The sequence below is a fragment of the Sinohyriopsis cumingii genome, unplaced genomic scaffold, assembly GCF_028554795.1.
Source record: "Sinohyriopsis cumingii isolate HCF-2022 unplaced genomic scaffold, ASM2855479v2 utg001710l, whole genome shotgun sequence".
Taxonomy (NCBI): Eukaryota; Metazoa; Mollusca; class Bivalvia; order Unionida; family Unionidae; genus Sinohyriopsis; species Sinohyriopsis cumingii.
In genome coordinates this window covers 364,972-509,150 of record NW_028316037.1, presented here as the reverse complement: position 1 = coordinate 509,150, position 144,179 = coordinate 364,972, and the positions used below count along the sequence as shown (strand labels likewise).

General features: G+C 37.7%; 4 protein-coding genes and 1 long non-coding RNA gene across 8 annotated transcripts; 3 read left to right on the top strand and 2 right to left on the bottom strand.

Moving 5' to 3' along the window:
• Positions 1-43,637: 43,637 nt before the first annotated feature.
• LOC149771715 (E3 SUMO-protein ligase ZBED1-like) lies at positions 43,638-58,195 on the top strand. Its single transcript, XM_089948189.1, has 3 exons — positions 43,638-43,714; positions 50,173-50,234; positions 53,710-58,195. The coding sequence occupies exons 2-3, from the start codon at positions 50,178-50,180 to the stop codon at positions 55,849-55,851; spliced, it is 2,199 nt and encodes a 732-aa protein (XP_089804315.1). The 5' UTR covers positions 43,638-43,714; positions 50,173-50,177; the 3' UTR covers positions 55,852-58,195.
• An 8,134-nt stretch (positions 58,196-66,329) lies between these two features.
• LOC149771712 (uncharacterized) lies at positions 66,330-91,109 on the bottom strand. Of its 2 annotated transcripts, none has more exons than XM_089948190.1 (4): positions 90,951-91,109; positions 77,036-77,308; positions 76,350-76,824; positions 66,330-71,783 (listed from the first exon to the last, which is right to left on the bottom strand). In XM_089948190.1, exons 2-4 carry the CDS (start codon positions 77,208-77,210, stop codon positions 71,735-71,737), a joined length of 699 nt encoding a protein of 232 aa, XP_089804316.1. In that variant the 5' UTR covers positions 77,211-77,308; positions 90,951-91,109; the 3' UTR covers positions 66,330-71,734. The 2 variants fall into 2 exon arrangements, with proteins under 2 accessions (XP_089804316.1, XP_089804317.1); XM_089948191.1 differs by lacking the exon at positions 90,951-91,109 and adding an exon at positions 86,954-87,090.
• Positions 82,869-83,681, top strand: LOC149771714 (uncharacterized). Its single transcript, XM_089948195.1, has one exon. It carries the CDS (start codon positions 83,090-83,092, stop codon positions 83,627-83,629), a length of 540 nt encoding a protein of 179 aa, XP_089804321.1. The 5' UTR covers positions 82,869-83,089; the 3' UTR covers positions 83,630-83,681.
• On the top strand, positions 86,412-87,104 carry LOC149771713 (uncharacterized). The gene is made up of 2 exons (XR_016418165.1): positions 86,412-86,637; positions 86,973-87,104. It is a non-coding gene; the product is annotated as an uncharacterized LOC149771713 (long non-coding RNA).
• A 2,707-nt stretch (positions 91,110-93,816) lies between the features above and the next one.
• Positions 93,817-141,091, bottom strand: LOC149771711 (palmitoyltransferase ZDHHC3-like). Of its 3 annotated transcripts, none has more exons than XR_016418169.1 (9): positions 140,968-141,091; positions 130,615-130,774; positions 127,981-128,090; positions 125,959-126,020; positions 118,681-118,768; positions 115,145-115,217; positions 111,986-112,091; positions 94,717-107,249; positions 93,817-94,686 (listed from the first exon to the last, which is right to left on the bottom strand). XR_016418169.1 is itself a non-coding variant. In XM_089948197.1 (8 exons), exons 1-8 carry the CDS (start codon positions 141,084-141,086, stop codon positions 107,170-107,172), a joined length of 798 nt encoding a protein of 265 aa, XP_089804323.1. In that variant the 5' UTR covers positions 141,087-141,091; the 3' UTR covers positions 93,817-107,169. The 3 variants fall into 3 exon arrangements, 1 of the variants encoding a protein (XP_089804323.1); XR_016418170.1 differs by having other exon boundaries at positions 93,817-94,655; XM_089948197.1 differs by having other exon boundaries at positions 93,817-107,249.
• Between the last annotated feature and the right edge of the window lie 3,088 nt (positions 141,092-144,179).

Below are 144,179 nucleotides of genomic sequence, written 5' to 3'. Positions count from 1 at the left end.
AATAGTTGTCATCCAAGCCGTTTTTGAGATATTCTACATGCCCCAAATCCATGTGTTTACTGCTATGGGAGGCTAGCTCTTCTTCCTAGCCGACTATTGGTATTTCACTATCAACATGCTGCAGAGTAACTATGGAAGGTGTACATGCCTGACATCAATTTCAAGAACAACACAAGGCTGAAACACCTAGTTCACAAATATATCCATATCTTTAAATAGTAAACAATAATAGCTGAAAAAGTCACACCATAGCCTTAAGTTAAAAAATTTGCCAGGGGCCAATTTACGAAACTGGACCCTGCGACCTAATTATCATAAGCCTAGCATTTATAAATTCACACAGAAGCTAAATCGGTACAGTGGTTTAGATTTACTTTTGAGTTAGGCTTGAATATGGGTTGGCTTGTTTGGTGACTTATGTATTTACGTATGTCTGCTACAGAGGTAAATATCTAAAAATCCAGATGGTTGAGGGGTGATGAAAAGTATTATAATTTGTTATAGTACTAGTGAACGTTATTCATGCATAAGGCACATACTGATTCTTTTAGCTGCCTTGTCACAGAAAAATATTCAAAATAGCTCTTTGCTGTCAAAAATGAATGTAGAAAAGAGGGATTGGTGGCAGTGTTGGTTCAGTATAAAAGCCACCAGTTGTATAAGGAATTAACCTGATAGCTGCAGTCAAAGTCTCACATGCATGCTTTCTAAGAAAATCATTAGTTTCTTTTTATTTGTATCTTCAGTGTAAAATTATTTTCATTTTTCTGCAATAGGTCATTGTCGGATGAATATTCACCAGATACACTTTTCAGTGAGACCTTTCTGACTGACTCTGAGATGGAACCGGAAGTATTAATGCTAGCACTTTCGTTTTCTTAGGCAAACCATACAAATAGGAAACGGGGAGAAGTCATGCAAATCTGAAAACGCGAAGAAAACAAATCACACGGTTTTGAAGTTATAATTGTGTATTTTTTTGATTAGAAGAAAATAGTAGTCTGCAAGTCATGGAAACTTTCAGTGGACAAAGAATGTTTTCTTGAAGTCCTTTGGAAATAGGGGAAAGCAAAGGACTTTCAGCAAACTCGAGCGTACTTAATTCGCTCGGTAGAAAGATCACTTGCGTGTAACAGTGCCAATAATTCCGATGCAGACATATTAACTTACCAATCTTAGAGAGTAGAATCAATATTATTGACTTCGTATCTCTTTTCAGATGCACGCGCAGTCATCTTAATACTTCTTATATAACAATTTAAATAGACTATAAGACAAAAAGTTTTATTCCATAAAAATGTGTTTAAAAAATGCGGCCTCTTAAATAGTGCAGAAATTAAGTACGTCTCATTTCTAGAAGAAAAAAGGATTGAAAACGTGACTAACATGACTTTAGTTTTAAAACTCATTGAAAAAATACTTTACGATTCCTGACTGGATCAGTTTACAAATTAGTATTTGTTGCATGGTACTTTTATTGCTATTATAGCTGTCGATGTAGTTGTCATGTGGTACTTTATTTGTTTTCATATCTGTCAATTTATTTGTTATATGGTACGTTAATTGTCACCATATGTTATTTTATTTGATATATGGTACTTTTACTGTTATCGTATGTGTCAATTTGTTATATTGTATTTTTTAATAACATTTGACAATGGGTACTTGTAACTGAAGAACTGAAATACAAATAAACAAATAAAACACTCGGATGTTTAGTTCACGTACTGTCAGTACCACTATATAGAGCATTAGAATTAACAAATGCTGTTCTAAAAAAATCTCCCCCTTCATAGTTAACTCATAATGTTTCCTTGAAATGCATCGGTGTTACAATTATAGTTTTAAAATCGTCTCCAATGGACATTCAGCAGCTGAATATGTCGTAAACCTGGTGCTTATAAGGCAAAAACTGATCAATCAAGTCCTGAACGTTCCATTACTAGCGGAGTCCTTCCAGTAGTAGAGTCCTTATTAAAACCGTTATGAGGTACAAACGGTTTATGATCATTACAATCTTTGAACGATCTAGCCTTTGGAAATATTTCGTCATTGTTGCCACAATACAAGGTCATATATCGAATGGGTATATACTAAGAAATTCCCCTAATTGTCTCCCTGGTCTTGAATGTCCTTGTAAGTAAACCATCTTGACAATGGTATCAGTAAGAGAATCATTTATAACATCTATCAAATTTAGAGTTTAACATCTTTGCCCAGTAATCAATGAAAACAACATTGAAAGTAAAGTCCTTAATGAGATAAAAACTCTCTGCTAACAAAGACGACTGATATGTTAAAACAGTAATAACATCCGAAGTGAAAACTGTATCTAAGAAAAGAAAGCCTAGAATAAAAATTCCTTTCGCAAAACATTTCCTAAGAGTGTACACCTGAAGACCCATTCTTAACATACAAATGGACAAGGCGGCGCGAACTGAATTATAAGCTCTATATCCCACCACATCCTCGTATAGTGAATTATTGTTGTCTACGTCCGATTTTGTAAATACGCCAAAAATATTGTATCGTTGTGGAGTCTCAATGCTGAATTGTTCGATTTCGGACGTGCCGCTAGATAAGTGCTGAATGTACAGCGAGTCTATTACAAGAGAAAGTTTCCGATATCACTTTGTCAAGTGAATGATTTCTGCTTACACAATAGGACAAGAACATATATTTCCTTTTTCGGAAGAATGTAGGACATATGAATCCGAACAGTTTGGTAGGCCAAAACTGAGTCGACTAGATTGGTGCTATGAGCACCGCTCTCGCCTTGTGTTCCAGTTTGCAAAAAGCATTTTCCAACAGACTGACAGAAGGATAAGTATTACCTACAATTTTATCCAAAACAGCATAAAACATCCGATTGAGAAAAGCAAGCGCTCTTGGAGCCATTCTGTATATGTACTAATCTCGCGCGAGATCTCCCAACACAAATTGTTTGCAACCGTTTTGTCCTATCCATTATTGTAAAATATTTTACTGCCACTGAATTATTCATCGATGTATGGAGTTTGTGGAAATTTAACAGTGTTTGGGTAGTTATGGGGTTTATGGGTGATGTCATTATGTTCATCATTGAAAATGCAACATTAAGTCCGACACGGCATGGGTCTTTTGTGAATTTAACATAATGATGCCACAATGGGTTTTTAGGGCATTCACTATCTTGGCTCACAATAGCTCTCTGCCGAAATTTAAGAGCAGAGGATACTATATCCTTCTGTGAAAACTTAAAATTGCGGATTTGACTATAGCTTTCAATGGGAGCTGAAAATGACTGGGTGGTATAGTCAGCATTGATACATTCGTGTTTTGTATTGGGTCGGTTTAGCCCTACTCCCAGATCCAGTGCAGGTATCAAGAAGTGCACGAGCTTCTCGCCTGGTGAAAACTATTACGCCACTATCACGGTCATATTGCTTACATGAATTTGAAGTCTACAGTGAACTTAGGATAATGCGTTTTTAGCACAGTCGACTACAACAGATAGTATATTTCAGGTCTTTATTATACTGAAAATTTAAACTAATTTAATGCATAAATAAAAAAAGTGAATAATTTTAAGTCAGAATGTGACACATACATACATATATACATACATACATACACACATACATACATACATGCATGCATGCATGCATGCATGCATGCATCATCATCATCATCATCATCAAACCCTTCACCCAAGAGGTCGTTGGGGCACCACAGTTGACTTCTCTCCAATTTTCCCTGTTCTCTACTGCCCTCTGGGAATTTCCAAAGCCCATGTCTATCCACGCCTTAATGTTGTGTTTTTTCTGTCTGCCTCTTCTTCTGCACCCTCGGACTGTGCCTTGCAAGATTGTTTTTACCAGTCCAGATGATCTTGTGACATGACAGTACCACTACATTTTACAATTTTTTAAAGTGGTCAAGAGGTCTTCATAGGATCCGATGGCTTGTTGGATCATGTTGTAGACTTCTTCGTTGGTTACATGGCCAATGTATGAGATGCCCAAGATCTTGCGGTAGCATCTCATTTAGAAGGTTTGAATCCTTCTTTGTAGACCTGATGTAAGCGGCCATGTTTCACAGTCATACAGAAAGATGGATATGACAATCGAGCGCATCATCCTGATTTCGGAACCAAAAGTAATGTTGGTATTTTTCCATATTGGTCTCAGCTTTGTTACTGCTGATGTTGTCTGGGCCATCCTGCAAAATAGTTCTGGTTTGGAGCCCTCATTTGTGATAACTGATCCCATGTACTTGAAGCTTGTGACTCTTTCCAGCTTCTGTCCACTGACCTTTATTTCTGTACTAATGTCCTTAGTGTTGTTTGTCATCAGTTTTTTTTAGCGCTAATCTCTATACCGTATGATGTGCAGGTTGTGTCGATGCGCTCGACCAAGTCAGCCAGTTCTTTTTCCTCTCCTGCTAAACCATCAGTATCATCTGCGAATCGAAGGTTGGTGATTGTTCTTCCTCTGATGCTTACAGTGTCCTTGTGGTCATGCAAGGCACCCTCCATGATCCTTTCAAGGAAATATTGAAGAGTGTAAGTGACACTATACATCCCTGTCTGACTCCAACTGTTGTTTGAAACCAATCTCCTCTGCTGCTATTGATGAGGACAGCACTGATGCCTTTGTCATAGAGGTGCTCAGCAATCTGCACTAGGTTTGAGCTGATGTTTTACTTCCTCATAGTTGTCCGAAGGGCCGCATACCATACACTATCAATGGCCTTTCTGAAATCTATAAAGACGTGGTATATTTTCTAGCTCCTTCATGATCTCTATTTCCCTTTTTCCGTTCTTTTCTTTTGTCGCATAGTTCACGGACATCTGTTGCGACCCAAGGTTTCTTTGTTTTACGATATTTACCAATGATCTTGCTAGCTGTGCTAGTCACAGCTGTGTTGAATGTGGTTGTTAAGGACTCGAAGTCGGTGTCTTGGCTGTCCATGGTTATCAAATGTGCAAATTTACCATCTATCATTGCTTTGAGGGCTTCTGCGACTTTTGGATCTTTAAATTTTTCAAGATCAAATCTCATTCTTGGTTGGTTAGGCTTTTTGATCATTTTCAGGTGCAGGCGAAAATTTGTCATTAATAAATCATGGTCACTTCTAATATATGCTCCTGGATAACTTCGTCTTCTGGTGATATTCAGTCCTGTGCAGAATCGTTTTTTCCCCCACAAAGATGTAGTCAATCTGGTTGTGATGTTGTCAATCTGGACTGTGCCAGGTCCATCTTCTAGATGCTTGTGAGGGCCGAATGTGTTGACTAGCACAAGATTGTTGTGAATCAACTCCCATCGTTGTATTCCAGTCTCCTTGGTGTGCAGCGGAAGGCGCGATCATTGTTGACCCAGGCTGCGACCGATCTGTTATCTTAGTTGTCTTCACGTGGTGTGTCAAGGGCAAGATGCAGCCTGGCGGAACCCATCCCTCTCCAGACTGGATGACCACAGGCGAAATCCACTGTTATAGTGTGGCACGCCCTGGCCCTGAGCACATGGTCGTTGAGCTCATCCTGGAGCCATTCCGTCCAGGCCGTTGACTTCATCGAGGGAGACTTGTTAGCTGATAATTTTAAAACTCAGAAATATAATCGTTGTTTCATCGATTGATACGGCAGGTAAAAAAACCTACCTACTGTATAGGTTTCTCATGGTGGACTGAACTACATTTTTTAGCTCTTATTTTATGCGGCTCTCATAGAAACGCAGGTTTCTAAATCTGCTTGCCTTCAAAAAGGATTAAATTTAACAAAATTTTAAGTTGATGAATTAGATGCTATCCCCATTCCCCAGTAGTAAATGGGGGCAACCTAGCGTCAAGGGGAATTAGCATTACAAGACCCCTTGGGCAACTCTAGCGTCAAGGGAAAATTAACATGGAGAAAAATCGTGGGTCAGATTAGCGTCAAGAGAAATTAACATGGAGAAAAATCGTGGGTCACTCTAGCGACAAGGGGAATTTAACATGGAACTATAGTGTGGGTCTGTCTAGCGACAAGGGGAAATTAACATGGGAATAGAGTTTGGGTTTGTCTAGGGACAAGGGGAATTGAATATGGGATTTTTTTTTTTTAAATTTAAATTTAAATTTAAATTTAAAAAAAGTGGTAGGCAACGGAAAGGCTATCTCTTTTCGAGAAATATGGCTGGCCCTGAAAAGGGCCTTTGGGTTTATGTTAATATTAATATTAACATAGATGTCATCTGTCACATCTTCTTCTTCTTCTTCTTAAACTCCTTCTAACTGCCGGTCCATACACAAGTACCCTCTTGAGACATCCTTGTCTTTCTATGTAAACTCTCCTCATCCATTGACTAGTATCTGTCCTATCAACAACAGTCCACTTGGACCTGACATACATGAGCATGTCCGTCCTAAACATCATGGAAGACACAAGGGTGGATGACTCAACTGTGGTCCACATCTTGAAGCGACGAGAATAGGTGAATCAATGCAGTGAACTGCGCTTATTTATAGGTACAGGAAGGATTGAAACGGATTGAATACATTCACCAATCCGAACACGCGTTACAAAATTCAGTCAGCTCGCATCCAATCCGAAGAGAGCAGTCTGTGACGTCACGTGGTCTATATAGATTCGTTAGCGCTTGTGTGCAGTCAATCTATGCGACAGTGATTCAACATGACGGAAACTCAGAAAACGATCCACTGGGGTGCACCAGCAGGGGAGACTGCCCAAGGGAACCCGGACTTACTTTCAGAAGAGGTACATTGGGATTTTGTGGATTTTCTTACCTCGCAAGAATTTGTTCCGGAACCTTCGTTACCTTCTTCATTACCGCAAGTGGAGAATTTTAGACAGAGACAGAAAGAAGAATTGGAGAAATTTATGCAACGACAAAAGGAAGCGGAACAAGCTTTTCTCCTACAGCAACAGCAACAGCAACAAGAAGAGGTAAGAAAAAAACAACAGCAACAACAGCAAGAAGAAGTAACAGCAAAGAAACAAGAGGGTGAAAATCAAACGGCTACGGTACTGTTGGACATTTTAGCGGAGTTAAGAAGTCTGAAACAAATGTATCAGACTTCTTTATCACGACCGAAGAGAATACGACCTTCCCGAGCTAAACACGCCAACCCTGTGACTAAGCCTATCCTACCACCCTTAGTGATTTCAACCCAATCATCAGAAGTAGGCCTTGGCCGTGGCAAAGGCTTAAGGCAGTTAAAGTTGATTGGTTAAACTCACCCCTACACCAAAATTAAAAGGCCCTTTTCAGGGCCACCCACATTTCTCGAAAAGAAATACAATTTCAATTTGCCAATAACTCAAAAATAAACCCCACCCATTTTACCCTTATAGTACGTGTCTGTGTATGAGTGCGTGAGTGTAGCTTCTTATTTTAAAATCAAAACTCAAAGACACTTACCTTATATCATTCATGTATTCTTTTATCCATTTTTTACAATCCAATTCACAGCACAACACTTTAATTAAAAGTTCATTGACTTCTTCTTTCTCCTTGTTTAGTCTCTCTGTTTTTTGAATTTCTTCACCGTTTTTTCCTCATTTTCTTCCCTTCTTCTTTTCTTCTCCTGTTTCTTTGCTTCTTTTAAATAGAATTGTCTTCTTTCTTCCTCTGAAGAATCCCTCTCTTCTTTCGAAGAATCCCTCTCTTCTTTCGAAGAATCCCTCTCTTCTTCCGAAGAATCCCTCTCTTCTTCTGAAGAATCCTTCTTTTCTTCTGACTCCTCTTGTTTCTTTTTTGGGCAATCTGGAGACCAATGTCCTTTTTCTTTACAATAATAACAGGTATCTTGACTTTTGTCTTTTTTAGCCCCTGTTTTTTTTTTCTTTTTTGACGGTCTGGACACTCTGAAGACCAATGCCCTTTCTTCTGACAGATATAGCAAGTATCCTGACTCTTATCTCGAAAGGAAGGAGAGTAGTCTGTCGGCTGGTCTGAAGAGAATTTTCTAATGACCCCTCGCAAAGCTCTGACGAAACGTTCGATTTGGCTAGTCTCTTCCATAGTTCTCCTCGGTTTGAGAGTGAAATGAATAGTGAAAGGACAAGACACACCCTTTTTATATACGCTGGTTTGCCATGACTATAAATTAGTCTATGGTGTTTGAACTTGAGTCATTTGACGTTTTGCACTCAAGATGAAACGATCCTATTCATTCGAGAAGAAAGAAGAAGAAGAAAGTAAGAGGCAGAAACGTGATCTATCGCCTCGTACCAGGGCTGAAATCTTGGCACAAATTCATGCCAGTGATTTTGAAGAGGACATGAGTGAACCAGAATCCGAACCCTCTAAACCAAGTTCACCACCCTTAGTCAACCCTGAAAAGTACTATTCCATTCGAGAGACGGAAAAGCGCTCCTCTAGAAAATTTAGAACCACGGCTTACACCTACACGGTGAAGTTTAAAGATTTCAAGGCCGACGTACCCTTGGAGAAAGCAGAAGGGTTTATCACCGAGATGTGGGATTCTTTGCTCACCACACTCAAGCGACAATGTCAACCCAAAGAAGACGATTGCTTGACACTATCCATAGATCACGACGGTTTGAAATCCCCTGTTTGGATCGAGTTTAGCAGACCCGCAGAACTAACCCCTTCCAAAATCATGGACAAGATTCAACACGTACAACAATCTAATGATCAGTTTGACATCACCGATGGTAAAGCCACACTGAAAATGGCCCACGTCTCTCTTCCTCAAGGGACAGGACGCAAAAAGATGTTATTGGTGGACAACCTATGCAACACCAAAACAAGTCTCGTCCGAATTCACAACTCTCAAGACCAGATGTGTTTAGCCCGTGCCATCGTGGTGGGACGAACCTATGCCAACAAGAACGACACGGTAGAATGGAAAAGAACCTGGAAAACTATTCAACAATCCGATCGAGCCAAACAACGAAATGAAGCAGAACTCCTGTTACAACAAGCCGGACTGTCCAAAGACACACCCTGTGGCATTCCTGAGATGCAAAAATTGCAAGATGCCCTAGCTCCACGCTACACCTTGAAAGTGCATCCTCAAGAAATGCGTGGAACTCTGTTGTTTCGAGGCCAAGATTTTAAGGACGGAAAATACATTCATGTCTATTATCACGATGAACATTTCGATACCATTACCAGTATCACTGGATTCCTGGGATACAGTTATTATTGTGAGAAATGTGATTATGGTTATAACAATCGAGAGCAACACAAGTCTTGTGGATGGAAATGCCCAGGATGTTTGGCCTCTCCACCCTGTCTGAGCGAAGAACCAGTGCCTTGTTCAACTTGTCTGCGCACGTTTGTCATCCCTACCTGTTACCAGCAACATTTGAAAACACAAGGTTCACAGAAGAAATGTGCTTGTCAACTCCTGAGATTGTGCCCTACGTGTGGACAAGGCATACGTACCAATAGTACCAAGGCACACGTATGTCGAGGAAAGAAAAAATGTCACATTTGTCACCACATCGTGGACTTGGAACACGAATGTTACGTGCAAAAATACCAACCCCCACCAGAGAAAGAGGACGGTCACAAGAAGAAAGGCAATTTCATCTTTTTCGATTCGAATGCATGCAAGAGACCGGCATTCATATTCCTAATTTCTGCGTGGCTCATCGAGCGTGCGAGAAGTGCATTCAAGAACCTATCTTCAGTCATTGCCCTCACTGCAGCAAGATTCCTGGAGGACGTGAAAAAATCTTTCGAGGACCAAACACGTTAGCCGATTTTGCCCAATGGGTCTTAGACCCCATCGACAAGACATGGAGCAAAGAGGACATCGAACGTTACGGAGATTGTCATCGTCATGCCACGGTGATGGCTCACAATTTCTCCGGATACGATGGACAGTTTCTTCTCAGATACTATACGGAACAAGGCACCGAACGTCCTAAAGTGACTTTGAACGGAGCCAAAATCATTTTCATGCAAGTGGGACAAGTACAGTTTAAAGATTCGATGAGTTACTTGGCCATGCCTTTGAGTCGAATGCCTAAAACGTTTGGAATGACAGAAATGGCTAAAGGGTACTTTCCACACTTTTTCAATACGGAAGCCAATCAACATGCCGTTCTACCCCATTTACCTGAGGCTCACTATTACGACCCCGACAACATGCGTACCGAACAACGAGAAGCTTTCTACGCTTGGTACCAGGCTCATGCCTCTGACCCTTTCGACTTTCAGGAAGAAATGTTAAAGTATTGTCGTTCCGACGTGGACATTTTACGACGTTGCTGTGGAAAATTTCGAGAACTGTTCATGGAACACGGAGGGGTCGATCCTTTGAAAGAAGCTTGCACCATTGCCAAAGCGTGTTCCTTAGTGTACCACCAACGATTCATGCCTGAAAACACCGTGGCTGTCATCAGTCCTCAAACGACCCACTATGTCAAGCGTCAATACTCGGTCAAAGCCCTACGTTGGTTACATTACTTGTGCGACAAGGAAGACAAATGGATTCAGCATGCCCGCAACGGAGGAGGCGAAAAGACCATCGGAACGTATTCGGTAGATGGCTGGGACTTAGAAAACCCCAAGATCGTGTACGAGTTTAACGGTTGCTTATTTCACGGATGTCCCATCTGTTACCCTGACCGTGACACTAAAAATCAGTTTTTGCAACGAACCATGGAAGACTTGTACCAGGACACTTGTCAGCGACGCCTAAAGTTAGAACAGCAAGGATACCAAGTGGTGGAAATGTGGGAACACGAGTACGATCACCGTTTGAAAACCGATCCCGAGTTTAAACGCCTCGTAGAAAGTTACCAGTTCATGGACCCGCTGAACCCGAGGGATAGTTTGTACGGAGGAAGGACCAATGCCACCTGTTTGCTGTACCAAGCCGACGAAGAGAAAGGAGAAGAAATCAAATACTTGGACGTGTGTTCGCTGTATCCCTACGTGTGCAAATATTGTCGCTTTCCTGTAGGGCACCCGCAATTGTTGACGGAACACATCGACCTGAAAAACATTCGACAATACGAAGGCTTGATCAAGTGTAAAGTTTTGCCTCCCACGAACCTATACCATCCCGTCTTACCTCACCATTGTCAAGGCAAACTGATGTTTCCCTTGTGCCGTACTTGTGCCGAAACGTGCAACCAGGACCAACCTTGCCATCACAGCCAGGAAGAACGTGCCTTGACGGGAACCTGGGTCAGCGTGGAATTGTTCAAAGCTCTGGACATGGGATACCAACTGTTAGAAGTGTACGAAATTTGCCACTTTCCCAAGACACAACAGTACCACAAGGGTGACCCTACTCAGAAAGGCATTTTCGCCGACTACGTGGATGCCTTTTTGAAACTGAAACAAGAAGCCAGCGGCTATCCTTCCTGGTGTCACACTCCCGAAGACCAAATACAATTCAAAGAGAAATACTACGCACAAGAAGGCATCTCTTTAGACCACATCGAGAAAAACGAAGGCAGGCGATCGTTTGCCAAAGTGATGTTAAATTGCTTGTGGGGTAAAATGGCACAACGACCTTGTTTACCCAAGACGGAATATTTGACAGAACCTTCCCGCTACTTCCAGATGATTCACGACAAAACCAAATACATGAAACACGTGGACGTCGTTCGAGAGGATTTGATCTTGGTCAATTACGAAGAAGATCTGGACTTTGTACAAGACGACCCTTTTGGAAATGTCATCATTGCGGCTTACGTGACAGCTCATGCTCGCTTAAAATTGTACGAAGCTTTAGAACTGTTAGAAGAACGCGTCCTGTACTTTGACACGGACAGTTGCATTTACATCCATCACCCGATTCAACAGCACCCTGACATCGAAGGAGATCGTTTAGGCGCCTGGACAGACGAGCATCCCGACGACAAGATTCTAAGTTTCGTCAGTGGTGGTCCCAAAAATTACGGCTACGAATACCGGGACAAACAAGGAGAAGTGCACACGACGTGCAAAGTGAAAGGACTGACTCTGAATCATCGTACCAGTCGAGTGGTCAACTTTGGGGTATTGAAAGAAGCCTTGCAATCGGGAGAGGATGGAAACGTTAAAGTGACCACTTATCAACCGAACAAGATTGTACGTTTACCCACTCACCACATCGTCAGTCGGCCCCTGGAAAAAATCTATCAAATCGTGTACCAGAAGCGAGTGAGACTTCCCAATCACTTTACGTTGCCGTACGGTCACATCGATATTGGTCAGCATATAAAAGGGACAACGTCCAAGACTGATAGTTCATTGTTCATTGAAGTAACTTACCATGTCGTTGACGAAGAAGAAACCAGATTGGTTAGGAGTCAAATGTTGGACATCACCGAGACCAGGGTTTTGAGGCTTGGACACAAGAGGTGGTCCAGTATGCACGAGAGTTATTCAAGGAAAAAAGTTACTTTTCAACCTGTGTTAGTGACGGTGCCAGAAGAACCCGTCACCCAGGACGGGACTGTCGTGGACAGGCCTGAAAGACCCTTTCGGGAGGACACTTGTGTGACCTTACCCCTACTATAGAACTGGTTAGAACTTTACCCAAAACATGTGGTTGTTGTACAGACACTTGTTTTTTATTCCACGTTCATGTGCCTTTTATTCTTGTACTTAAGCCTTTGGCTTTTATGTATTTTTGTCTTTCGTATTCATGTTTGAAAAAAACATTCAATAAACGTGTTCTGAAAAAGTATATAAACTCTTGTCTTGTTTGTTTTTCGTGTCACAAGTGACATTCCTCACACCATGGCTACCTCTACTGTCTCTGCTCCCTCTTCCTCTACTGTCAAAGTCATCGACGAACACTTAGATCGTGCCAGTTGGGAGGCTTTGTATCTTCGCCATCCCTTTAACATGCTCATTGCTGGACCTAGCGGTTCTGGCAAAACTGAATTCGTCAAACGTTTGATCGAACATAAACATCATTTGATCGATCGACCCCCTCAACGGATCGTGTGGTGTTACAAAGAGTGGCAATCGGCGTACAGCCTCTTGTGAGAAAGTCAAGGCGATTCCATCGTGTTTGTGGAAGGCATTCCTAAAGAAGACGACGGCATCGTCTCTGACTCCCGTCAAACCCATTTGGTCATTTTCGACGACATGTTAGGAGAAGACGAAGAAGAAATTAAACTGTGGTTCACGCGCAAAGGGCATCACCGTAATGCCAGTGTCGTTTACATCACCCAAAATTTGTTTCAACAAAGTAAAGCCCATCGCACCATCAGTCTCAATGCTCATTACGTGGTCTTGTTTAAAAGCCCTCGAGATAAATCGCAAGTGCAAGTCTTAGCCAAACAGTTAGGAACGCCTTGGCTGACTCAGGCGTACGACGATGCCACTCAAACGCCACACGCTTATTTACTCGTCGATTTGAAACCTACGACCCCCGAGGATTTGCGATTTCGTACCCACTTGTTTCACCACTGGTGCCAAGACGGAGGGCCTGTCCTGTACACGTCTCCGTCCTCGACTTCATTTCACTCCCCATGAAAAAAATCTATAAAAACCTCAGACCCTTTTTCGTCTGTCTCACACAGTGTTAACATGACGTCCCTTCAGTCGCATCTTCCCGTCAAATTGATTCGTGCCTTGTATGGCATCAGTCGAGAAAAAAATCCACAAACACGAGCTCGTGTCTTAGAAGCTAGTCTCAAAGAAGTCTTACGATGGTTCACGGTGACGGCACGTCAATTACTCCAAGGAATCATTCAGATTCCTCATCAAACCAAACGCTTTTTTGATCGAAACAAAGTCGCTTTGGTCCAACTGGCCGATCCTCGCATCGACACTCAAACCAAAAAACAAATCATTTTGAAACCTGGAGGGAGCGGTACTCTAGGAGGGGTCATCATTCGCTCACTCTTAAGATGGGATCCTAATGCCCCCAAAGTTATCCCCAAGACAAAAGTCCAACGAAGCCCCAAGAAGAAAAAGACCAGGTCCCCAAGGAGAACTTCTCCAGTGGCAGGACCTTCCTCTGACCAGACACCACCACCACCCCGGAAAAAGAAAAGAAGCCCCCAGAAAAAGAAAAGTCCACAGAAAACTAGTCGCAAGAGAGGCACTTCGGCCAAGCCGCAACCTTACACTCGCAAACCACAACCTTCCACGGCGGTGACTGCGTCTCCGGCAGCTTCACGTTTGTCCACTTCTCCGTTAATGACACCCAGAACTGAAGAGTACTTGGAGACGTTGATCACACCAAGAACTTCTCCGTTGATGACCCCAAAAAGAACTTCCCCAGTGGCAGGACCCTCCAATTTAGTGGCAGTGGCTGCTGCTCACAAAGTACCTTCTCCCAAAATCAAAGTTCAAGAAAGATCGGGCATGTTACAAAGTTTACTGGATTTGTCCAAGCAAGAACTGGCTCGATTTAGTCCGTTACGTACCCCTGCACGACGTGTCATGGCTGTCCTCAAACTAATACGACGTCAAGACAATCATTGGCGACGCGTTCCAGTATAAAAAAGGCCTGTGACCAAGTCGGGTATCAGTGTTTTTTGGTGCTCCTGAAGACTCAAAGATGTCACCCTCCAGAAAACCCCAAGGAAAGAAAAGGAAAGGACTGCCACCTCGTTTAGCCAAACATGGGGACATGTTATCTGTCCTGTCCAAAGCTTCTCCACCCCTACGAAAAAAACTCATTCAAACAGCCTCCAAAGAGGTCATCGATACCGTGTGCGAATGTTGTTTGATTGTTTTGAAAGGCACGATCCCTTTGTCCAAACACCAGAAACAATGCTTAGGCAAACATCGTCACGTTCTTCGCCAAATGGTTCAAAAGAAAATTCCCATTCGTCAAAAAAAGAAGATGTTAGTGCAACGTGGAGGTATTTTACCTCTCTTGTTAGGCCCCATACTGAAAGGAGTCTTGGGAACCATGTTGGGAGGACTGGTGGGAGCAAGATAAAAAGGCCTCGGAAGTTCCAAGATCTCAGAATCGACCCCTGACAACCCCATGGAAGGACGAAAACTAGCTTTAGTGCCTTACAAACGATGGATGGAATACCATCGGTGGCAAGAACAACACAGCCCGCATTTACCTCCCAATCCCCATTTGAGCGAGATGTCCCAGTTGCAACACGAATTGCAGTCCTTGATGGATCGCCAAGATTTGTCCGAAACAGAAAAATCGCAAAAGTACGGTTAACTCTTGCAACGACTGCAACTCTTTCACCAGAAAGCTTTAGACGAAACAGCTCTACCCACTCTGAAAGATTTTAAGACCTTGATGAAAAGTCCAGCACCATCACCAGTACCAGTACCAGTACCACCAGTACCCGTGACCAAGACAGAAAAAGGAGAAGAAGAGGAAGGGTTTCAAACTCCACCAGAAAAAGTACGCAAGTTAACAACACCACCTACCTCCAGAATTGGATGGATTAAAAAGATGATGGCCACCCCTTCTTCCTCACAAGAGAAAAAGAAAGTGAAGACAGAAGTGAAGACAGAAGTGAAACAAGAACCGATATCCCGCGCTCAGACATCCTTCTCCTCTTCGACACCTATTGCTGGCCGCACACGCAAAGCATTGCAATCCAAGAAAATACCCCAAGAGAAAAAGAGTAGCATCCTCCAAGAGTGGGTGCCTTATTAACACACCAACCAACACAAAAAAATGGAAAAAGTCTTAGCCAGCATTTACTACGATCCCTCCCATCCTGCAGGTTACGCAGGAGTTCAAAAATTGTATCGTGCTGCCAAAACGCGACTGAAAAGTCTCCGTTTACCTCAAGTGCAACGATGGTTACAAGAACAAGCTACCTACACTTTACACAAACCCATTCGACGCAAGTTTGCCAGAAGTCGCACCCGAGTGGAAGGCATCGATCATCAATGGCAAGCCGATTTAGCCGATGTCTCTCATTTGGCCAGCTACAATCGTGGCTACAAATATTTGTTTTGTGTCATCGACGTCTTTTCCAAATTTGCCTGGGTCGTGCCCTTGACTTCCAAATCGAGCAGCGAGTTAGTGCGAGCCCTGCAACGGGTGTTGAAACAAAGCGGTCGTCACCCTCTTCGATGGCAAGCGGACAAAGGCACCGAATTTCTGAACCAAACTTTCCAAAAAGAATTAAAGAAACGTGACATTCATTTTTTTACCACCGAGAATCCCGAAACCAAAGCCAGCATCGTGGAACGTTTTCAACGCACTTTGAAAGAACGCATGTGGAAATATTTTACGCATCACCACACTCTGAAGTACATCGACATCTTACCGCACCTGGTGCAAGCGTACAACCAATCTTACCATCGAAGCATCGGACGTGCCCCGCAAGACGTGACTCCCGAGAACGAAGTGTTGGTGTTTGAGCGCCTGTTTGGTACGTCCCCGACGAGGGCTGTCCCCAAGAAAAGTGGAGAGTTGGCTGTAGGAGATTGGGTGCGCATTGGTAAAACCAAACGCACTTTCGACAAAGGTTACTTACCTAACTGGACGACCGAATTGTTTCGCGTCACTGGACGAGTGCATGGCCGTCATCCTGCCGTCTATAAATTGGAAGACATGAACGGAGAAGTGCTCAAAGGAACGTTTTATTTGCCCGAGTTACAACGTGTCACCAAAAAAGAAGACGACGTGTACGACATCGAAAGCATTCTCGAACGCAGAACCCGTAAAGTGGGCAAACGACGTGTCAAAGAAGTCAAAGTACGTTGGAAAGGATATCCACCCAGTTTTGATTCTTGGATCAACGCTTCGCAAGTCATCGACTATAAAAAGAAGTGACCATCATGCCTTTTCACACAGACGCAGCTACGTCGACCACTCCTCCTTCACCCAGTTCTTCTCTGCAAGATTTACAAAAACAACCCTTGTGGGTGTGGTGCGGAGAACGAGTGCCTAAAACGCAAATCGTCTTTTTCTGCCAAATCTTCGTGGTGTATTGTGTCATCGGGGCAGCCATTGCCAATTTGAGTTTGCAACAAGGAGACAAACAATTGTGGACCATTTTATTGAGCAGTTGCATTGGTTACCTGCTTCCTAATCCCTCCCTGAAATTCTCTTCGAACGGGAACCACGGGAACCTTGTGTCCAGTGCCAGTGCCAGTCACCACTCAAACAACAACCACAACCAGAACCCCATTTTGGGCGGAGACACGACTCTGACGTCCAGTAACCCCTCGGACAGCCACAGAACTCTGGAATTATGAGTCACCAAAACCAATTTTACTTAACCTTACCCAGTGACAGTTCCATGGAGGTGTTTCCCAAGAACACGTTGTGCTGTTACACGGCCAAATTACCTCAAGCCATCCCCTTAGATCACGAAGCCCATTGGGAAGTGGCTTTAGTAGAAATGATTCACCCGACCCAAGTCCTCAATGTCCTTCCCAATCAAAATTTTTTTGATGTGGAAGTTCATGACGAACAATTGCAACAGTGGATGGATAGCAATGTCAACTATGACAAGAAAACCCGTACACAAAAGTACACCACCTATAACTTGTTCATTTCCCCAGGCTATTATTTTAGTGGTCAACATTTGGTCAGCACCATAGCCTCCAGGTTTAATGCCGTGTTTCTGAAAGCTTTGGAGCATGTTAAGAAAAGTGTCACCATAGAGTACCACAAAACAGCTCGTCGCTTCTTGATGAAATTTGAACGGAGTAAAATCCTGTCCATTTTATTTTGTCCTGAATTGTATGACATGTTGGGCGGAGACATGAACCTGAGAATGAGCATGATGAAGAAAAGCGAATTACCCATCGTTTACGACAACGAGTCTTTTAGCAAGTTATTTCGTGCCCCGGTAGAACTGAACCAAGGACTGAATTTGATGTTTGTGTACTCCGATGTGGTGGAGTATAACGTGGTGGGACACACCTCCGTACCGTTACTGCGTGTCATTCCTTTCAAAGTGGATTCTGCCACGAACACTGACGAGGAAGGTGGAAACACTTACCACGTCCACCGCGAATTTGTACATCCTCACTATTTGCCTGTCAGTAAGTCGTATTTGGACACGGTCAACATTACTATAAAAGGAGATTTGGGACAAAATATTCCATTCACCAAAGGAAAAGTCACGGTGAAACTCCATTTTCGAAAACGGTTTTCTCACGATTCGTAAGTCATGTATCCAGTGTACCGAGGGGTTGCTCGACAGCGAGGACACGGTTTAGGAGATATTCTAAAATCGGCCTTTCGTTCGGTGGCCCCGGTGTTGAAACCGATGGTGACACGCGGATTGCACGCCTTGAAAGATGCGGCACTGACGCAAGGCAAAGAATTTCTCCAAAATGTCATCATGACAAACAAAACCCTAAAGAAGCCTTCATGAGGGCAAGCAAAAATGTCTTGCTGCAAACGGGCAAAGACATTTTGGGTCACCGAGAAACACCTATAAATGCCCTGCACGCTACCGAGTCAGGCATTCAGCAAGGACAAGGCAGAAAGAGACGACGAAGAAAACACCCTTTCACCAGACTTCAAGCGAGAAAGGCCAAGAAAAGAAGAACCGTTCGAGACTTAGACGTTTTCGATTATTGAGAAAAGAGACAAAAAAATTATGCACCGAGAATCTTGCGCTTGTTCCAAGACGGAACTGGATCTGTTTGCCATGCCCCCCACGATGATGACGATGCAAGAATCCCAGTGGGTGGAATTTCACCCCGTCTCCTCACTGACCGATTCCGCTCCCATCGAGTTTGAAATCAAAGGACAGCCCGAAGATTACATCGATCTGAATAGCAGTTACTTGTACCTGAAAGTCAAAATTCTAGGTAAGACTGGAGGTGCTATAGACGATGAAGCAGTAGCTCCCGTCAACAACTTCATGCATTCCTTGTTCAGTGGAGTGGACTTGTACTTGAATAACAAACTGGTCAGTAGCAGCATGGATACTTACCCTTATCGTGCCTACCTGGAAAATCTCTTGACGTACGGAATAGATGCCAAGAACACTCATCTCAATGCCTGTGTGGTATGGGAAGCTGACGAACCTACCAAGTTTGAAATATTGGAAACTGATGAAAAGAAAGACAACAATGATGGATTTGTAGAATGAAGAAAGAGAATCACGGGAGCCGACACAAGTTTAGAACTGATGGATCGTTTGCATTTGGACATGTGGTTGCAAGAAAAGTATTTGCTGAACGGGGTGGATGTCCGCCTGAGACTGAATCGTAGCAGTGCCGCTTTCCATTTGATGGCTGATAGTGACGGTTACAAAACCAAAATCCTAGAAGCCAGACTCTACGTACGCCGTGTGGAAGTGTTACCTAAAGTGGGAAACGACATCAGTCAGACGTTGAGCAGAACGACTGCCAAGTATCCCATACGACGCGTGGAAGTGAAAATCTTCACCATTCCCAAGGGACAGGGATCCATGATCGAAGATCATCTGTTCCAAGGACAGTTACCCAAACGTTTGATCGTTGGTATCGTCGAGAATACAGCCTTCAACGGAGCTGCCGAAAAAAATCCTTTCTACTTTCAACACTTTGGCGTGTCCAAAATCGAAGTCAGTCGCGATGGCAAGACCTTGTGTACCCGACCTTTCGAACCTGACTTTACCAAGAAGAATTACTTGAGATCGTACTTGTCCCTGTACGAAGCCACCGGACAGTTAGGAACCAATACCAGTCACGGTATTACGTACGAGGATTATGCAGGAGGCTACGCTTTGTGGGCTTTCGATTTCACTCCAGACCAAGGCAGCGACGAGGGACATTTCCACCCTATAAAATCCGGCCAGATTCGTGTGGAAATTCAGTTTAAAGACCGAGACCCTGATGAAACGGTGAACGTCATCCTGTATGCAGAATTCGATAATACCATAGAAATCAACAGTTTGAGAGAAGTCATCCTAGATTACTAGAAACCATGGAAGACTGTTATCCCTCTTTACCTAGTGGAGAAACTTTTAGCGTTGCATTGTTGTTAAAAAACGTTAGAGTTGTTGTTTAGTGTTAAGTGATTTTTGAATAAAAAATGTTGTGTTTTGAAAAAATTGTTTGATGTTATATTGTTGGATTATTGTTAAAAATGTTAGAGTTGTTGTTTAGTGTTAAGTGATTTTTGAATAAAAAATGTTGTGTTTTAAAAAAAAATGCCTTTGTCTTTTGTTTAGCTATAAGAATGTTGGATTGATGCTCTTTCATTTCTTACTATCCCTCTCATGACACTCACTAAACGTTGCGACTCAAAAACCGTGTGGGGGATGTTTTCCTTCACGTCCGCGCTTTGACTTTAAGAACCGGGTTGTTTCCAGTCTAACCATCCATTGTCGACTCATCCTCCTACGAAGATGTGCTCCAAACTAGCTAAACTCAACGAAGCCTACGTGAATTTGCATAGGGTCAGACACAGTCTGATACCGAAGCCAGAAGAAATAGAGAATGTGAGAATGTTAAAAATCACTGAAGACCTGATAGAAGAGCTCTTCAGAGAAGAAATGAACAGGGAAAAAGAAGAATGGACAGAGAAGTACAGACTTCAGAGACAGCAGCAACAACAACAACAAGAGCAGCAGCAGCAACCTGAAGCTGACAGAGGCTTTGTCGATTGTCGTATCGACACCAAAGAGTTCTTCTTCTCTTTCCGAAGAAGCAGACCTATCGCCAGAAAGTCTATCCTCAGAGGACATCGCATTCTTAGAAACTAAAAAGAATGCCATAGCAAAGAAAAAAAACAGCCCTTTTCAGGGCTACCCAATACTCTAGAAAAGAAATAACAATCGATTTGCCAATGTGTGTAGGTAGAGTAGTGTGAAAATAAACACTAACTTTTTTTTAAAAAAATGTGAGGGTATGTGTTTGTGTGTTTGCGTTTGTAAGTGGCTAAGTTGGTATGGATAGTAGATTAAAATGATGTCTTTTTTGGTGTTTGAGGTGTATATTTGGAGTTAGATTGGATTGCTTTGCGTATGTGGATACTCAATTGAAGTGATTTATAAAAAATTTTAAAATAGTGATGGGTAGCAAAAAAAAGTGAGTGAGTGTTTCTTTTAGGTCGGCGCGTTGTTTTATGGTCATGATCTAGGTAAGATCAATTTTATGTTTTTAGGGGATGTTTTCGTTCACGTCCGCGCTTTCACTATAAATTGAAACTCGTTCGGCAGTCCAGCTACCCTTGTTGACTGATCAAGACCAAAAATGAACACGAGACTGGAGAAACTGTTGGAACTTCATGTGCATCTGGAATATGCCAGGCGCATATTAAATGAACTGGCCGCGGAAGCCATTGTGGAGGAGGGAAGGATAAGAGAGGAGGAGGAAAGAAGAAACAAAGAAGAGGAGGAGAGAAGATATAAAGAAGAGGAAAGAAGATACAAAGAGGAGGAGAGAAGATACAAAGTAGAGGAGGAGGAGGAAAAGGAGAGAAGAAGAAGAAATTTCAGAATCCCAGAGAGCGAAAATTGGGATTCTGAAGCGACATATCCTGCCTCTGCTCTCTCCCCCCAAAAGGTAAAATGTAATTGGGGGATAAGATGTGTATGCGGCGCCAGGCCTGGAAGGTGCCACCATTAACCAGGTGTCCATGAAGTTCCAAACAAAAAAACAGCCCTTTTCAGGGCTACCCAATACTCTAGAAAAGAAATAACCATCAATTTGCCAATGTGTAGGTAGAGTAGTGTGAATATAAACACTAACTCTTTTTTAAGATAGTGTGAGGGTATGTGTTTGTGTGTTGGTGCTTGTAAGAGCTAAGGTAAGTAGTGAAGGGGGATACCCTAGCGACAATGGGAATTAGCATTACAGACCCCCTTGGGACAATCTGGCGACAATGGAAAATTAACATGGAGAAAAATCGTGGGACAATCTGGCGACAAGGGAAATTAACATGGAGAAAATTTGTGGGACTGTTGAGCGACAAGGGAAATGAACATGGAGAAAAATAGTGGGACTGTTTAGCGACAAGGGAAATTAACATGGGATTTTTTTTTTTTTTAAATTTTAAAAAAGGGGTAGGCAATGGAAAGGCTATCTCTTTTCGAGATATATGGCTGGCCCTGAAAAGGGCCTTTGGTTTATGTTAATATGCCCTTAACATAAAGGGCATTTGCGACATCTTCTTTTCCTCAAACTTCGTCTTACAGCAGGGCCATACATCAGAGTCCTCTTGAGGCAACCTTGTCTCTCTATATAGACTCTTCTTATCCACAGGCTGCTGTTGGTCCTGTGGACAACGGTCCACTTGGATCGGACATACATGAGCATGTCCGTCCTGAACATCATTGTTGACACAAGGGTTGAAGATTCAACGTCTGTCCACATGTTGAGGCTCCGAGAATAGGTGAATCAATGCAGTGAACTGCGTTTATTTATAGGGACAGAAAGGATTGAAACGGATTGAGTTCATTCACCAATCCGAACACGCGTTACAGAATTCAGTCAGCCCGCATCCAATCCGAAGAGAGCAGTCTGTGACGTCACGTAGTCTATATAGATTCGCTAGCGCTTGTGTGCAGTCAATCTATGCGACAGTGATTCAACATGACGGAAACTCAGAAAACGATCCATTGGGCTGCACCAACAGGGGAGACTGCCCAAGGGAACCCGGACTTACTTTCAGAAGAGGTGAATTGGGATTTTGTGGATTTTCTCTCCTCGCAAGAATTTGTTCCGGAACCTTCGTTACCTTCTTCATTACCGCAAGTGGAGAATTTTAGACAGAGACAGAAAGAAGAATTGGAGAAATTTATACAACGACAAAAGGAAGCGGAACAAGTTTTTCTCCTACAGCAACAGCAGCAAGAAGAAGAGGTAAGAAAAAAACAACAGCAGCAACAGCAAGAAGAAGTAACAGCAAAGAAACAAGAGGGTGAAAATCAAACGGTCACGGTACTGTTGGACATTTTAGCGGAGTTAAGAAGTCTGAAACAAATGTATCAGACTTCTTTATCACGACCGAAGAGAATACGACCTTCCCGAGCTAAACACGTCAACCCTGTGACTAAGCCTACCGTACCACCCTTAGTGATTTCAACCCAATCATCATCAACATTACGCAGTTCAGAAGTAGGCCTTGGCCGTGGCAAAGGCATAAGGCAGTTAAAGTTGATTGCTTAAACTCACCCCTACACCATAAATAAAAAAAAGGCCCTTTTCAGGGCCACCCACATTTCTCGAAAAGAAATGCAATTTCAATTTGCCAATAACTCAATAAAAAACCCACCCATTTTACCCTTATAGTACGTGTCTGTGTATGAGTGCGTGAGTGTACGTTCTTATTTTAAAATCATAACTCAAAGACACTTACCTTATATCATTCATTTATTCTTTTATCCATTTTTTACAATCCAATTCACAATTCACAACTCAACACTTTAATAAAAAGTTCATTGACTTCTTCTTTCTCCTTGTTTAGTCTCTCTGTTTTTTGAATTTCTTCACCGTCTTTTCCTCATTTTCTTCCCTTCTTCTTTTCTTCTTCTCCTGTTTCTTTGCCTCTTGTAAATAGAATTGTCTTTTTTCTTCCTCTGAAGAATCCCTCTCTTCTTCCGAAGAATCCGTCTCTTCTTCTGAAGAATCACTCTTTTCTTCTGACTCCTCTTGTTTCTTGTTTGGGCAATCTGGAGACCAATGTCCTTTTTCTTTGCAATAATAACAGGTATCTTGACTTTTGTCTTTTTTAGTCCCTGTTTTTGTTCTTTTTTGACGGTCTGGACACTCTGAAGACCAATGCCCTTTCTTCTGACAGATATAGCAAGTATCTTGACTTTTATCTCTAAAGGAAGGAGAGTAGTCCGTAGGCTGGTCTGAAGAGAATTTTCTAATGACCCCTCGCAAAGCTCTGACGAAACGTTCCATCTGGTTAGTCTCTTCCATCGTTGTGCTCGGCTTGAGAGTGAAATGAATAGTGAAAGGACAAGACACACACCCTTTTATATACGCTGGTCTGCTATGACTATAAAGTAGCTCATGGTGTTTGAACTTGAGTCATTTGACTTTTTGCTTTCAAGATGAAACGATCCCATTCATTCGAGAAGAAAGAAGAAGAAGAAAGTAAGAGGCAGAAACGTGATCTATCGCCTCGTACCAGGGCTGAAATCTTGGCACAAATTCATGCCAGTGATTTTGAAGAGGACATGAGTAAACCAAAATCCGAACCCTCTAAACCAAGTTCACCACCCTTAGTCAACCCTGAAAAGTACTATTCCATTCGAGAGACGGAAAAGCGCTCCTCTAGAAAATTTAGAACCACGGCTTACAAATACACAGTGAAGTTTAAAGATTTCAAGGCTGAAGTGCCGTTAGAGAAAGCAGAAGTGTTCATCACTGAGGTGTGGGATTCTTTGCTCACTGCACTCAAGCGACAATGTCAACCCAAAGAAGACGATCGCTTGAGACTTTCCATACAACACGACGGTTTGAAATCCCCTGTTTGGATCGAGTTTAACACCCCTGCAGAATTGACTGCTTCCAAAGTCATGGACAAGATTCAACACGTACAACAATCTAATGATCAGTTTGACATCACCGATGGTAAAGCCACACTGGATATGACCCACGTCTCTCCTCCTCAAGGGACAGGACGCAAAAAGATGTTATTGGTGGACGACCTTCGCAACACCAAAACGAGTCTCGTCCGAATTAACAACCCTCATGACCAGATGTGTTTAGCCCGTGCCATCGTGGTGGGACGAACCTATGCCAACAAGAACGACACGGTAGAATGGAAAAGAACCTGGAAAACTATTCAACGTTCCGACCGAGCCAAACAACGAAACGAAGCAGAACTCCTGTTACAACAAGCCGGACTGCCCAAAGACACACCCTGTGGCATTCCTGAGATGCAAAAATTGCAAGATGTCCTAGCTCCACGATACACCTTGAAAGTGCACCCTCAAGAAATGCGCGGGCCTCTATTGTTTCGAGGCCAAGACTTTAAGGACGGAAAATACATTCATGTCTATTATCACGATGAACATTTCGATACCATTACCAGTATCCCCGGATTCCTGGGATACGGTTATTACTGTGAGAAATGTGACCATGGTTATAACAATCGAGAGCAACACAAGCATTGTGGATCGAAATGCACAGGATGTTTGGCCTCTTCACCCTGTCTGAGCGAAGAACCAGTGCCTTGCTCAACTTGTCTGCGCACGTTTGTCAGCCCTGCCTGTTACCAACAACATTTGAAGACGCAAGGTTCACAGAAAAAATGCGCTTGTCAACTCCTGAGATTGTGCTCTACGTGTGAACAAGTCATACGTACCAATAATACCAAGGCAAACGTATGTTCAGGAAAGAAAAAATGTCACATTTGTCACCACATCGTGGACTTGGAACACGAATGTTACGTGCAAAAATACCAACCCCCACCAGAGAAAGAGGACGGTCACAAGAAGAAAGGCAATTTCATCTTTTTCGATTTCGAATGCATGCAAGAGACTGGCATTCACATTCCTAATTTCTGCGTGGCTCATCGAGCGTGCGAGAAGTGCATTCAAGAACCTATCTTCAGTCATTGCCCTCACTGCAGCAAGATTCCCGGAGGGCGTGAAAAAATCTTTCGGGGACCAAACACGTTAGCCGATTTTGCCCAATGGGTCTTAGACCCCGTCGACAAGACGTGGAGCCAAGAGGACATCGAACGTTACGGAGATTGTCATCGTCATGCCACGGTGATGGCTCACAATTTTTCCGGATACGATGGACAGTTTCTTCTCAGATACTATACGGAACAAGGCACCGAACGTCCTAAAGTGACTTTGAACGGAGCCAAAATCATTTTCATGCAAGTGGGACAAGTACAGTTTAAAGATTCGATGAGCTATTTGGCCATGCCTTTGAGTCGAATGCCTAAAACGTTTGGAATGACAGAAATGGCTAAAGGGTACTTTCCACACTTTTTCAATACGGAAGCCAATCAACACGCCGTTCTACCCCATTTACCTGAGGCTCACTATTACGACCCCGACAACATGCGTACCGAACAACGAGAAGCTTTCTACGTTTGGTACCAGGCTCACGCCTCGGACCCTTTCGACTTTCAGGAAGAAATGTTAAAGTATTGTCGTTCCGACGTGGACATTTTACGGCGTTGCTGTGGAAAATTTCGAGAACTGTTCATGGAACACGGAGGGGTCGATCCTTTGAAAGAAGCTTGCACCATTGCCAAAGCGTGTTCCTTAGTGTATCGACAACGATTCATGCCTGAAAACACCGTGGCTGTCATCAGCCCTCAAACGACCCACTTTGTCAAACGTCAATACTCGGTCAAAGCCCTACGTTGGTTACATTACTTGTGCGACAAGGAAGACAAGTGGATTCAGCATGCCCGCAACGGAGGGGGCGAAAAGACCATCGGAACGTATTCGGTCGATGGCTGGGACTTAGAAAACCCCAAGATCGTGTACGAGTTTAACGGTTGCTTATTTCACGGATGTCCCGTCTGTTACCCTGACCGTGGCACTAAAAATCAGTTTTTACAACGAACCATGGAAGACTTGTACCAGGACACTTGTCAGCGACGCCTAAAGTTAGAACAGCAAGGATACCAAGTGGTGGAAATGTGGGAACACGAGTACGATCACCGTATGAAAACGGATCCCGAGTTTAAACGCCTCGTGGAAAGTTACCAGTTCATGGACCCGCTGAACCCGAGGGATAGTTTGTACGGAGGAAGGACCAATGCCACCTGTTTGCTGTACCAAGCCGACGAAGAGAAAGGAGAAGAAATCAAATACTTGGACGTGTGTTCGCTGTATCCCTACGTGTGCAAATATTGTCGCTTTCCTGTAGGGCACCCGCAATTGTTAACGGAACACATCGACCTGGTCAACATTCGACAATACGAAGGCTTGATCAAGTGCAAAGTTTTGCCTCCCACGAACCTGTACCATCCCGTCTTACCTCACCATTGTCAAGGCAAACTGATGTTTCCCTTGTGTCGTACTTGTGCCGAAACGTGCAACCAAGACCAACCTTGTCAGCACAGCCAGGAAGAACGGGCCTTGACGGGAACCTGGGTCAGCGTAGAATTGTTCAAAGCTATGGACATGGGATACCAACTGTTAGAAGTGTACGAAATTTGCCACTTTCCCAAGACACAACAATACCACAAGGGTGATCCCAGTCAGAAAGGCATTTTCGCAGACTACGTGGATGCCTTTTTGAAACTGAAGCAAGAAGCCAGCGGCTATCCTTGCTGGTGTCACACTCCCGAAGACCAAATACAATTCAAAGAGAAATACTACGAACAAGAAGGCATCACTTTAGACCACATCGAGAAAAACGAAGGCAGGCGATCGTTTGCCAAAGTGATGTTAAATTGCTTGTGGGGTAAAATGGCACAACGACCGTGTTTACCCAAGACGGAATATTTGACAGAACCTTCCCGCTACTTCCAAATAATTCACGACAAAACCAAATACATGAAACACGTGGACGTCGTTCGAGAGGATTTGATCTTGGTCAATTACGAAGAAGATCTGGACTTTGTACAAGACGACCCTTTTGGAAATGTCATCATTGCAGCTTACGTGACAGCCCATGCTCGCTTAAAATTGTACGAAGCTTTAGAACTGTTAGAAGAACGCGTCCTGTACTTTGACACGGACAGTTGCATTTACATCCATCACCCGATTCAACATCACCCTAACATCGAAGGAGACCGTTTAGGAGCCTGGACAGACGAGCATCCCGACGACAAGATTCTAAGTTTCGTCAGTGGCGGTCCCAAAAATTACGGCTACGAATACCGGGACAAACAAGGAGAAGTGCACACGACGTGCAAAGTGAAAGGACTGACTCTGAATTATCGTACCAGTCGAGTGGTCAACTTTGGGGTATTGAAAGAAGCCTTGCAATCGGGAGAGGATGGAAACTTTAAAGTGACCACTTACCAACCGAACAAGATTGTACGTTTACCCACTCACCACATCGTCAGTCGACCTTTGGAAAAAGTTTATCAAATCGTGTACCAGAAGCGAGTTCGACTTCCCAATCATTTCACCTTACCGTATGGACACGTTGGTATAAAACATTGGTTGTAAGAGGATAGCCACCCACCAGAAAGATGACTTCGCCACAGCAAGAATCGAGTGAGAAACCCGATGAGAACTACCATTTTCCAGTCTTCTTACCTGACTATTGTGATTGTGCCCGTCGATTGGACACGTTTCAGAAATGGCCTACGGATAGGGAAGGATTACCTTCTTCGCATGTTTTAGCTAGAACAGGATTTGTCTACTTGGGACCTGAGTCAGGATTGGGATACGAGGTACAGTGTTTCGCTTGCGGACTGAAGTTACGAATGGATCTATGTATCTATAAAGATTCAGCTATTCTGGAACATACTCGATGGTCTCCGCACTGCCCTTACCTTTCTATGGCCTTTCCACCCATCACACTACGGTACAATGTTGACGGTACCTTAGAGACGGTACCTTCCGAAACAAGACATAAAAAACGTAGAAAAGGAAAGATGTACAAGCTGGAGACTGCATTGCGACTAGTATAAAAAGGGGGCTATGGTCAAGATCGATAGTTCATTGTGACTACCAAGACCGAGCGAACAAGATGAATACTTTGAAAGAGACATCGTTCCAGTTTGGGGATTGTAAAAAAGTTGTATCTTCCTCTAGTGTGACTAATATTGAATGGATAAGACCCATGCATTGCGACGGAAAATGTCCGGAAGGAAACTGCGATTGTCCATGTGGTTACCATTGTAATTGCGTAACGGAGTTTGCAGACGAGTGCGATTGTGAGCCTTGCGATGGGTACGATGCTGTACGTTGTGACCTGAGCGATGCCGTAAAGCATCATGGGAACTTTGTTCTCACTGCCCCTGTCATGGAAAGTGATGCTGTGCGTGTCAAACCTGAGGGATGCGAAAGCGATGCCGCTCGTCCTCTTAGACATTTTACCGGGTTTAAAGGGGAATGTTCACCTTCACGTCTACCCCCCTACGGATGTCATCCAGCCCTGAGCAAACTCCTGTTCCTGTCACCCAACCCTCATCGAAACGAACCTGTGAAAAACGAATATTCGTTTCCTGTGCGTTTGTCGGAATACTGCGACTTTGAAAATCGTCTTCAATCGTTCAAAGGAAAATGGCCTAAGTATCTGGGAGGACCGACCCCCGAAGAATTAGCCAGAGCCGGATTTTTCTACTTGGGCGAAGGAGATAAAGTCAAGTGCTTCAGTTGCGGTGTGTCACTTCACCACTGGGAACCGCAAGATTCGGCCTACGTAGAACATGCTCGATGGTCACCGAATTGTCATTACTTACCCTTAGTGGGACCGAGACATTGAAGTAACTTCTTACCATAATAATCTGTTCATGGATACTTTGCTAGAGAACATTCGTGCCTTGCCTGTGGAATTGAGAGAATGCATTTACCGAGAGCTGGTCAAAATACAAGTGAAACGTAAAGAACAATTGCATCCGTTACGTCACCGGTGTTTGAACCACTGGTACCTTCAGGCTATACAAGGACTGATTGAGTTGAAAGTGTTCCATTGGACAGACATTGATCAACGACCTCCTGGTTATAAAAAGGAATGGTTTGGTATTGACGATTCTATCTACTACATTGTAAACGTACTACAACGAATTCCAGAGGAAGAGTTAACGAATTACCAACATCTTTCACGCAATGTCAACTTGGTGAAAGAGGAAACTTCTGAACGAATTGTAATGTGTAAATTAGTGGTGAAACGATTTAGATTCGACAATGAATTAAAACCATGTTTGTGCAAACAGTACATTTCTTGTGTCAGATCAAGGAGGATTTAGTATGACCTATTCATGGATACTTTGCTAGAGAACATTCGTGCCTTGCCTGTGGAATTGAGAGAATGCATTTACCGAGAGCTGGTCAAAATACAAGTCAAACGTAAAGAACAATTGCATCCGATACGTCACCAGATCTTTAACCACTGGTACCTGAATGGTATAAGAGAACTGATTCGTCAGAAATTCTTTCAATGGTCAGACATTGTTCAAAACTTTGAGGTCGCTAATGATCGACATGTTCATGATTATGGTTACTTCGAGATTCACCTAGTGCAACGCATTGAGGAAGACAAGTTAAAGGATTACAAACATATTTTACGTGGAATCTGCTTAGCGGAAGAGGAAACACCTAAACGAACTCTGACGTTTCGGTTACAGTATGCAAGATTTAGATTCCCTACTGGAGAACGAAGATCTCTGGCTAGAAAGTACGTGTATTGCATCCAAAAAAAAAAGAGAATATAAAAACAGGCTGCCATGCCACGGTTTATGTCACATGTCATCCAACAGATTCCGTGGAAGGAACTCAATGACCATATTCAAACCGTGGATCATTATCATCAATTATTACAAGAACTGTATCCATTCAATTTGGGACGACAAGTGGTGTGTGTCTTAGTGACTTGCTTTTTGGGATTTCGTTTACCAGCCGATTCTTTGTGGACTCTTTACGATCAGTACTTACCACCTGCATGGCCTTAAATGGTCACGAAAAACTCCTTTTGCTCAAAGCCTTGCGTTTTCATCTGGATACTTCTCGACCTCAACAGGAAAAAAAGATTCGTCAACTTTTAGCTACCCAAGACGTGTATGACGATGTGTGTGTCGCTTGTGACTTACATCCCCATTGGACAGATGTCCGTGCCTGGAAAGAATGGGGTTTTGAGGCTTGGACCCAAGAAGTGGCCCAGTATGCACGAGAGTTGTTCAAGGAAAAAAGTTACTTTTCAACCCGTGTTAGTGACGGTGCCAGAAGAACCCGTCACCCAGGACAAGACTGTCGTGGACAGACCTGAAAGACCCTTTCGGGAGGACACTTGTGTGACCTTACCCCCTACTATAGAACTAGTTAGAACATTACCCAAAACATGTTGTACAGACACTTGTGTTTATTCCACGTTCATCGTTATCATGTGCCTTTTATCCTTGTCCTTAAGCCTTTGGCTTTTATGTATTTTTGTCTTTCGTATTCATGTTTGAAAAAAACATTCAATAAACGTGTTCTGAAAAAGTATATAAACTCTTGTCTTGTTTGTTTTTCGTGTCACAAGTGACATTTCTCACACCATGGCTACCTCTGCTGTCTCTGCTCCCTCTTCCTCTACTGTCAAAGTCATCGACGAACACTTAGATCGTGCCAGTTGGGAGGCTTTGTATCTTCGCCATCCCTTTAACATGCTCATTGCTGGACCTAGCGGTTCTGGCAAAACTGAATTCGTCAAACGTTTGATCGAACATAAACATCATTTGATCGATCGGCCCCCTCAACGGATCGTGTGGTGTTACAAAGAGTGGCAATCGGCGTACAGCCTCTTGCGAGAAAGTCAAGGCGATTCCATCGTGTTTGTGGAAGGCATTCCTAAAGAAGACGACGGCATCGTCTCTGACTCCCGTCAAACCCATTTGGTCATTTTCGACGACATGTTAGGAGAAGACGAAGAAGAAATTAAACTGTGGTTCACGCGCAAAGGGCATCACCGTAATGCCAGTGTCGTTTACATCACCCAAAATTTGTTTCAACAAAGTAAAGCCCATCGCACCATCAGTCTCAATGCTCATTACGTGGTCTTGTTTAAAAGCCCTCGAGATAAATCGCAAGTGCAAGTCTTAGCCAAACAGTTAGGAACGCCTTGGCTGACTCAGGCGTACGACGATGCCACTCAAACGCCACACGCTTATTTACTCGTCGATTTGAAACCTACGACCCCCGAGGATTTGCGATTTCGTACCCACTTGTTTCACCACTGGTGCCAAGACGGAGGGCCTGTCCTGTACACGTCTCCGTCCTCGACTTCATTTCACTCCCCATGAAAAAAATCTATAAAAACCTCAGACCCTTTTTCGTCTGTCTCACACAGTGTTAACATGACGTCCCTTCAGTCGCATCTTCCCGTCAAATTGATTCGTGCCTTGTATGGCATCAGTCGAGAAAAAGATCCACAAACACGAGCTCGTGTCTTAGAAGCTAGTCTCAAAGAAGTCTTACGATGGTTCACGGTGACGGCACGTCAAATACTCCAAGGAATCATTCAGATTCCTCATCAAACCCAACGCTTTTTCGATCGAAACAAAGTCGCTTTGGTCCAACTGGCTGATCCCCGCATCGACACTCAAACCAAAAAATAAATCATTTTAAAACCTGGAGGGAGCGGTACTCTAGGAGGGGTCATCATTCGCTCACTCTGAAGATGGGATCCTAATGCCCCCAAAGTTATCCCCAAGACAAAAGTCCAACGAAGCCCCAAGAAAAAAAAGAAAAAGACCAGGTCCCCAAGGAGAACTTCTCCAGTGGCAGGACCCTCCTCTGACCAGACACCACCACCCCGGAAAAAGAAAAGAAGCCCCCAGAAAAAGAAACAGAGAAAAAGTCCTCAGAAAAAGAAAAGTCCACAGAAGAAAACTAGTCGCAAGAGAGGCACTTCGGCCAGGACGCAACCTTACACTCGCAAACCACGACCTGCCACAGCGGTGACTGCGTCTCCGGCAGCCTCACGTTTATCCACTTCTCCGTTGATGTCACCAGGAACTGAAGAGTACTTGGAGACGTTGATCACACCAAGAACTTCTCCGTTGATGACCCCCAAAAGAACTTCCCCAGTGGCAGGACCCTCCAATTTAGTGGCAGTGGCTGCTGCTCACAAAGTACCTTCTCCCAAAATCAAAGTCCATGAAAGATCGGGCATGTTACAAAGTTTACTGGATTTGTCCAAGCAAGAACTGGCTCGATTTAGTCCGTTACGTACCCCTGCAGGACGTGTCATGCCTGTCCTCAAACTGATACGCCGTAAAGACAATCAGTGGCGACGCGTTCCAGTATAAAAAAGGCCTGTGACCGAGTAGGGTATCAGTGTTTTTTTAGGTGCTCCTAAAGACTCAAAGATGTCACCCTCCAGAAAACCCCAAGGAAAGAAAAGGAAAGGACTGCCACCACGTTTAGCCAAACATGGGGACATGTTATCTGTCCTGTCCAAAGCTTCTCCACCCCTACGAAAAAAACTCATTCAAACGGCCTCCAAAGAGGTCATCGATACCGTGTGCGAATGTTGTTTGAACGTTTTGAAAGGCACGATCCCTTTGTCCAAACACCAGAAACAATGCTTAAGCAAACATCGTCACGTTCTTCGCCAAATGGTTCGAAAGAAAATTCCCATTCGTCAAAAAAAGAAGATGTTAGTGCAACGTGGAGGCATTTTGCCTCTCTTGCTAGGCCCCATACTGAAAGGAGTCTTGGGAACCATGTTGGGAGGACTGGTGGGAGCAAGATAAAAAGGCCTTCGAAAGTCCCAAGATCTCAGAATCGACCCCTGACAACCCCATGGAAGGACGAAAACTAGCTTTAGTGCCTTACAAACGATGGATGGAATACCATCGGTGGCAAGAACAACGCACCCCGCATTTACCTCCCAATCCCAATTTGAGCGAGATGTCCCAGTTACAACACGAATTGCAGTCCTTGATGGATCGCCAAGATTTGTCCGAAACAGAAAAATCGCAAAAGTACGGTCAACTCTTGCAACGACTGCAACTCTTTCACCAGAAAGCTTTAGACGAAACAGCTTTACCCACTTTGAAAGATTTTAAGACCTTGATGAAAAGTCCAGCACCATCACCAGTACCAGCACCAGTACCACCAGTACCCGTGACCAAGACAGAAAAAGGAGAAGAAGAAGAGGAAGGGTTTCAAACTCCACCAGAAAAAGTACGCAAGTTAACAACACCACCTACCTCCAGAATTGGATGGATTAAAAAGATGATGGCCACCCCTTCTTCCTCACAAGAGAAAAAGAAAGTGAAGACAGAAGTGAAGACAGAAGTGAAACAAGAACCGATATCCCCCGCTCAGACATCCTCCTCCTCTTCGACACCTATTGCCGGTCGCACACGCAAAGCCTTGCAATCCAAGAAAATACCCCAAGAGAAAAAGAGTAGCCTCTTCCAAGATTGGGTGCCTTATTAACACACCAATCAACACAAAAAAAATGGAAAAAGTCTTAGCCAGCATTTACTACGATCCCTCCCATCCTGCAGGTTACGCAGGAGTTCAAAAATTGTATCGTGCTGCCAAAACGCGACTGAAAAGTCTCCGTTTACCTCAAGTGCAACGATGGTTACAAGAACAAGCTACCTACACTTTACACAAACCCATTCGACGCAAGTTTGCCAGAAGTCGCACCCGAGTGGAAGGCATCGATCATCAGTGGCAAGCCGATTTAGCCGATGTCTCTCATTTGGCCAGCTACAATCGCGGCTACAAATATTTGTTTTGTGTCATCGACGTCTTTTCCAAATTTGCCTGGGTCGTGCCCTTGACTTCCAAATCGAGCAGCGAGTTAGTGCGAGCCCTGCAACGGGTGTTGAAACAAAGCGGTCGTCACCCTCTTCGATGGCAAGCGGACAAAGGCACCGAATTTCTGAACCAAACTTTCCAAAAAGAATTAAAGAAACGTGACATTCATTTTTTTACCACCGAGAATCCCGAAACCAAAGCCAGCATCGTGGAACGTTTTCAACGCACTTTGAAAGAACGCATGTGGAAATATTTTACGCATCACCACACTCTGAAGTACATCGACATCTTACCGCACCTGGTGCAAGCGTACAACCAATCTTACCATCGAAGCATCGGACGTGCCCCGCAAGACGTGACCCCCGAGAACGAAGTGTTGGTGTTTGAGCGCCTGTTTGGTACGTCCCCGACGAGGGCTGTCCCCAAGAAAAGTGGAGAGTTGACCGTAGGAGATTGGGTGCGCATTGGCAAAACCAAACGCACTTTCGACAAAGGTTACTTACCTAACTGGACCACCGAATTGTTTCGCGTCACTGGACGAGTGCATGGCCGTCATCCTGCCGTCTATAAATTGGAAGACATGAACGGAGAAGTGCTCAAAGGAACGTTTTATTTGCCCGAGTTACAACGTGTCACCAAAAAAGAAGACGACGTGTACGACATCGAAAGCATTCTCGAACGCAGAACCCGTAAAGTGGGCAAACGACGTGTCAAAGAAGTCAAAGTACGTTGGAAAGGATATCCACCCAGTTTCGATTCTTGGATCGACGCTTCGCAAGTCATCGACTATAAAAAGAAGAAGTGACCATCATGCCCTTTCACACAGCAGACGCAGCTACGTCGACCACTCCTTCTTCCCCTAGTTCTTCTGTGCAAGATTTACAAAAACAACCCTTGTGGGTGTGGTGTGGAGAACGTGTGCCTAAAACGCAAATCGTCTTTTTCTGCCAAATCTTCGTGGTGTATTGTGTCATCGGGGCAGCCATTGCCAATTTGAGTTTGCAACAAGGAGACAAACAATTGTGGACCATTTTATTGAGCAGTTGCATCGGTTACCTGCTTCCCAATCCCTCCCTGAAATTCTCCTCAAACGGGAACGTTGTGTCCAGTGCCAGTGTCAGTCACCACTCCAACAACAACAACAACCACAACCAGAACCCCATTTTGGGCGGAGACACACCTCTGACATCCACTAACCCCTCGGACAGCCACAGAACTCTGGAATTATGAGTCACGAAAACCAATTTTACTTGACCTTACCCAGTGACAGTTCCATGGAGGTGTTTCCCCATAACACGTTGTGCTGTTACACGGCCAAATTACCTCAAGCCATCCCCTTAGATCACGAAGCCCATTGGGAAGTGGCTTTAGTAGAAATGATTCACCCGACCCAAGTCCTCAATGTCCTTCCCAATCAAAATAAATTTGATGTGGAAGTTTATGACGAACAAATACAACAGTGGATGGATACCCATAGCAAATATCCCCATAAAAACCCTAACAAAGAAAATCCAAAGTGGACCACCTATCAGTTGTCCATTCCCCCAGGCTATTATTTTAGTGGTCAACATTTGGTCAACACCATAGCCACCAAGTTTAATGGCGTGTTTGGGGAAGCTTTTAAGAATGTCAAGAACAAAACTGTCACCCTGGAATACCACAAAACAGCTCGTCGCTTCCTGATGAAATTTCCTGAGGGGGATAAAATCATGGGTTTCTATTTTTATGATGAATTGTTTGACATGTTGGGTGGTGACATAAAGATGAGGAAGAAAGTAGAACAACAAACACCACCCCAAAAAACCGTCATTTACAACAACGAATCTTTTGGCCAGTATTTTCGTACCCCGGTAGAACTGAACCAAGGACTGAATTTGATGTTCGTGTATTCCGATGTGGTGGAATACAACGTGGTGGGACACACCTCCGTGTCGTTACTGCGTGTCATTCCTTTCAAAGTGGATTCTGCCACGAACGCTGACGAGGAAGGTGGAAACACTTACCACGTCCACCGCGATTTTGTCCATCCTCACTATTTGCCTGTCAGCAAGTCTTATTTGGACACGGTCAACATTACTATAAAAGGAGATTTGGGACAAAATATTCCATTCACCAAAGGAAAAGTCACGGTGAAACTCCATTTTCGAAAACGGTTCTCTCACGATTCGTAAGCAAATCATGTATCCAGTGTACCGAGGGGTTGCTCGACAGCGAGGACACGGTTTAGGAGACATGTTAAAATCGGCCTTTCGTTCGGTGGCCCCGGTGTTGAAACCGATGGTGACACGCGGATTGCACGCCTTGAAAGATGCGGCACTGACGCAAGGCAAAGAATTTCTCCAAAATGTCATCATCGACAAACAAAACCCTAAAGAAGCCTTCATGAGGGCTGGCAAAAATGTCTTGCTGCAAACGGGCAAAGACCTTTTGGGCCGACGAGACACACCTATAAATGCCCTGCACGCTACCGAGTCAGGCATTCAGCAAGGACAAGGCAGAAAGAGACGACGAAGAAGAAAACACCCTTTCACCAGACTTCAAGCGAGAAAGGCCAAGAAAAGAAGAACCGTTCGAGACTTAGACGTTTTCGATTATTGAGACACAGTAACAAAAAAAAATGATGCACCGAGAGTCTTGCGCTTGTTCCAAGACGGAACTGGATCTGTTTGCCATGCCCCCCACCATGATGACCATGCAAGAATCCCAATGGGTGGAATTTCATCCCGTTTCCTCATTGGTCGATTCCGCTCCCATCGAGTTTGAAATCAAAGGACAGCCCGAAGATTACATCGATTTGAATAGCAGTTACTTGTACTTGAAAGTCAAAGTTCAAGATAAGGATGGAAATGCTATAGACACTGAGCCAGTAGCTCCCGTCAACAATTTCATGCATTCCTTGTTTAGCGGAGTGGACTTGTACTTGAACAACAAACTGGTCAGTAGCAGCATGGATACTTACCCTTATCGAGCGTACCTGGAAAATCTCTTGACGTACGGAATAGACGCCAAGAACACTCATCTGAATGCCTGTGTGGTATGGGAAGCTGACGATGCAGGCGAATTTGAAACATTCAAAACTGATACAACCAAAGACCACAATGCGGGATTTGTAGAACGAAGAGACAGAATCAAAGATGGACAGAGTTTAGAACTGATGGACCGTTTGCATTTGGACATGTGGTTGCAAGAAAAGTATTTGCTGAACGGGGTGGATGTTCGCCTGAGACTGAATCGTAACAGTGCCGCTTTCCATTTGATGGCTGATAGTGACGATAATTACAAAACCAAAATCCAAGAAGCCAGACTCTACGTACGCCGTGTGGAAGTGTTACCTAAAGTGGGAAATGACATCAGTCAGACGTTGAGCAGAACAACTGCCAAGTATCCCATACGACGTGTGGAAGTGAAAACGTTCACCATTCCCGTTGGACATCATTCCATGATCGAAGATCATCTGTTTCAAGGACAGCTACCCAAACGTTTAATCCTTGGTATCGTCGAGAATGAAGCCTTCAACGGAGCTATCAAGAAAAATCCTTTCAACTTTCAACACTTCAAGGTGAAGAAAATCGAAGTCAGTCGCGATGGCAAGACCTTGTGTACCCGACCTTTCGAACCTGACTTTACCAAGAAGAATTACTTGAGATCGTACTTGTCCCTGTACGAAGCCACCGGATAGTTAGGAACCAATACCAGTCACGGCATTACGTACGACGATTATGCAGGAGGCTACGCTTTGTGGGCTTTCGATTTCACTCCAGACCAAGGCAGCGACGAGGGACATTTCCACCCTATAAAATCCGGCCAGATTCGTGTGGAACTTCAGTTTGCAGATAAACTGACAGAGACAGTGAACGTCATCCTGTATGCCGAATTCGATAATACGATAGAAATCAACAGTTTGAGAGAAGTCATTCTAGATTACTAGAAACCATGGAAGACTGTTATCCCTCTTTACCTAGTGGAGAAACTTTGGAGATGGAATGTGAGGAGACCCTGGAAAAAGAAGAAGTAATCATGATGAAGTCGAGATGGCCAGAACAAGAAGCCCATTTAGTCTGCTGTTTTGCCAAACACTTGGTCGACAAAATGACGGAATTGATCAAGAAAAATTGTTATGGATGTCAAAACGATCATCCCAGTCAAATTCAACACGATAAATGCCTGATGTTAAGTCAAGAAGAAAAATTGGACGAGTATCTGGACGAGGCTTGGAGTCTCATCTCGAACAAAGACGTGTTGCACCAGTGATATAAAGACTTGCGTGAACATTCTTGTCCACCATTAACCACTCAAGAGATCCATCGTATCGAAGCTCTCCTGAATCAGAGTGAGGAAACAGAACGAATAACCGTTTATTCGTCAGACATTTTCAAGCAAAAAGTCAGGATCGAATTGAGAACTTATTATTACATGTGAAGAAGAAGAAAACAAATCAATGGATACCTGGGAACTTTATTACCTTTTGAACCACAGTTCGTATACGGCTTCTTGGAATCCTGTCGTCTGTGCTAAAGATGAACTCCCTCATCGCAAACCTAAAGACCATCAAGCTTACGTGATCAACACGGACGACAGTCATCTCCCAGGAACCCACTGGGTAGCCGTCTACTTTCCTCAAGAAGGATGTGTGGAATATTTCGATTCGTACGGATTGCCCCCTTTGGAAGACGATATCATCGACTTTATGAGAAGAAATGCTCAAACCACCCGATTCAATAATGTGAAATTACAAGGCACAGATTCTTTGGTGTGTGGACAGTACTGTGTGTATTTTCTGCATCATCGCAGCCTAGGCTATTCCTTAGAACATTTAGTGACTCATTTCGATCCTCGTTCTTCTGCTAGAAACGATGTGAAAGTAGATCGATGGTTTTGTGACCATTATGCTTATCTTTTGTCTCAAGCTAGGAAACGTAGTGTCCATCAATGGCCTAATGATTTGCAACAGTGGAAATCACAATTTCATTCACAACGTTGTCAGCCCTGTTCAAAGTAGATTGTCTATTGAGAAAAAAAATGTTTGTGATTAGAAAAAAAATTGTTTGATGTTATAGTGTTGGATTATTGTTAAAAAATGTTAGAGTTGTTGTTTAGTGTTAAGTAATTTTTGAATAAAAAATGTTGTGTTTTGAAAAAATGTCTTTGTCTTTTGTTTAGCTAGAAGAATGTTGGATTGATGCTCTTCGATTTCTTACTATCCCTCTCATGACACTCACTAAACGTTGCGGCTCGAAAACCGTGTGGGGGATGTTTTCCTTCACGTCCGCGCTTTGACTTTAAGAACCGGGGGTTGTTTCCAGTCTAACCATCCATTGTCGACTCATCCTCCTACGAAGATGTGCTCCAAACTAGCTAAGCTCAACGAAGTCTACGTGAATTTGCATAGGGTCAGACACAGTCTGATACCGAAGCCAGAAGAAATAGAGAATGTGAGAATGTTAAAAATCACTGAAGACCTGATAGAAGAGCTCTTCAGAGAAGAAATGAACAGGGAAAAAGAAGAATGGACAGAGAAGTACAGACTTCAGAGACAGCAGCAACAGCAGCAACAACAGCAACAGCAGCAGCAGCAGCAGCCTGAACCTGACAGAGGCTTTGTCGATTGTCGTATCGACACCAAAGAGTTCTTCTTCTCTTTCCGAAGAAGCAGACCTATCGCCAGAAAGTCTATCCTCAGAGGACATCGCATTCTTAGAAACTAAAAAAAGAATGCCATAGCAAAACAAAAAAAAAACAGCCCTTTTCAGGGCTACCCAATACTCTAGAAAAGAAATAACGATCGATTTGCCAATGTGTGTAGGTAGAGTAGTGTGAAAATAAACACTAACTCTTTCTTAAAAAAATGTGAGGGTATGTGTTTGTGTGTTTGTGTGTTTGTGTTTGTAAGTGATAAAGTAGGTTGGTGTGGATAGTAGATTAAAATGATGTTTGTTTTTTTTGGGCTGTTTGAGGTGTATATTTGGGGTTAGATTGGATTGCTTTGCGTATGTGGATAGTCTATTGAAGTGATTTATAAAAAATTTTAAAATAGTGATGGGTAGCAAAAAAAGTGAGTGAGTGTTTCTTTTAGGTCCGCGCGTTGTTGTTTTTTTTGGTCATGATCTAGGTAAGATCAATTTTATGTTATTAGGGGATGTTTTCCATCACGTCCGCGCTTTCAGTATAAATTGAAAATCGCTGGGCAGTCAAGCTACCCTTGTTGATTGATCAACACAAGAATGAATAGCAGAATAGTGAAACTGTTAGAACTCCAGATGCACCTGGAATATGCCAGGCGCATAGTAAACGAACTGTCAGCGGAGGCTATAGTAGAAGAAGCAAGAGTAAAGAAGGAAGAGGAGGAGAGAAGAGAGAGGGAAGAAGAGGAAAAGAAAAGAGAAGAGAGGATGTCGTTCAATATTCCCGAGACAGAGGATTCGGGTGTTGAAGCGAATCATCCTCCCTCTGCGCTCCCCAGAAGAAAGGTGAAAGAAGACTGGGGAAGAAGATGCGTGTGTGGCGCCAGGCCAGGACGGTGCAACCATTAGATAGGTGCATCAGGAGTTCAAAAAACAGCCCTTTTCAGGGCTACCCAATACTCTAGAAAAGAAATAACGATCAATTTGCCAATGTGTGTAGGTAGAGTAGTGTGTATATAAACACTAACTCTTTATTAAAAAATGTGAGGGTATGTGTTTGTGTTTGTAAGAGCTCAGGTATGTTTGTGTGAATAGTAGATTATGGGTTTCTTTATTGTTTCTTAGCAAATGTGGAGAGTATAGTTTGGGTTATATTATATGAAATGAAAAAGTAGGGGGATGTTTTCCTTCACGTCCGCGCGTTGTTGGGTCATGATCTAGGTAAGATCAATTTTATGTTTTTAGGGGATGTTTTCCTTCACGTTCGCGCTTTGGGTATAAAACTAACAGTGTTAGCCATTGGAACCCATTCTACGGAATAAGCAAACAAGAAGATGCCAGCAGCTTCAGCTTTATACAACGATCTTATGGGAAGTTGGTATTGGATGGTAGATGGATTGAGTGTAGTAGAAAGGGTTGAACAGGAATGGAGGTATGCAGTGACAAAAGACTTCGTCTCAAGACAAGTAACCAGCCTCCACTTATCCGTAAATATTGTAAAAGAAATGATAGAGGATGAGGAGAAGAGAATCAGAGGTTTAATTAACCCACCGTATGTCAAAGTGGGTAAGTTAAAAGAAGCGATAGATCATGTGACGAGTGCAAGGTGCTTTCTAGAAGACATTGTAGAATGGACAGATTGGTGTTTCGCGAAGTGGGGGTTAGAAAAACTTAAGAAAGCTGAAGAACTAATGAGGAATTTGCTGACCGAAGAGGTCAAGAAGATCAAAGAAAAGTGGTCAAAGGAAAGAAAAGAAGAAGAAAATAGAAAAAAAAGGGATGAATTCGAAAAACTGAACACAAACTGGATGAAAATCCAAGAGAAGTTCCGGGCCATGGGCCACCCGGACTGGTTGCCGGAAACAGAAAAGAAAAAGAAGAAAGGAATGATGGACAAAATAAGAGGATGGTGGAAGAAGTTAAGAAGTTAAAAGAAGAAGAAGAAAAAACCCAAAGGCCCTTTTCAGGGCCCCATATTTCTCGAAAAGAGATAGCCTTTCCATTGCCTACCCCTTTTTTTAAAATTTAAAAAAAAAAAAAAAAATCCCATGTTAATTTCCCTTGTCGCTAAACAGTCCCACTATTTTTCTCCATGTTCATTTCCCTTGTCGCTCAACAGTCCCACAAATTTTCTGCATGTTAATTTCCCTTGTCGCCAGATTGTCCCACGATTTTTCTCCATGTTAATTTTCCATTGTCGCCAGATTGTCCCAAGGGGGTCTGTAATGCTAATTCCCATTGTCGCTAGGGTATCCCCCTTCACTACTAAGGTATGTTTGTGTGAATAGTAGATTATGGGTTTCTTTATTGTTTCTTAGCGTAGGTGAAGAGTATAGTTAGGGTTCTGTAAGCGCTCACGTACGATTGTGTGGATAGTAGATTATGGATTTTGTTTATTGTTTCTTAGCGTATGTGAAGAGTATAGTTAGGGTTCTGTAAGCGCTCACGTACGATTGTGTGGATATTAGATTATGGATTTTGTTTATTGTTTCTTAGCGTATGTGTTTGTGTGTTTGTGTTTGTGTGTTTGTGTTTGTACCCGCTCACGTACGATTGTGTGGATAGTAGATTATGGGTTTGTTTATTGTTTCTTAGCGTATGTGGAGAGTATAGTTTGGGTTTTGTAACCGCTCACGTACGATTGTGTGGATAGTAGATTATGGATTTTGTTTATTGTTTCTTAGCGTATGTGTTTGTGTGTTTGTGTTTGTGTGTTTGTGTTTGTGTGTTTGTGTTTGTGTGTTTGTGTTTGTGTGTTTGTGTTTGTACCCGCTCATTGAGTCATCCACCCTTGTGTCTTCCATGATGTTTAGGACGGACATGCTCATGTATGTCAGGTCCAAGTGGACTGTTGTTGATAGGACAGATACTAGTCAATGGATGAGGAGAGTTTACATAGAAAGACAAGGATGTCTCAAGAGGGTACTTGTGTATGGACCGGCAGTTAGAAGGAGTTTAAGAAGAAGAAGAAGAAGATGTGACAGATGCCATCTATGTTAATATTAATATTAACATAAACCCAAAGGCCCTTTTCAGGGCCAGCCATATTTCTCGAAAAGAGATAGCCTTTCCGTTGCCTACCCCTTTTTTTAAATTTAAATTTAAATTTAAATTAAAAAAAAAAAAATCCCATATTCAATTCCCCTTGTCCCTAGACAAACCCAAACTCTATTCCCATGTTAATTTCCCCTTGTCGCTAGACAGACCCACACTATAGTTCCATGTTAAATTCCCCTTGTCGCTAGAGTGACCCACGATTTTTCTCCATGTTAATTTCCCTTGACGCTAATCTGACCCACGATTTTTCTCCATGTTAATTTTCCCTTGACGCTAGAGTTGCCCAAGGGGTCTTGTAATGCTAATTCCCCTTGACGCTAGGTTGCCCCCATTTACTACTTTCCCCCACCCCAATTTTCAAACAGTGCGTGCATCAGTGCCAGATTAAACCCTGCGGAGGCCCTTAGACCCTTAGGCTGTCGAACTCTTCCCCCCCACCCCCCCCCCCGTCGCAAATTATCTCCTAATACGTTTGATTAATACTATTTTGATCCGTTGTCGTGGGGCTCTAGGCCGGTGCCTACTGTGCATATTTGGTAATCCGGCACTGGCGTGCATGTATGATTTATGGTCCCAGGTATATATTAGTCCACAGAAGTAAATATAAAGAATGTAAGATCATTCAAATGCTGTGTATACGTTTTTAATTGATTAACCATTAATTTAAATGCAAGTTTATTTATTGTTTAATTTGGAATTTACATTCGTTCCGCAACGTGTATTCCTTTCAAATCGTGTTTTCGGCAGCATCTATTTTCAGACTGGTTTTCCATCGCTAAATCAATATAATTACTATTTTGTGCAAGGAGGAAAACATTCTGTTGGTTCCACTGTGAGAAAATGTAGCTTCATTTTCATAATAGACTTGTCCGTGCTAAAAGTAAGTAATCGAAATAAAATTCAGAAAATGCATTATATATTTTAAAGAAAGAACGCGTTGATATTTAGTACTGATCTGGTATATTAGCCGTAAAATTAATATGTAGAACAGTATCAGGTACGATCACGGGTTCGTTACAAAGAAAATTGGGGAGTTAAAAACGGGATAAAATAACACACGGTGTACATGCTAAAACATGTGACATGCAGCGGCGATGTAATGGCTGTCGCTGGCAGGCGGTTCCAAAGACGGATACCTGTGGGGAAGAGGTTCTTATATGTAGCCACGGAACAGTATGGTACCCAATATCTGATGGCATGACCTTTGGTTGATGCTTATACGGGGATCAAGTACCCAGTTAGGAATTCAGAATGAACACAAAAGATACTTTTAGCTGTTTTCACCATAAGGAATAGAATGAAAGATAAAAGATATTTTAAAATTCTTTAGTGAAAACTATACAAACAGTAAAATTTCTTTTCATGTTTTAATTGCATTACACCAACAACCAGTGATATCAAAGTACTAGCTATGAACAAAATGTGATTATCATGCTTTTGATACCTGGCATCTTTGTTATTAAAATGACTGGCTTCAGTGTGTCAGGTTATAAAGACGTTATAACAGCTAATTTTCTCAGGTTGACCACACAAATCAAACATTTCAGTAAATGAATATTATAACAAGGCCAAAACTATTTACACAGCCACTGTGCACCTTTGCTGCAAAAGGCTATTTGCAGGGACCGCTCCGGTGGCCTAGTGGTTAGAGTGCCCATCTCGGATGCAGGAGGTCGTGGGTTTGTTCCCCGGCTGAGTCATACCAAAGACTTACAAAGATGGTACTTAAGCTGCCTCATTTGGTACTCAGCATGAAGAGGTTAGTGTTAGGACTGGTCGGCCTGGTGTCAGGATAATGTGACTGGGTGGGACATCATGCCACATGTCTGTGACGTGATACCCCAGTGCTAGACATCACTATAAACTGTCACACTGCAGACATCATAGCGATATAACTGAAAAATTGTTAAAGCTACATTAAAAATCCAAATCACACACACACACACACACAATTTGCAGGGCCACTATGTATCTCATTTTGAAAGACCCTTTGCACAGCAATAGGGCACGTCTGCTGCTATGTAGCTGATCAGTGAAATATACTAATTTTGCAGCTTATCAATATTTTCAAGTCGGTGTATTTAATACTTGTACAACACTATACTGCTTCACCAGTGGTAGAAATATAAACTTTCAAATATATATTCAGTGAATCTCTTAGGTGAAAAATAATAGTATTGTCATTCAGTTGTTCATTTATTCGCTCAGAACACTCACATTTTCTTTTTATTTTAAGCCTAGACGAGTTGGCTAAAATGTATTAAGATTTCTAGGATATGTTTACTGTTTAGTTTCTACATGTTTTGTGTACATTTGCAAATTAAATCTGAGTAACATAATTCTTTCTGAATCAAATGTAACAAAACATACTCTTAAAATGAACATTTGCCCTATAGATCATAAATGTGAATAACACATTCTTTCATAATTCAAGGTAACAAAACTTAAAAATGATAATGCACTTTGTAGGATTCATTCCAGGGTCTTTTACGTGACAGCTCTGCATATTTCCACTTGACCACAGTGACTATGCTGGATGATAACATTTCTTTACTTGTACTGATTCCATTAATTGATAACAAAATTGTGTACTGTTGTGGTAAATTTTAATTGCCCAATTTTTTCTTTCTTGGGGAGATCCAGTTACTCACCTGCCGGCCTATACTTATGTTTGCACACCATATCATAACCATTTTAATCCAAACTGAAACAGTCACTGATCACAGTGTGAATATTGCTAATAAATGGCGGATGTGCACAATTTAATACATGGTTGTTATACCAAATATGTACTATGTAACAATTTCCTTTGCTATGGTGTTTGTAGACTGACATATAGGTCACCAAATCAGAAAGGGTATTGATGGGTAGGTTATGTTTAGCCAAGTTTACATAACTGGCAATATTTTTTTTTAAATCGCCCGTAATGCATTGACTGGTCGCTATGAGAATAGTCTTTTCTATTGTGACCACAGGATGGCTGTGTGAATGGTATTTCCAAAAGTTGGTACACTGCAGCAGTGCAAATAGACACTTCCTTATAACAAAGCCATGGAATACATAGTACAGTAGTTAGGAATTTGGCCAGGAAGATTAAAGTCAGATGTTGTAACATGTGATCCAACAAGAATGTAATAAACAGTGTTTGCTTTATATATTTATATACAGAGTAGATTCTTGATCATCCTAAATCTCTGGGACTTGAACTTAAGTGCATGAAAATCCTCTGTGGGTCAGATTGAATAGAAAACAAACGTGGGTGGGGGGACAAATTAAAAATTTGGAAGAGTTTATTGATGCACAAATGAGGGTAAAGGGAAACATTGTATATCTCTCAACAGAGTTTAAAAGGAGTTGTAGACTCTTCACTCTTGGAACTGGGGAGTCCACAGCTCATTTCTTTAGAGTCCCTGGCATAATCTTGGGAGTCACTCATTTTTCAGACAGTAGAAAGGACAATGAAAAGTATATGGTCATTTTTTAATAGGTATTAGGATTGAATTTTTGGCCATTCTTAATATCACACTGAAAAGAGAATATTTTTCAGTAAATATAATTTTGAGTTAAAACATTATACATGTAAACTTATAATTCTCTTTTACTCCAACAACAAATATCTACAACAATAATAACATCATGAACAATTAGTTTTAATCCCAAGAATGGCCAGTTAGAATGCTGTGTAGTTTTGTTTGCAAGCAAAATAGCATCTCCATTCACACCAAAGAAGCTAACATGAGTAAATACTGAGCATTACACTGTACCATATATAAATGAAAAAATATACAACGTATCATATGTGCAAGAATCTAATTCATAATAGGTATGTTAATTAGTAACAAAAGATAATATTGCTAAATGCCTTAAGAGCTAAATAACCTAAGTAATAAAGATGGAATATAATATGGGGTCTATAGAAAAGATGATTTGCGATAATCTTTGTATCTGTACAGTATCCAAATAGCTTGAGACTGCAGATATGAACTGTTTTCAAGATAAATAAATTCACATAAACTTTAGCTGCTGACACTCAAGTATCTTAAGTTTAAATGGAACGTTTGCCTATTTTTTATGCCTTTTGTTGAAATAATTAATGTCATTTTCATCATGTCAGTTTCCTGAAAAATGATAACATATTTTACTGACTCGTACAAGAACACACATGCAACCATAAATGTGCACAGACACAGACACATATCTGTTGATATTATTGGGTAATAATGAAAAAGAAAGATACAAAATTCATTTTGTGATAAACTAGTAAATATAATCAGTTGGGAACTGTTTTGTGCAGAAATGTACCATATTCAGTGTATTATCCAGACTGCATCCTTGCACCAATTTTCACAGTAGATTTCCAAAATGATTATGTAAACATTTGTATTGTGTCATAGTGGCACTATATGTGTGCTTACACTCAGTGTTCCAACTATTCATTATGTCATCAGTACACTTAGTTTTATAACATGGATGAAGCTTCTCATTGATCAAGATTACTTTGTACCGTAAATTTATAGACCTCTTAGTGACTAGATCATAAAGAATGTCTCACTTTTTCAGGCACACTACATGTGTTATTTAAGATGGTAATGGCCAAAGGTTTACTGTTCCTTTAGAGACCATATGAAATGATCAAATTGAAATATTCATCAAATACATGTACCATGTTGTTGAACTGATCAAATGGAAAATATCCACTAAAAATGGAATAATTTCACTGCTTATATCCCAGATAAAAAGGTTGACTTCAAAGTGACCAGAATGAAAATGAAGATTTCACATTGTAAACAACTGTTAAGTAAATTAATAAGGAAACACCATGCACAGAGTTGTTATTCAGTCAGTGTTCTGTTTTTAAGCACCCTATCTGTAGAAATTCTTGTATTAGATAAGAACATGTACTGAGAACTGGAGAACAGTTTATTATGAAAGAAAGCTACATGTATTACTATGAATTTACCACAGTAATTTAACTGTGTTCTTAATTGCATCAGTGTCATATGCACTAATTGTATAATAGGCATGACCCTTATGACTTTATTTTATGGAAAGGTGGAGTAACTACTCCACACAGTGTATACTCCTTGCAGTCTGAAATATAGAACCTGAAAGATGGGGTACAGAAGCTTCCCAGAAGGCTAGATTTCTTTTAGATCTTTTGAGAGGAGTATCTTTCTTAAGAATTAACAGGGCTCTGAATTACATGTATTCAGGATTAACTACATATTTTGAATACAATACAGTTGTGACTTGTACAGTAATCCCTGAATACATACATATGGGCTTGTTGCACAAAAATCCCTGAATAAAACATAAATAGGGGACTTCTAGTGTAGTCAACCCAGAATTAAAAATACATATTGGACTTCTAGTAACTTACCATAATTCTTGAATAAAGTATACACACACGTCTTTTCGTACAGTAATCCTTGAATAAAACATATGGGACTTGTATGGTAATCCCATAATAAAATGTACACATATGTGACATGTAATACAGTAATCCCTGATTAAAACGTGCATATGGGACTTGTAATAGAGTCATCCCAGAAAAAAAAGATATAACTTGTGGTACAGTAGTTCCTAAATAAAACGTGCATATAGGACTTGTAATACAGTAATCCCAGAATAAAATGTGCATATGGGACTTGTAATACAGTAATCCCAGAATGAAACATATAACTTGTGGTACAGTAGTTCCTGAATAAAACTGGCATTGGGAGGCATAGAGCATACCACCTTACAGTGAAGTACATAATACAGTACTCTGTCCTTCGAAGGCCCTTCATTGGATAACGCTGTTACTATTATAAGGTAAGCTTGGTCATGGATCGCATTTCATTAAGTGATAGTAAAATTAAATATGTACTTCATTAGGTGGTATATACTCAATGGCTCCCATATATTTTGATGAGGGAGTACCTTCGATATAATTTTATTGCTAAATGGAATTGTATCCATGACCATACTTGCCTTATAACAGGAATCATGTTATAAGAAAGGACTTTACAAGGAGTGAGTGCTGTACTGAAACTCAAAGAAGAATGCCATGAAGACATGCATAATTTAAGTAGAGTGCCTTGAAAGTGTATTGTACATCATGAAGATCTTTTTTTAAACATGGTTAAGCTGTATATTACATGCAGTACAGTGAATAATGCCTTAAAGGTCACCTGTATTAAGCAATCACATGTTGCATTTTTGTAAAGCAGCCTCTTTTAAGGTCCAGAAGAACAAATAGTGCCAGAAATAAACCTTTATTATGTAATCGTTGGCCATTATTGTCATGTCCAAAGACTTGTGTTATCTCTCAGTGTTCCGTTTCTCAAATAATACAAACATTTCTTATGCTTAGATATTTGTTTTGGTGATGTGTATTTTAAACAAAAGGCTGTATAATACAATTTGCAAATGTTTTAATAATAAGTTGCCTGTTTGAGTATAAACCTGTACACAGAGTAAAATAAAGATCATTTCAGTTAGGATTGTGTTCATATTCCACAGTGAATTTTCCACACAGTCTGTCAGATGGGATTGTGTACATGTTCTACAATCTGTCTGTCAGGGTGATTGCTTGAGAGGGATTTTGCTGTATATCCGTATGTAACATGTCTTTTCATTAATTATCACTGATACAGTGTTGTTCATCAGTGTGTTGCTGATCTCTTTTCATTAATTATCACTGGTACAGTGTTGTAAATCAGTGTGTTGCTGATCTCTTTTCATTAATTATCATTGGTACAGTGTTGTATATCAAGTTTTTGCTAATCTCTTTTCGTTAATTGTCATTGGTACAGCTCTGTATACTTGGTATGTTGCTGATTGCTTCATTAATCATCACTGGTACATTGTGGTATATGAGTATGTTGTAGGTAATATATTTTCATTGATCATCACTGGTACAGTGCAGTATGTCACTGATCACTTTTCATTAATCATTACTGGTATAGTGCATTATATCAGTATGTCACGGATCTCTTTATATTGATCATCAGTGGTAAGTGCTGTGTATATGTATTGTAGGATCTGTAGCAAATTACATGCTGTTCAAAAGGAAAAAGAACATAAAACTCTTGTATCGCAGCAAATTTGACTTTAATAAGCAAATGCCTCTTGTACTTGATTTAATTGTATCTGTAGTGTGAGTCAGAACTTAAGCATTAAGGGTTTAGATCTGTTACACATTTATACTGGTCCATTCTTGAGGTGATCTTGCATATATTTGTGTCATGAATCCACCTAATACTGACATATAGAAAATAAAATGTTGATGTAGCTGACTTGCAAATATCAGTTTCACTCCAAGCAACTCACAGACATGACTTTTTTATCTTACAGAATTGATGCTGGGCAAAAATTCCAGGGAAAATAATTTCTGTGTCCTGCCAAAGCATGACAAGGTGAGATAAAATAAGGAGATATAAGACCTTAAGAGTTACACTTTTTTGGAAACAAATATTCTTGGTGTATAATTGCTATGCGTAGTGGTTCTCCCTCCCAGAGCCAGTAAAAGACATGGCAATCATCCTATGGAGAGGGCACCTTCAATACACAGGGCAACCTTGTTTTTATTGCACTGGTGTTCAGTTTAATATAGGTATGATAACAATAATAATAAAATAATAATACTGATAACAAATTATTATTATTATTTATTATTATTCATTGAATAGATTGAATACATATTTTTAGGACTTTAAATGTCTTAGTTTTTATAATACAATTTATAAATAGGATACAAAGTGTAAAATAGAGGAAGTCATTTCATACATATGATTATAATCTGTACATCCATGGTGCAAGCATGAAAAATTTCATCAAATAGCTTATGTATTTATACAGTTTTCCAGATAACAGTGTATACATGTTGTAAAATATAAGCACTACCTGCTTACTGCAGTTGTAGTTTTTCTGATGAGTGGACAGTAATTGGCATGTCATTTAGAAGAAAGAAAGTTGACAATGCCAATCCACAATCTGCAAAGATAATTCAGACTGGAAAAGATAATCTCTTTAATGGTCTCTGTTCATTGGCATGCAAAACAATGCTGATTGATTCAACACACTTGCAAGCAGTTGCATACCAAAGACTTACAAAAATGGTACTAACAGCTGCCTTGCTTGACACTCAGCATTAAGAGGTTAGTGTTAGGACTGGTTGGCCTGGTGTCATGATAATGTGACTGGGTGGGATATCATGCTACATGTTTGTGGCATGATGCCCCAGTGCTAGACATCACTATAAACTGCCACACTGCAGACATCATAGCAATATGACTGATTTTTTTTTAAAGCTACGTTAAAAATACAGATCACATCACATCACACACATCCAAGCAGTTGAAGGTTGGGATGGTGCAGTCCACTTTCATAGATTCATTACAATTATAATCTTTGTTCTACACAGATATTCATATCATGGATTTAACTATAAATTGATGTTGGATCTTAAGAAGCCAGAGAAAGTTAGTGTCAGACCTAAATATAAGTCAAGTTGACCTGCATTGCTCAAATTTTTTTAATATCAGTAAGGGAGGAGTCCTCTCTCTCTCTCTCTCTCTGAGGATCAGACCACATCATTCGGAGGCAAATGCATCAATACGGTTGCACTGGTTAAATTCCTGAAGATGGTGAGTCACCAATTTTTCATTGATAATGCATGGCAGAGACAGTTTTGTTTTTGGTATTATAAAACAGTCAGCATTCGGTAGTTGCATTGTTTTGGAAGACAACATCAGGATCAAGAAAGAAAATACAGACCAGAAAAAGTGAAAAATCATGAATCTGTCCATTTTATTACATCTTGCAAGTTGTATTACTGCAAAGCTCGAAGAGCAGTCTGAAGAGTAACCAAAGGCAAACCCATAGAGTTTGTCAGTGGTGGTGTGTGTTGATACCAAGAACCAAAGGCTGATTTGCACCAGGATGTAACTGTGATGTCAGCAAATATCATGTACTGTAATCAGTTGGATACACTGAGTCAGCATTTAAATAGGTTCTCAGAGAAGTGCTTGCAGGCCATCACTGTGACAGTCAATTGACTCATTTCACATCTTAATTGATGAAGGCATATCACATTTATGTTGATTACATTGAAACACAATTAAAAGTAAAATTTAAACATGAATTTGACTTGGCACAACTTCTTGAATTGTTTTTTTCTTCCAACATTTTCAAGTCAGTACTTCACTGTTGTATTGTGCTATTAAATAAGAAAATAATTTTGATAAGGAAAATGCTACAGAATATATATCTTTTTCAAATTTGCAATTTCATGACAACAGTTTTGAAGTTCTAGGCATTAACCATGATTTTCAATACCAAAACAAGTAAAGTAGCCATTCTTTTTCCTTTTCTGTAAGAACAAAAAAAGAACGGTATTAAATCTAGCTCTGCATTGTAAGTTGTTTTATAAGTTATCAAACTCGCTAAAATGAGTGAGTAGTACAGTAAAACCTGTCTTGAGAGACCACTGCTATGAGAGACCACCTGTCTTGAGAGACCAGGTTCTCCATGTACAGATTTAGAGATTATATAGTGTTATAACCTGTTATGAGAGACCACCTGTCATGAGAGACCATTATGTTTTGGCAGAAGGGGTGGTCTTTCAAGACAGGTTCCACTGTATACATGTATTACTATTTTTGAAGTATTGGCCATCTTGACACAAGGTTTTCACTAAAAACAGTTTTCATCATATGCTGCTGTTTGTAATTGAAAATCATGCCAGTGTGACCTACAAATTAAAAAAAATCTTACAATGGCTACTCCAAAGCGAATAGATGCACCAAGAGTTTAAAAAAACCCCAAAAGACATTTTGGTTGCAGTATATAGTTTTTCCTGATCAGCCATTTGGAAATCTTTATATGAGTACTTTTCTCGAAAAGGATGGTTTTATTAACATGGGTTTTTCACATAAGCAGTATTATACCAAAATGTTGCTTGTTTTGAATGAAAATGATCATATGACCTTCAATAACAGTACAGTTGTGTCTTTCTGGAAAATGTTATCATTACTGCACTGATGTGGGTTTTTCACTAAAACACTTCTTTGAATACTGAATTAGTTGTTAAAATGAAATTGGTTCATATCTGACCACCAGCATATCCACACTGTTGTGAAGGTGTTTTGAAACCAAACCTAATTGACACTGTTGTCAGCTAAAGGTCATTGCTTGCATTATTGTCCTTCACTAAGCCAGTGAAGACAGTGACTTGTATATATACAACAGAATTTTGACCCAACTTTTTATTTGGTTGCTTTCCGGTGAATAACTTCATAGCAATCTAACCTTGATTGGAAGGTCAAAGGTTTTTACTGTGGTTTCAAGCCGTACTGGCTACTGAGCATGATAACAAAAGCAGATGTGAATAGATTTTTTATGAAACTCAGTTTGTGGATATATCTGAATATCTTGAATGAAGTCACTTAAATAACCTTTGTTTTTGTTTTTTGCTTTTGAATTTTTTTTATACAAACACCAGACTCAGCATGTAAGAATATCTTGATATTGAGAGAAGTTCAGTTTCTTTCTGTCCATGATATTAGGTTAAAGTTCAAGGTTATGCCGGATAATTTTGTACTGCAGTTACAGATATCTTGTGAGCATGATAATTAGATATGTAACAAGCTGATTTTGCTATACATACAAAGTTTGTTGGTTGTAAATTCTTAAAAAGATAGTGTTAATACTTGGTTGTTAAAATCAATAACAGGACAGAATAAATGATTTTATCTTGATTCCTGGTACATTGTTTCAGTCAGTAGAGCAGTAGTCCTTTCAAGGGATTCTTATTTGATTTAAACAGGGACTTGTATTGGGCCTCAAAATCGGCATGTGAATCTTAATGTGAATTTTCTCTGTCTTTTACAGAATTTTATGGAGCAAGAAGCTGAGCATGGTTTTAGCAATCTGAGTTCCATGGAGTTGCATTGTACAAGTAGTTCAGGCTCTGAAGATGACAATGGGTGTGCAGCCGCAGCAGAACAAGAAAATCAACAGGTAACAGCATCACCACTGCCTAGAAGGAGACAAAGTGAGCCACAAGTGGCTAGCACCAGATCAGATTCTACGGCTGCTGTTAAGTTAAAGGAATTTTGGGGTCGAGCAACAAGTGATGTTTGGCGCTTCTTTAGATTTGAGGTAGATCAGAATGGATGCTACATAGACAAAAAGTTGGCTGTTTGTTTAGAATGCAAAAAGAGGATCAAGTATTGTGGGAACACCACCAACTTGGCACATCACTTGTACAAGAAGCATTATATCCTTAGGCAAGGCCAAAACCCACCTGATCAGCCAAATACCTTCCCTGTGAATGTGCACAGTGCATTACCAGGAGGCACCAAATTCCAGGTCAGAAAAAATGAAAAATTGCCTGTAGACTCATCAAAGCTGAGAAAAGTTACTGATGCTTTATCTAAATTCTTTTACAAAGAATTGTGTCCATTGAGTATTCTAGATTCAAATAGTTTCAGGGAGCTTTGTCACGCTCTTGATCCTGACTTTGGTCTTCCACATCAGCATTATTTCATCAGTAATGTGCTAACTCCCTTGTATGAAAATGAAGTCGCTCATCTTAAAGAAAGTGTGTCTGCTGCCAAGTGGCACTGTATCTCTTTTGAAATTTGGCAGAGTTATCAGTCAGAGACAAGTGTAACGGTCACTTGTCATTTTATTAATGATGGTTGGCACCTAAACTCGTACTGTTTGCAAACTTTTTCTCTACGATCTCAAAAAAGTGGCTACTTAGTGCAGAAATTAAAACTTTTGGTTGAGGAATGGAATCTTAATAATCCAGTTGTTGTGTTTGATCCCAGACATGGTTTTGTAAATGAAGCAGTCAAGTTCTTGAAATGGGTGCCAATGCCATGCTTGGGACATAGTCTGAATTCAGCCATCAGAAAGGCTTTAAATTTGCCAAGAGTTGCTAATCTCCTGGACAGTGTGAGAAATGTAGTAGCATTTGTACAAAAAAGTGGGGATGCTGCTGAAATCTTGGAAGAAAAGCCACAGTTGTCACAAAGTTTGTCAACCAACTTACAGATGGATAATGACTCGTTGTGGAGTTCTACTCTTGATATTCTTGAAAAATTCATAGAGCAAGAACGTACTCTGTGTGCTGTCCTCGTTACCAGTCCCTCTGATCGTCACCTGATTCCATCAGAGAAAATGATGTCGGAGATTAGAAATCTGGTTGAAATTCTTCAGCCGTATAAAATGGCCACAGTTCACTTGTCGTCTGCTCAGTATCCATCTTCCAGTACATCTTCCATCCTGTTTCCTGTTTTGGAAAAACTGAGGTCCAGTTTAATCAAGAGTCCTACTTCAGTCGATTTTGGACAGTGTTTGAAGTCTGCCATCCAAGAGGAGCTGACTGCCTATTACCAAGAAGAAACATTGCAACAATTCATGCTTATATCATCAGCCATGGACCCTAGGGTTAAAAGTTTGTCCTTCTTATCACAGGCCAAACGAGAACAAGTATTTAATGAAGTAAAATTAGAAGCCAGGAATTTTCGAAGCAGAGAAATAACTGCAGAAGGCAGCGAGCAGACAGAAACTATTGTAAATATCAAAAGAGAGATTTTTGAGCCAGATGAAGTCAACTGGATGAATTTTAGTTCATCCTCAGCTACAGTGTCACAAACACATGCTGACAGATACAGAATGTCACCTCCTGCTAAAAAGACAAAAACAGATGATTTTGGTTCATGGTTGGGAGACATTGTTTTGACTTCAGATGAAAACCCAGAGCAAATTGATAACGAATTACAGAGATATCGCATAGAAAGAGACTTTTCACTGAGTAGCAACCCCATGGAGTGGTGGAGAGTTTACAGTGGAACATACCCACATCTCTCATGCATAGCGCGAAAGTACCTGTGTGTGCCAGCAACAAGTGAACCCCCAGACAGAGTTTTCTCCCTTACCTCAAATGCTACACATGCTAAATGGGCTTGTCTTGATTCCAGCACAAGAAACATGATGATTTTTCTCAATCAGAACTTGAAATAAATGTCCAGCTTGCATCAACATGTACCCAGCTGCTGGTTCTACTTTTGATTTCAAGCTAACAGTGTTGCCTAAGAAGTGGATAAATCTACCAGCATGATACCCTGGTGAAACTCAATTTTGGCTCAAGGAAGCTTAAGTTTTACATGTTGGTTGCATGCAGGCATGTCCCAGAAAATTGAGAGAGAGGGAGAGAGTTCATGCTTTTTCAGAATGCTTTATATTCTGCAGGTTTGATAGTGTATCTATGTATGTATGGATGGATGCATGCATGCATGCATGTATGTATGTATCTATGTATGTATCTTTATTGAGCATTTATGTATAGTGGTGATGCTACTGTTACATAAATGTCCATACTTTTATTTCTCTGTGAATCCATTATTTGAAGATAGACTGTGTAAGCCTATCACATCCATTAAGTTGTATATGTTTAGGTTAGTCTTGCATATGACAAACAGGCAATAAATATTTATGGTTTATGTTGACAGTTTAATATCATATGTACATCGATTCTGCAGAATTTGCCAACTTTAAGGTCCATACTGAACCACAAGACATGAGAGAGTATGCTACTACATATTCCTTATGCTGGTCGGTCTGCTGCTTGCCACATTCTTGTCAAAAATTGTTTTGTTGCCTCTTGCCAGTTTCATGGTGTCTAGTTTGTAAATGACATAACATGCAAGACTTCTGTTTTTCTTGTGTGTTTGGAAATAAACACTTGTCTCTAATGATTAGTCATGTATATTTTTTAAAGTGCAGTTGATTTACCAGAACGTCAAGCATTTTCCATCTCTGTATAAAGCAATTACAGGACACCTATACTGACTGTTTGGCAAATGATTATATGTAATTGAAACGATGCGGGTGGTTGCGGGTTCGAACCCCGGCCAAGTGATACCAAAGACATAAAAAAAATTGTGCTAGCAGCCGTCTTGCTAGGCATTCAGCATTAAGAGGTTAGTGCTGTGTTATGTATTTTTGACTTAATTTGTATTTGATTTAATTTATTTGTTAGTTTAAATTTTTTTGTTTATTCCATTACTTGCTATTGTAACTTTATTTACTGGAATAGAGTTCAGTTCTGAATGGTTTTGTTTAATTTTGACGTAAACTACTTTATAGTATCTAATGCTGACCTAGTTCTTGACCTTGATTCAGAAATCAGAGTTGTGGTAAACTTTTTAAATTTTTTAAATTCTTTCTCAAGTAAGATTCATACGGTGAAATCAAGGCCATATTTGGAGTACGTGATAAATAACATGTAGTGATTGTTACAAACTGGTTTTTCCAGAGGATTGACCCACTCCTGGGCATCTGTTTTGCATTGTAGCTAGATTTATTATTGATGTTTTGAGAAATAATACTTATTTTTGCTATAACACTTGAGAAGTCAAAGTGTTTTATGTTGTGAACAGTTTTTGGGTTAATTATTTTGTTTAATTTAATTTATTTGAATTACAAGTTTGTTTTCCCTAGAAATACTTGTCTTCTAAATTAATTCTTGGACAAGGACAGTTATCAAAATCTACACAGAATTCAAACACTGGAATATTTTCAGTGATTCAACAAAGAACTGTTAACACATGAGTGCGACACTGACTACAGCATATGTCATCGCCTTCCATTTTGGATTTCATTGGGATTCGAACTCTGTTTCATTGCGACTTTGTTTACTAGGACTTCTATTTTTTAATTCTTAGATTATTTTCGGATTAATTTTGGAGATGATTCGTAGAACCATACGTTCTTTTTCTCATTTTTACCTTGTTTTTCTAGGGAAATAATTATTTGTTAAATTTTACAAAGCTTGTTGTCTTCATTTTTTTCTTATGTTTTGTAAGAGCCTAAACACGTAACAGCTAAGACTGTTCAGCCCAGTGTCAGGATGATGTGACCTGGTGGGATATGACGCATCATGTCTATGACATAATGCCCCAGTGCTAGACATCATTATAAACTGTCACACTGCAGACATCACACACACACACACACACATACACATGTATTTGCATACAAATAAGTTATTGCAAATCAAATTATGTATGTAAATAATTTCAAAACCACGGTTATTTTCAGGTGGGGCATTCATTATTGTTGAGTCAGTGGAAGTGATGAGTTTTTCAGCTATCTGATTTTGCTCTCCTAAGAATTTTATTTTCCCTGTATCAATTCAACCCTATCTTTTTTCTTTGTATACTTATGTCTACATGTACTATTGGATTTATCTTTTATCTTTTTTCATAACTTCATTTGTTGGCACAAGTTTTTATTATGTAGGAAAGACAACAACAAAACAATAATGTTTATATGTACAAATAAATATTACACATCTTCAAGAAAACATGTTATATTTTATCTTATTTTGTTAAAACTTTTGTTGATTTTATATGATAGTGTTTTGGGGCAAACTCAAATTTCCCAAGGGACAAGATCAGTTGACTTTTTAAAAAAAATTCTATGCCTGGTGTTTTTGATTTTGTTTTGAAAAAAATCATAAAAAATGTTACTTTTAAAAGGCTGTTTCTGATTGGTAATAATGGAAACTGAGTCTCACTCCCTAAATAAGTGTTTTATAATTTTCTAGCCCTGTATTCTCTAAACATTTTGAGCAGAAAGCTTATGCTAAAAACACCTAAATGTATTTGGAAATATTTAACAGGAGAAAAAAAATATTCTGAAAAGTTTTCTTGTCAAAAATTGTTTTGATGCATGTCACTGATTTCAAGGTGACTAGATGAGAATTGTCAAGTAAATGTCTCGGATGATTTTGTTGTGAGTATAAATGAAATTACAAAATGATAGTGTTAATTATTGTTCATGTAGTTGAAGAAATGAGCCTGCTAGCATATCTACACATGTTGCCAACCCTCACGAATTTGGTGTGAATTTCACGACTTTTTCAGCGATTCACGGATTCATGCCGTAAGCCAAAAATTCATGAATTTTCCAATCCTCAATTATTTTAAATCTTTAATAAAATAACCGATTTCCCGTTAAGCGCTAGTCATGATATTCGCAGTTGCCGAAACGGTCCGGTACTACTGGTCATGATATTAGTAGATCTACAGCCGATTAGTACAGTTGGCCCGGTAGCAAGCACTTTAGCCTATTTTAATCTATATGAATAAGAGTAGTTTTACAAATGTTTTTGAGAGAAACTGGGGCCTAACCGGAAATTTGCTCCGCGCATGCGTCAAAACACTGATTTGCGTTACCGTTCAGCATCGCATGTAAGATCTTGAAAATGTCTTTACCACCAAGGAAAAAGAAATGTATTACTCAAAAAGTGAAGTTTAATTTGGAATATATCAAAAATTGGCTGAGCATTCTGCCATTAAACATTGATATTCATTCATGCTTTTTGCACTCAGTGTGCCATCGCAGAGACGATGTGAGGAAGAATGTCAGTTGCAAAAAACATGTAGCAGTTGGGAAAATTAAGAATTCGCAGATTTCAGCTCTGGAATATTTTAAACCATTGGCGGAAGACCTGCAGGCTACCAACGCTGAAGCATTATTTGTGAGTTTTCTTGTCGAACACAATGTTCCCGGACTCGAAAATTGCTTCCAAATTTTTCCAAAGAACCAAAAATGCTGCAGCTCCTGTGCATTCCTCACAGCAACAGTGACAACGAAAGAGTATTTTCTTTAGTGAGGAAAAATAAGACAGACTTTAGGGCCTCCTCAGCTGCAGAAAATTTGTCAGCAATTTTAGTCCCCAAGATCAACCAACAGGCAAGAAGTCGGAACTGTTTAGAAAACAAATTTATGATCAAGCAGTTGAGGAAGTTCAAGTCTGCCACAGTATCATGTCTTGATAAATAACTATTTCTGCATATACGTAGTGTTTTATTTTTGTTTTGCGAACTTGATATAGTGTAGTATTGATGGTCGGAGTGGATGGAGTGGTCAGAGTGGATGGAGTTATTGTCATGGTATTTTTCACTAATTCATGTCCAAATTCACGACTTTTTATCCCTATTTTCACTAATTGTGAGCCTGGAAGGTTGGCAGCTATGCATGTAAAGAAGGTTGACAAATTTTCCACAAACAAATCTAAAATGTTGATACAGAAAATGATGTGATGCATTAGAACATGACTGAAATTAAGTTAAATAGTTCTCTTCTTAATAATAATAATAATAATAATAATAAAGGTTCGGTTGTGCATTGATAACTTGTAAATCTTACCTGCAGATGCTTGATCCACTACACAATTAAGGATTTAGATTCAGCCTGGGTGCATTTAGATTTTCCCATTCAGAAATCTGTGTTAAGGGAAATGAACCATTACATGATTTCGATTGAAAATGGCTCTACACTAAGCTACCAAGCTGTCTTCAAATCCATCATACCCTACATGTGACTATAGTGTTTAGTTCTGACCATATGCACTCAGAAACCAAACTTCACTCATGTTTTGGCATACAAATACATTCTCACTTAGGAACATCAGTAATCCAAGTTGGAAATATTGTAAAATTCTTTACCCCCAAACTACCACCATGGTTGTCAAAACTTCTCCCAAATAATATTTAACCTTTGTGAATTGAAAAAGCCCAGAAGAAATCCTCTCCTTTTTTAGAGTAAATTCAGTGATTTTAGAACCTCCTGTCTTAGCCATATATCCCTGTATACAGATGGTTTGAAAGATGGACAAAGTTGGAACTGCCATTGCAAGACCCCATGGCACCATCTTGATCTAGTTACTCGATAAAGTCTCAATTTTTACTGTACAAATTACAGTCATGCTTTGAACTGCACTGAAACCTCTAACAAACCCAATTACATTGTCTTTTTTAATTCCCTTTCCTCATTGAAAGCCTTGCAGAATCTTGAATCTGATGAATCGTTAGTATCCCATATACTAAAAAAATTTGATCCTCATACAATCTGGAAAGTATTCTGTACTTTTGGCTGTCTAGTCAGATTGAATGAAAGGGCAGATAAGGCAACTAAATGTGCTCTGCAGTCAACTGTTTCTGAAAGGAAGATTCTGTATACCGACTTTTAAGTATATTATACATCGTCTTGTTCACCACGCTTGGCAAAATAAATGACATAAAACCTACTTTAGGATTGTGGCATCCCTCATATATAGGACAAATTGGAGAGATGAGATGGTATTGTGCCAATTGGACATATCTAACTTGTGATTACCTCTTAACTTGGACTGGAGTTTGTACAATGCCAGTATGGCACATTCTTGCCATGTATCAGCTTTAGTTGTGAGACAAGTATTTTGAAGTGAACAGCTAGAAGACACTCTGTGAGGACATTCTGTTGTGCTGAGATACCATAAAACAGTAGGCATATTCAATGTTGTGTTGAGGTGCCATAAAACACTACTGCATAGTCAGTGTTGTACTGAGGTGCTATAAAACATTATTGCATAGTCAGTGTTGTACTGAGGTGCCATAAAAAACTATTGCATAGTCAGTGTTATCCTGAGGTGCCATAAAACACTACTGCATAGTGTTGTACTGAGGTGCCATAAAACACTATTGCTATGTCAGTGTTATATTGAGGTGCCATAAGACACTACTGCATAGTCAGTGTTGTACTGAGGTGCCAAAAACACTATTGCATAATCAGTCTTGTGCTGAGGTGCCATAAAACACTATTGCATATTCAGTGTTATCCTGAGGTGCCATAAAGCACTACTGCATAGTCAGTGTTGTGCTGAGGTGCCATAAAACACTACTGCATAATCAGTGTTATACTGAGGTGCCATAAAACACCACTGCATAGACAGTGTTGTACCGAAGTGCCACAAAACATCACTGCATAGTCGGTGTTGACTGAAGTGCCATAAAATACCACTACATAGTGTTGTGCTGAGGTACCATAAAACACTTGCATAGTCAGTGTTGTACTGAGGTGCCATAAAACACTTGCATAGTCAGTGTTGTACTGAGGTTCTATAAAACACTTGCATAGTCAGTGTTGTATCGAAATGCCATAAAACATCACTGCATAGTCGGTGTTGACTGAAGTGCCATAAAATACCACTACATAGTGTTGTACCGAGGTGCCATAAAACACTATTGCATAGTCAGTGTTGTACTGAGGTTCCATAACACACTTGCATAGTCAGTGTTGTACTGAGGTTGCATAAAAAACTATTGCATAGTCAGTGTTGTACTGAGGTTCCATAAAACACTTGCATAGTCAGTGTTGTACTGAGGTGCCATAAAACACTATTGCATAGTCAGTGTTGTACTGAGGTGCCATAAGATACTACTGCATAGTTAGTGTTGTACTGAGGTGCCAAAAACACTTGCATAATCAGTGTTGTACTGAGGTGCCATAAACCACCACTGAAAAAGTCTGATCAGACATGGTCACGAGAGCATTTTAAAGTTTTGCCTGTCTGAGGCTTGATTGATCTTGCTCATAATCCATTCAGAATGACAGTTCAAAGAGTGGCAACAATTAAAGTCAGCCAGAGGCATGATCATTTAATAATAAACTTTTATTTTGCTTATTATAGAACTCGGTGTGATGATATAAGTGTACATTCCAAGTTTGATAAGAGTCCAGTTTTTAAACTCTCTCTTCCACCTGGTAGGAGTGTACAGAATTAAGTCTCCTTGAATAGAATTTCCATCTTCCCAGGATCAGCTGGAATTTCCATTATGGTAGGGGTATGTTACTGGTGATGGCATGGAAAATTAAATTCAAAGTCAGTCTGAAACAACTTGGATAACCTATTCATTTTTCAGTAAAAGGTCAATCCAAGATAATTGTTGGGAGGCTTGGGAAAGGAGAAACTTGTAATCATGTCATCTTTATTATAATGCTCAGAGAATGAGGAGTATGTTGCCATCTGAAGTTGGGTTGTTGCTGAGTCTGCTATTGTTCAGTAAATTCCTCTGTTCGTTGTGGCTGAGACTGAAGTGGGAAAAATGCCAGAAAAAAGTTTAGGTAAAGTTAGACAGGCATCTACTGCACTGATTCCTTCCACACAGCCTCTCTAAGACCACTGAAAAGCATTGATGAACCAAAAGCCAATGAACTTAGGGACAAAGAGTTATCTGGTTTTAGTGACAACAAGCAGAGAAAGGCATTTCATTGCAAGGAGCAGCAACTTGACCAGAGAATGTTGGTGGATTCCCATGCATTGCAATGATACTGCCTGATTTTTTGGGCCAGGCGAAGAATTGCTAAGGATGCGAAGTCGGGCATCTATAAACAGCTTGGATGTAATGTCAAAAACAGGGTGATTGACTTTATGCAACTGCATGGCTGACATTTTTACTGCTGCATTGTTGTTATTCACGCAGGGAATGGCCACACTATACATGTCCAAGTGAGTTGTATCAGTGTGATGAAAAAGGTACTAGGTAATAGTCTTTTATTCAAGAAAGCATTAGAATTCCCAAAGTCCTGGAGTTTGTCCATAAAACATTCAGAAATTTAAATTTATTTTTATTGACTGCAGGAGATGAATGGAGGGGTGTTCATCAGAATCCTCAGTGTCTGCAGTGGCCTTAGCCTTATCGGCCTGGCTTACAGATGGTGGCAATTGGCACGTTGGTGACAAGATCCATGTACAACTTTAAAGCTAAACTATGTCAGCTCCATAGTCAGACTGAAGCAAGGCACTGAGGTTTGTCTTTAACTGTCAGTGTTTCCATATCCAACAGCATGGAAGAATTGGTACTGTCATCCCAGAATATAAAACAGTACATGTTTGATACGCCAGCAACATAGGCCTGTTGTCTGGATTGGTTGTTGGGCAACCAATGAGGTATGTATCACTGGGATGGCTGGAATGCCAGCAGGACTTTGAAATGGATGAACACATTCAACCAGTATACTGCATGGCCTGTTGGGATACAACTTGCATCCAGTCATTATTCAGCAAGTTCTGGTAGGTTGGCAACAGCAACAGCTGGCAGTGATGACAGCTGATAGAACATGTCAGTGTGGTCTTTATCATATCAGAGATTCTTAGTTTTATAGGTACTAAGGCCATGTTTAGGCATGTGAATGAACTTAATTCCAAGACAGTTCTGGAAAATGATGAATGGAGGAATAGAAACTCTCCTGAAGCTAACAAATGCCAAGTAATATCCTGAACAAGACTCCTCATCTGAGACTTGAGCAACACTTGGGACGGTTGTGACATAATGCATCATCACAACATACTGACTGTGACTACACAGTGTATGCAAAGTAAACTTTTACTTTGAGGAGGGGCCCAGTGGTCTAAAGCGCTCTCCGTTATGGATCACTGCCATTTCACCTCTATCTGTGTAGGTTTGAGTCTCAGATTCGGCTAATGTGGGTATGTGAGAAAGCTTGCCAGTAGCTTCTCATGGGTCGGTGGTTCTTTACGAGGTTTTCCCGGGTTCTTCCTCCACCATTAATACTGGCCGCCATGTATAGCCTATCATGTGCTGAAAAATGGCGTTAAATCCTAAAAAACAACAACAAAACTTTATGAGGAACACATTGTTTTGATAAAAGCATATCACACGAATAAATGTAGTGCTTAAAGTTAACATTTATCTGTTAATCCATGGTCAATGATTTTGCCAATGGGTCATGAAAAGCCCCAACCATTACTAATCTATTGGAACAGTGAAACCTATCAAAACAATTAACAAGTGGTTTTGTGTCAGATTAAAACAAATAAAATGTGAGACACCATTTTCTTTGATCATTAACTAATCTTTTAATTGTTTGAATTGAATACTCACCAACATCATACACTTGACAAGGTAAAATAAATACCCATGCTGGCAATGGACAGGTGTTCTTCCAGCATCAAGTAAATCAGAGTGCTTATTGTCAAAACAGTCTTTCATTTAGGACCAACAATACATCACAAGAAGTCTTAAAGTGATTAGTTGATTAATTTTCAAGATGGTTGCCATAGTGGTTATAATGGATTTCAGATCAGCATCATTTCATTTAGGACCACATAGACATCATAAGAAGTGAAAATTTCACTTTGATATGACCAGTCATGTAGGAGGAGCAGTGATAACAAGATTTTCAAGATGGACATGTGGTGGCCATATTGGATGTCAGAACATTTTAATTCAGGACCAACCTTACCATGGATGATTATGTGTGTCAAGTTTCTTGGTAATCCTCCAAGTAGTTTAGAAGCAGTAGTGGTAATTAACTTACGCTATTAAATGGATGAATGTCAGGCAGCAGACCATCTCTTAAGCTCTTCTGGTCTATGACCAGTAAAGCTAAAAACGAAGTTTAAAATCTGAACACGAATACAGAGGTCACCTGTCTACAAAAGGCAGGATGGCATTTTCCCAAGGGTGGCCACTACTAACAGGTTCGTTTGACTGTATTCTTGCAGTATTCAGCTGTGAGACATGGTACATATGATGGTAATCATCAGAAGATATGCATGTTGGCTAACCGCTGTACACACTATATTTGAAGAGTTATGAGCTTTAAGGGGTAAGAGTGTGATACAGGATAGTTAGGGTTATATTTATCTGAATAAATGATTCACTATTCCTCACTTTTCTTTATTTATAGCTATTGAAGACTCTACTAACGTAATGTCTAATAGATCACTGCTGCTCTTATATCCATTGATGACTACTGGCTTAATGTCTACCAGATTACTTGTCAACTTATAGCCATTGATGGCTGTACTAGCTTAATGCCTACCAGATTACTTGTCAACTTATAGCCATTGATGGCTGTACTAGCTTAATGCCTACCAGATTACTTGTCAACTTATAGCCATTGATGGCTGTACTAGCTTAATGCCAACCAGATTACTTGTCAACTTACAGCCATTGGTGGCTGTACTTACTTAATGCCTACCTTATCACTAGTCATCTTAAAGCCATTGATGGCTGTACTAGCTTAATGCCTACTAGATCACTAGTCATCTTAAAGCCACTGATGGCTGTACTAGCTTAATGCCTACCAGATCACTAGTCATCTTAAAGCCATTGATGACTAAACTGTCCACCAGATCACTGGTAATCTCACTGCAATCAATAACCAGGGCCATCGAGAGTGATCATGGGTCCTTGGGTAATAAACACCTGAGCCTCTCCTAGTTCTTGTTGAAACAAAAAATTTCTTTTATAAAATTAAGTGTTGTTCAGCCCAGGCCCCCATATGAGCCTGGGCCCCAGAGATACATCCCTTGTTGCCCCCCCCCCACTCTTGTAGGCCATGCTAATAACTGTAATGACCACTAGATTAGTGTGAATCTTCTTTCATATAATCTCTACTGTAGTGAGTTATGTCCCAGTGATGCATCATTTCTGCATAGTTTCCAAGGAGGAGGTATTGCATGTTCCAATTTTATGGAAAGCAACCCTTTTAAATGCTACTTTACTGAAATAATAAATGATACAAGAAGAAGGAACTTTTGGATTTTCAGGTATAGAAGACTCCAGTTTAAGTTGAAACAGAAACCTCCATATTGGCCTTTAGGTCCATGAACATATTATTCTACAAGTAATAAGTTGCTGAAATTGATTTCTTTACAGTTTAATTGCATAATTCAAGTAATTATATGAAATTAAACAAAACCTGTTAATTTAACATTACAATCAACATACCAAATATGCAGACTACTTCTACAACACATAAGATCAGTTTATCCACAATTAATCAAACTGCATAAAGTTGTAACTATTAATTGATAATTAAACAGATAATTTAAACTAGAATATATCAATCACTTAATAATTACAATTACAAGCATTACAACGTGTATGGGTGCAACATAAATAACAACAATATACAATAAAACAATTCAAATTTTACAGCTTTTTTACAGAAATGCGTAATTCTCTGTGTATCTCCAAAGGCAAAAAAAAACAAGATGAAGTTTGATTCAAAAGAAATTTTAAAAAAAAATACTAATGATTAAACCAGTTTCAATTAAATGACACAATGTAAAAGGAACCGTTGTAGCTTAGTGGTTACGGTAATGGACTTAGAATAGGTGCATGTGGGTTTGATTCCCACTATAACATTAATCAAGACTGATTACCCATTTTGCCCTTTATGCACTTTACTCAACTTGCTTCAACATCATAAACATAACACATTTGCTGTCCTGTAAAACAGAAAACTAAACCATGATTTAGCTATACTAGCATGTTCCTTGATTTGGTTTGAATATAAAGACACCAGAAAACTGATTACACGGAAAGCAGACGGATTTAATGACATTGTACATTGTTAATTGATCAAAATAATTTAAATAGTTAAGCCTGCAAAGGTTTATCTAAATGATGACATAGAATGATAAATTAGGGAATGCTGATTCACAACTTTATTTCCTTGAATATCAATTTTCATGTTTCTGCAACAAAGAAAAGGACATTTTTCACTGGTACACAAATTCATGGACTGAGGATGTGGTCGACTGGCTTAAGCAGACAGATCAATGTTCATATGATCTTAACATTCTGGTTTGCAGCAACAGTACATCAAAAACAAATGGTACTCTAAAAGGAAAACTGAATTTAAGCTATATTCACAGGTGTTTTGATCAGTATTTGCTCAAGCAAAACTATAAAGACATTCTCCCTATCTCAAAATTTATTGTTAACAGATGCTGATGCAAGAGGCATGTATCAACTAACCAATGCAACTGTCCATGTTCATGGTGACATAATACATAACTCATCTCTTTAATTAGTCAAATCACTTTTCCAAAAGTTAGCAAAAGCCTCATTGGCATTACAAGGAAAATATTGTGTTTCTTTTACCAAACTATCACCAGGTGGAGATATCATGCTGGAGGTCTGGTTGATGGCAAATAGTAATGAATTCTGAAATGATGACTGATATCTGCTGTCACATAATTAGCTGGTAAATCAGGCATGGAGATTATAAAACTCGCTGCCTGACATTTGATTGAAATTTTGTTTTAATCAATTACAGATGACTTTACTCCTGAAAGGATGTCCTTTCTGGCTGGTAGCAAAACCTCAGCTCATTCTTATACCTAGATTGACTGATAACATAACGTGACTCATACTTGGATTGGCTGATAGCATAAAGTGTCTCACACTCGTACCTAGATTGGCTGATAGCAAAACCTTAGCCTCATACTCATACCTTGATTGGCTGATAGTATAACATGTCTTGTAGCACAATGTGTCTCATACTGATACTTGGATTGGCTGATAGCAAAACCTCAGCCTCGTACTCATACCTAGACAGGCTGATAACATAACGTGACTCATACTTGGATTGGCTGATAGCATAACCTGTCTCATACTCATATCTAGACTGGCTGATAGCATAACCTGTCTCATGCTCATACCTAGACTGGCTGATAGCATAACGTGTCTCATACTCATACTTGGATTGGCTGATAGCAAATCCTCAGCCTCATACTCATACCTAGACTGGCTAATAGCATAATCTTCACATCTTTCATACTTGGAGTTTAAAGTGATTTTCTCTTCTTATAAAACTGCATAAAGGTAAATGGAGGGGCAAACAGTCGGCTCTTTCTGGTTAAATTTAGCATTATGTTCATTGTTTTTAAAACCGTAACAAAATAAGAAATATCAGGCATTTAAAACCAGCTAAAAAATGTATTTAATTATTAACAAGAAATATGAGAAAATGTCATTTGCCTTCTTTGATGTATGAGAAAATGTCATTTGCCTTCTTTGATGCTTTACAAAAAAGTTTAAAACGGAAAGCTAACATTCTCATTCAAGTAGAATGCCACTTTCTGACAAGAGTTAATGAAATGATAATCATTTTCTTGTTCAAACAGATGAAATATTTTTTCATTGAAAGTTTTGAAAACAATCAGAACAATAACTCATCAGAATGTACACAAGCAAATTGGGTCAAGAAATTCCCAATGCATCAGAAAATCTTAAGTGTCAGATTTGTCACAAGATATAAAAACAAAAAAAAACAAAGAGTTATCAATTTGTCTAAAAACATGAATCAGCCAGTAGTTCTTTATAATTAAAAGCATATACTTTCTGAATTCAAAGCACAGATAAAACACCAAAGTTTACAACTAATTTACAATAAATATCAGGCTGTTCCAGATACACATACTTGGGACACAGGGAGGTACTATCAATGTGAAGTCATACATAGAAGCAATTTATAATTTTGGTTCAATTTCATGTTAACTCTGAGTAACCAGAGTAATCACACACACACACATATATATATATATATATATATATATATATATATATATATATATATATATATATATATATATATATATATATAAACAACTAGCTACTCAGAGTACCCCAGCCATAACCAACTGTCTTGGCCCTCCCTATTTACCAAGTAATCACAGTAACATGTTTATTTATAAATAACTGCCTTCCCTGGGTACAAAGTTTAAATGGAACAGCCCTCAATTTTTACCTGCAATAAAAAAAAAAGACTAATGAACCCACCATATTAAATACATGATAAAAACTATTAAAAACGGAAAAACTTAAAGATAGTATTTTTGTTCATTGTTCATTCCCATTTTTCTAAATTGCACTATTTTAATAAATTAATAAATTTTGGTGCTTGCAATTTTTAATATACCAGAAATGAGATCACCAAAATGCTAAAATATCCAAGCATAGAGATGTACATTTGCCATGTAATTGTAATAAATAGAATGTAACATGGATCTTGGTCTATGTTGTCTATTCTACTGATTAGTCCTAAGACAGACCAAGACCTGCCAGATCATTATGTAATGGCAGATCTGTGTATATGCAGTTGGATCTGTCTTTTAAATGGCCAGTATAATACCAAATATACATGCATACATAACCAAAGTTTGGTCTTTGTGAATGCAGTTATTGAAATTTAGAACTAAAATTATGAAGAAAAAAATGAGTCATGTGCCAGTGTATTACATAAAACATGGTTCAGCTCAAAGACGATGAAACCTAACAAGAAATGTAAATAGTTTAATTGTGTTTTAATTTGATGTGTCCTTTATATGCAAAGGAATCTAACAAATGTAATGTCTTTGTGGTTTTCTGTTTGTGTGTTTATGTATGTATGTATGTATGTATGTATGTATGTATGTATGTATGTGTGTATGTATTTGAGTGTGTGTGTGTGTATGTATGTATGTATGGATGGATGGATGGATGCATGTATTGCATGCATGTATGTATACTTTGTATTTTATGTACTGCTCGAATTACCAGGTGACTGTCCTTCAACTTAAATTTACAAACTTTGCTCAAGATTTGAAATTTTGACTTAGAAGTCCTTTTGTAATTTTTGCTATACAGTATAAGCCAAAGTGCCAAAGCTGAAATGGTGACAACAACAACAAAAAAATGCTTGTCAGTCACAGATGTGCAAAGAAGGCAAGCAAGTAACATTCACTTATCAGGTGTTTAAATGCTATATCATCACACTGCTACATTGATTATACCAATTCATGCAAAATTGATTTCCACACTAATTAAGGAAAATATAGTGGAGAAAAACTGACAATCATCAACAAAATAAATCCTCCTTCATTAGTAATATATACCGGATTTTGTCTCATTAAATACCAGCAACAGATTACAGTCATACTTTAAAACAAATGATAAAGACTATGTACAAATATATGCCACCTAAAAGTATAAGTTATTCTGATTGCATCATTTATGGTTCTCACCATTTCCAAGCTTTTAGCCTTTAACTTTAAAACAACATCAAACCAGTCTAGTTCATTATCAGCTAGAAACATGTCTTAACATTTTCAGATGAGATAAACTGGGCATCATTTAGAACAACTGCTGAAGTTTAAACTCTCTAGATCTTTAAAATGTACAGATCAATTTAATCAGTTCTATCTAGTCATTGTCCTTGCAGTTTATGGCCACTGATTTGTGAAGGTCATTCAAACTATCAAGATACCATGAAAATGGTACCAAGATACAATCAATATACTATAATGATACCATCAATATACTATCAAGATACCATAAATATACTATGATGATACTATCAATATACTATCATATCATCAATATACTATCAAGAAACCATATATATACTATGATGATAACATCAATATACTATCATGATAACATCAATATATTCAAGATACCATAAATATACTATCATGATACCATTATGATACTATCAATATCATCAATATACTATCAAGATACCATAAATATACTATCATGATACCATCAATATACTATCATGATAACATCAATATACTATCAAGATACCATAAATATACTATCATGATACCATTATGATACTATCAATATCATCAATATATTATCAAGATAACATCAAGATACCATCAAAATACTAATATACACAAGAAGACATAATTAAATCAGATCAAAGCCCCCATCACCTATCAATCTGTTCACAGGACAATAAATATGGCCACAAAGTCACAACATTCACCAAATACACTAAACTCTGATTAAAAGTCATAAATCTGAAACTATTATTTTCTTTCTAGTAATATATCAATTCAACGGTTTCAATCTGATCATAGAAATCAAGCAATCTGATCTACATTCTGAGAATGTAATAATTTTTTTCATGAAGATTCTGGGTTCTGAATTGGAGTTTAAATTTGTTTTTAAGACATCGGATGCCTACAGGGCATAATTATTGTGATAGACATTATAATAATTTCAACATGGGTGTGCCTCGTTCATGGCCAAGTATTATTTGATCTGCAAACACATTTGACTCCATCAAAGCAGAATACAATTAATGATTTTTACTGATCAAAAAATACTCCTAAGATTATAATTATGATCTGCCGCTGCCTTGGTTCTTGTTTCAGCTGCTCCAACTACTGCCTGTTAAATCTGATTGATATACAGCCCATATTCTATGATGGTCGCAAGATGGCCATTCTCTGATGCTGTATACCACACAGGAATCTTCTAATCAGCTAATCTTGGTTATGGCAATCTCTTGCAAAATGACCCTTCTCACCACACCTGAAAGAGAGGGCTCTTTTGTAAGATACAATGTATTTTAAAATCAGTTTTGATGAAAATTCTCAAAAGAAATGCAAGTAATCATGTGCTGAATTGTTAATAACCATGATGATTTGGGCTGTGGACTCACACGCATGGTTGTTACATGATTTCTCAGCAAGCTGGAAAACAGTAATGCAAGAATTAACACCGAGTTCGGAAACAACAATAACACTGTTACCAACAGAGTGAGTAAGCACACATTGAGAGTGCAACATGAAGCAAGCAAACAACAGCATTACCCTGCCGAAGCACATGGACAAAAATAGCTTAGTTACAACATGTGACAAATTCAACAACAAAAAATTGATAAAAATGTAAAAATAAGAAATACCACCAGTTATTACTGCATAATATATCCAAATGTGATGATGGATGGCTAAAATTACAGAGTATATTGAAGTGGATATTTGGGGGGTCTCTGCGTGATGTTTTAATGTTAAAAGCAACAGCTTAAAACTAGTGACACCAGGCAGTGTCATGGGGAGGTAATGGGCAAGGGTTATTGCCCCTGGTCAATATGATGTTGATGGCTTATCTTCCTAATGTTAATATGAGCAGGGAAAATATTTTGATCAGCATTTTAAATGTTGTTAGTTATACTGCATCAGACCTGCATGTAGTGCTCAAAGAGAAGTGCCTTGAGCAGAACATGAATCTGTATCCTGTCTTCATGGACCTGACAAAGGCTTTCGATACAGTCAAAAGAGGCGCACTGTGGGTAGTACTCAAGAAGCTTGGTTGTCCTCAGAAGTTTATCAACCTCATTTGGCTCTTCCACAATGACATGACTGGAGATATTCTCTCAGTGAACCCTCTGAGAAATTCCCCATATATAACGGTGTCAAACAGGGCTAAAATGAAGACGCTAGAAAGACTCAACACTGAAGCACTCTTTGCAGATGACTGTGCCCTCATGGCCCATGACGAGACTCACCAACAGGTAATCATGGACAGATTGTCTGAAGCCTCGAACCAATTTTGACTCACAAATAGCCTAGGAAAGGCAGAAGTCTTCCTCCATCCAGTCCAAAGACTGTCCCTTCACAACCCTGCATCACCACTGGTGACAAACAGCTGTAGAATGTGGACAGTTGCAAATACCTTGGCAGCACAATATCCAGTTATGGCTCCTTGGACAAAGAGATCACTGCGAGGATCCAAAAGCCAGCCAAGCACTCAGACGACTCTGAACCAAGGTCTTGCAGCACAAGGACATATGCCTGTCAACAAAGATGAAAGTGTACAATGCAGTTGTCCTCATGTCTCTCTTGTACGGCTGTGATACGTGGACTCTCTACTGAAGGCATATCAGTCAGTTGGAACAATTCCACCAATGATCCCTGAGATCCATCATGCGATCAAGTGGTAGGACCAATTCACCAACCAGGAGGTCCTTGATAGAGCCAAAACAACAAGCACTGAAGCCAGACTAATCCAAGCCCAGCTTCTTTGGACTGATCATGTCATCTGCACAGATCAAAACAGAATCCCAAAGCAGTTGTTCTTTAGAGAGCTAGCCCGCGGCAATTGAAACCAAGGTCACCCTCACAAGAAGTACAAAGACAATCTCAAGAAGCACATTAAATGGACAGACCTTCAACCCCACCAGCTCAAGCTCGCTGCCTCAGACAGAAGCCACTGGTGAGCCCTGACCAGAAAAGCATGTTTCACCTATGAGGTTTACTGCCGCCAGCGTCTTGTTGCACCTCATGAGAGACGTCATAGAGTTGTGTCAGGATCCAAAAGTCAGTCAAGCACTCGGACGACTCTGAACCAAGGTCTTGCAGCACAAGGACATATGCCTGTCAACAAAGATGATAGTGTACAATGCAGTTGTCCTCATGTCTCTCTTGTACGGCTGTGATACGTGGACTCTCTACTGAAGGCATATCAGTCAGTTGGAACAATTCCACCAATGATCCCTGAGATCCATCATGCGATCAAGTGGTAGGACCAATTCACCAACCAGGAGGTCCTTGATAGAGCCAAAACAACAAGCATTGAAGCCAAACTAATCCAAGCCCAGCTTCTTTGGACTGGTCATGTCATCTGCACAGATCAAAACAGAATCCCAAAGCAGTTGTTCTTTGGAGAGCTAGCCCACAGCAATTGAAACCAAGGTTACCCTCACAAGAAGTACAAAGACAATCTCAAGAAGCACATCAAATGGACAGACCTTCAACCCCACCAGCTCAAGCTCGCTGCCTCAGACAGAAGCCACTGGTGAGCCCTGACCAGAAAAGCATGTTCCACCTATGAGGTTTACTGCCGCCAGCGTCTTGTTGCACCTCATGAGAGACGTCATAGAGTTGTGTCCCAGCCACTCCCAACCACATAAGTCACACGCCCCACCTGCAACTGCCTGTGTGCATCAAAATTTGGACTCCAGAGCAACATGCACATCCACCCTCGATGAGATCACACAACTCGTCTTCCTCGGCTCAAGAGACAACCAAGAAGACCTGCCAACCCTAACATGACCATCTCAGTAAGGTAGTACATTTTTTCCCATAAGTTTGACCAGTTTTCAGTAATATGTAACAAAATATCATGTACTGCTATTGTAAAGTTGGAAAACATAATTTAAAATGGTCAGTATTCAAAACTGATGCAGTGACAGTAAACATTATGTTCAACTTAAAAGTTTGTAAAGTACACGTAGACCTTATGTACCTCTAGTAAAGTTGCACAAACTTCAGTTCCAAATCATATGCAGCTCAATGGCTTGTTGCCATTTCTCAACTTTATGTAATTCATTGAAATTTTTATATTATTTCACATAATGATGGCATATCTCATACTCAAATCAACACATAATGTCCAATAAACTTAACTGTGCCCCTTCCTGCTTTTATTCACAAAAATCTGAATATTCTTTTTAATTCTTCTGTCCTGATTATTAACACTTTTTACAGGCTTTTTCCCCCTTTTTATCTTCAAAATATACATATCACTTGCTAGATGCAATTTTTTAAAATTACTATAACCAAGAGTTTGACCATAAGGATGCTTTGCATGAAAAAATGTGTGCAGTTTAACACATTAACCCCTAGCGATGACTTAACGGGGCAGGAGGTAGTAGCCTACTGCAGAGCTCTGCAGCGTCATGGTCATGCATGATACACTAAAGTGGGTGGTATTATATAAAGGTAGACAAATTCACGTACAGTATTTTGTAAGAAACGTACAATCTGATAGAAATTATTTCATGCTGGCTTATGACCACTTGGGGCCTCTCAACAGATGTTCCATTGATTCACTCAGCAGAACTTTTATGTCTCAAGCAGATAGGGAAGATGCGAGAAAGACTTTAAATGTCCTCTGATCCCTTTCCTCCACTGCCAATACATCTTCAGGCTCTGAGAACATAAAACTCTGAATTTGAGATTTTTGTTAACCAACCAATGAACCAACATCTAATCTGACTGGCTTAGAGTGAAAACTCAATCTAGGAATTTAGCACAAGCTCTGTTAAAGATATGTAAAATAGTCAAAGTTCAGAAAGTTTAAAAATGTATTAACAATTTTTCTGTGAAATTGCTTTAATGTTGTAAAACCAAATCCAGTCACTTATTGATGAATACAATGCTGTATGCCTTCCAAATGCAATAGCACAAATATTAGCATGCTGAAAATGATGACCAGACAGATGCAGGTTTGAATGACATAATAAGAACAACCTGCATCAGCTGGCATAGTGTGAAAATGGGCAAGACACATTAGCCTTCTTGCCACAGCACAGTATAACCTGCATGTGTCACAGACACCAACAACCATTCTACATCTTGAATGTTTCTCTTCAATATTTATAGAGACAAATACGCTAATATGCTTTGCTTTGATTACAACATGAATAAGTGACTGATATCACAAAGTCACTCTCAGTTTGGACCTTTATTTATTATCTTTTAAAATTGCCTTCTTCAAAATCTCTCACTGTTCACCGTATACTTGCTATTTTTTGGCAGATATATTTAGGTTAAATGTATTTCTGTCTGTTAAATGGTTCCTGAATGCAAACTTGGCTTAGTGCACAAACCAGCATGTCATAGGAGGTGATTGAGGCAGAAGCCATGATGGTTTTGTGGTAAGTGTGGTGGACTTCTGACTGAAAGGGTACAGGTTTGAATCCTACCATTAGAAAAGCCTGGGTCAGCTACTGTGACATCTTCTTAGGCAAGGTACTCTACTCCAACTGCCTTGTCAATAAATAACTTACCATATATACTTGCTTATAAGAAAAGTCTAACTGCAAACTGCACAGAACCAGATCTGCTATCACATAGTGCACCAACAGATCTGGAGCTGTGCTGTTTGTCCGGAGTAATCAGTAGATTAAAACAACATAGACCCTGATCTGCAGACACAGTATGATATTGCAAAACAGGGTTAATGCTGTTTGCAGTTAGACTCAACTTCACACGAGTACATAATGCTGAGCCATAAAACACTTGGAAATCATAAAATGGATATTATTTTATTAGCATCATAATAACTGAGGGCAATAATTACTTATATGAATACCTGTAACACTTATTCTTATCATCGTCATCATCATCATCATCATAATCCTCCTCCTCCTCTCCCTCAGACTTGTCAGGACATTCTCGAGAAATATGGCCAAGTTTCCCACAATTGTAGCACTTGACATCATCATTAGGGCAGTCCCGAGCTAAATGTCCCGCCTCACCACATTTGTAGCAGGCAGCTCCTCGTTCCCTAGTGCACTCCCGAGCTATATGGCCACGTCCTCCACACCTGTAGCATGTCTCTGATCGTGATGGCTTTCGTTCATCTGGACATTCTCGTGCAATGTGACCCTCCTCTCCACAATTGTAGCATGCCTGTCCTTGTGTCGGTGTTTTCACAGGCTCCTCTTCTGAGCAGTCTTTGGCAATATGACCCTGCTTTCCACAACGATAGCATCTTGGTCCAGCATCCTGAGTTGGGCAGTCTCGTTGAATGTGACCAGTTTTACCACAAGAAAAGCAGCGAGAACCTAGTTTAAAAAAAGCAAAGAAAAATGTAATCCATCTATATGCCAAAAGATAACCCAAGACCGTCACACTGAATGTTATAATAGACACATAAATCTGATAATTCTAAAAAAAAATGAACTGAAAAAGGTAGTTCCTAATCGCCGTAGCAATTGTGATTACAGTTACATATTCTGATTTACATTATAATATCAGTTCTAACTACAGTCTCACCTCCACGTCTAAACTGAGTCTCTCCTCCACGTCTAAACTGAGTTTCTCCTCCACGTCTAAACTGAGTCTCTCCTCCACGGCCACCACGAAAACCACCCCTATAGCCTGATCCTTCTGAACAGTCTCTCGCCCAGTGTCCTTTTCGGCCACACTTGAAACATTTGTCACTGCTCATTCTCACTGCTCACTGCTTTCTCTCTTCTCCTCCTCGTCTGCCAACCCCAAGATGTTCTGCACCTGATTACATGTACCTCCTCATTGGCAATTCACCCACTGTTGAATAAAAACAAGACTGCGTCAACAAGTGCTGTTTATTTACCTAAGCTGATGAGTTGTAGATTAAGACCTATTCTATTTGAATGTACACTTTGGACCCTGATCATATAGCATATTGCGCACTGACAACTCTAGGTTAATCATACAAGAATGTACATTTTCAGGAGGGGGCCCTGAGTGGCCGAGTGGTCTAAAGCGCTCACCATTCCGGGTCACTGCCATCTCACCTCTGTCTACGTGTGTTCGAGTCCAAGGCTCAGCTAGCGTGGGTACATGGGAAAGCCTGCCGGTAGCTTCTCGTGGGTTGGTGATTCTTCCCTGGGTTTTCCAGGGTTCTTCCTCCATCAGTTATACTGGCCGCCATGTATAGCCTATCTCGTGCTGAAAAATGGCGTTAAACCCTACAACAACAACATTTTCAGGGTTCTCAATGGACACATACCATCAGGTTTTGATGCGTGAAATTGCCTCTGGCTTAGTTTCCTACTGTGTGTGTGCTTCCCATAACAAATTTACTGTAGGAGACAGTGATTGACATCTGCTCGACAACAGTATACACCTTGATGGCCAATAGTATCTTACCAGTGGAAGACATTGATATGAATTGGGCAGAGATAACAGGTCACAGATGCCATGCTTAGGAGCAACTGAATCAAGTTGGAAAGTTTTGAGATTATATTGAAATATGCGATAGAGGAAGAGGAAAGAAATATGACTTGAATGGATTGCCTATTTATCAAATATCGGCATTGGTATGATTACACATTAAATTATAATCAATTGGTCAAAACTGGCACATATAGCAGTTCATGAAGCAAGTTGTGTGGACCAACTTTGTTTTATTGGCGATTAAATTGCTTCTTTTAGTGGAACATTGAAAAATTCTGAATCATTTACGACTTCGCTGGGTTCATTTTTGATAAAATATTGGCATTTGTTTGATTAAGCTTCAAATTATAACTGTACAAAATGGGAAAATGTGACTTCTCGAGAGCTAGTTTGTCAACGTGGGATTGTGTTTTACTGGCAATTAATTTGCTTCAATTGGTGAAACATTTAAAACCTTGAGTGTTCTAATTAATGGATCATTCAGAAAAAATTGAATGGACACAACACTCAGTGCATACATTTGAACTTTAAAGTCAAAATGTCACAAAGAAGTCTTCTGTCTCAATCATGGAAATGACCTGCCAATGATGAATTTTTTGACCCTCTGACTCCATAAAACCTCCAGAAAGATAGTGTCGACTCTGATGAGAAAGAAATCACTGAAATATGTGTGTTAGTAACTATCTCTGATCAACAGAGTGGCATGTTTCCAGGATATTGTACAAGTGTATCTTGACAGTCTGTCTTACATTGCCTGAAGACAAAGGCAAGGTCAAGACTTAACAATGTGAAACTGGCCAAACTCCTCTATATGAGTAGAAAAATCTGATGCAGAAAAAATGGGTTGTTACAAGGTTGCAAAACATAAAAAAAAGAGAAAATAAATAAATGACAATTTTGTAATGCCATTCTAGATATCTCATTAATATATAAACATTCAGGGTATATTTTTTTAGTGTAAACCTTAATCTAATTAGCTTTAAAACATCTTGACAGTAAAAGTAATCAGCCATTTCATCTTAACAGTAAAAGTAATCAGCCATTTCACACTGGATCAGAACTGATGAACACCAACAGCTTGTTTATGTTATGTTCACTAGGGTTTAAGTTCCATGGGAAAATTACTTTCAAGGCAGTCTATTCTCCATTATCCAACTGTACTGATGTCTTGTATTTTAAAAAAAATATAAAATGCCTCCTGCAGTTATTCTTCAATAACAAATAACATCACAATTTTTGCATTTAAAATGATTTGAGGAGTTAAAAATTGAATATGTTGAGAAGTTGAAAATATAATATAGAATAAAATAACCCCTGGCCTGTTTCATATACCAAACATACACAGTCACACATAGTTAGAAAGAGAAACACTTACAAAAAAATCAGATTGTATGTTTCTTACAAAATATTGTACGTCAAGTGTTTCTCATTATGTGGCACAAGACAAGAAATCTTAAACATTATATGTTTCCACCAATAATGAACAATCACAGCTATCAGCTCATAACTGTCCAAAACAATTGACTCTTTAGATTTCAATTTGGACCCGTGAGATTTTCAATGAGATTTCATTTTTACTCTCGAGATTTTGGATCATCGGTAAGCTAACTCTTCAGTTTTTAAAGCTACTGAGAACCCTGAACTTAGACCCTGATTTGCTCGCACATTGTGCTATGATAGATCTAAGTTAATGATATAAGAATGTACATTTTAGACTGATTTGCTCCCACACTGTGCTATGATAGATTTAAGTTAATGATATAAGAATGTACGTTTCAGACCATGATCTATAGCACATTCTGCTTTGACTGATCTAAGTTAATGATATAAGAATGTATATTTCAGACCCTGATATGCTAGTAAAGTGTGACCCCACTATAGCACGCTCTGTTATAACACAAATCTGGATATAACAGTTGTGGTGTGGCTCCCAAAATTTCATATACATGTATTTTTCTCACACACAAAACAAATTCTTGAAAGTATGAAAAAAATGTAAAAAGTTTGTTATCATTTTGGGAAGAGATCGCGTATGAATAGTACAAGATGATCGTGGCGTGGCTCCTGAAAGATTAAATGTATTTTTCTCGTACATGAACAAGTAGTTTATTCTTCTTAAAAGTATGAAAAATAATGTGTAAAAAGTTTATTCTAGGGTCCTGTAAGGCTTTGCCAATGTTGCAAACATGGATTTTTTCCCCTCTTATTAGCGGTAAAATATACCATCTGGTGATTTTTTTTTTATTGGTGACATTGTTGGCTGTTTAAAATGGTATATACAACCATTGGTTTGGAGTGGAGAAATTCAGAGTCCCCACAAAAGAACGCTGCAAACTTGATATAAAATGCAATGAAATTTATTTATTGTTACATAAACAAATTCTTTGTCCACACTGACAAACCATCTAAAAAGTGGAATGTTGTATCATAATCCGCTTAACTTGACATCTAGTATGAGTACTGTATGTTGTGAGATATCCATTGTTTTTGTTGTTGTTGACATTTCTGGTAACAGAGATCAACCGGACGTGGCATTATCTTGTAATCTATCTTTCGTTGAATTTTTGGCCGCTTGCTAGTAATTCATATATTTACATAGACTGACATTTGTATGTGGATGGTAAGTAAAATTTCTCTTCTTTTCACTCAGAATTAAATCCTTCAGAACACTCACATTTTCTGTAATAATCCCTGTCATCAGAACAGAACACATGCATCTCTATCGTCTGTTGACCCTTTGTTACATTTCTGACATGTGTGGAAGGCAGCATCATGCTTCATCAAAGAAAGCTGACTATAGTCTTCAATAAAAACATTACGTGATTGTGCTACTTTTTTTTCACTGAATTAAGACCAATATGACTGGTGACAAAATTATTGAATATTTTAAATCTGTGGGTATGCATATTTTCGATGGAATCACTTGTATTGTGGATTCAATGTATAATATGATATTCATGGGTGAGTACACAGTGTTGATACTCTATTCATGCTAAACATTAGACATGTATATAATATATAAACAGTACTCACATAATACGTACCACTTTGTGGTTCTCTAAATAAAGTAAACTATTATATAATTATGCCTTCTCTGTTTTCACTACAGGAGTATTTCTCATTTAATATGCATTGATTTAAGATGGTAACTGTGCCGATCAAGCAAGTATTTTACCACCAGCATTTGCTACCTACACCCTTCTTGCAAATGTTTTGGCTTCCAACTACCATGTCATAGTGGGGTCACACTGTATCTTGTGTTAGGACAGATCCAGGTCTATGCTGTTCGACTGTACATTTCAGACCATGATCTCTAGCACATTATGCTATCACAGATCTAAATTATTGACATGAGAATGTCAATGATCTGCTAGCATATTGTCCTTCGACAATGCCATTAAAATGGACATTTTAGACTCTGATCCACTACCACATTCTGGATGACAGATTTAACTTTATGCTGCTTGCAACTGGGTGTACATTATAATCAAGCAATATGATAGACCAAAGAGTTGGCCATGGTCTGTGTTTGGTGACCATCTAGGGTCATTGGGAGGGGGTCAAAAGTCATATATATACAATGCACAATTACATAATATCATTTATCATTTTTGTTGCCAAATTTTGTATATGCATTTACATAAGAAAAACAAAATATATGTAACAGTCTTTTAGTCATGGTTGGGAGGGTGTCCAGAGATATGATAAAAACATAGGATTTGCCATGGTAAGCCACTGAAGTAGATCTAGTTATGCTAGTCTTTCCAGTACTACTCTACTTAGGCTTTGCTGTTAGAGGCAAGACAGCATTTGACAATCAGTGTAAAGCTGACTTAATCAAAAAGAGAGTAGTCTACACATCATCAAAGTCTTTTAAAGTAATGTATATTGGCACATTACTAGCAAACTAACTTGTATTGGTTCACAATAGATAGGTAAACTAACTTGTACAGGTTCACATTTGACTAGTAAACAAACCATATGGTGCATATTGTATATATGCACTGTAAGGAACAATATACTGTATATATGCACTGTATGGAACAACATACTGTATATATGCACTATATGGAACAACATTACTGTATATATGCACTGTATGGAACAACATACTGTATACATGCACTGTATGGAACAACATACTGTATATATGCACTGTATGGAACAACATACTGTATATATGCACCGTATGGAACAACATACTGTATATATGCACTGTAAGGAACAATATACTGTATATATGCACTGTAAGGAACAACATACTGTATATATGCACCATATGGAACAACATACTGTATATATGCACTGTATGGAACAACATACTGTATATATGCACTGTATGGAACAACATACTGTATATATGCACTGTATGGAACAACATACTATATATATTTCTAACGTAGCTTTAACAAATCTGCAGTCATATCACTATGATGTCTGCAGTATGGCAGTTTATAGTGATGTCTAGCACTGGGGCATCATGCCACAGACATGTAACATGATGTCCCACCCAGTCACATTATCCTGACACCAGGCTGACCAGTCCTAACACTAACCACTTAATGCTGAGTACTTAGTGAGGCAGCTGTTAGAACCAGAAGCTAAAAAGAGGGCTTCAGAACAGTAATAGAATAGAGTGTCAAGACAGTGCAGTTTAAATCTCCATGCTCTTCAGTTAAAAAACATACTTCCAAGATCAGCAAGATGGGAAATTGCTTTTTCAACTGCAGTCCTGGATGAAGTTAGTGAGAGCTACCAACAGATGAAGAAGTTTAAGATGTCTGCTCACAGTGTCAAATGAGCTGCCATGGCAAATATTTTGTTGAAGGCGAACAAAGGATTAAGCATCAACTACATACGAAAGAAGCATGGTCTCAGCTTCCACTACAAAAAAAAAGTGTCAGACACAGAAATTTGAGTGCAAGATGACAAGCAGTACCAAAAGAAACAATCCAGAAAATTGTCGACTTTTTCAAACGAGGTGACATTTCCAGATGTGATCCCTGTCCAACATCTGTGAGCAAGAAGACCCATGCTCTGAGAAGATATATTGAAAAGACATTAAAAAATTCATACAGGCAGTTTGTGGAGGAGACAAAGATAGAAATATAATTTTCAAGATTTGCAAAATGTCTGCCGAAGGAGATAAAAGGAGTGAAATGTACCAAAATGAACACTTGCTGCTGTGAATACTGTGCAAATATCACACTGAACAGGGATGCCAACAACAACTTTCTGGCATCAAACGGACTCCATTGCTTCATGCTGCCTTCAAAAGTTGCCATGCGTGATCTGACCTTGTGTGACAAGGAAATAAATATTCAGGGTCGTAAGAGCTGCATAGACAGAAAATGTTCCAATTGTGGAGTTAAAATAGTCAGAGCTAAGCTACAGCCAGCAATAGAAATGCATACACGTGCTATAGTAAAGTGGAAAAACTGGGCACTCATCAAAAAAAACATAAGTGACTGTATAGGAATCAACAAAACAGTATGTAAACAGCAACTTACTACAATGCAGGGCACACTGGACCAAGTTCTTTCAGAACTGGAGCGATTCCTTTCATGCCATCTAACAAATGTGGATTGGCAACATAAAGCTTTTGCCAACTCAAAAGAAAATCTTCCAAAAAACTGGCAACTGCTTTGTATAGATTGTGCAGAACATACTGGGTGTTTCTACCAAGATGAGGCACAAGGGGCTCACTGAACTCATCAACAAGTAACAATTCATCCAGTGATTGCCCATTACCACTATTCACAACATCATGACACTATCACAGAATCTCTGATCTTCATATCAGATGACCTGCAGCACAACACACATACTGTTCCACATTTCCAGATGATTGCCGTGCATTAGCTACAATCCAGAGGACTCCAATTTAGAAAGATAATTCATTTCTCAGATGGATGTGCCTCACAGTACAAGGGGAAAACAAGTTTTGCTGATGCCTCATATGGGTATGAAGATACTGGTGTACCAACCGAAAAACACTTTTTTGGCAGTTGCCATGGAAAGGGCCCTTGTGATGCAGAGATTGGTGTTGTTAAGAGGGTGCATAGCTGCCAACCTTCCAGGCTCATAATTAGTGAAAATAGGGATAAAAAGTCGTGAATTTGGACATGAATTAGTGAAAAATACTCCATCCACTCTGACCATCAATACTACAGTATATCAAGATCGCAATATAAAACTAAAACACTACATATATGCAGAAATATATCTGCATTTCTATTTATTATGGTATTCATAAATTTCACTTGTTCTTGTGGTTATTTATCAAGACATGATACTGTGGCAGACTTAAACTTCCTCAACTGCTTGATCATAAATTTGTTTTCTAAACAGTTCAGACTTCTTTCCTGCTGGTTGATCTTGGTGACTAAAATTGCTGACAAATTTTCTGCAGCTAATGAGGCCCTAAAGTCTGTCTTATTTTTCCTCACTAGAGAAAATACTCTTTCGCTGTCACTGTTGCTGTGAGAAATGCACAGGAGCTGCAGCACTTTTGGTTCTTCCACAGAAAAATGGAAGTGATTTTCGAGTTCGGGAACATTTGTTGTAACTAATGTTATGCATGGTCTCCAGCTGATAAAGGTAGATTGTGTTCAACAAGAAAACTCAAAAATAATGCTTCAGCGATGGTAGCTCGCAGGTCTTCCACAGATGGCTTAAAAATATTCCAGAGCTTAAATCTGCGAGTTCTTAATTTTCCCAACTTCTACTGGTCCTTGGCCATCATTTGTCTGATGCCAGTATGCATTTTTAGCAACCGATGTGCTTCCTCACATCGTCTCTGCCACCATGCCCAATACTAATTTGTGGCACACTGTGTGCAAAAAGCACAATGTATATCAATGTTTGATGGCAGAATGCACTGCCAATTTTTGATATATTCCAAATTAGTCTTCACTTTTTGAGCAATACATTTCTTTTTCCTTGGTGGTGAAGACTTTTCGAGATCTTACATGTGATGATGAACAGTAACTCAAATCAGTGTTGGTGATGCATGTGCGGAGCAAAACTCTAGTTAGGTCCCAGTTTCTCTCAAAAGCATTTGTAAAACTACTCTTATACATATAGATTAAAATAGGCTAAAATGCCTTGCTACTGGGCCAACTGTACTATTCAGCTGTAGTTCTACTAATATCGTAACCAGCAGTACCGGACCGTTTCGGCAACTGCAAATATCACGACTAGCGCTTAATGGGAAATTGGTTATTTTATTAAAGATTTAAAATAATTGAGAATTGGAGAATTCATGAATTTTTGACTTGCGGCGTGAATCCGTGAGACGCTGAAAAAGTCGTGAAATTCACTCCAAATTCGTGAGGGCTGGCAGCTATGAGGGTGGTTTCAACTACTGTCAAAGCTTGGCAGGCTGAAGTTTCAACAGCTTAAGAAATTTTCAGCTTTTGCATGAGGAGGCTGATACAACCAGAATCAGCATACACCACAGTCACAACAGGAAAAAATTCTTTTTTGTTACTCAGTGTACAATCAACAGGCACAGACCAGAGATTAAGACCATGGATTGTACTAGACCTTGCAATGTGCTCGTGGCTTAACACCATATGTCCTAAGAATATGAGAAAGGACCTGCTTCTGTATAGACTATACATCTGAGGAGGGCCTGTGTGCAAATGCAGCATTTTGTGGTGACTGGAGAGTGGCAAACTTGAAAAAGAAAACTGCAAGACCACAGCAGCATGGTAATAATTAACAACATTTTGCTTTAAGAAAATTGACAACAAAATTTTAATTTGCATTGTATTTTCTATATTTAATAGAATGAGTGCATTGTTGTGTTGATCACATTTGAAACAAATGTAAATGATATTTGTGCCTGAAGACTTCTAAGTCTTAAAGTCACAAGACTTAATGATTACTTCAGTTGTAATGTACTTTGGCCTTCTAAAGATTAGGCACTGTACTAAGTCCACATTATTATTAATAGTATTATCATTATATGTGCTGGTTCTTATTTTTCTACAGCAAAATTTAATGAATGCAGCAATCTGAGCTCCATTACACAAAGTATGCAGTGTTTTCAGAACCCACTGTAAATTCTATTTCCTTTAAAAAATCTATTTTGTATATTTGTTTTGACATGCACAAATACATAATTACAATGGTGTCATCTTTCTTAACCAGAGCCAACTGAAATCTCAACAACTGCATTTGCTAATGAAGAAGATCCTGCCACAGCCATGAACACACCACCAGTGCCAGCTAGTGTCACTGCAGGACCAGTCTCAGAAGCTGTAACGGATGTGCTTCAGGCTAATTCAATCAGTTAAACATTTGCAAGAAAATAATGGTACAAGTGGTAGCTCTGACGTTCTGGATTTAAAACTGAGACTGAGCAAAACTGTTCATAGCTATGAACACATTGTTGGGACTATGGATGCATAATTTAAATTGATGCTTCCACCATTTTGATAATGAGCATTTTTTCTAACTTATTTATTGCTGATAGTTTAAAATAATTGGTACAAGTGGTAGCTCTGACATTCTGGAATTATGGATGCATAATTTAAAATGATGCTTCTACCATTTTGATAATGAGCATATATTCTAACTTATTTATTGCTGGTAGTTTAACCTGTTTCCTTAAACAATTTGTTCAATATTTCAGAGCTGGTCAGTTTCTTTTGGTCAGTGTTCTAGTCCAACAGGGTCGCAAAACCATCAGGAAGGAATATGGAGCTGTTGTAAGTATGAAGATCCCCTTCTTTGCCATTATTTCAACAAGTCTGTATAATGATGAAAATCGGTGTGACTGACCCATCGTATATGGTAAAACATCATCTGCACAGTTTTAATTACACTTTTTCAAATTCTGTGTTGTAATAACTTGTACATGTGTTCTCAAAACTGAGGTCTAAACAGATAGTTGATCAAAATAGTAGACTAGTTGGTATACGTCGATATAGGCACATTATATGCTTTAGTGTAAAGTGATGGTAAAGCTCTTAGGAAAATATTTTATATGCAGCAATTGTAATTAATTTTAAAAGCTTATAACACCTTGTGCTGCATACTGCAGGTGCTTCAATTCCAGGAAGATGATCTTGAAGTGCGGTACCTTTGCCAGAAGGATGGGAAATATTATTTCCCCGACACAGAGGATGATGCCTGGATTTGTATGTGCTGACATTGTTGGCCATCTTGAAATGGCCCAGATGCCAATAGAGTCTTCCACTAAGTTTGAAAAAATAAAATATATTTGAAATTACAGTGTTGTTATGTGTTTTTCTGTCACCTTCTTCATTCAGTCTTCCTGTCACATGTAACAGTGACACCATCCACCATATTGAATGTGGCTAAACATAGGAAAACTTCACATCATTCACATATATATTCAAAACATGATTCACATAAACAACAAATTACATGGGTAATAGTATATTTTCCTCCAAATAAGGCTCTATTGTAAAGGCTGAACACTAATGTCCTGTGTGTTACAGTGTGACAATTTTTTGACGATTACACTGGACAACAAATTTTCACAAAAGTCATGTTACTGAAATAAAATTAGTCAATTCTTATCAATTTTTATGTGCTGAACACGAATATGACAGTCAAATTGCAAAATTGGCTCTAGTTTTTTTGTAATCTGCAAGAAATTAACGTTTACATAACGAAATGCATTCCAATAGTAAAAGGTCAACTGTAATAGCCTACCTATAAAAAATCAAGTCATTGACTACATCTTAGATTTCTTCGCCTGTCTCTTGTACAGCTGTTCGGGAGCATCTCTGAGGAGTGTCCAGCAGTAGTCAGCCAGCATTGTAGTGGACCATTTTCCCTGGTATCTTTGTTCCATTGTTGCGATATCTTGATGAAAACGTTCGCCGTGTTCATCACTAACAATACCACAGTTGCTAGGAAAGAAATCCAAATGGGAATGAAGGAAGTGAATCTTTAGAGACATATTGCAGCCAAGTTTCTTATACTTCATCAACATGTCTTCTACTAGTTCCTTATAGTTTTCTGCCCTAACATTTCCGAGGAAGTTTGTAGAAACTAGGCGAAAAGCATTCCATCCTTGTTTCGCGTCACCTTCCAGCAAGTTGTTGAACCGGTCATCTTTGAAAAGCTCTCGAATCTGAGGACCCACAAAAACTCCCTCTTTAATCTTTGCTTCGCTGAGTCGAGGGAATTTTTCATGCAGGTATTGGAATGCTGGCAAAGTCCGGTCAATGGCTTTCACGAAGTTCTTCATCAAACCTAGTTTGATGTGAAGGGGTGGTAGCAAGATTTTCTGAGCCTCAACCAGAGCTGGGTGTTGGATATTCTTCTCTCCAATGGCTACATTCTGCCTGTGAGTCCATTCCTTCCTCATGTAGTGCATTTCCCTTGCTCGGCTATCCCACTCGCATAAGAAACACATGTATTTTGTATATCCTTGCTGCAGTCCCATTAAAAGGGCAACTACCTTCAAATCACCACAGAGGTGCCAGCTGTACTTGTTATACTCAATGGAATTCAGTAGCTGCCTTAAGTTATCGTATGTCTCTTTCATGTGGACAGCATACGCTACTGGAATAGATGGAAGAATGTTTCCATTGTGCAAAAGCACAGCCTTGAGACTCAGTTTCGAAGAGTCCACAAATAGTCTCCATTCTTGTGGGTCATGAGTGATTTTTAAAGCATTCATGAGGCCCTCAATATCGGAACAGAATATCAGATTACTTTCCTTTCTGAAGAAAGGCTCCAATTGCTGGTGGCGCTTTCGATATGCAGTAATTGTGACATCTTCTTCTAGAAGATTCCATTGTTGGAGTCTTGATCCTAGCAATTCTGCCTTGTTCTTTGATAAGTCCAAATCACGAATCAGGTCATTTAGTTCTTCCTGTGTTATTCTGTGTGGGGTTGATGATGCACCACAGTGAAAATCTGGATCACTGCATGCTGATGGACCAGGAGAAGAACAGGTCGACTCACCTTTGTCTTCGTCAGATGAATCAAGAGAATATTCTGCTGGAGGTTCTGGAATAGGAAGTCCCTCACCATGTGGAACTGGTCTCAATGCAGACGGAATGTTTGGGTAGACTATTCTCGACTTCTTTCGCTTTGTTATTCCGCCGGAAAGAGGAGGAACCAAGCAGAAGTAACAGTCATTTAGGTGGTTGCTTGGCTCTCTCCACACCATTGGGACTGCAAACGGCATTGATGACCTTTTGCAATTCAACCACTGTGAAAGCTGTGTTGTACATGTAGCACAGCATATATGCGGAGCCCAAGGCTTGTCTTGGTCACCAACCTTGCATCCGAAGTAAAGATGATATGCCTTCTTCACTTGAGAATTGATACTTTTCTTCTGGTTGGCAAATGTCACTTCCCCACAAATATAGCAAAAATTGTCCGCGGTATTAACACACTTTCGAGGCATTACTGTTCTTTATTGTACGTAAATGGATAAAATAATAAGTTTTATGTAACAGTAGCTTGAACTGTCTTGCACAACGTCTAAAATATTTTAAATGCTGAACCTATCTGATTGGGCTTTATATAGTACACTGCTTACGTCAGCTTCAGCAGCCGCCTGGCATTAGTATAATAGGCCTACACATGTATAGTACACTGCTGACGTCAACTTACTTCAGCAGCCGCATGGCATTAGTATTGCATTGCATCAGAAAATGATGCAATCAACTGTGGATGATGTGAGCATGATGGTATTATGCAATGTTACATCATTATTCCGGATGTTGCTGCAGTCCTACTGGAGAAATTTACACAGTGAAACATAGAAAATGAGGTATATGAATATCTTCAAAACGAGAGCAATACAAATTTTTCACGGTTATATTCGTGTTCGGCACACCAAAATACTACAGATTAGGGCCTTTTCAAGTCAGTAATGATTTCACTGTTGACCAGTGTTATATGAAATGTTCAACACAGATTTTGACAATTTTGCTTTTAAATCTTTCTTTCTATTGGTACTATTTGAATTTATATCAAAGGTCTGAAACTGTGGTCTTGCTTTGTATGTTCAGGGTAATGTATGTCACACTGTAACATACATGACACCCTAGCACCTATTTTCTTCAAGTTGCAAGTATGTGAAAATGAATTCACTCACTAATTTTCTGTTTCTAAGTGAGATTCTATGTGCATTTGGCCTCTAATAAACATAAATTCAACATTATAATTTCAATTTTTGACATCAGTCCATCATAGCAGTCACCAATTCTGGACAACTAATCATTTCTACTCTGAATTTTCTCAGCAGCAGTAGATTGATTTGGAAACCTAGATGGTAAGATGCCAAATTGAGCACTAGATTATTTCTTTCAATCTTTTACTGCAGTACTTTATCAAATGCATATAATGTCGTTGCATTATACAAATTTATTCAGTCTCTCAGTCATGCTACATGTCTGCGGTATGATGCCCCAGTGCTAGACATCACTATAAACTGACACACTGCAGACATCATAGCGATATGACTGAAAAACTGTTAAAGCTACGTAGAAAATCAAAATCACATCACATCACATCAGTCTCTCAGCTATTACCCTTGTGCAATGAACTGGAGCTTTTGCTGCGATGCAGTCTTTATTCAAAACAAATGCTAAAGATAGACTTAACAAAGTGATGATAAGCACACAGTTTGCCACTCCTTCAACATATGTAGGGTTCCTTAGAAACATGTACGAAGCCAGAAATAAATGTTTGTATCAGTCTGACTCTTAGAGTAAGGTATGTCTGGAAAGTAGGTCACAGTAATCGAGTGGTATACCACACGTTTACCAACATCAGATTACAATGCCTGGGCATATCGAAACATATGCCAATATTTTAGACACAGACCACGGACGGATGAAATAACTGCTGCGAGGACAACGTGATTCTTATCTACTTCCCTCTTTAAGAAACAGAGCCCACCCACCCCAACCCGCATTCCAACACGTTGATCAGTGTTGCAATGTACTGCCTTTATAGCTGCCATGCAAGTATGCCAGTCCTTAGATTACCACTACACAATGAACGAACAGTGGGATGAAGTTTTTACCCTCTCAATGTAAAACTGCAATTTCAGCAGGCTGAAATGAAAGTGGCCTTCTACTAATCCGGAAGTTGATTGTGGTTAGTTTTGGTTCATCCTATTTCTCCGTTGTGAATGGCGCATCATCATAACTTCGGTGGGAAGTATCATGTAAACAGAAGTTTCATTGGGCTAAAATACCAAAGTTGAAAAATTGCTGGACGCATATGATAGGATTAGAATATTTGTCAATGGTAATAAAAGTATCAAATCCCATTTTCTTTGTCTATATATTATATATTGACACACCTAACACACTCCTCACCATACCTCATTCAATGGGTCACTGACAACACTTGTGAACTCGGTCATCTATATATAAAAATAAATGAAAATGTAAGGGTCTGTAGTAAAAAAAATTCAGGATACAGACTAAAATTCAAACGAATATAGGTGTTATTTTCCTTGTTTAACTTGAAAATTTAGTACAATAATACATATTCCTTTATTGCTGATGACGGGTGTTAAACAAGGGGAAAAAACTCTTGTGAGGCCTACCTGTTAAGTTAAACGGGGGAACTATCGCAAATCTTCACTGGAAATAAATTTGTTCACGAGCACACTTTCACAGACCTATTGCTATTTTAATTTTTTAATAATTTGGATGCGCTGATTCAGGTCTAAATTTGGATAAACTGATGGCTGTTTCTTGAAAATCTGGTTTTGAAGGTTTTTATAACAAGGATAATATAGAATACGAGTTAAATAAGTGAAGAGAGAAAGAAGAAATAATGTTAAAACGGTCTTAAAATGGATACACAAGGAACAAGGGTTAATTAATAATCATATTAATAATAATAATAATAATGATGATGATGATGGTGATAGTTCATGTAAAGAATTAAGTAATATTTTTTTAGATAGGTAAATATTAATGCAAGAATTACACATGGATGATAAACAATTCCTAGAATTTTGTAAGATTGCATTGGCATGGTAAGTTTTATTTTTCATTTAGGTCCTATTCCCCATTAGTTTTCAACTGCAGTATCCATTATTGTTCCTTATGTGTGCATGAAGATATGTCTGATCAGATAAACTCTTTTGACCCCATATTGTTATGAGATCAACAGCTGACAGTAATGAAAGGGTTCAGAAAACTTAGAGAAGGTGGGATTGGTAAATAATTTGATTACAAAATTATTTGCCTTACAAGCATATAACATGATGGGATACAACATATAACTCGCAATTGAGAATTGAACCTCGTCCATTTGTCTCACAGTCAAGTGTACAGTAAAAATTGCAAATGCATTTGATCAATGACAGTTAGCCATTTGCAATTCAGCTAATAGTTACTGTGATGATTTGTTTTCATGCTTTACACCACAGCAACATAAATATCTTATTTAGTGCCACAAAAGTCAGAGTGAAGTATCTTGTCCAATGGTAGACCAACAAGTTGTTTTCCACCTTTTTTTTGTGTGACTGGCGACGGAAGTCAAACAAAAAAAAAAGGTGGAGAACAACTTGTTGGTATAGTCCAATGTTACATGATGGTGACTGATATGAACCTGCAACGTTTCAAACATGAGCCACTGTGACTCTCTCAGTCAAATGAGAGAATCACAACTTTGTATTTATCTCGTGTTATATAAACAAAGAAAGAGGACTCAAATTTTGGTTGTAAAGAACTATCACAACAGACTAATAAATAATATGTCAATGTAAAAATTGAATTCACAAGATGATTTAGAAATGTGTCAATTAGACACAAATTTCTAACACAAAATTATGCATTTAATGTCAAAGTTTTAGGTAAACAATAGGGTCCAAAAGTTTGCAGAAAATTTGTTTGGAAAAGAGGGAAATTAAATCTTAATGTAGAGTCTCATACCAATTCGATTCTGGTGCCTAAATACCTTCAACTGAGCAAAACAATTCTAATGCAATCTAAGGGCAACATCCTGTGTTAAATTGGACCTTAATTTCATTATTATTTTGGGGGGCCATTTCTCAAAAATCAAACCTTTACCTCAGTCTCCTTAATGCAAACCTTTATACCAAATTAAGACTGAATCCATTATGTCCTTCTAAAATTATTTAGTTGAACGCAAATTGCAATTGAATGGCAAAGTGCTATGTCAAATAGGGGCCATAACGCCATTAAATCTGGTTGGAGAATAGGGAAAATTTAGTTTAACCTAGGTCTTTGAAAAATTAATCCTCATACTAATTTGGTTTGACTCCATAGATAATAATGTGATTGAAAGGTAAAGTTCTAAGTCAAGCAGACGCCACAACGCCATTAAATTTTGTTGAAAAATTGTAAGTATCACTCTAGGCCTAGGTGTTCCTAATGTAAAAATTAATACTATATTTAGTTTTGAAGCTATCAAGTCCTTGATGAATTATGGAAGTGACATGAATGCTAATGCATCTGAAGGACATAGTAAAAGGTCAACTAGTGACCATAGCTTCGTTATATTGTGTTGAAAAATAGTCAAAAATCTAACCTGATTGAGATCTAATTAATCTAACACTTCATATACTTGTGCTTGACTCAATAAAGTCCCTAAAAATTATTGAATAGAAATGAAATTTGCAGTGCGATTGGATGTGATGGACAGACATGGTTGAACTTAAATTTTAACATTCTCCAATCAGATTTAATGGAGTTATAGGTTGTTAGACAGATAGAGACATTTTGTAAATATATAGCTAGGAAGACAGACATTGAGATAGACAGATAGGCAAACGTATGTTTTGCACACGTCAAGCAACAGATGGACTGATGGACAGGATGACTGATTAAAAGGACAAAATAAGTATGCTCTTTCAATATATGTCTAACGAACGTGGGTGATTTTCAAAATGAGAGAGCAACTAATAATAAAATCATAATTTTTTTATTTACAAATTGATATACAATAAATATAAAATAAATAAGATATTTAACATTAGCATGCATACTGACAACTGTTATCACATTATGCACAACACAATTAAAAGCAGTCATCTATTCAAAGTATTATATGCGAGTGAAAAATACATGTATCTTGGATACTTTCTTGTAATACAAGGAGACTCTTATCATCTTGAAGGCTGGGTTATACGTAAATTCTTGATTTGCTACTCACTGAGGACTGAATTTACATGTCCTGGCAGCATGAATAATTTAATGAGTAATTCATCTGAGTGAAAAGAAGGATGCTGGTTTGATTTGTTGTTTTTGTTGTTAGAAAACACAAAATTTTCTTATGGAAGCATATGTTAAATTTGTCATGTTGTGCATTTTATTTCACGTCTGAATAGTTCTTGAGTACAGAAACAAATCTATGAAGCAACAGCCATAAACTTCTGACCATTTTGTTTAACCCTGTGTTGTAAATTTAAAACACAAAATGGTTGTGCAAGATATGTTGCAAAAATCACTTTATAATGCTCATTTACAATATTAGTTGTGCTTTTAAATATACATACAAATAACCATTAACATTTTGACATATATGATGCATGAAAGAACATCTTTCTGATCAACAAACAAGGAAACTGAGCATTAATCTTCAGAAGCTGTCTCCTAATTGATGAATCCCAAGCTCCACCTACCTAACATCAGAGGTTAGTCAAGCTCCACATACCTAACATCATGTGTCACACAAGCTTCAACTAAATATCATCATCTGTCAGTCAAGTTTCACCTACTTCCATCAGCTAAAAGACAAGCTCCACCTACTTCCATTAGCTAACAGACAAGCTCCACCTACTGCCAGCAGCTAAAGACAAGCTCCACCTACTTCCATCAGCTAACAGACAAGCTCCACCTACTACCATCAGCTAAAAGGCAAGCTCCACATACTTATGCAACATGCATAATTTCAAACTGATAATTTCAGTATCTTTCATCTAGTTTTCATGACATTTTCACTATGAACCTAAAATTACTCTCTAATAAAGTGGTAAAATTAAGATAGAAAATCTTTGCTTTTAAAGAAAAATGCTGTAGATATGACTTTTGCTAATTTCGAGATTAATCAATTTATCTCAAGCAATGAAAAAAATAATACAAAGAAACCCCTCAAAATCAAAAGTCACTTTGACAAAATTAAAAATGTTCAGTTTTGAAAGGTTTTAAGTTTGATTAAGATATTGCAAACTGGAAAAATATGCATTTTTCTATTAGGTCGCTATATGAGCACATCATCATCAATATCAGCATGAAAAAATTTAGACGAAAAAACCACATCAATTTGTAAAACTTAGTAACATTAATGTTTATCATGTGATTTTGAGAATAAGGCAATTTTTTTTTAGTACATTTGAAATATGGAAAGCGTTTATGTGACTAGAGAAGATGTAATTATCAGAGAACAAGTCGATATAAAAGTACAAATAATTACAAAACTGTTTTCTTTTTAACATTTACTGAAAAATTAGCTTAAAAATGCACATTCTTTTAGAATACTTTTTGTTGGTCTCTGTCAGTTTAGTATGAAAATAGAGACAGTGGACCTGATTATTAAAACCAGCTATTTAATTTGTATGATGAAAATAGGATTTTCCTGATCATTCATAATAAGAATAACATAAAAAACTATTAAACAATAAGCAGAGAAATCTTTATTAATTGGCTTATAAAAAAGCATACAATTAACAATTTATGTAAAGTTGGCATCTCGTCAATGTGGAAAGACTGGATTAGCCTATTTTCAGCCCTAATCTGTGTCAGTATGTGTTGTGTATTGTTTGTACTTCACTAGAGACATACAAATTTAGATTTTGATGGGCTATGGTATTTTGTACAAGGGGTTCAGTTTTGAGGCGTTTCACTGTAATAACATATAATACATTCATATGCTTGAAAAGTATCTTGTAAATATTTGGACAGGACTTTATAACTAATAATAAGTCAAGATTTTCCCCATAAAAATCTAGGAACATGTTTTTCACCTTACGATTAGTTATTTACTGAACAGGATTATTCAATCACAACAAAGCAACTGTAATTAACTAAAATGACATATAAATGGTAAAACAAACAAATGAGCAAATGGATAAACACTTTTATAATGCATCAACGTTATATATAAACAGAGTATTCACATGATGTTTAAACAACTGAGAACAGCTGAATGCATGATGGGAACAGGCCTGTATTTCACAAAGTGAATTAAGTTGCGATTTAAACTTGCATCTTAACTCAAGCGGAAAGACAGATTAAAATTTATGTTGGACTTAATCAAATCTTCTGAGATCCAATCTAGCTTTAAGGTTTATTTTGCTTTTATTTGTAGCCAGATTCTAAAGTAATTACCTAATATTTGAAATTATATTTGTAGCCAGACTCTAAAGTAATTACCTAAAATTGGAACTTACTTCAAAATAACATTTGGGTTAGCACAAGTATTAACATATAACATATGACTACTGCAAGCTACATTGAAAGGAACAAGTTTGTGACTATAAAGAATTTGAAAATATTCCCCAAAATTTGAATATTAATATTATCATCATTATTATTATTATGATTATTGTTAGTACTATTATTATTATTATTATTATTTTAAATACAGTTAGGATTCTTTTGTGTGAGGTAAGCCTCATCTTAACTACACAATTCTTCAAGGCTAAAAATTACAATCTGAAACATAAAATGTCACATAGCTGTTAATCCTTCAATTCTTAGATTAGATATTTCATGGTTAACAGCTTACTTTTAGTGGACTAATTATGAACTGAAAGTTGTAACAGTAAAATATACATGAGACCCAGGGAAGGTACATTAAATGTAGAATAGTCACCCATAGATGCAATTTATTAAAAAAAATTCTTCATATGAAATCTCTGGGTAATCTGAGTACCCTGGCATATATTTATTAAATAAGTACCTTCCCTGGGTACCATGTACACCACTCCCTCGATAACTTGTGCCCTGATAACTTGCGAACCCGCTTATAACCTGGGATCAGGCATGGATCCCATTTTTTTTTAAAACCAGAAAATACAACAAAAAAAATCCATATATCTTGAACTTGAAACAAAATATGATAAATATTGGTAACTGAAATGTTGATATATCACTTATTTTATGGTAGAAAACAGTTGATAAGACCTGGAAACTTGAACTAACATTTTTAAATTATCAACTTTTAACAAGAAGTCATATAATTGGTTACATTTTCTTTCCAAACTACATTTTTAGTAACCATAATTGAAGATATTCAAGGAAATTTTGATGAATGAAAATGTTATTTACGCTGAGTGTAGGCAGTACATTAATATTTAAATGCCAATTAAATGATTTTTATTAAGAGAAATTTATGTTCTAATTCTATCTTTTTGTTTCATTTAAGCATAATCATCATAAATGCAATGTGTATTTGAATGTAAAATGTTTAAATCTACCGTAACAGCTATGTCTGTAAGTGTTTCTCTGAAAACCTAATTAAGTGCCAACTGTGTTTTGATAACTGACTTGTGGAAGTAACCGTTGTATTGTTGCAATGAATTAACAACTGTTCTCCTTTGCATCAAATAAAGGAGGTGAAATATATAACAAAAAGTTAAAAGGCAAACAAATCCTACATACCTAAAATCTAGGGGCCCTGGTCGTATTTCGGGTGAACTCACTTCAGTTGATCATTCAAACGTTGTTATAAATATTTTGTGTATGTAAAATAAACTACCTTAAATTAATTGACTCTTTGATAACTGTGATCAAAGATAGCAAGGCAACCAAGCAAAACAAATATTTCGTAAAATAAAGAACTTGGTTTCACAGATACAGACCATTGTGGGCAAGCAATTTTCTAAGAATTTCTGTTGTTGTTGTTGTTGTGGGGTTTAACGCCATTTTTCAGCACACAATAGGCTATACATGGCGGCCAGTATTAATGGTGGAGGAAGAACCCGGGAAAACCCCGGAAAGAACCACCAACCCATGAGAAGCTACTGGCAAGCTTTCTCACATACCCACATTGGCTGAATCCTAGAGGTGAGATGGCAGTGATCTGTAACTAAGAGCGCTTTAGACCACTCAGCCACTCGGTGCCCCCTAAGAATTTCTGAACTGGCACTTAGAGATATCCTCAAGAATGATAAGAAGTTTCACTATTACTTTCAATGAAATCACAACATCAATATTGTACTAATTGAACAATACTAAAATTGAGTTTTCATGTAGGCGATTGTCTCATGAAATAAATGTTGTTAGTTTTTTAAATAAAGAAATTTTGTTTGGTGGTATATCAACAGATAGTCTAGTTTCCGACTATTTTGACTCCCGACTTGCTAGTATACCAGACTAATAAAAAAAACCCCAAAAGCAGTGATGTAATGCAAATGTTTTCAAGTACAATTGAAGGTTGCTGAAACCAGTTGGAATGATCTTTTACTTGTTGGTATTTTGAAAATAAATGTTATTTATACAGAAGGAAACAAACAATTTCATTAGAAAAAGCACATTATTAACAATTAGTACTGATGTGATTGTAAAAAGAGGATTCAGTCATTAAACAGCCCAGTTCCCTATCACCCCACCGTTTTCTTGATGTATAAGCGGATTGTTTTAAATTTGGAGGTCCCTCGACAACCTGTGCCCTCACTTATAGTACAGTCTATGTTTGTGGACCCCATTGTGTCCGAGTTATCAAGGGACAGGTGTATGTTGAAATGGAATAGCCCTGATAGGACTAAATTTGTTTTGATTAAGATATCAATATCAAATCCCTGCATTATAATATTGTATCCGATCAAATAAAAATTACCTGGCCTAAAGGTCCAATGAGTTAAAAAGTGATCAAGTACATATTACGCGGAAAAACTCGACACTTGCAGTGTAAGTCATATACTATAACATCTATACTTGCTTACAAGGTGAGTCCAACTGCAAACTGCACAGACCCATATCTGCATTGCATAATGTGCCAGTAGATCTCAGTCTATGCAATCTATTAAGAGTATTAAGTAGAACAAACATTATGAAATTGCATATCAGGGCATATTGGCTTCCAGTTGAACGACATGTAAGTGAGTCTATAAGGTACACAGCTGATCTACGGAAACTTTCACGTTTATACCTTTAATGCTGAAGTGATGATACACATTAACAGCACAACTTAGTTTTCCAGATGTATACATTTACAAAATCGGTAACTATTTCAACAAAAGTGTCTGTTAGTAATACAAGAACTGACCTTATTGGGCTGTATGCAGTACAAAACGCTTGTTATTATGACACTGGTATATTTAATAACTATCATTTACTTTCTTGGATACACATGAAATAACAGCAAGATGCAAAAAATCACAACAATGAAAGTCAGTGAGGTACAACAGATACATTGCCAATGACCTATGTACATGTAAATTAAAAAAATTCTACCTTATTAGCTGAGGTTCTTGAAATATATAAAACAATTTTGTGTCAATATGCCAGTGTGATATTAATTTGTTCATTTCATCTCTTGTAGTATAACTTTCTTGAAAATCAACACAATGTAGCCTTTGTAGGTAATACACAATGTAAATAGGCATTAAACTGCATCGAAATAAACAGATCAGTTACACATGCTTCAAGCTTGGATGAGTAACCTCCCCTTTTTTCTATGGTGGTGGTTACTTTGAGTAGCACAATTATGCTTCTCAATGCATTTGCTTCCAATTTATGAATTAATTTTTACACAACACAACATATTCATGACATCAATTTGATTTCCTTGTAGAAAATACAAGTTTTTACACAGCATGCAGAATATTCAGTATGAAGGGTACCCAAGTGTATAATTGTATGCTTCTATCATTATTTTTAAAGTTCGGTCTCCCTGTAGTTGATCAATGAAAGTATACTAATTGATGTAGGTTATGAAAAGTAAAACACATCTTGACTGTGAGATTGAGAAACAATTTCTTTTAAGAGACTCTTGAGATTAAATTTTTTGGAATATCTAGGGTTCAAATCCTATATATGGTGTTTTCTTCTAAGTTTATGAGTCAGTGAACCATTTTAGGTGTCATTTCATAAATAGTAGAGGTTTTCATTTTAATGTTTTGACTTTTGGAGACTTTCAACCATAATGACATAGGACTTTTAAAGCCTATTAATATAAAAATTATTAAATCAGTTGCACTGGCAAACCAATTTTAATTTAATGGACTGCATTCCCATAAGGACACACTTGGTGTTAAACTGTACTTGAATATAACTCATGAAACTGCAAATGAACAATTGCTATCATTAAACTATCAAACATGGTGTATAAAATATAGTATAATGGGTTGTATTTTTTTGCCCATGTATAATTTGTCATTTGATTTTAATTTTATATCAGTTATATTTTGGCAATTGCGGATTTGTGAGGTTACCTTATTTAAAGTTTTAAATTTTGAAATGATTTATTTTTGATATTTGACTCTTATACTACTATATCGCTAAAGTAAATAGTGAGCATTTATGCAGTTTTTGTAAAGACAAATTCTGATGCAAGACAAATCTGTCTGACAAGGCAGTGATGTATTATTCAGACCTAAATGATTTCTGAGCTTTTCATGTTTACTAGACATTCAAAACAATGTGCTTTGAGTTACTAAGTTGCCCTGTCTCGGGCAACACAAATTTTCAAGTCACATCCAATGTAGAACAATTCAACAAACAATATCAGCCAATGCTCATGTAATATTAACTTATTTAACATAAAATTTTCAAAATAATCCATAAAATTAAAGCTAATAAAATCCCCTCTCCATACAAACCTATTTTCTAAAATGCTGATTTAAAATGTATTAATGATATATAAAATTATAAGGCAACACTTCAATGTAAAGTAACAAACAAAGAAACAAGATGCCCAAATGGGCTTGAGATCACTCACCTGGGTGACATCTGCCAAGTAGCCAAGTGAAAGAGGTTTAAAAAACGCAAGATGCAAACAAAATCAGCTGGATGATTCTGTAGCAATCTCTTTCAATGCCATTGACTACAAATGTTATTTCAAGATTTCCCTAGTTTTTATACCTTCATCCATATTTGATGGCACAGCATCACTTGCCCAATACTTAAAGTCCTCTATGCCATGATTAACAACTTTTGGTCAAGAGTTGTTGAAATTTTGTTCAAAAGTTTTAAAAAAAATAAAGTCATGTGAATTGTTTTTTTCCTTTTTCTTCAGCTTTTAGTAACGGTATGTATGGTAGCTCAGAATAGTCTCTATCATTGTGAAATGCATTCAAGTGAGGACGGACGCTTTCCATCAAATTTTGATCAAAATCTGTTCAGCGGCATTACTAAAAGCTATGATATTTTCAGTAGCAGCAGACTGGTATCATTTGTATTAAAACATTTAAAAGTACATCATGCCATGATGGTTTCTAGCAAATTTGGTCAAACTTTCAGTGGGTTCTGAGAAGTCATGGAAAGAATTTTCTTTTTTTTACTAAAACCCACCATATTTAATGGCAGACTGGCATAATTTGAACAAATCTGGAATGACTTGATATCAAATTTTCCTCATCAGTTTGTGAGCATTTGTGTGGTTCTTTAATAAAGCTCTTTAATATGTCCAAGATGTGTTGATTCATGCATTTATAAGGCACTGAAAGGATAAATTTGCAATTATACATGATTAATGAATCTATTGTTTCATTCAAAGAAATCTTTCATCAATGTTGTGCTCAAGTCTGGAATTTCCACCAAGAACACTGAGGTTGATAATTGAATTTCATGAGGCAAGAAATTCATCCCTCCCATTTCAAATAATGAGGGAATTTTTCTGAAGACAAGGTAGAACCTGAAAATATGTGCAAGTGTAGCACATTAAGTTGATTTTTTTTAACTAGTTTGAATCCCACAATCCTATATCCTAGAAATCAATTTTTCCTAGTAAAAAATGTTTCTTTGAGAATACTTACCCAATCATAATACCTTAAGAGACCTACTAATACTTAGCAAATCCAGCCCTACCAGAAAATACTTTTAGCTAAAGGGAGCTAAAATTTGTCTGCTAACCTAAGTAGTGGTAGGGCTCAGTGATCTCCTTTGGTATAAGGATTGGCAGCAAAACTGGTGAACCTCTCTGTTACTATAGCAGCGTAATGCACACTCTCTATGAATGTAACTGTGTGGAGGCTGGGAGTGTGTATGTATATTATGATTGGTAAGTATTCTTAAAGAAACATATTTTTCTAGGGAAAAAGTGGTTTCTTCTTTAAATACGTTACCCAATCAAAGTACCATAGGAGAATATGAAAGAGATGGAGGGAGGTAAATCCCCTTATTCCAGCAATATTATCTTTGGTCCATTAAGGTATGTGAGACAGCTTTTAGGTAACCTGAACTGGAGGGAACTCCATTTGTTGGGGAGTGGCTCCAAATAGGGAAATATTTTACCCTTGCAAATCCAGTGGAAGTTGTGAAGACATGTCTTAAGCTGGAGGGTGACCCATTCAGCTGTGGATATAGGTCCTATCAGACTGAATTGGGCTATCTGGGGTAACAGATCTCAGACTTAAAAGCTAGAAAATGTGAATTTTGATCTCAATCCCATGGCCTGAATAATGTTGTTAGAGAATAGTTCAGACTGAATGCTATGCTGGGGGCAACCTATCTAACTTCAAGAGCTGAAATGCATAATAAGTTCACTTTGAGCTGGAGTTATTTCTCAATATACAGAGTGAATTACCCACTTAATCCAGGACAAGATAGTCTGTGTTGATATATATCCTTCTGTTCTTTCTTGAGTTAAAAATTGGCATTATTTCCCTCGATGCAGTGGCACTATTCTATTAAGATATGACTTGAAAGACTGAACTGGGTCCTGTAGGTGGTCTTTAGCTAATGCATCCAGACCAGACAGAGGTTTCAAGTCTGGTTACCCAAAAAAGGAAGTCTGTTCTTGGCAAAGAAAGATGATGCTGTCATGAGTAAAACTGACCAGTCTTGTTGGAACTGTATGAAATTTGGGTCTGTTGATAGGGGATGTATTTTGCTAATTCTACTTGCAGTTGCTGACACTATGAGGAAGCAGGTCTTATGTGAAAGGTGAGCCAGAGCTACCCTTGATAGTGGTTCAAAATGGGTCTTGTTCAGCCAGGTTAGTACCTAAGATAGGTTCCACTTTGGACAAAGGGCTAATGTTTTGAACATGTATACTCAAAGTAGGGAGAAAAAGTCGGTTAAGTCTTGTTTTGTTTGATATCCTCTCTTCCATGATGATGATAGGTATATGTGATTGTGGAGCGGTAACCTTTAATCATACTCAGTGCTAACTTTAACATTTTGAAGAGCCAGAGGAAGTTAGCCATTTGTGGTATATATGCCTGGAGAGGCATGATATGTTCATTTGTGCAACACTGAAAAAGTACCATTTGCCTTCAAGTGCTTTCTGAGTGGAGGGCTTACTTGCTTGAGTGATTCTTTCCATGACTGGTTGTGAGAACTGGCTATTTTTGAGGGCTAGTTAAATATGATCCAGACATACAAGTTCAGTAGTTCTAGGTAGGGATGAAACAACTGCCATCATGGTTGTTGGAGAAGATGAAGATGAGGAAAATATGAATTTTCTAAAAGAATTTCCCTTACAAGATTAATGAAACTCATCAACAACCTGTTGATCCACAACTTATCCCATCTGAGTGGTGCAATGAGGATGAGGCAACACTCTGATTCTCTTGCTTTCTATATCATGTTTGGAATCAGAGGAGTTGAAAGGTAGGCAAATGTGTCCAGGTCATTCCAGTCTCTCAATAGTGCACTGATTGTCCAGGCTTTTGGATCTTGGACAGGAGAGACAAAGGTTAGGAGTTTGGTATTCCACCTTGTGGCAAATAGGTCCACCAGTGGTCAATCCTATCAGGTACATATATGAGTGAAAATAGAGGGATAGAGAGAACATTCTGTCTGTATTAGTAGATTGTTCAGGGACAAAGAATCGGCTAGTTGTCCCAGGATATGACTAACTTGTACATGGCTTTGTTGTTGATAAATCTATATTACAAGTCCCACACCAAGACTCAGAGGTCTGTGGACTTGATTCATCCTTACCATTTGAAATAAGTCACCACTGTAGAGAATTGGACACAATGAGGGCTCCATTTCCATTTAAATATTCCTGTCACCAGTGAAAGGCTTACAAAATGGCTTTCATCTCTAGAACAGTGATATGCAGATGTCATTCCTGGGGAGACTAAACTTAATATGAAGTCAATTAAGCTACCCATTAAAGTACTTAAATGTGAGATATGACAAAGTGTTAGAAAACTTAATAGGTACAACTTTGCTGGCACAGGAAGAAAAAAAGCTGGAAATATAGATGGAGTAAACTTTCCTTAGAACTGAAAAAATTCCTTGAAGTTGTAAAGGTATATCTTCTGGCTTTTGTGAGGTCTCTTGTGATGAAAGCATGCTTCTTGGCAAAGTGAAAACAGTAACTGAGAGGTTCACGGGTTTTGCAGCCAAGCCTTATACCAAGGGGATATCATTCTCCCTCACAACCACCCAGGTCAGGAGACAACATTTAGCTCCCTTTAGCTAAAAGTATTATCTGGGAAGGCTAGATCTGCAAAGCAATAGTAGCTCTCCTACAGTACTATGATTGGATAATGTATTTAAAGAAACAAAGACTATACTCAGGATAAGCCAACTCCTTCCAATTTGAGATAAATGTATCCAATAAATTGTAAAAGACCAAACTAAAATGAATCAAGCTTTTTGTCAATTGTTTTTGTCAAATTCTCTTTAGAGGTTTCTGCTTAAAGATGTTCTATTTTCTGTAATGACAACCATATGTGAAAGCATACTGCCATTATTTATATAAAACTATCTAAGGCATGATGCTTTCTGTTAAATTTAGTCAAATCGTATTGAGCTGATATGAGAATATGTTGGCTAAATATTTTTATGGCAGCTATACTGGATGATGTGTAGGCATCATCTGAATAAAATGTAAAGACCTTTATGCCACAATGCTTTCTGTCAAACTTGATTAAATTCTGGTAAGCAGTTTTAAAGAAGACTCTGTTTATTTAACATATCTGATGGCAGCTTAGCATCATAACAAATTAAAAGAAAATAATGACATTATACTTTCTGTCAAAATAGGTAAATATCTGTTAGTGGCTTCTGGGAACAAATCATTTTTCCATTTTTAATAAGAGTGACCATACTTGATGGCAAATAAGCATAATCTAAAATATTTTAAAGACCTTAATGCCTGCAGGCTTTCTGTCATGTTTGGTCAAATTCTGTTTAGTGACTTCTGAGAAGTTATTTAAAGTTTTTTCTACTGTTACTAGCAGCGGTCAAACTAGCAGATTGATCAGCATCCACTAAGTATATCTGAAAGTCATTGATGCAAGAATACTCCCTCTAAAATCATGTGCAAGTTGGTGAAGGTGTCTTTGAGAAAAGGCTGTCAATAACAACTGTGATAGGATGACAGATAATGGATGACACACAATAAATGGACCATTTCATGAGGCAGAAGCCCAGGTGAGATAAATATACAATATTAATATATTCCTAATGACGTGACATCTCTCTTGCAAGGTTTTGATAAATGGGGACAGAGACAGAATTGTAATACAAATGTTATCATATTTCTCTTGCAAACCTTAATAATAGGGTATAGAGATAGGATTATAATACAAGGGATTTGTTAAGCACTGCATCTGGCCTGGGAAAAGGCATGTGATATATAAGATTTGGGAATCCAACTGCACCTGTCTTCAATGGGCAATTAAGGTACTACAGTAATACCTCGAACATTTGCAAGGTTAGGTTCCAGAACCTGTCGCGGATCAGAAGGAATCGCAAATGTTTGGTACGAGTCACTAAAAATGCTAATAAATGCTTATTTCTAGGGTTTAAACCCTAAATATGACCCAAATCATGCTCCCAAAGCACTTTAATTTCATTTAAAAGTTAGCTTAATACATTACCCTTAAAAAGAGAAATAAATGGTTGACGTAAAAACAGAGTACAGTATCGCCTAATGGGTATTTGCCACACTAGTGCATTTACAGTACGGTACATGTATACTAATATTACCCCTATACTAATTCATTGTCTGCCGTTTTCTTTTGCACTCACAGTAAGGTAAAACCAAGTAACAAATGGGACTGTAAACTTAATGACTGACGTTTTCGTTGTCATTGTTAGGAAGGTAAACTAGGTAAACTTCATATGTCACAGAAGTCATATAACGAAAGTACAATTCAATAAAATAAAGAAAACATGTACGTAGAGGGTACCAATGAATTCACGGATTCGCGAATCCAGAAACGCGAATGCACGAGGTATTACTGTACACCATTTTGTCTCCATAACCGTTGTCCTCTATAGAGCTTTATGGAGGCCAAATGTTTAATAAATTTAAAAAAAAAAATGTTTTTACATGCCATTTTTTATGAGCTGTTTGCCAAAGCAGGTTTTATTGTTCTTCCATAAACACCATCTTTCATGATTTGGTCGCCGAAAGTGGTCTTACTGATCTTCCATCAACACCATTCTTTATATACTGTCTACCAAGGGAGGTTTCATTGTTCTTCCACAAACACCATGCTTTATGGTCTGTTGGATGAAAAGAGGTTTCATTGTTCTTCCACAAACACCATGCTTTATGGTCTGTTGGATGAAAAGAGGTTTCATTGTTCTTCCACAAGCACCATGCTTTATGGTCTGTTGGATAAAAAGAGGTTTCATTCTTCTTCCACAAACACCATGCTTTATGGTCTGCTGGAAGAAAAGAGGTTTCACTGTTCTTCCACAAGCACCATGCTTTATGGTCTGCTGGATGAAAAGAGGTTTCATTGTTCTTCCTCAAACACCATGCTTTATGGTCTGTTGGATGAAAAGATGTTTTCTTGTTCTTCTGCAAACACCATTCTTTAAAAACTGTCTGCCAAAGTAGACTTCATTTTTCTTCAAAACAAAAGATTAAAACAAATCCTTGAAAAGAATGATCTTTTTAGAATACGATAGTTTCACCCAAATATCGGCTAATACATGTATTAAAGACAAAAATGAACAAAATATACAGCACAAGGATTAAGCATCATCACAGAATATGCATCAAAAGTTTTCATCCCAAAGTGAGAATGGAATTCTGAAAAGCCTTTCATTCTCTCATTCAATCCATTATACAATTAATTATTCATATATTTCTGTCGGTATCACACGTGGTTCTTATTCTCTCATTCAATCTATTCATACAATAAAACATTCATATATTTCTGACATTGAAACAAATCTGTATCACACATGGTTGGTGGTGTATGCTGTGGAAGGTATTGTGGAATTAAACTGGACAGGACACAACCATGTTAACGGATGACCTGAAATGATACAAATTAGAAACTTTTAGGATAAATTTTGATGGTATCAAGTATTACAAGTTCACAAATTCACTACCTGTTCTTTTTTCAAAACAACTGTATAACACTGTTCTAAGAGTAAATCAATCCCAACATCAGATCTGAAGCACAAATACATGATGGCTTTGATATATACAAGTGTAAGTCGCTGAACGAAATACTGCCCTCTCAATGGCCAAAGAAAAATGTACTAAACCTATTTACAACTTTTATATGTACATATGGACTAAATATAAAGTATGGCCTTGTTTATATATACTCCATATGGCCTTGATTATTTTATGTAGAAAGTATGGCCTTGTTTATATATACTCAGTATGGCCTTGATTATTTTATGTAGAAAGCATGGCCTTTTTTATATATACATGTACTCAGTATGGCCTTGATTATGTAAAAAGTATGCACTTATTTATATATGGTACTAATTAAGTATAAAGTATGACCTTGTGTGCTTGTGTATATAAATATCTAACGTGACCATATATATATATATATATATATATATATATATATATATATATATATATATATATATATATATATATATATATATAATGTAGCCTTGTCTATGTATACAGTATGGCCTTTTCTAACCATACAGTATGACTTTGTCTATGTATAATAGTACAGTGTTTGACCTTGTCTATGTAAATTATACAGTATGATCTCCTTTATGCAAACAGTACGGCTTGGTCTATGTATACTCTATGATATATCTATAAAATATGGGATTGTCTATGTATTTGGTATGACACTGTCTATATATAGCTTAATCATATCTATGTACATGTATCCAGAATGCCCTTGCCTATGCAACTTCTGTTCTTGTAACTATCGCTTAAATACACCATCATGTACTGTAGAAGAATATTTTACTGAACAGCATGCAAATTTAAACCTGTTTATATTAAAATAATAGAATTCATTATATGGTTGATAGGGCAATCTCACATAAAGGTCTGAATTTGTGGACAATAAAGAGATTTTGCCAAGTTTCTGACCACCAATAATAATCCCAATGGTTGAATTTCCACATCAGTGCATGTAATGAATTTTTCATTTCTCACAATTATTTAAATAAAAAGGACATAACTGTATTTATACTGCTTTAGAAATAATGAGTATTTCTGCTAGTTTGTATGTTATCAGAATGAGAATAAAATGTTTCATGTACAACAAAGACATTTCGTTCATTAGGACTATTGTTAATAGGTTAGCAAAATATATCTTTTCAATGCTAATAATGCAAGATTGCAGGTGTCTGTGACATTATAAGCATAATGACATCATCCAGAGTATCAATGAGTACACTCTTGTGGAACAGGTGTATCCTATATGCTTTTCTCACATGGGCCGTCTATATTACAGATATATTTTGGAATGGTTTCAATATAAGCCAGCAGCTGGCAATATTTTTGCAGTTTATTTGCACAGAAATCTTTATACAATTTTAGAATTTTACAAAAGTTCATTTTGAAAGTTTAATAATTCATGATTATAATCCATCAGAGACAGTCGATCCAATTATGATTATTTTCTTCCAAGTTATACAGACAGACCTAATTCTAGGAGACACTTCCTCCTATTTGTCATTATTAGGAATGCCTGACATGTTTTTCAATCATCTTGAAAAAGAACCATAAATGTTCAGTGCCTTTACTTTTGCACCCATACGATCATAATCAAGAGTGGAAATCATGTTCCTGCAGTGAAGAAATGACAGCAGATGCTATTAGTCAACTTATCATAATCAAAAGCTGTAATCATGTTCCAACCATGAAGAGAGGACAGTGTATATAGTTTGCAACAAATTATCTTGTTACTATAATTTTTGCATTATGGAGGTGGGGGTTGGGGTTGCAGTATAAAACAGTGATAAATACAATAGGTTAGCAGATGTTTACATAGTATTACATACAATACATACAATACATGAACAGTAATAGATGATCTACATGCCAAATACTGTACTTACAGTCTGAACAAAACACTACATATAAAAGCAAAGATGAACACAAACAATCCAAAATGTGGGAAACCAGTGGATTTAATGAAATATACACAAACATGTAATTGTAATGGCAGTAGTCAAAAATAGTATTTTAAAGGCCATTTACTGCACATGCCATTTTACTGATGTTATCTACTGCTAATAAAATTTAAAAGAACTTTTTTAAAAAACTGTTTAAAAAAACCCAGGCATAGTATTTTAAAGAATTTTATCTACACATTAGAAACACAGCCAGAACCAGTCTGCTGGGAACTGAAAATGCTCATGCAGTACACTGACTGGTGCAATGATGCAAGGTAGGTTTAGAAATGTTAAAAAAATGGCTAAAAAGTTTGCACCTTAAGCACTTAATTATCTTACTAGTTATTGTAGGACATTTTTTAAGGTGCTATAAGAAAGGGATCAAATCTCATTCATAATATCTTCTGACAGAGTCATTACTGAAAATCTGCTAACCTTTGGCAGAAGGGAGGTAAAGTGGAGTAACCAAACATAACAAAATGATTGTGGCAGACACATTAGAGTAAGTATTTTGAATGTTTTGTTTGTTTAATTTATACAGTATTGTTTCACATGTTTTATGAGGAAATTACAGTGTGTTTGCTTGTGAATGTGTGCGTGTGTGATTTGGATTTTTAATGTAGTTTTAACAAATTTTCAGTCATATTGCCACGATGTCTGCAGTGAGGCCATTTAAACTTAAGTCTAGCACTGGGGCATCATGCCGCAGACATGTAGGATCATATCCCACCCAGTCACATTATCTTGACAACAGACCATCCAGTCCAAACACTAACCTCTTAATGCTGAGTGCCTAGCAAGGCAGCTGTTAGTGTCATTTTTATAAGTCTTTGGTATGACTTGGCTGGGGCTAGAGCCCACAACATCCCGCATCCATGATGGATCCTCTAACCACTAGGCCACCGGACTGGTCTTGTGAACATAAATGATCTTGTCCACAGGAGCACATTTTGAGCATTCATCAATATACAGACTAGTGTGAATGACTGATGCTACGCCAACGGTGGTAACAAGCCTCATACAGAGAGACTTCAACAAACTTCTACTGAGGCTGATGTGGTAAGGATTCAAATCTATTAATCACTGCTTGCTAGTCTAAACTAATAACTCAGCCACTAGGTGGAGGAGGGAATATTACTCCAAGATAATACTCAGATGCATCAACATACAGCTTCATTAGTGAAGCAAACTTTGACTAGACTAAATATATAACAATAAAATGGCTTAAAGTACAAATGCCATTAAACCATGAAAATCAGATCACATTGAGAGTTTTGGAATGGTTGTGTCACCTTTCCTGAGATGCATACAAATATCAATTTTCAAGTGTACTGGCAAAAAGGGGTCTTAGGTAGTGATGGTTCAATACTGGATGTTGAAACAACAACTCTAAATCAAGTATGGAAGTTACATCACAGTAATCAACATTTGGTATGTAAAGTTATTCTTCTCTGAGATGCATTTACATACCAATTTAAAGAAGAGGAGAAGTTATCATAGATGAGGGCTAAAAACCAGAACTACATTGCAGGATTGCCCAGACAACAGCAGCAATAACAAGGTTGAGACCAATATGGAAAGATACCATCATTGCTTTTGGTTCCAAAATCAGGCTGATGTGCTTCATTGCATATCCATCTTTTTGCATGCTTATGAAACATGGATGCTCACATCAGATCTACAAAGAAGGAATCAAACCTTCAAAATGAGAGGATACCGCAAGATCTTGGGCATCTCATACACTGACCATGTAACCAACAAAGAAGTCCACAACAGGATCCAACAAGCCATTGTAGCCTATGAAGACTTCTTGACCACTGTAAAAAAGTGTAAACTGAAGTGGTACAGTCATGTCTCAAGATCATTTGGACTGGCAAAACAAATCTTGCAAGGTGCAGTGTGAGGGTGCAGAAGAAGAGGCAGACAGAAAAAGAGGTGGGAAGACAACATTAAGGAGTGGACAGGCATGGGATTTAGAGATTCCCAAAGAGCAGTAGAGTACAAGGAAAGATGAAGAGAATTGGTTGTAAAGTCAACTGTAGTACCCCAACAATCTTTTGGGTTAAGGGTTTGATGAGGCTGCTGATGATGAAGGTGCTGGTATAAAGATTCACATAAAATGATCTGGAAACTGGGAAAAAAGTAGTCTGGTGAATTTATTGAACTGTAAAAGATTTAGATCAGTATCACATGGCCATTTTTATCCAATCAGAATAAGAAAACTTGGCCAATTCCTAACAACTGTAATTAAAATGTTTTACCATAGTTACAACAAAATCTGTACGTAATCATGTTGTGAGTCCCTTGGGATTTATTATATCCATAGTTTACTGTGAACTAAAAGGACTCCAACGTCAATATGGATTTTAAACACAGCAGTTTCTTAAACAACTAAAGAAACAACTAAAAAAATCAGCAACTTAAATAAAATATATTTTATATGAAAACGTCATCAGAAGAGTAAAAGTCATAATGTAATTTAGCTGGTGAAAAATATTTATAAATCCAATCTTTCAGTCAAAAATGTTAGCATGTGAAACAATTTAATTGTTTTAGAGACATAATCCTGTCTAATCTAATACCATATCAAACTAACCCCTTTATGTTAGAATACTAAATAAGAAGTTGTATATCATTGTTATGCGGAACAGCATGTATGGCTCACCTCTGCCAAAGACTTCCTGTAGCAAGGCCATTTTGGATTTGTTCCTTCTAGGTCCATCTTTCTTCATGTGTTCCACGGCAGTCTCATCACTAAATATAGCTGACAGCTGGAAGAAATGCAGGATTTACAACAGATTTAAAGATAATATAGACTAAATAGTAATATTTCACAACTGTTCCTCACATGAGGTTTTTAAATTTCTTTTTATAGCTTGGTTGGCAAGGATTTTTTGCTGAAAAGGCATAAGATGTAAAATTAAATCTCCTGAAAAGTGTATTGCTTTATCTCTCAGGAATTAAAGGAATTTGTCAACTCCTTTCTGGCTTAGAGTGATTGAAATCCCTCCAGCCATATGGCATAGTGTCCATTCTCTTTTACCAAAAGTAATATGTTTTATTAATAACAGTAACAAACTTTATGGTGTTGCTAAAATTAGTAACACCATATAGGTCAAATGGGCTTTCAGTGAGGTGTTCTTTGAGATGAATAACACTGGGAAACCCAGAAAAAAATCATCAAAATTTGATGGGAACCAGGAGACTACTTACTCAAGCATGCTAGAATTGTTGATTAAACCTTGAGCAGCCAGCTATACGGACCATAACTAGGACTAAAAATTTAGTGTAAACATTCCACAGCAAGGAAGTAGCGAAACAATGGAGCAGTAGAAAAGTTTCAAAGGGCTGGGTGAACAAGATGCATTAACAATACAGAAGGAGTAATAGGATTTTCCTTCTCTCAGAGTGACCCTGATCTTTGATCTTTTGGCTTTGAAATTAAGAGGCTATGTCCTTGCCCTAGGTGCAAGTCATCACAAAAAGCTTGTCCTGTGATGATGTAGAACTAATGTTATTGTGTGCACAGCATTTTCTTTTGTCAGACAGTGACTTTGACCTTTGACCTTAAAGTCAATAATCTTCTTCCTTCCTACAAGTGCAAACTATCCACAAAGTTTGGTTGAGGTACTGTCTTGTAGAACTAATGTTACTGTATGGAAACTGTTTTTATTCTTTCAGTCATACTGACCCTGACCTTTGTGCTTTAGACTCCAACAATCAATAAGGCTCTTCCTTATGCTAAGTGTAAGCCATCCACCAAGTCCGGGTATGTCATATGATGGAGATTTCAGTCTACTGTAAAGAAGCCAATTTTTGTCTTTCAGACACAGTGACCTGAACCTTTGACCCTGATGCTGACAGGGTTCATTCCTATGCCAAGTGCAAACAATTCATGAAGCCTGGTGCATTTAGATGGTGGAGAAATTGATTTATTATGCAGAATCACTTTTCCTTCAGATATCATCGTAATAATTTAGGTTCTGTTTTATTAAAGGTGAATAAAAAAATCAAAATATTTACAATAAAAGCATACAAGTTCAACAAATTTCTGTCCCCTGCCTACAAATGGTGAGGTAAACAAAACGTATACAATTAAAAAAAATCAGGCTGTAGAGTTACTAGGCAGACATGGAATATAACAATGATTAATTTCATCATCTCAAATAGCATTAAGTGCAGAAAAAGAGATGATACTGATGAAGAACTTGAAACTGAAAACAAAACCTTCATGGTGATACACGAGGTGCCATCAAATGGTGAAACATCAGTGCACTACCTTTCATCCATGAACCTCACTTACTTTAAGGGGATAAAGCATAAATAAAATCAACCATGAAACAGATACATGTACCTGTGACCCTGAATTTCAAGACAGGACCCTGAATGTTGAATGCAACAAATGATGATGTACCAGTACATCCAAGTTTATCCGTCACTTTCAAGAAAGCTTTAGTATCATAAAGTGGAATAGAAAATGTGATAGACAACTTAAAATATCGAGCTTGACCTTGAAATAGGACCGTCACCTGGCACATGATGCACGTTCCAATGACAATATCCAAGTACCACTATACCAAGTTTCATTTCTTAATCTCAAACACCTCTGAAGTTATGGAGGGGAAAGGAAGTGTTGGTAAACTACTGAGCTGTGACCTTGACTTTTAATATAGGACCTCTAAAGTATATGGTGGCCAACCTGGCCTGGTCTGGACAGAATTTGAATTCACACCCTTCTGGTCATGAGCAGCAAGTATGTCACATTAACCACTCAGCCATTTTGATTCTTATGTCATCATTTAGTGCAGGTAAGGATCTAACTGTATATAAACTTTTAAAAAGGAAATACATGTATTAATGGTCATACATGACTGCTCACTTCATGTATTGCTGATCTTACATGAGTGCTCACTTCATGTATTAATGGTCATACATGACTGCTCACTTCATGTATTGATCTTACATGACTGCTCACTTCATTTACTGATGATCTTACATGAGTACTCACTTCATTTACTGATGATCTTACATGAGTGCTCACTTCATGTACTGATCTTACATAGGTACTAACTTCATGTATTGATGATGTTACATAAGTACTCACTTCATGTACAGATCTTACACAAGTACTCACTATATATATTAATCTTGTACCGATGATCTTAAATGAGTGGTTACTTTATGTACTGATGATCTTATGTGGATGCTCACTTCATATAAAAGTTATGAAATGGTTTGAACAATTTCTAATTTCTTTTCTTTTTTCTATGTGAGCCTTGACTAATATAACACTGTCTGTGTATGATTTAGATTTTTTAATGTAGCTTTAACAATTTTAGTCATACTGCTACGATGTCTGCAGTTTGGCATTTTATAGTGATGACTATCACGGGGGCAATATGCTGCATCATATCCTACCCAGTCACATTATCCTAACACCAGGCTGACCAGTCTTAAAAGTAAACTCTTAGTGCCGAGTGCCATGCAATGCAGGTGCTGGTACCATTGTTATGTCTTTGGTATGATTCAGTTAGGGTTTCACTCTGCGACCCTCTGCATCTGAGGCAGACGCTTTAACCACTTAGGCCACCAAATGGTCATATAACACTGACAGTACTAACCTTGTTAAATTCTATATAACATAACTGCCACAGAACATGGTGATATTGCATCCAGTGAACTGAATCACATTCTGAAACCAAAGAGACTATAACAACATCACATGTGGCTTCCTCATGTGAGGTAACACATCATTTAATAATACAAATATGAAATGGCTTTTCAAAATGTTAAATGACTGATTTCATGAGATCAGTCAGCTTACCTGATCACAGCCTATGGCTATCACAAAAAGGCCAAACAAGAATGACTCTATCACAAGCAAAATGGAATTTATCCTGCAACAGACAAGAGAAATTATGTCAATTGCTACAAAAAGTTTTTTTTTTTTAGGGTTTAATGCCATTTTTCAGCACAAGATAGGCTATACACAGTGGCCAGTATTAATGGTGGAGGAAGAACATGGGAAAACCTCGGAATGAACCACCAATCAATCAGAAGCTATTGGCAAGCTTTCTCACATACCCACATTTACCAAATCCGAGACTCTAACCCATAAAGACAGAGGTGAGAGCTACAAAAAAATGAAAATTTGACCAATATTTTAACTTAAAAGAACTTCTAAATTTGCCATAAGAAAGCAATTTTTTCTAGTAAATTATATTTCTCCTTGAATATTTACCCAATTGCAGGATTTGTCATGTCTGAGAGGGGCTACAGAATTATCATGCAATTAAGACAATCTCAACAATTATCAAAGTAGGGCCATTTTCTGCTATCCTATTATAGTATATCCTTGCCTTTGGGCCTTAGTGAAGCAACAATTAAATGTGACTTAATTCTTTTCCAAAATGCTAACACATAACTGATAATTTCTACATTATTTATTCAAAATGCAGGTATAATAAAAAGCAAGTCAATCTTAGAAATTATTACTATCAATACATACTGCTTATTTTTGTCTAACTCAACATTAAAAAAGGCTAAAACACTCCTGTCATGAGACCAGATTGCTTATATTGCAAAAGTGTAAAATTAGAGACTAAATTATATATCAATTCATGCTGTATGATCATAGCTGTTTCAGAATCATATAAGAATTATACATGTGCTATATTTTAATTTATTGTAAATGTAACACCCTCTTGGCATTTAATGCATTTCCTCTTTTATCATAGCACTTTCAATAAGACAAGACATGAAAGCAGCAGTTCTCTCCCTTTAACACCTCAAAAATGACTGACCCAACTTTGGTAAATACAATTTTATTTTATTCCAAATAAAAAAAACAAAGGGGAATGATGACAGTGTTGCTCTGTTTTTAACTGCACTTTGAGCACATTTTTTGTTATAGCATTCTGAACAAATGGGAGTTATATGTCCCAAGGACACACAGAAGCAGCCAACTTGGACTAGCCTGGGTGGGTACTGAACCTGTAACCCTTCAATTATGAGTCATATGCTGTACCAAGTGAGGTACCATGGTTACAATAAAGGAATGGTGAACAGAAGGGACCAAGCAGACATTATAAGAAGTTTTCTGGTGAAAAATCCATGTGATTATGATTCTGGAGTAGTAGTGATAATGAGATTCTGAAGAAGGCTGCAATGGCAGATAACTGAACATCAAAGTAGTACCATTTTCTTGTAGGACAATTTAAACATAATAAGAAGTCTTCTGGTGACAACCCCATGGCAATATGAATTTTAATTCAAGATAGCTGCTGCAGTGGCCATAACGGATGTCAGATGGGAACCATTTTCATTTAAAACTAACTAGATATCATAATAAGTCTTTTAATTGAAAACTCCATGTTGATGTGACCAACCTTTCAAACTGAGTAGCAATAAGAATTCCAAGATGGCAACTAGCCCTAGTGGATGTCTGACCAGGAACATTTTCATTTAGGACCAATTAGACCTTGAGATGAATGTGTGTCAAGTCTGAAGGCATATTCCAAATAGTTTAAAAGTGACGATAAGAAATTTGTGCCAATGGATGGACGGATGATGGATTGATGACAAACATTTGACCATCCAGTAAGCTCGCCTGGTCAATGACCAGTTGACCAAGTGACTTCAAGCATACTATGGCAGAAAATCTGAAGCCCTGTGTTCATTTTAACCAATTCAAAGTGCACAGTATGTTTATCAGTCATTACCAGTATGCACTGTCACTATTTCAAACATTCAGAAATGTTGACCTAATTAAGAACAAAATGGAGGAGCTATCTGTTTCATTGTCAGCTCTTCAGTAAGATGAATATTTTGAAGAATCAGAATAGTTATTATGCCTACAGTCACTTAAAGAAGCACTGCCAAGGTTTTTTATGATCAGGATGACTTCTGGTTGTTGTTTGGGTTTAACATTTCCCACCACAAGATACATTCAGTATTACTGGTGAAGGAAGAATCCAGGAAAACCCTGGTAAAAACCAATAACCCATGGGAAGCTACTGGCAGCTTTCTCACATACCCATTGGCCAAGCTGAGACTCGAATGTAAGAGAACAGAGGTGAGACAAAGATGACTTCTGGCATGAAAGAATTGTAAAATTATGATTCCAACCCAGTAACATGTCATGGATATGAATGAAATATGAAGAGAACCTGGTAAGCAAGATTTACTAATGTTTGAGTGATACATTTCAAAACAAAAGTTCTAGGGCACCCAATGGAAACTGTGGCCACCAGATGGCCCTAATACTGCAGAATAATCCCTGGAGAAACAGATATAATTAATTCTGAAATGCATGCAAAATACAAATGAAGCACAAGAGAAATGCAACTGAATGCAGATTTGGACCAAAAAATAAAATTTTATCATGAGTAAAAGCAATGACAATCATGAAAATCACAAACTTAGCTGAGAATTTGATTTTAACTGACACTCATTACTTACAAATAGTTCCCATTCATGTCAATTTCCACAGAAATATATCCCATACATATCAATGTCCATATAAATAGTTCCCATTCATGTCAATGTCCATAGAAATATACCCATTCATGTCACTGTCCATAGAAATATACTCCATACATGTCAACATCAATAAAAACATATCTCATTCATGTCAATGTCTGTATAAATAATTCCTATTCATGTCAATGTCCAATAAATGGTTTCCATCCATATCAGTGTCCATATAAATAGTTTCACACAAGTCAATGTCCATAGAAATAGTTCCCATTCATGTCAATGCTCACATAAATAGTTTCCGTTTAAATCAATGTCCAAATAAATAGTTTCCTCTCAAGTTGATGTCCAAATATTAAATAGTTCTATTAAAATCAATGTTAATATAAATAGATCACACTCATGTCAAAGTCCACTTAAATATATCCCATTCATGTCACTGTCGATAGAAATAGTCCCCATTCATGTCAATGTCCAAACAAATAGTTCCCATTAATTTCAAAGTCCAAATAAATAGTTCCCATTCATGTAAGTCTCTATATAAATAGATCTCGTTCATGACAATGTCCATATAATTAAATCCTATTTATGTCAATGTCCATATAAATAAATCCTATTCATGTCAATGTCCATATAAATAAATCCCATTCATGTCAATGTCCATATAAATAAATCCCATTCATGTCAATGCCCATATAAATAAATCCCATTCATGTCCATATAAATAAATCCCATTCATGTCAATGTCCATATAAATAAATCTCATTCATGTCCATATAAATAAATCCCATTCATGTCCTTGTCTAAATGAGTAGCTGAATCAACAGAAGTCTGAGTTATGAAAGTATATGGTACTTAGTAAGAAGCAACATTAAAGTTTCTCACATTTTTAAGTGTTTGCCCTCGCCCTTGACACCTGGATCTAGTATCCATGAAACTATTACCATGGTTGTGGCATAAATACTGGCTAGCCCTGCAAACAGAAATGTCATGTCAAACATATAATCCAACACCTCTCTCACTTATTTTATCAGCCAAACCTGCCTAAAATGTCATCTCTATTAAACAGTCACATCTTAAGCTGCCATATCTTCATGGTCTTTTGTATTAGATATAATGTCAAAAAAACCTCAACTGAGGAACCCCTAGTCACAGAAGGTAGTTTATCTAAACTCCTAGTACTTACAACTTGTATAAATTGTTGTACTTGTAAATACCAATTCACTCTCATGACAACAGATATAAAATTAATTTTCTGTTGCATTGCACTTCCATACAAAACCTGGGTGCCAAAATAACAGCTACTGTGTATCATTGATAGATTTTTAATCTGAAAAAGATAATGAAAAGATGCATTGTGATACATGCACCGAGGTTTTATGCACCTAGTGAAATCAAAATTGGTACATTTTATATCTGAATAACTTCGACCAACACTTTACTTATCCCAGATAATCTCAACTAGTTACATAATGAAATAAATTCTACACACCAACTAGATAGATATTAATGGATGCAATGTCTTTCTCCAAATCGTTACCATGTCCAAATATTTGAATTATTGACCTTTTCAAAATGTCAAGTTCTGGATGGATATTTACTCTCTCTTAGCTTTTGCAACATTAGGGTATGTTCGTGTGCATTGGGTTTTAAGTATGTGCCTAAACAGTGCAAACTCAATTATTCTGACTTCCCAAACTTCATTACAAAATACATCTTTGCAGGTACTGAGAAAACCATGTTGTTTCGGGATTTTTATGCTATTTCTCTGATTGAGATAGACTATATATGGTGGACAGTATAAGTGGTGGAGGAAGAACTTGGCAAAACAACAGTAAGAACCACCAATGCAAGGGAAGCTAACGGCAGCTTTCTCACATACACCGCTCCCTCGATAACTCGCGCACAATGGGGTCCAAAAACATCGACCGCACTATAAGCGAGGGCGCAAGTTACCGAGGGACCTATAAAAATACTAATAAAGAGATGGAGATCAACAGAGAGAGGCGAAAGTGGGGGGGGGGGTTTGCATTGTTAAATGCTCGTTTTATAATCGTGCTGAAAATAACTGTGAATAAATATTTCTTTATAAAGGTGTTGTTCGTTTTTTATAAATTACCTTTAATTTCTGGATAAAGTATCTTGAAAAGATCGTAAAAACAAACATTATTCCACGAGGTATCAGTACTCTTAACACGTGTATCGCTAAACACATTGTGTATTACGTCACTGCTTTTTGCGTTGATTTGGATACATTCTAGTTTTATTGTTTGTTCAAAATGAATCAAGATTTCTTTTATCAAAAAAGATAACATTCATATCGAAAAACGACAACGTTGAATCTTGTGTTGCTCTAAAAAAAAAATCTGCTATCACTAGATAGATAGATAGAGTAAAATGTAAAAAATTAAATTCACAAAGATAAACCATTACCAACCATGAATTTAATGGGTCTAAACGTCAGACATGTAAAAAAAAAAAAAAAAAAATATTTAAATACAAATACGCGAGTGAGAATACGACAATATTTGCTGGGCAATTGTCTAATAGCAGTAGAGCTTTCTCCTCTAAGCCCCTGGATCGCAGGTGGTTTCTGACGGCGGGGACAAACATCTTAGAAAACCACTCCGTAAATATTGTTGCAGTCATCTATGCATTTCCACTATTTCTATATACAAATGGAAGGGTGTCCATATTCATGTGATGAAAACAACGGGGAGACTTTTATTTGCCAACACATAATGGTTTCATTTTATGTGTGCCAGTTTTGTTAACACAAAACAAAAGTGTTAATCTCTCTTTGTTCAGCCTGAAACCCTCATTTTTGTGTGTATCATCTCTGGTAGCTAGAGTTTTGTCTGGCATCATCCGATAGCATAGACCAGCCTCATCACAATTATAAACTTGGTTGTCTGTATATCCATCACGGGTCAGTATCTCTCGGAGTTGGTTGGGATAACTAGATGCGGCCGCCTAATTTGCTGAGCGTATCTCTCCCGACATCGAATTTTGTTTTATTCCATGTCGGCGCTGGAATCTCCAAAGCCATCCATGGCTTGCCATGAAATCTGAATCAGTATCCATAGTTTTGGCCGTTTTCTCTGCCTGGGCCTTGAGAATTGTTCCCGAAATCGGAATTCACGTTGCTGTGTGAACCAGGTGTACACAGCATCATCTAATTCTGTGTCGTTTACAGTGCGTGCCCGTTTCCGTTTAAATCCATCATCAGAATCAACTTCATGCAAATAATCCCGAAATTTCTTCTCATCCTTGAGCCAACCTCTGAGTGTCGACTCGGCATGTTTAAGTTCACTACAAACTTTTGATCTTGATTCAGCATTACGAACCCTCTCTATGACAGTAAGCTTTTCATTCACCGAGTATGCCTTTCGCTTGATTCCATTGATCTCCATGATCACATTTACAAATGATTAGGATAAATTACTGATTAATATATACTTTAATGACAATAAGTACATACTATTTGAAACCATGTTCGATTGGTTCAATTAAATTGATTGATGTTGAGACACGATATTGACCACAAGAGTTTATGCATGTAGGATTTGCATTCCTTTGAACTTTTGTATTTTTGTACGTCTTTTACCTGATTTGATACAAAAGACCGACTTAACGTGATAAAACAAAGCAGGTCTATTTTAATTGATTTTTATAATGCAACAAGCACTTCCCCAAGTCGTCGATCAAAACGCAGCCGGCACTTAATTAGGTTCTCACAGATGTGCTCGCGGGCATCGATGTGACGGTCAATTCACTCTGTTCATGTTTGAATAGAAGAGAACATGCAACGATTATACTGCTTACACTGCAACACAATGAAAAGATTAAAACACTAATTTCCCCTGACAAGACATATTTAATTAGTGTTCATTTCATTCAGTGTTGCCACCTGTTAGCATTTACTATAATTCATTGATCGCTGTTTCGCCGTATACTTATACAGTATTATTATTTACAGTGAACTGAGAAAATATTTTTTCCGATAAAATCTAACAAGATATGTGATTCCTTATTAAAACCTGAAAATTTCACGATGTTGATTCTAACTTTTCGGGCACTAACCGCCATTTTCGACGATAAAACGGGCGATATATCAAGGTTTCATTCATCAGTTCTGATCATGATTTTCTTCATTTTTTAAAAATATTTTCTTTTTAAAAAAAAACAGGATCCACGCTGGACACCGCGTTATAAGTGGGTTCGCGAGTTACCAGGGCGCGAGTTATCGAGGGAGCGGTGTACCCACATTGACCGAGCCTGAGACTTAAGCCCATGTGGAAAGAGGTGAGATCACACTTGGTTGCCCAGGGCCCCAGAAAGGCCTCGACAAACAAGATGATTACATGTCATATATATGGTTTCTGTGTGTATAGGGTTTAATGGCATATCAGCACATTATTGGCTATATGGTGCTGACTTAAAGTTAAATTTTACAAATGTAAAGATACAGAACTGCCAAAGAAAACCAAACTTAGGATGATACACCCTTCCATATAAACATGAACATGCAGTTTATTTTGCTTAAAGATACAAAGTAATAATGTTTTATGGGGGCACTCTACAGATATTATGAACTTCTGAGAGAGTGACAGGTCTAAGGTGAAGTTGTTTTCATTTGCAACATGCACAATGAGGAGAATTTTGGCATATGGCATAACTCTGTTACTTTCATGTACTTCAACTGAAATTTCATTGGATATTGTGTTTATGGACATTGTGCAAGATTCAAACACAATGCTGATCAAAATGACTGCTCACATTTGCTCAAAAAATCAGCCTGAATTAGTCTAAAATACAATATCTTTACTAGTTATTAAAATATGGAAAATGAATTTTGCCAGACAGTACCAGCTTCTGGAAGTGCAATGAATGTAAAAAAGGTTATCAGCTCTTTCTTTTTCACAATTTACCTCTTAGGTCTGGGAAGTGAAAATGACCAGTTAGACCTAGCAGTTTTTTGAAAGGTGCACATCTGAAGCAAGGCTAAGCTGTATACTCTACAACCCAAAATACACCCATCAATCAAACACCTAAATAAATCAAATTAAAAGTTCTTTTAACAATACCTAAGATATACAAGGTCATTTTTAAATAGCCAGCATAACCAGTGAGGAGAACCTGGAAGTTCTTGTTCTTTGAAAATTTAACCCATGCAAAATACGAAACTGTAGAGCACCATCAAGCATTCTGCAAAAAGATACTCAAGACAAAGGTAAAAAACACTCCATAAAATTCGTAAGACATAAGATCAATATTTGTTATATAAAATATATAAACCTCATTCCTTCATAAACTCAAAGATTTTCTCAGGTGGTACAGTACTGCACAGTTTTTTTAATTGAGTTCACATTAAAATATTTCTGTCCCTCAGGGTGAAAGTGTATAGGGTCAGATTTTTCTCACAACAGGAAGTAAATTAGATTAACAAACAGTTGATTTTCTTTCAAAGAAGCAACAAACATGATAATCCCTAGTGATTGTTAATATTGTATATATTCCCTTGTAAGCCATGTCCAACTGCAAAACTGCTTAGACCCAGATCTACCTGCACATAGTGCATTCATAGATATGGGTCTATGCAGTTATTAATGAGTTGAACAAACAAACAGACCCTGATCTGCTGGCACATTATGTGATGGCAGATCAGGGACTACCATATTTACCATACATGTTGGGACACCATATTTGTTGGGACACCATAAATTAATTCTAAAAGTAATTTGTTGTGCACTGTATGTTCTGGGACACATTGTTTATTTCAAGCCTTAAGTTGTTGGACACCTTTTAAATCATTTGAAAATTACATATCAGAAAATGAACTCCAACTGAAATTTTATTTAAAAAATATAAAACTGTGTACTTGAGATAAAACTTTTTAATCCACCGCAGCAGCATTTCACCAACATAATCCTTCTCCTGCACACGTACAATCCATTTTTTCGGCACATGAATATTTTTTTTTAAGCTTTCTCATACCATGAAAAATTGTTAGAGGCAACACATCACCTGAAGTGGAAAAGCACCTGGACTAAAATCAGATTTTTTTCAAATCTGAACCAGTCTTGCTAATTCTCCCACTTTTGACCCCCATCTTATCATCAGGAATGCGATTAAAGTACACTAGAATTTCATCCATGTTAATCATCATATTGTTGGTGAAATCATCTGCTTCTCTTCTGGCCTTCATGAATTGATCACATGATTTTATTATCTTCAAATCTTCTGGGCGACCCTGGGTCATCGATCTCCATGCATGAAGCACTATATTGTGTCACTTTAAAAACTGTTCCATTGTTTCAATTTATTTTCAAAATTCCTGTTAATACTGGTGAAAAGGAACCAAAGTTTGCTTCCATGTCTCGGCCGTCTTTGTATATCCCCCCCAACAAAAAAAATCGGCACGCTTAAAAGAATCCATAGTCAGCTTCTGAGGTCAGCATGCTTTGCAATAAAATAACCTTTGTATTGATATCCTTAAAACAAAAAACGGCTTTAGAGTATCCAAAGTCAGCTTCCGAGGTCAGCTTGCTTTGTAATAAAAATTAACTTTTGTCTTTGATGTCCTGTCAGTAAGTTCAAAGAAGGAGTTTACTGCTTGCTGCCAGATGTGTTTATTCACCACCTGGGCTTCAATGTGCTTGGCATCTGTAGTTATAATTAATACAAAGGAACATTGATGTCCGCGGGTAAATAGTAATGATACTTTTGTAACCTGTGCTGACGATAAGATTGTCACTTGCACTCAAGTGAATGTGTTTTCAAATAATGATTTTTATTTGTGAGATACTTCCATACAGTAGACCTGGATATAATTCAGTCTTGATTATTTTTCACCTAACACTGTGTCATGCATGAATGGCAGTTGTCTTCAATATATTGGTTGATTATTTCCATCTTGTTTGTGAAATCATCTGCTTCTCTTCTGGCCTTCATGAATTCATCACATGATTTTATTTTCTGCAAATATTCTGGGCGACGATGGGTCATCGACGTCCGTCACGAAGCACTCACTATATTGTGTCACTTTAAAATCTGTTCCATTGTTTCAGTTTATTTTCAAAATTCCCATGAATACCAGTGAAAAGGAACCAATGTTTGCTTCCATGTCTAGGCTGTCTTTGTATGTTCCACACAAAAAAAATCGGCACACTTAAAAGAATCTATAGTCGGCTTCTGATGTTGGCTTGCTTTGCAATAAAATAACTTTGAACTGATATCCTTTAAAAAATAAATTTAAAAAAGTAACCAAAATCAGCTTTTGAGGTCGGCGTGCTTTGTAATAAAAAAAAAACTTTATCTCTGATGTCCTGTCGGTAAGTTCAAAGAAGGAGTTTAGTGCTGGCTGCCAGTTATGTTTATTCACCACCTGGACTTCTATTATCCTTGGCATCTGTAGATATAATTAATACAAAGGAGCACTTACACTCAAGTGAATGTGTTTTCAAATAATGATTTTTATTTGCGAGATACCGTCATACTGTAGACCTGAATATAATTCAATCTTGATTATTTTGCACCTAATACCTAATACCGTATCATACGTGAACGACAGTCGTCTTCAAGATATCGGTTGATTATTTCCTTCTTGTTTGCGATTTTGTTGGATCCAGTTTTCAGGCGGATAACATATCCAAACCTTTGAGCAGAAACAAACACAATTTGTTTCTCAATGTTCATGTCAATGAAAAATGTGGCGTGTGTTATCTGACATTAGCGGTACACACTACAGTATGGAAGCCTATGCTACATATATGGATTTTGTGGATATATTTTATTCTTTAATGCTCATGTTGAAAAAAAAAAAAGGAATTAATGATAACAATACAAGGTTAGTTTCTTTCTTTTTATTATCAAATAAGCATTTTGTTTATCTATTTTATTGCAACATGTAGTGGGAAGGGAGGGGGGCACAAATGCAATAAAAATTTATTTCATTTCTTAAGTATTGGGACATATGACCTAGGTGAAAAAAGTTTCACCATATGTTCTGGGACAGGATTTTTTTTTATAGTGTGTCCCAATATATACAGTAAATATGGTATGCAGTTTGCAGTTGGACTTGAATAAAATCTGAGTATATATATATATATATATATATATATATATATATATATATCATCACTTAAATTTCTCCAGACTTACCAACATAGAAGAGAAACTGAAGGAAAAACTTCTGATTTAGTTCCCCAACACAATTATTAATCCTGTAATTAAAGGAGAAAGAAAATTAAAAAAAACTTTAGCTTGTTTGTCATGTATTTCCTGCAGATGCAAACTTTACTTGGGATAGATGCAAGTATCCTAAGAACAAGATTTTCTGTTTTTTTAGGAATGAAGTAATTTTAGATTATTACAAAATAAGAACAATAATTACAATTGAAATAATGTGTGTGTGTGTGTGTGTGTGTGTGTGTGTGTGTGTGTGTGTGACTTGGATTTTTAACATAGCTTTAACAATTTTTCAGTCATACTGTTAAGATGCCTGCATTGTGGCAGCTTATACTGATGTCTAGCACTGTGGCACCATGCTGCAGACATGTAGCATCATGTCCCACCCAGTCACATTATCCTGACACCAGGCTTACCAGTCCTAATGCTAAGCTCTTGAAGCTTAGTGCCAAGTGAGGCAGCCATTAGTTCTATTTTTATAAGTCTTTGGTATGACTCAGCCTGGGTTCGAACGTGCAATTTTCCACATATGAGGTGCATGCTCCAACCACATAGACCACTGGAGCATTCGTGAAATAATGTAAGTCTGTAACAGGTTATTTTTTTATATAAATAACAGGTACAAAAACTGAGAAATGTCACTAACGTATCTCATATGGCAACAACTTTACAAGATTTTTTTTTCTAACTTCACTGTATACTAGCTGGCTTTATTTTGCAATATTATCGAGTCTGATGCAAAATGCCATATAAAACCACAACTATGATGCAAGAATAAAATCTCTTTGTCAAATATTCATATTCAGACTTCATTTTTATCTACAGTTAGCTCCTGTACCCAACTGTGTTTAAGTTAACAGAAGCTGCTGCAGAGCACCCACCCAACTGTGTTAAAATCTACAGTACATTCCAGTGCAGCATCCACCCAACTGTGTTAAAATCTACAGTACATTCCTGTGCAGCATCCACACAGCTGTGTTAAAATCTACAGTATGCTCCTGAATAAAACCCACTGAACTGTCTTTAAATCAACCCAAATGTTGCAAGACCCATAGTTAAATAATGCACAATGCTCCCATTTCATAAAAATCTATTTAAAAAAATTCTTGATGGAGATTTTTAAATATCTTTCTCACTGCTTGATTGGCAACAAGGAATTCTGTAGAGAGCATTGAGAAAGCAGAAAGGATTAACATACAAAAATATTTGGGATAATATGGAAAAGAGGCTTTATAAACTAAAATAATTTATTTTTGATTTCTGTTCAAGAATAGATACATACCCAAACAATTTTAATTACTGAGATATTGTTCATCCTTTCCACCATCCCTACCTTTGAAAAAAACATCCCAACATTGTCAGGCATATGAGGATAAATATGAAATCTCACACTGTTTCAAAATTGAGAAATTTGGTGAAACTGGGGCTTGAAGATCTGGGTCTATGCAATCTACTATATTGATAATATCAAGAAAATAGTGTATACCCTAAATTGCTGGTGCATCATGGGTAGGCATATATGGGTCAGTGCTGTTAGCAACTGAATGCAGGTCATACATACGAGAACGGGACAATGTCCAGGGAAATCATTCCACAATAAAAAGTGATTTTGGAGTGACTGCACTAAATAAACCATAAACAAATTACTGAAATACAAATTTTTAAATAATCATAACGATAAAGATAAATGGGATATTTAGAAAAGCAGGAGATATGTTCATGGAAGATGGATGCCACATCACAGTACCAGAAATGACAAGCACAACTTAACCACAGTGTGATTGGTGGATGGACAGACAGACAAATGAACAAGGGTAATGATATTTGCCACTGCCACCGCTGTGGTTGGGCAAACAATATCATGAGGTTATTTATTTTGCAGCTCTGTAACAGCAATATTATTAACATGCATTAAAATTACTTTACAACATCAACATTCTGTATGGTGAATACCATCGAGGTATTTGTAATGAACATCAAAAACTTTGACTATACCATGGACAATGATGATCCATACGCCGAATACATCTACGGCAAATTCGACAATGATGGGCACGTGGTGGCCTGTAGGTTTCACATTTCATGCACATGGTCCAGCCATCACTCTGTAAAATGCAAAAAATTTATTCAAGCATCATAATGTATTAAAGTGGTTTTTTCTCTGTTTACTCCAAAGTCAACTGCCCTTCAAGTTTCCCATGCTATTAATGTTTATTTCCAATGATTTCTGGTAATGGGCATCTTACAGTAAGGATATGAGAATATCTGAATCATTTCATGAGACCACAATGGATCATTTCATGAGACCACAATGGATCATTTCAGAAGACCACACTGGATCATTTCATGTGACTGCATTGGATCATTTCATGTGACTGCATGTCAACAAATTGCCATCCTATCTTCAGGACATGACATATTATCTTGGCAAATGCAACACAAGTTAAATATTACTGCTACATTCTATGCTTGTTTCTTTAGACAACACATCCTTGTATACTAAAATACCAGAGAGATACGGGATACGGGCATGTAAAGAAGCAAGGGAAACAAGAACTGTACAAGAACCAACAATTCAATTCCTGCTTAAACTTCAGAAGTTAGTCTAAAAACTTGACAGCTTTGTGTGCAATGAAAACAGTTACCTCCAAATCAATGGACCTGTTTATGGGTTCAAAGATGGTCTCCTCATATGCAAATATTTTTATGGGAACACTAGAGGTGCAACATTTGGCAGTTTGTCAGTATGGGCAAAGAATTTGTTTATGTAACAATAGATAAATTTCAGTTCATTTTATATCCAGTTTGCGGCTTCCTTTCATAGGGTCTCTGAATTTCTGCACTCCAAACCAATGGTTGTATATAAAAGTTTAAACAGCCAACAATGTCACCAACAAATAAAAAAAAGTCACATGGTCTGTTTTGCAGCCAATAATGAAAAACAATCCAAGTTTGCGACATTGGCGAAGACCTACACGATCCCAGAATAATCCTTTAATGCGTTTTTTCTTCTTGTTACTTTTAAGAAGAAAAGAAAATGCCTATGTGTACGAGAAAAATATTTTTTTTGTGTACAAGAAAAATACATATAAAGTTTCAGGAGCCAGGCCACAACCGTCTTGTATTGTTCATACGCGATCTCTTCCCCAAAATGATAAGCAACTTTGTAAGTTTTTTTCGTACTTTTTATGATTTTTTTTTGCACAAATTAAAATACATCTATTCAAAATTTCCGGAGCCACACCACGACCAAATTTGTATTATAATGGAGTGCGCTATGGTGGGGTCACACTGTATCTTACATGAATACCTGCATAAACATTGTGTATTACAACATTGCTTTTTGTATGTGGATGTGGATATATTAGTGTTATTGTTAATTCACAAAAAAACAAAATTTCTTGTTTTCAAAAACTAGGAACATTTATTTCATGACAACTTCAACATCAAAACTCGATTTCTTAAAATTGTTTTAGCAAAATATTTATGATGCAATTTCATTGCAAGTAATAGCGAAATTTCTGTTCACCTTTGAGCAAACTTCTGAGTACTAATTTAGGCAATTTAAGTTCATTACAAACTTTGGAGCTCATTTGTCCATAATGACACATGCCTGTACAACAAAGCTTTTCATGCACCGAGGACTCCTTTCGCATTTTGCTGCTCATGATGACATTGTCGAATTAGTAGGAAAATACTGATCAATGTTACCCGCATACTAATATTTGAATCCGTATTCACTTGGTCCATTGAAATGAGTTGATCTGGTGCACCTATGACAGCAAGCTTGTACATGGCAAGGATTTTCATGATTTCTAACTTTTTTAAAAATAATTCCACTTTATTTGTTTTGATACAAAAGAATGCAATGAAAACAATAATACAAAGCAGGTCAACTTTTAGCTGATTTTAACAATACAATATGCACTGTCAGCACTTAATTAGGATCTCAGAAATGCTTGCAGGCATAGCTGTGAAGTTTGATTGACATTTCATGTTTAAATACAAGAGGACACATCATGCTTATGATTATGCTCAAATCAAGTTAACTAAACTCTACACTACAAATTTCACATAACAAAACATAATTAATTGCAATGTGTTTCAACCAGTAGTCTTACATAAATTTCCTGGATTGAACATTGCTATTTATAGTGTACTCAGAACTCTTTTTAAAAGGAAAGTTAAACCCAACATAAAACTTCTTATTAAGAGTTGTGAATGATGTTGGTTCAAATACCTGTGCACTTACCACCATTTTCACTGGTAAAAGGAACAATATATCAAACTTTCATTAACCAGTTTTGATTGGTATTTTCTTCACCTTTGACAAGTGCGGCCAATTCTTTTGCTATTTTCTAGGAAATAAAATGGGATCTATGCCGTACCCGTTATAAGCAGGTTCACAAGTTATGCAGGTGTGAGTTATCAATTTGAGAGATGTACTGATCTTTTTGTGCAAGCCAATGTAATGCAAGGTCATCAGATTTCTGAAAAAAGGCAATACACATTTTTCAATGAAATCTTTGTTTAGATATCAATCAATCTGAAGCCCTCTTTTCACAACATAGAATTTTAATACAGGTAAACAAAATTTTTTAAAAATTAAACTGAACTGAGAAGTATTACCAGAGTTTGTGGTTTCTTGTTGCTATGCATATCAGAAAAGTCCAAGTTTGTTGCTGGAAGGGGTACAATTCCAGGATCCGACAAAACTGCCCTCAGGTGAGAAGCTGTCATCAGAAATACAATTGTGTTGAACACCAGCACATTAAATGCACCCCAAAGACTGCAAATAAAAATATACAAATTCAACACATAATAGCAGATGATTAATAGTTTCTGAGAATTATAGCTCATTCTGTCATGCAGACACATACTCATTTACAAATGGCCAGACAGGATAATAAAATTTTGTTTAAGGGTCGCTGACAGTGACTAACAAAACTTAAGTACTAAGAGACAGATGTTTAAAACAACATAGCCTAATTCATTCAAATTCTTTAAAAAGCATATGTAATGGAAAATGGTGACACTCAAGATGGAGTGACCAACCATGCCATGGACGCCATCAACTACATTTGGAATTCCTGAACCTAACATTTGTAAACAGAAGTGAATACTATCTGGATCTTAAAAAAACACAAAATAAATTGATTAATAAAGATACCTTCAATATCTTTGTCATGGTCATCCAAGTCCACCATCTTAAAAATGTTTGCTTTGAGAAAGCAGTCACTGATGGTCCAGGTTTCTACCTGCCTTATGTTGTTTTACTGTTTTGTAGTGATACGACTGGAAAATTATTAAAGCTACGTTAAAAATCCTAATCATACACACACACACACACACACCTGCCTTATGTTGTTTTACTGTTTTGTAGCGATACGACTGGAAAATTATTAAACCTACGTTAAAAATCCTAATCATACACACACACACACACACACACACCTGCCTGATGTTGTTTTACTGTTTTGTAGCGATAAGACTGGAAAATTATTAAAGCTATGTTAAAAATCCTAATCATACACACACACACACACCTGCCTGATGTTGTTTTACTGTTTTGTAGCGATAAGACTGGAAATTTATTAAAGCTATGTTAAAAATCCTAATCATACACACACACACACCTGCCTGATGTTGTTTTACTGTTTTGTTGTGAAAACCTAATAGAAGCTGACATAAATTGGGACAGATGTCATATTTGTTTGACTATACAAAATTTTACTTTCTAATTGTAACCCCCGTCCCCCCCAATCTTGAATGCTTTCATGTGATCACAAACACTTGATGGCAATCTGACCTCTGACCCTAACATAACTGTCCAAATATCTAATACAGGGATGGAAAGATCAGTGGAATGCAAAGCTCCAAGCATCATTAAAGAATACTTGGAGGGTTCATGTTCTAGCTCTTAAATGGAAAGTAATCTCCAGCTCAAAGACCTTCTTCTTGAAGGATACCAATTTAAGAGCTTTATCTGGCTTAGGGAAGAAAAGTTAAACTATCAATAATATTTAGAGGCAGAAAACCATTTAACCTTCTGACTGATTGGTCCTGGTACAGCTAGATGCAGACATCATGGGTACTCTAATGCTTGCATTTCCAAAACTGATAAATATTTTTGACAGATTTACCATCATTTGGAGAATTTTCACTACCCTTTTATACTGGGTGTTGCTCAAGCAGCCAGGGTTAAAAAATGTTCTTTCAGACACTGGCCCAGGACCAGTGGCATAAAAAACCCACTTCCCTTGACTCAAATTCCATTTGCTTCAAAGTCTATATGTTTTTACTAATATCTTAAACAACAATGAAATTGCTATATTTTAAATAAAATAAATACAAAGATGCTATAAATTGACTCGTTTTTGCCTTTAGCTAGTGTAATTCAGAGAACCACCTGTATGTGACTTTGTCAACTAACACATTTTTTAAGGCAAATTAGATAACACTTAACGTTCTTGTTATATGCAAAACATGCAACTCATTTAGAATACTGGAAAGGTCTGACCTAGATTTAGAGGTGCCACAGGCACTGGCCTATCTGACTCTTCTATCTATGGAAGCGCTCATTCAGAGCAAACTCTTAAGACACGTGTAAGGAGTATCAATGTTTGTGGTAAAATTTTCTTATTCCATTTTAATCAAGCCATGAAATTCATCCTTTTATCTTTTTCTACTTTCATCCTGAATGACATCCCACCCTCCACTTCCGGGATGATGAACTAACACCACAGTGAACACAGTTATCTAAACCAAGGTACACATGCAAATTACATTGTATGCACCTTGTGATACATGTTTTGTAATATTAAAAATCAAATTAATCTTGGTGTTCTATTCCTCATTTGGATTCAAATTCCTGTACAATTACAAGCATTCCTTACTGCTACAAGATGGCATAGATAAAACAGGATGGTAACTTTTGATAGCATGTTACATTAAAAGTGGAGAAAATCTCCAAATTTTTTTAGGATGTGATTTATTCATATTGAAAATAACTGAGTCATGTGGCCAATTCAACTGACTTAAAACAGGATACATTGATTTATATAAAAAGACTTTTGTTAACTCCTGTAAAACATGTATACCATTTTTTATATCAATTTGCAATGTTATATATTATCTTTTCAAGAGTACCCCTTCTATCATTGCAATCCACAGGCAAAAATCTTCTATGCTTCCTTCCTACCCATGGCTGCCTGTGACAAAATTTCCTCATTTTTCATGAATATGCAGAAACAAAAATACATCAGCAAAAACAAAATGTAACAACCACTAACAAATCAGTCAAAGTACCCTTCTCATTGATCTTTAAGAGAAACTTTGGCTCATTCCAACAGCATGACAGGTCACACTGGGTCAACACTGCAAGAAAATTTTACTTGCACTTGCACTGATTAGTAAAGCAGATTTATTTTTTTTAACAAGAAATGAGGAAATTTTATTGCAGGTAGACTCAGGTGATAAGAAAGCAGCAGATTTTCTCCTATGGCTTGTGATAATGGCCCCAGCCTCCTAAAACAAACCAAAATAATTGTTCTTCCATGTAATGAAGAATCATCATTTTCTTTGCACATACTATGAATATGGATCATCATAGGAGTGCATCTTTTTGCACAAATACACTAAAACAATTACTCATATACACTCAAATAAACTAAAACAATACTCAGATACACTCAAATACACTAAAACAATACTCAGATACACTCAAATACACTAAAACAATACTCAGATACACTCAAATACACTAAAACAATACTCAGATACACTCAAATACACTAAAACAATACTCAGATACACTCAAATATAACTAAAACATACGAATTTGAATATTAAAAGTACATTTGGTGCAATATTATTATTACTGATCATGTGATAAGCTGTCAAATTAAATCTCATTTAAATCTGTAGTTAACTGTTTTCACTATCTAGTATCTGTTTTGTATTTTACTGCAGTGAAAAATTAATATATTGTAATTAATATATTTAAAAATTCAACATGCATTTCATTACTCACTGGTGTTTGAGTTTCACTGTTATATGTGTACATACATGTTCATCATCTACTTTTGTTAAACATGGTTTTTAAGGGTATTAAATACATCTTGAACTATAATTATGGTTGAGAGTGATGACTGCACCTGAGTATATGTAACTACTATGTTCAAATATAATTATCTCAACAAAAACATAAAAATAATTTGATGCTGATGATTTACTATAGCACATATGGTCCTATCTCTAGCAGTGTACATGCTGGACACTGACATAAAAGTCCAGATTGGAAGTGGTATGATTGACAAGAGTCATCTATCCCACCCAAAACCTTATGGTGTTGCAGGACAAATATCGGCAGCTGTAATTAAACCATTTCTGGCAGGTCTCACACCAATGTGATATTCTGGCTATTTTGGGATGAGACATTGTGAGAAGTTTGTGAGAGAACAATATTCATGAGAAAGTCAGAGTTTTTGGCACAAACCAATTTTGCCACATAATAAATACATAATTAATTCATTGCTATCCAAACAAACTGAATAAATAACAAATGAAATATTTAAAACTTAACTGACAAGACAGGCACAGAAACAGACAAAATGGTATATGAAACTCAAAATTATCTGAAGTATACAACTTCCACCATTCAATGTAGTGAGTTACAAAAGTAAAAATTAAGGTTGCAATGAAAATATTTTTACTAATTACTGCAAAAACATTAACAATGTTGGATGTGAAAATCTTCAAATATTCAATTATGAAGGAAATAAAGTTATATTAAAATACTGTATCCTTCCATTTTAGTTTTACATGTACAATATACCATGTCCAGTCCATTTTGAATTGTTAATCAGATATGTCAATAGCAGAATGTGTAGGCTTAAAATATTTACAGAAAGCATGATTGAAAACTTTTCAATGTATTAATATACTGTATGTGTGTGATTTGGATTTTTAACGTAGCTTTAACAATTTTCAGTCATACGGCTATGATGTCTGCAGTGTGGCAGTTTATAGTGATGTCTAGCACTGGGGCATCATGCCACAGACATGTAGCATGATGTTCTACCCAGTCCCATTATCCCGACACCAGGCCAACCAGTCCTAACACTAACCTCTTAATGCTGAGTGCCAAATGAGGTAGCTGTTATTACCATTTTTATAAATCTTTGGTATGACCACCCACCAGAGTGGAATATATATATATATATATATATATATATATATATATATATATATATATATATATATACATACATACATATCAGAGTATATTTGGGTGTATCTGAGCAAAAGATGTGCCATTATAAGGGGTGGCACGATTTACCCAAATATACCCAAATACAGCCCAAATATACCCAAATACTGCCCAAATACACCCAAATACTGCCCAAATATACCCAAACACTGTCCAGGGACAAGCAACTGATATATTTACTATACCGCTCCCTCGATAACTCGCGCCCGGATAACTCGCGATCCCGCTTATAACGCGGTGTCTGTTTTGGCTCCCGATATTTTCCAGAGAAAATGTATTTAAAATATCTTTAAAATATGCTGAACATGAAAAAATTACAATAAGAATTGATAAATTAAACCTTGATACATTGCTCGTTTTATCATCAAAAATGATGATTAATGCCCGTAAAAATATAATCAATACTTTGAAATTTTTAAGTTCTAAAGAAGAATTAATTTCAGAGATCTCGAAAACGCTTAATTACGCGTATTTGGACGCCAATTTTTGATCTGGGACGCAGAAAATCACTGAGGTGGGAGTCCTCCGTACGCATGTAGTAGGTGCTCGGGAAAATTCAAAGATTTGCCGGTCCTGTTTCAGCCACCTGCTTTGTGGGAAAATGTGTTGATCAGTTAACTGTGCTGATATTTACAATGACAGAATTCAGTGACTGAAAGACTCTTTGATGTACTGTTGCCATTTTATAAGAGTACATTAAAAAAAAAAAAACATGATGCAACAGCTAGGCGGCTAGTTCAAAGGCTTTGACTAGCGGCCGAGTGAGAAAATGTACTGATATTTAGTGATTGACTTCAGAGGCAGAAAGACCCAGTTTTAAAATCCTAGCGAGACCTCTGTTTAAAGATATCATATATTATGCAAGTTTTTATGATAAATAGTTGTCAGTATACTGTAAATAAACAGTCTGGTGAAATAGCGATCAAGAAAACTTCTGGTAAATGCTAACAGGTGGCAACAGAGAATGAAATAAACACCACTTAAACGTCTTCCTGTGCGAAAGTCACGTTCTAATCCTTTAATTCCGTTTCAGTGTAAACATTATAATCACAACATATTCTGTTCATTGAAAACATGAAAAGAGTCAATCGACCGTCACATCGAAACCCGTGAGTACTTCTGTGAGAACCTAATTGCATGTACATGCCGGCTTTGTTTTGATCAACAGCTTGGGGAAGTGTTTGTTGCATTAAAAAAAAATCGATTACAAGAGACCTCGGGTGCTGGATTATGGGTCTTGGAGCTGCCTTTGATGTAAAGCAAAACAGTAACAGAGACAACAACGATGATAGTGACTTCGAATGTTTCAGTGAAACTGATGTCATTAATGCCGAGGCTGTTTGGGAGAAATTCGTACAGACTCATGGTCCTGAGATGGGCGTTTCTCTTGATGATATGGAGGAGTGGATTTGTGCTGACAATGATTGCCCCACAGCCGAATACATGTCAGATGAAACTATAATTATTTCTATAGCGAACAAATTTGCAGCAGAAGACGATTCTAACTGGAGTAACACAAGTGTTGAAAGTGATGCAGACGCAGATGTTGCACCCCCCACCCCTCTGCACAGGAAGCAATCAAATATTTTGATATTGCCATAAGGTGGCTGGAGACCCAAAATGTTGACTATGTAAAGCTCATGCAGTTGAGAAACCTGAGGGATTTTGCTCGGCGGCAGAGAAACCAAGGAGTAACACACACACAAAAAAAATAACTGATTTTTTCAAAAAGTGAATTGATATTTGTCAAGCGTGGCACAAACGGCAAGTATTAACTTGTTCTAATTTACGTTGTTTTAAATTTGTAGACCAATTAAATACGTCTGTACTGATTAACCCTTGTTTTTTTTTGTTTTCCATTTTACTTCTATCACATTCAGAAATTTTTATCTATCTATCGTTCGATCGACACTGTTTCTCGAAAAGAGTCGATCTTTTGTATATAAAAAAACGTCTAATTTGGATCAAACAATAAAACTACAATGTATCCAATTCAACATAAAAATTAGTGACGTAGTACACAATGTGTGAAGTGGTACACATGTTAAGCGAACGGAAACCACTTGGAATAATGTTTTCGATGATCGCCTCAATATACTGTAATGTATCCTGAAATTAATGTTGTCCTATGAGGAAATAATAAAGTACACCGTTATAAAGAGATATTTATTAACATTTAATCTCAGAACAATTATAAAGTGAGTATTCAACAGTATAATCTGCCTACCCCCCACCCCCTTATTTCTCCATTATGTCGTCAATCACTTTATTGGTTTTGGGCTTATTTTATAGGTCCCTCGATAACACGCGCCTCACTTATAGTGCGGTCGATGTTTCTGGACCCTGATGTGCGCGAGTTATCGAGGGAGTGGTGTACTAAAAAATTAATTAAATTCATTGTCAAGTTAAGTCTTGGGTCAAAAATGACACTTTAAATGACTTGAAGCAGCTAGAAATTCGTTGTACGGAACGTTTCATACATCTCCAATTACCAATTGCTCGGAAATTATCGACATAGTCCGGGATGACATATATATGTCCCTAATGTGCATACTTAATACTTAGATATCTATATTCTACAATAATGTTAATTTTTATTTGTGGACATACCTTCAACATTTAGATATAATTAGCTATTGGCCTCGAGTGTGTCCCCCCCCCCCCATGGCTCTTTGTTCGAAACATTCAAAAACTTGTGTTCCTGTTCCAACTCTCTGATATTTTTGTGTTGTTTTTTCTTAAATTTTTTCGCTATGTATATCCTATAATGTTTTGTCTGCTATATAGTTTCTGTGTCTGGACTGGCCTTTGTGTGGTCAAATTTTTTCTTTTATTTACTTGATGTTTATTTCTGCTAAAAAAATATAGACTCTGACCACACACACACACACACATACTGCACATTTCTTGTTTTCTTTATTCTGTATTGGTGATTTGTAAGTGAATCATGGCTAATTTCAGTAAAAAAAAAAAAACGCAGAGCCAGGTTTCCATGTGGTGGATGCAAATCAAATTGTTCAAGTGACTGTGTTAAATGTTCATTGTGTAAGAACTGGTATCATAACAAATGCCAAGAAATTTCAGACGATGAATTTAAAATGTGGGGAAATACTGATCTGGAATACGTGTGCGTTTCGTGTGGTACATGGTAATGAGTTTGACTACCTGATGGCCATGCATCGTCTGCAGAATGTAAGTATCAGCATTTACTTTAAAATTTGTAATAATTAAATTACTTGGGTTAGAACACGCAAAGACAACTTTCTTTTCGCAATGCATTTTTTGTATAGATCCCTAATTATGTGTGTAATTATCATTCAAAATCATGGATTATCATCTGATTAAATGACCATTTTATCTCAGAAAAAATGCAGCCTATGCACAATTTATTTCTATTTATTTCTATTAAACTAAATGTGTGATATACTTATGATACAACCTGATCACACGACATTGCAAATCAATCGCACCAGTTGAAGTTTACAGCATGCTGAAATGTACAGTCTTCACATCAGATGAGGCATAAATTCATTCACATGTGTATATTGTTATAGCACTTTCTGTGATAATACTGTTTTAAAATTATTGTAATACCATACTGCTATATTGCCCATTTTTTTCAATGCCTATTGTCACTCACCATTGTATTAAGTTAGTGTTATTATTTAAAAAGCATCTTTTGTCAAACAAAAATTGGATAGTATTGTACTGGACTACTTTCTATGGTATATCTTGTTAAGAATTTGCTACACATTTGTCTACCTGGGACTAGGTACCTGGGACCTGCTTTTTATGTTCAACAATTTTGAATTTAATACCTATCGGTTTTACATGTATGAAAGTGCTAAAGGTTTCCCAATTATTTAGCTATTAATACATGAATCCACAATTTGAGATGTATAGTATAAAGAGATGACAAATGAATAAATTGATACAGAATATCAAAACTCTTTTAATACATGCATGTAAACGAAAGGAAAAGTAAAAGAGATTAAAATCTCTTTAATTTTTTCCTTTACAATTTATACATAGAACTAACATGAAAAAAGATAAAGAGATAAAAAAATATAATAGATTTAGTTTAATTTTCTTTTTTTTTTTGAATGTAAATACGATACATATACAATATATATACAAATCAGTACATAAATATGCGATGCTAGTCCCAGGAGTTTTAGAGTCAACATCGTTGATTTCCAATGAGTATATTGGTTTGGCTTTCTCACAAGACGATTGTGACAAACAACAACAGGGGACCACTATAAATTTTATATATTTGTTGTAAATCATTTTAACTGTCTTTGTAGCACCGCAATGGTAATTGATGTAACGCGTGCATACTCGGCTACTTGCGGTTGTAACACGCAATAACACGTGTGAATTGGATTACAGCAGCACTTCACTACTCTATAGGCATGTTCGATATGTGTTGTAAACAACCAACGATTTGGATAAATTTGATAGCAATTGATAAGTTTCTCATCACTTTAAAGCCATCTGTGCCAAAAAATATTTGTACAGATGCAAAATAAAAATGTTTGTATTTTTTATTCATTTTCGCTTGCGAAATTAAATATTTTTATATACAGGCTATGTTCATGTAACCATGCCGTTTTGTGATGGTACCACGTATTTCTAGGCTAAAACTATAGATGTGAAGCGGAGATTTCAAGCTATACAACAGTCTATAATATGTGTAGGTATCTTATTGAGTACCTCTTCATTTGTCTGTCCGTGCGCATAATGCCATCTCATAGAACGCTACCGATCTTCATATCCTTGATACATGCGTCTACCCATGCCGTTTTGGGATGATACAACATATCTCGATGCTATTCGCGTTTCATGCATATTACTAATGTCTGAACAAACTCAAAATCTGCATTAAGTCCAGTATTTATCGACGATTTTAATGCGCATTTCTTTTCTCTCTAGGTGGCGGCATAAAAAAACATAGATAAACATATATATATTGATCATCAGAGTATATATCTTTTCTAAGAGAAATAAACAGCAAATTACCAAAAGACAAAATTTGACCACACAATAGCTAATTGTATCTAAATGTCGAAGGTGTAATCCAGAACTTAACTTTGCAATGAATTTAAAATCTCTTTAGTTGTAAATGTATCACGTGCTTGTTTCTGAACAGTCTTTGGGTGTATTTGGGCAGTATTTGGGTATATTTGGGCAGTATTTGGGTGTATTTGGGTATATTTGGGTGTATTTGGGTAAATCGTGCCGCCGCATTATAAGTGCAACAAATCTCGAATGTCACATGCAATGTCATTAAACTTATACACACCATAATGAATCTGCTGTGCTTGCATTTTTAGGATTTGTTTATTTCACATTATACATAAAGCTTTCTGTCTTTTCAGATACATGTGTTCTGTGGCAAAATATGCAATCGTTACAAAAGGGAGACAAGTCGCACATCAATAATGCAAAAAAAATACACAGATGCATGCGACAGAGTTGTGAGTATACGGTTGACATTGAGGAAACACTGGCATGACAGTGTGCTATACTACATATTATGTCTGTGTACTAGACTACGTATTCACTATATTTCTACAAGGCAAAAGCAAACAGATCCATGTAATATTTTTTCATGGGGTGGGTGGACTGAGAGGTTCGGTCCTATTCGCTACATATTTTGTATGTATGAAATCAACTGATTTATTTATGAAATTATTTGATGACATTACGTGTCTGACATGGTCGGAATAACAAGATGAACGACGATAACATAATCTGCATAAAATATAGCACAGTATGTCACTATTATGCAGGTTATCCCGCACGGATCGGTCTGGAAAACCACCATCTTGGTCGTCTAGTGGTCGTAATCAAATGAAAGCTTGAAAAGTCAACACCATCCAACTTAAGCGTTTTAATAACAGCGAAACGAAACCTGGATTGGTTTCTCGTTTCTTTTCTCTTTACAGCTAGTGAAATGATGTAGAGAATTATATCAGATAAAACTAAATATAAATATTACAACTAGCAAATCATATATGCGGTCAAACATGCTTCGACTATACTTCAAGGCTTATCAGTTTGTTTATTCTTTCATACAAAACAAACAATATTGTAATGAAATTAGGTACTGGGTGGGTGTTATGCTTTAATGATGGGGGCAGCTGTTTTCTAGTTTGAACAGATGGAGCTGTCTATCTAAACGGGACTGTCTGGCTGAGAGCAGTGATCCTTGTGTGAGGGAGAACCCCTATCTGTTTTTATGTGTCAAACACTGGGTATAAACGAGACTGAATTATGAACTGGGAAAGTTGCTTTTAATGAGATTCACATACTTGCAAGCGGGCAGGGGATTTTGTAACTTTTAACGTAAAGGGATTATAACTGGATAATTGTATAACAGAGAAGTATGGATTTTATTGTGTAACTGTGTAATGCAACACAAGGTTAAAGGAGTGTATATAGTGTAAATTGTAAATAAGAATGTAAATATAATTATTTTATGGATTTATTTCTGAACTCATCACGTTTCAGTATTAAGAGCTCGTGCGTTACCAAAGTGACTAAAAGTAAAGTATTGACTCAGGTTACATAAGGTCAAAATAAAGTAGATCAAACCTCATGGAATCGGCCAGCAATAAGCAACGTTACATACATTTCACATAGACTGTATTACCTCTTAGTCTTAAGTATTACTGGTGTAGGACCTTCTATGTCTAAACAATTCTGCGTTTGAAGCCTGAACATTTAATACTTGCAAGATAATGTCTGGTATTCACTCTTTTTATTTAAAATGAAATGTAACACAAGTTGTAAAACTTCTTTGAGCTCAGTAATCCACCAATGTTTAGGTGACGTATATAGGTTGTTATTAGGTAGTAAAGATAGAAGATAAGACGTCTCTCTTTAAGCCCCCTTTATACACACACACACACACGCGCGCGCCGCGCGCTGTACATGCATTTTAAGGATTAAAATATAGAGTTTGCATATGCATAAGTCCATACAACTACTGAATGCTTCTCTCGTTGTGAAAAAAAGGTATGCTAGACATTTAAAAGTAATTTATTCGAACTATCACTAATCTGAGAATTAAAACGAACATCACAGAGATTTAATGATACGATTCTTACTTTTGGAAACGTATTGGAACTGGCTGCAGCATGTTATTTAACTTGCTTCCAGAATTCAAAACTTCGAACTTATTTGCAAGCGTGTCTGCACTATCTGACAAACGCAGTGCTCCAGATAATAATAATAATAATAATAAACTGATGCTGCTACTTCATCATTTAAGTGATCCCTTTCCGAAAATCACAGATCGTTCAATTCGTCTTACAAAAAAAAACCTGCGTAATAAGAACGAAACTGAGCAAACTAATGAGTGAAAAGAAATGTAAATGAGCCATAACGAGTAAGGGAGATAACTGTCAATAATATTAATTAAAAATATTACTGAGTTAATATGCAGGTACTTCTGAAATAAAGGAATTGAAAGCTTATTATACATTCTCGTATACTTTTAGTTCTGTCTTTAAGTGCTTTATGTTTACATTCATGCATTTATGTTTCCAGTGTTAAGCAATTCATACGTACCTTTTGGCAATAGCTCTGTTAGCAATTTTTATTTGATATTCGACATAAACTTGTATGTGACTAAGTTATTGTAGGACAAATACCACCAACGTGTGCAGAGGTTCTGTTATACTATGATCCAAACTTACGTTGCTGTTTATTTAACTGATTCAAAAGTGTCATTGATAAAATTAATTTAGGACAATTACCGCCAGCTCCACAACAATGGCGTAATCAGTGATTACTTATATTCCTCTGCGAAGCTTGTAGTAGTCTCCAATAAAGTTCATAAAACAAAAAATCATAATAAAACGATGTAAATGCTGCCCTTTTTAACAATTTTATTAGTTTGCAATTTTATGATTTTTACAAGTTATCTTTTGAATTTTTGAAAAAAAAAATATTTACTTAAAATATACACGTATATAGTAGTGTGCGTACAGACGCATAAACTATACAGACGCATACGTAGTGACAATGCATATTAGTTACAGGACAATGAAAGGCGCATTCTAGCATATTATGTGAAAAGCAAAGGTACCACAGTGAGTTGAGAAAAAATAAGAAATTAATTTCGTCTTTGTATCTTTTAAATACATCATTGTTCTTAAACTCAGCTTCAGAAATTGTTATCACTGTCCAGTCATACTAGTCAGGGTTTAATTGAGTGGAAATAACAGGCTTTGAGTGACACCTGTGTACCAGGTAGTATGATCACACTCACAAGGATATTTAATTCATACGAAATGACACCCATTAGCCACTACAGCAAAGGCTTCGCATAAGATACGTTCCAGTTATCTGATTCCTAAACTGATTCATATGTATGATGAACAGTTAGTGATGTGGGTAACCTATAACAAGATTCAGTGTAAGGTTTAACATTTAATAAACCTGTCTATTCTACTGGTCAGGATGAGCTTTATATATGCTTCGCGAATCCCCAACTGAATTCCTATGAAAAGTCCTGCAGGATTTTATTTTAATTCTCAACATCCTATCCAAACGATTTCAGGTATTCTCAACAATCAGTTCGGCAAAAGCACAGGTGAAAACCTCTCGAGGTTTACTGACCACGTACCTTAAAATTGATCACAGTCTTAAAATGTACTTTTTTTCCGATGGCAAAATACTATCAGATTTTCTCCCATTTTGTTTGTTATTCTAAATGGAACAAGACATTCTCAACAACGATTTGTCCTATGCACCGAGGTGTCGCTTGATAATGAAAACATGGTTTAGCAAATATTACTTTCTCTTTACATTAAAGAATGGACAAGGCTGTAAGAGACAACGAAGAATTTTCAGACCTCATAGACATGCTTAACAAAAGAATAAAAGTTAAGGAGAAGAATAACTGGCAGAG

Coding starts and splice junctions, on each gene's coding strand:
- LOC149771711 (XM_089948197.1), bottom strand. CDS start 141,086: ATGGTGGTTTTCCAGACCGATCCGTGCGGGATAACCTGCATAATAGTG. Junction 118,769..125,958: donor TCAGTTTCTCTTCTATGTTG/GTAAGTCTGGAG, acceptor TTCTGTTTGCAG/GGCTAGCCAGTATTTATGCC. Junction 115,218..118,680: donor GAGGGCAAACACTTAAAAAT/GTGAGAAACTTT, acceptor TGTCTGTTGCAG/GATAAATTCCATTTTGCTTG.
- LOC149771715 (XM_089948189.1), top strand. CDS start 50,178: ATGCTGGGCAAAAATTCCAGGGAAAATAATTTCTGTGTCCTGCCAAAG. Junction 50,235..53,709: donor TCCTGCCAAAGCATGACAAG/GTGAGATAAAAT, acceptor TGTCTTTTACAG/AATTTTATGGAGCAAGAAGC.
- LOC149771714 (XM_089948195.1), top strand. CDS start 83,090: ATGAACACTTGCTGCTGTGAATACTGTGCAAATATCACACTGAACAGG.
- LOC149771712 (XM_089948190.1), bottom strand. CDS start 77,210: ATGAGCAGTGACAAATGTTTCAAGTGTGGCCGAAAAGGACACTGGGCG. Junction 76,825..77,035: donor GACTCAGTTTAGACGTGGAG/GTGAGACTGTAG, acceptor TTTTTAAACTAG/GTTCTCGCTGCTTTTCTTGT. Junction 71,784..76,349: donor GATAAGAATAAGTGTTACAG/GTATTCATATAA, acceptor CCTCTCTTTCAG/GTGTGGTGAGAAGGGTCATT.